Here is a 121896-nt window from a genome sequence, read left to right as displayed (position 1 = left end):
AGAAATGTAAGAACTTACCAGCCAAGCACGAGATGCCATGGATAAATAAATAGGTGAAGATAAAATTGAATCTAAAGAAAAAGGCATACATAAAGTACATAAACAATAAAGGAGAAGATGACAAAAAGGAATATGATGAGCTTCGGAAAAGGGTAAAAAAGGCACTTTAGGAAGGCAAAGAGGAAATATAAAATGAAAAGATAATATAAATAATATGAAAATAATATTAAAGAATATAAAAACAAACAGTAAAGTATTCTCTAGGCACATAAGTTTTTAAAAAAGGAGAATTAAGACAGGGATAGGGCCACTAAGGGATGAGCAATATATGCTCACAGGAGATGATACTGAAATGGCAGGTTACCGAATAGAGACTTTGGCCCCGATATTACCAGGGAGGCAGGATGGCAGTGGGGGAGGGGGCGATTGGGCTCGTGGGTAACCCGCCCAGTAAAATCTGTCCGTTCCCCACGCGATCGCGGGTAAATTGAAGCCACTTAACGTGGCTTCCGGGTTTCCCATCGGAAACCTGCGTAGTGGGCGGACTGCACACCTGCCTCACAGGCTGTCAGCTGGAGGAGCCCTATTTAAAGGGGCAGTCCTCCAATGACTGATCCTGCAGCAAACAACGACACAGGACCATGGAGCAGCCCAGGGGAAAGGCTGCCGCCAGGTTTAATGATACCTCACTCCAGGTCTTACTGGATGGGGTGAGGAGGAGGAGGGAGATCTTCTACCTGGCCGACAGGAGTAAGTGGCCTGCCTCTGCCACCAAGAAGGCCTGGGCTCGAGGTGGCAGAGGAGGTCAGCAGCAGCAGCAACGTCTCCCACATCTGGATACAGTGCAGGAAGCGTTTCAATGACATAACTAAATCAGCCAAAGTGAGTACACTTACTCATTCCCCCACACTCTGTCCTCCACATCACCGTCCCCACCCCACAACTCTTTCTGCACTGCCAACACTACTCTATCATATCACTCCTCACACCCATTCAAACCTCATCCTCAACTTACCTGCACTTACTCACTTCCCCAGTACTCATCCCACCACTACCACTCAACCCAATCCTCATACAATGTCATGGCTCTGTCTCAAACTCAGCCTCTGATGCATCTCTTTCACGGTCAGCCTCACCCAAACCAATGCATTCAGCAGTTGGCCAAGTCACCATCCCTCACTCACGCCTCTTTAATTTCAGGTCGTCCTCAAGGACGTGGAACAGGAGGCTCTTGAAGTGAGCCACACCCTCGAGTGCCTGTCCATTGGGGACAGCGAGACTGCCACCCGACAAACGGCTGGTGACAGAACTTTAACATTCAGCACTCACAATAGCAAATGATGTTAACATGCCTTGCCATCTTAGCACCTCAACATCTGTGATCATGCTTAATATTGTCTTCTGTTCTCTAACAGGGCCTTCAGCGACTGCTGTGACGATGGAGGGCGATTCCTCAGAGGACCCGCTGGCCTCTGAGGGGGCACCGTCACATCTGAGCGAGCCATCCACCAGCGCAGATACACACACCTCGGTGGGTCCCCGTCCTCACTTAGTTGGGGTTGCACACGGTGAGTCACCACACACATGTGAGCACGAGCAGACACTGGTGGCAGAGGCAGCTGTGGAGAGTCTGCCTCGGTGGGAGCATTCTTCTCCAGGCTCTGTTCAGATGCTGAACCCTGGGGGCCATCCTTTAAAAGGAGAATGATCGAGGGGCAGCAGCACATTTGCCAGGTGTTGGAACAGGTGCCATGCGCACTCTCTACAATCACGCAGAGGATGGAGGAGTCCAACTCCTGCATGAGTGGAATGGTGGCACAGGTACAGGAGGGGATCTCTGAGATACTGTCACAGGGACGTGAGGGTATCTCTGAGATAGTGTCGCGGGTAAGTGCGGGAATGTCTGCTATGGAGGGAAGGCTAGCCTCCATTGAGCTTCAAGCACGGCTCACCAATGAGTCTGTTCAGGCCCTGACAACGGCCCTTCGGACTCAGGGTGAGCAACGTTCTGCCTCCTTAAACAGGCAGGCAGATACACTAGCACTGGCTTTACAAGGCTTCACACATGTTCTCCAAACTGTCGTCCAGCAGGGTGGTAGGAGTGATGTGGGCCTGGCCCAGGAGAGGGACAATGGCGAAAGGGGACATGGAAGTGGGGACGCCATTCAAAGCGATCCCACGTCTCACCCTCTCAACCAGTACCTGCAATGCTGCCTCCTCTCCAAGTGGTCAAGTCTGCCCCTGCACAGGTGCAGGTGGAGCAGTCTTTGGAGGGGCCCTCACAGGCACCAAAACCCAGAGGGCATCGGCCCAAAGCATCTAATCGGTCAGGGCATGAACAAGAGCAACCTGCCACTACCTCTGCTGCAGCCACAGGGGATACACCACGTAGGAGTAGTTGGAAGTGTAAGGCAAAGGTTTCGTGAGCACAAAGGAGATGCACAAGGGTGTTTGACACTTTGTCATGTTTTTTATTTATATTTGATTTTTGTTCAACTCACATTAAATGTTATATTGTCACCACTACTGCCACGTCTTGGCCATTCTTGACTAGCTTGTGCAATAAGTCCCTTTCATGAGGTTCACCATGAACACCCACGCTTGATGCCACCTATTGGGTCACTCTACAGTGGGTGTATGTGTAGTTGCACGACTATTTTGTGCAGGGGGCGGGGGAGGGGGCTGGTGTGGCTGCTCCTCTGTCCAGCTGGTGAGGACTGGACTCTTCACACTGTCTGATGTTTGGAGAATCGTTCACATATCAGTGACTGGCCGACCTCACAAGCAGCCAGGTGAGTCACTGTTCTGCCCATGGACTGCTCTGCCTCCTCCTCCTCGTCCTCCTCCTCCTCAATATGGGTGGCAGATGTGGATGGGGCTTCCTCCACCGGCACCCCTCTCTGTTGTGCCATGTTGTACATTGTACACCTAGTAGCGATGTGGCTGTCGTTATATCGTCGCTTTGCTCGGTGGTGGGGTTCATCAGAGGTGTCATGAACCACGTGTGCAGGGGATGTCCCTTGTCCATGAGGAGCCAACCCTTGCGGGTGTTCGGTGCGTGGAAGAGGGGCGGGAGGTTAGGGATGGGCATTAAATGCCGGCCTCGCCAGCGACGCCCACATCCCATGAACGAATTTAAAAAAAATGTTGGACTCCCGGAGGATGAAGGAATCTTGGCAGCTGCCAGGGTACCTGGCATACACGTGAAGGAATCTCTTGTGGTGGTCACAGATGAGCTGAGTGTTGATGGAGTGATAGCCCTTCCTGTTGATTAACAGTCCTGGCTCCTGTGAAGGTGCTCATATTGCTATATGCAATCGATTATACCCTGCACCCGTGGGAAGCCAGCCACAGTGTGGAACCCCATTGCCCTCTCCGACTGGCTGAGGTCATCCATGGGGAAGTTGATATGGTGCGAGGCCCTGTGAAACAAGCCATCGGTGACCTGCGTTATGCACTTGCGTGCAGACGACTGAGAGATCCCGGCGATGTCCCTGGTGGCACCCTGGAACGATCTGGACGTGGAGAAGTTGAGGGCAGTGGTGACTTTGACAGTGACATTACAGCCTTGGTCCAAACATGGACAAAAGAGCTGAATTCCAGAGGTGAGGTGAGAGTGACTGCCCTTGACATCAAGGCAGCATTTGACCGAGTGTGGCACCAAGGAGCCCCAGTAAAATTGAAGTCAATGGGAATCAGGGGGAAAACTCTCCAGTGGCTGGAGTCATACCTGGCACAAAGGAAGATGGTAGTGGTTGTTGGAGGCCAAGCATCTCAGCCCCAGGGCATTGCTGCAGGAGTTCCTCAGGGCAGTGTCCTAGGCCCAACCATCTTCAGCTGCTTCATCAATGACCTTCCCTCCATCATAAGGTCAGAAATGGGGATGTTCGCTGATGACTGCACAGTGTTCAGTTCCATTCGCAACCCCTTAGATAATGAAGCAGTCCGAGCCCGCATGCAGCAAGACCTGGACAACATCCAGGCTTGGGCTGATAAGTGGCAAGTAACATTCGCGCCAGATAAGTGCCAGGCAATGACCATCTCCAACAAGAGAGAGTCTAACCACCTCCCCTTGACATTCAACAGCATTACCATCGCCGAATCCCCCACCATCAACATCCTGGGGGTCACCGTTGACCAGAAACTTAACTGGACCAGCCATATAAATACTGTGGCTACGAGAGCAGGTCAGAGGCTGGGTATTCTGCGGCGAGTGACTCACCTCCTGACTCCCCAAAGCCTTTCCACCATCTACAAGGCACAAGTCAGGAGTGTGATGGAATACTCTCCACTTGCCTGGATGAGTGCAGCTCCAACAACACTCAAGAAGCTCGACACCATCCAAGATAAAGCAGCCCGCTTGATTGGCACCCCATCCACCACCCTAAACATTCACTCCCTTCACCACCGGCGCACTGTGGCTGCAGTGTGCACCATCCACAGGATGCACTGCAGCAACTCGCCAAGGCTTCTTCGACAGCACCTCCCAAACCCACGACCTCTACCACCTAGAAGGACAAGGGCAGCAGGCGCATGGGAACAACACCACCTGCACGTTCCCCTCCAAGTCACACACCATCCCGACTTGGAAATATATCGCCGTTCCTTCATTGTCGCTGGGTCAAAATCCTGGAACTCCCTTCCTAACAGCACTGTGGGAGAACCGTCACCACACGGACTGCAGCGGTTCAAGAAGGCGGCTCACCACCACCTTCTCAAGGGCAATTAGGGATGGGCAATAAATGCCGGCCTTGCCAGCGACGCCCACATCCCGTGAACGAATAAAAATAAAAAAAGATGCTGCTCAGGCCAGCCGGGAGCAGCTCAGTATGAAGGAGACTGCAGATGTCCGCGACTACTTGGTGACTGACTCTGAGCCTCCTTATACACTGCTCCTCAGAGAGGTCCAGGAAGCTGAGCCTCGGTCTGTAGACCCTGTGGCAAGGGTAGTGCCTCCTGCGACGCTGCTCTCTCTGTTATTGCCCTCCCTGCTGTTGTGCAGGAGCCTGTGGCGCAGCACTGTGTTGTGGAGCTCCACGTGGCGAAGGTGGACGGCGTGCCTGGCGAGGCTGGTGATGTTGCTCGTCCTCGGATGAAGTGATGAATGCAGCTATGGCGCCCCCCCATCCTGACGGTGTGAGTTTGAAGGGGTCCGCAAAGTAGGTAAATGTCTTTGCACAGCAGAGTTTAGGGTACAAATTAAGAATTTTGAGTGGAATGACAAAGGTGTTGCAGCCAAAACTTTGTCTGAAGTGACAGAGTGCCCTGCTGCAATAAATGAAGTATTCCCCCCACCTGTCAAATAATCCTTTGCATCTCCAACTGGCTGCTGGCTGAAACACGTCTGCTCCAACAGGGAGTGTTTCCCACAGCACGGGAAACACGCTGAGGATCCTTCAAAATTGCACCCCTGCCAAAATCTCCAGTCAATGAGGTCTGTCAAGTACCTCAACTATCTAAATAAGTATCTAAATTATCATCCCGCCGGCTTTAATTGCCGGTGGGAGTCCCGCATGCGGGAGCTGCGCGCGCACCCGAACGTGTCATTGGGGAACCCGGAAGTGAGTGTTGGAGCCGGGCTCCGAATCCGCTCCGGGATTCCGCCATTTTCGGAGCCCCTCACCCCCAACACACCCACTCGGCCATCCGAAAATCAGCCCCTTTACCTCAGTTTTCACTGAAGAGGCAACAAAGAGGAAATGACTACAGTAGAAGAAGTCAAGAGGGATATTACAACAGTTAAGATAAAAAAGGAGATATTAAACAAACTAGCCTAACTTAAGGAGGATAAAATCGGGGTCCAGATGGATTGCACTCATGGATACTCAAAGAAACATAGAAACATAGAAAACTAGGGAGGAGGTAGAAGAGGCACTAATATCCATTGTAATAGAGTGAGAGAGGAACCATATGTAAGTTATCGGATGTTGAGAGCTTTGCAGCCGATACACTTGAAACTCATTTGCCAATTACATGCCCATTCTGCAAGTTTATTAATGTCTTCTTGCATTTTAACGTATTCTTCATTGTATTAACTACACCCCCCAATTTTGTGTCGTCCGCAAATTTTGAAATTATACTTCCAATTCCTGAGTCCAAATTGTTAATGTAAATTGTGAACAACAATGGTCCCAGCACTGATCCTTGTGGAACACCACTTCCTACCTTTTGCTAGTCTGAGTAGCTATCTTTAACCTCTACTCTCTGTTTTCTGTTTTGTAGCCAGCTCAATATCCATTCTGCTACTAATTCCACCTGCTCTAATCTTAGTCATGAATCTACAATGTGGTATTTTATCGAAGGCTTTTTGAAAATCCAAATATATTACATCTACTGCATTACGCTTGTCTACTCTTTCCATTACTTCTTCAAAGAATTCAATAAGGTTGGTCAGGCATGACTTTCCCTTCTGAAATCTGTGCTAACTGCTCTTTATTATATTTTCATTTTCTAGATGTTTGTCTATTACGTCTTTGAGTAAAGATTCCATTATCTTTCCTACCACCGATGTTAAAATAATTGATCTATAGTTCTGTGGACTTGTTCTATCTCTCTTTTTAAAAGTAGGAATAACATTAGCTGTCCGCCAGTTGTCTGGCACTATTCCCTTTTTTAATGAATTTTTATGTATACATAATAGTGCTGCTGCTATCTCTTCCCTAACTTCTTTTAATATGTACAGATGCAATCCTCTCTAAGTTTGATTAGTTTATTAGTTATCTCCCCCCTTTCTATCTTAAATGTCTTTATACCTTATTTGATCTCCTCTTCCAATTGTCAGTCTCCCTGGTAAATACTGAGGCAAAGTAACTATTCAATATTTCTGCCATTTCGCTGTCATTGCCTATGAGTTTATCTTGTGCATCCCTTAGTGGCCCTATCTTGATTGTTCTTTTATTATTTATGTGTCTGTAGAATATTTTACTATTTCTTTTTATATTCATTGATAATTTAATTTCATGTACCTCTTTACTTTCCTAATTGTTTTTTTGACATTCTTCCTAGCCTTTTCGTATTCCCTTTTGTCATCCTGTCCTTTATTGCCCATGTACTGAGAGTATGCCTTTTTAAAAAGTTTTAATTTTACCCTTATCTCTTTATTCATCCATGGTGTTTCATTGTTGGCTGGTTTGTTTTAGTTTTTTAGAGGAATATATTTCTCCTGAACTCATGCAGATGACACGAAACTCGGAAATGTAGTAAACAATGTGAAGGATAGTAACAGACTTTAGGAGGACATAGACAGACTGGCGAAATGGGCAGACACATGGCAGATGAAATTTCATGCAGAGAAGTGTGAAGTGATACATTTTGGTAGGAAGAACGAACAGAGGCAATATAAACTAAATGATACAATTTTGAAGGGAGTGCAGGAACAGAGAAACCTGGGGGTGCACATACACAGATCTTTGAAGGTGGCAAGACAAGTTGAGAAGGCTATTAAAAAGCATATGGGATCCTGGGTTTTATTAATAGAGGCATAGAGTACAAAAGCAAGGAAGTTATGCTAAACCTTTATAAAATACTGGCTAGCCCGCAGCTGGAGTATTGTGTCCAATTCTGGGCACCACACTTTAGGAAAGATGTTAAGGCCTTAGAGAGGGCGCAGACGAGATTTACTAGAATGGTACCAGGGATGAGGGACTTCAATTATGTGGTGAGACTGGAGAAGCTGGAGTTGTTCTCCTTAGAACAGAGAAGGTTAAGGGGAGATTTGATAGAGGTGTTCAAAATCATGAACGGTTTTGATAGAGTAAATAGGGAGAAACTATTTCCAGTGGCAGAAGGGTCGGTAAGCAGAGGACACAGATTTAAGGTGATCAGCAAAAGAGCCAAAGGTGACGTGAGGAAACATTTTTTTACTCAGCGGGTAGTAATGATCTGGAATGCACTGCCTGAAAGGGTGGTGGAAGCAAATTCAATAATAACTTTCAAAAGGGAATTGCATAAATACTTGAAGGGAAAAAAATTACAGGGCTATGGGGAAAGAGCAGGGGAATGGGACTAATTGGATAGCTCTTCCAAAGAGCTGGTACAGGCACGATGAGCCAAATGGCCTCTTGCTGTGCTGTACCTACTATGATACTATGATATTATGACTCCCAGCCTGTAAGAATAAAAGGCAGGGAAATGGTTCCGTTGACGGTGGCGGCGGTGGGGTGGTGGGGGAGTTTGGAATGGAATGGATTGAAAGGGAGGACAGTTGGCTGAAATGTAATACCGATCACTGTCTTGTGCATCACTGTAAGTAAAAACCTCACAGGGGTGAATAAACCTCACTTTTTTTCAGATCTAGCCTGCATGTCTAATTGACCACTGGGTCCTGGACCTGCATTAGCTTTTTACATGTGGTATCAGAAGTGGGATTTTGGCACTCTGAGAAAGGCCAAGACCCACCATCATGAAGGAAATACTGAGAGCGTTCATGCAGGGCACATTGGCACAATGGGAGTGGATTAACAAGATTCTGGAACTCCAACCAGAAACGAATTAGATCATGAGGGCAAAAGCGGAAAATGAAGCAGTAAATCAAGCACACGAGAAGGTGGAGGGAAAACAGTTGGTGAACGGCGAGATAGCCACAGGACCCGAGGTGGACAATCTGAAAATCGAAGAGAAAAATGTGGTGTTTTCTGCTCCAGAGAGGACTGAGCAGAACAAGAAGAAACCAGAGTCTGAGACCACATGACAGAGTAAAGAGGAGGAAAATGGCATCGATGGATCAAGCAAGAAGGATTTGGATTGGCCAGCGAGCATTAATGGGGAAAATCACACAAGCAAAAAAGAAGTTGAGGTAAAGGAGAATTGCATGGCGAAGGAGAAAGTTGCAGGTGAATCTATCTCAAAAGACTTGACAGTGGAAAGTAATGGTGTTATCCCAGGACAAGCAAATGAACCTGGTCAAGAATCTGAACCTCCACTTGAACCTTCACTTGAACCTGTGATGGATTCACCCACTGCACAATCTGAAGAACTGAAGTTGACAAATGATCTGGAGCTTTCAACAGAGCAGAATTCAGAAGCTTCAGAAGCTCAGCAGGAATCTGATGTCAGCCCAGTTTCTGATCCTGAAGCAACAAAAGTTGAAGAAAGTGCTGTAGTCTTAGTATATTCTGAGGAGATGGAGAAGGATTCTTCAAAAAGTTCCATAGGCAACCAGCTCTTGGACAAGGCAATGCCTGGACAAATTTCACCAAAGGAGTGGAGGAATTTACAGACAAGGTGCCATCGAGAAGAACAAGAGCATCCCTGAGGCGACATGCGCTGGAGAAGTCTTTGGAGGAAGAAGCACCCCAGGATGTCGAGCAGGGGGAAGAGAAACTGGAGACCGAGCCCAGTGGAGTGAGATGCTTACGGAGGTCACTGAGAATATCCAAACCACGGTGAAAGTGACGGAGAACCAGACGGAAAATGCGGAGACTGTACATAAAGAGACCTTGGAAACCAGTCCAGCAGAGGATAGGGAAAAGCCAGAGACTACATTTGAAGAGCCTGTTGAAGCTACTTGTGGAAGCAATATGGAAAAGGTTCAGACAGAATGTGAGGAGATCATAGAAGCCCCTTCTGCAGAGGTTGCTGAGAAGGTGGGAGCAGGGCAAGTTGCTGGACACAAAGAGACCATCAAAATCACTCTAGCAGTGGGGCTGACTGAAGTACATAGTGAAGAGGCCATCGAATTCAGTCCAGTTGAGGTGGCAGTAGAAGAGAATAAGTCTGTGCATTAAGGAAAAGGTGATTTTGAAATTACAAAGCAGGAAGAGATTGAAAGAATTAAAGAGGATGTACAAAAGATGGCAATCAACAATGATAATATAGCACAGGAGCAGCTCACTGCAGTCAAGATTGTGCAACAGATATTGAAGCCAAAAGCACGGGGAAGCTGTTGCTGAGAATATGAAAACCAAAATGACAGAGGCAGTATCTAAAGAGATCACTAAAGCACTGATGAGGAGCAAAGAACAAAGGGACGAATAGTTCAAACATCGATTCCAGCAACTGAAATTATACAGCAAGAGTCAAGTATTGAAGGACTAGGCAAAGAAACAATAGGAACTAACATAACTGAGGTTGTAAAGAAGGTGGAAACAAAAGTAGTTGAGGTGATTTGTGATGACAAACCTGAAGTCATGCATTCAGTGCAGCATGAGGGAATCAAAGAGGAAACCCAAATTGAACTCAGACAAGAAACCGTGTGGCTGTATTGGAACAGTGTAAAGACGCTGATAAGGCACAAAAAGTGGATGATGTAGAATTAATGAATCGAGTGACTGATAGACCTGTAATTAAGTTAGAGTTTCCTGGAGATTGGGCCTCCACTAAAACTTCAACTGAAGGATGGAAAGAAGAATCAGCCCCTCACAGGCCAGATAATGATGAAAACCAGAGAATGGTAGAGAAAGATTCCTCTGGGGCAAGAGGAACAAAGCACAAGGGCAAAGCCAGCAGGAGGACCAGATGGACCAAATCGAGGGGCAGGTGCAGACAGCAGAAATCGAGTAGAGAGAGCAAGAGTGACCAGGATGCGGCAAATGGTATTGCCGCACTAAAGCTTCAGATTCATACCTCCGTTTGCCATCTTTATACACATAAGAACATAAGAACATAAGAAATAGGAGCAGGAGTAGGCCAATCGGTCCCACGAGCCTACTCCGCCATTCAATAAGATCATGGCTGATCTGATCTGATCTGATCCTAACCTCAAATCTAAATTCATGTCCAATTTCCTGCCCACTCCCCGTAACCCCTAATTCCCTTTACTTCTAGGAAACGGTCTATTTCTGTTTTAAATTTATTTAATGATGTAGCTTCCACAGCTTCCTGGGGCAGCAAATTCCACAGACCTACCACCCTCTGAGTGAAGAAGTTTCTCCTCATCTCAGTTTTGAAAGAGCAGCCCCTTATTCTAAGATTATGCCCCCTAGTTCTAGTTTCTCCCATCCTTGGGAACATCCTTATCGCATCCACCCGATCAAGCCCCTTCACAATCTTATATGTTTCAATAAGATCGCCTCTCATTCTTCTGAACTCCAATGAGTAGAGTCCCAATCTACTCAACCTCTCCTCATATGTCCACCCCCTCATCCCCGGGATTAACCGAGTGAACCTTCTTTGTACTGCCTCGAGAGCAAATATGTCTTTCCTTAAGTGTGGACACCAAAACTGTATGCAGTATTCCAGGTGCGGTCTCACCAATACCTTATATAACTGCAGCAATACCTCCCTGTTTTTATATTCTATCCCTCTAGCAATAAAAGCCAACATTCCGTTGGCCTTCATGATCACCAGCTGCACCTGCATACTAACTTTTTGATTTTCTTGCACTAGGACCCCCAGATCCCTTTGTACTGCAGTACTTTCCAGTTTCTCGCGATTAAGATAATAACTTGCTCTCTGATTTTTCCTGCCAAAGTGCATAACCTCACATTTTCCAATATTGTATTGCATCTGCCAAATCTCTGCCCACTCACCCAGCCTGTCTATATACCCTTGTAGGTTTTTTATGTCCTCCTCACTCTCTACTTTCTCTCCCATCTTTGTATCATCCGCAAACTTTGATATGTTACACTCGGTCCCCTCCTCCAAATCGTTCATATAGATTGTAAAGAGTTGGGGACCCAGCACCGACCCCTGCGGAATACCACTGGCTACTGGTTGCCAGTCCGAGAATGAATCATTTATCCCAACTCTCTGCTTCCTGTTAGATAACCAATCCTCCACCCATGCCAGAATATTACCCCCAATCCAGTGATTCTTTATCTTGAGCAATAATATTTATGTGGCACCTTGTCGAATGCCTTCTGGAAGTCTACATACACTACGTCCACTGGTTCCCCTTTATCCACCCTGTACGTTATGTCCTCAAAGAACTCAAGCAAATTTGTCAGACATGACTTCCCCTTTGTAAAGCCATGCTGACTTTGACCAATTAAATTATGCTTATCCAAATATTCCGCTACTGTCTCCTTAATAATAGACTCCAAAATTTTACCCACCACAGATGTTAGGCTAACTGGTCTATAATTTCCAGCCTTCTGCCTACTACCCTTTTTAAATAAGGGTGTTACATTAGCAGTTTTCCAATCTGCCGGGACCATTGCCGAGTCCAGAGAATTTTGGAAAATTATTACCAAAGCATCCACAATCCCTACTTCCACTTCCCTCAAGACCCTGGGATGTAAGCCATCAGGTCCAGGGGATTTATCTGCCTTGAGTCCCATTAATTTACTGAGTACCAATTCCTTAGTGATTTTAATCGTATTAAGCTCCGCCCCCACTAGAGTCCCCTGTTTGTCCAGTGTTGGGATATTCTTAGTGTCCTCTACCTACATGGTTTACATCAAGTGTAAAGCATCTCATCCCTTCAATGATGCCCAGTTATGATAGAAGTGACCCCAATAGAGAGCGTGGTGGGTTCGGCGCGAATGGACCTCATTTCAGTGGTAGCAGAAACGCACCTCCTCCTGGCAGGAGGTTCGGGCCACCAGGAGAGAAACTGAGGAAAGGAAAATGGAACCATGATGAGCTGCCCAACTTTATGAAGAACTTCTATGTCGAGCACACAGACGTGGTGAACCGAACTATGGAAGTTGAACAGTACAGAAGAACCAAAGAAATCACAGTAAAAGGACTTGGTTTTTCCTAAACCAGTTTCAACTTAATTGAAGCAAGCTTTCCAACATATGTATTAGATGTTCTAACGCAGCAGAATTTCACAGAACCAACTGCTATTCAGGCTCAAGGTTGACCTGTGGCACTTAGTGGCAAGGATATGGTTGGAATTGCACATACTGGATCTGGTAAAATTCTTGCTTACTTGTTGCTGACCATTGTTCACATAAATCACCAGCTTTCCTTGAACATGGACCCATATGCCTGTTACTGGCACCAACCAGAGAGCTGGCTCAACAAGTACAACATGTGCCACATGATTATGGAAGAGTATGCCATCTAAAATCAACATGTATTTATGGAGGAGTGCCAAAGGGCCCACAGCTACTGAGAGAGGTGTGGAAATCTGTATTGCAACACCTGGTAGATTGATAGACTTTTTTGAACCTGGCAAGACAAATTTTAGGAGATGTACATATCTGGTACTTGATGAGGCAGACCAAATGCTTGATATGAGTTTTGAACCACAGATCAGGAAAATTGTCGAACAAGTCAGGCCTAACAGACAAACCTTGATGTGGAGTGCAACTTGGCCCAAAGAAGTTCGACAGTTAGCTGAAGACTTCCTGAAGGACTATGTTCAGATTAACATTGGAGCATTGGAACTTAGTGCCACCCCAACATCCTGCAGATTGTTGATGTGTGCCAAGTAGTTGAGAAAAATGACAAGTTGCTGCAGTTGATGGTGGAAAGAATGAGTGAAAAAGAAAACAAAACGATAATTTTTGTGGAAACCAAACGGAGATGTGATGAGTTTACAAGGTGAATGAGGGCAGATGTAAGGCCAGTAATGTGTATTCATGACGATAAGAGTCAGCCATAGCGTGTCTGCATTCTAAATGAGTTTAGGTCAGGCAAAGCACCAATCCTTAGGTCCACAGGTGTTGCATCCAGAGGTTTAGATGGTGAAGATGTGAAATTTGTCATCAACTCCTCCAAAGATTATATTCACCGCATTGGGCGAACTGCCCGCATTTCCAAAACTGGCACAGCCTACATGTTCTTTACTTCTGACAACATGAAGCAAGCAAATGACCTTATCTTTGTGCTTCGTGAGGCAATTGAATGCAGCTGCTCATCTGACGGTGATGTAGACAGAATCGTAAACCATTATATCGATGAATCCGATTGCTTCCCCCATCTGGATGGAGAGAAGACCACAACTTTAATTATTACATTTCTAAAGGAGCTTCTTGTCAAGGCAGATTTGGACTTGCAGATAGCAGTGATACAGATTGCCCATTCAAATGGAAGCTCAACAAGATACATCGAAGGAGCAGTGGAGACACTAAGCAAGCAGCATGCTGCTCCCCAGGATGAAGAAGAAGGTGATGACAAGGCCCTAATCAACCCCATGCCCCCGGCAGGTGCAGCTGAAAGCAGCTTGATGGCGGATATTGAGCGCAGGGCGAGCAGAATGAAGGAAAAGCTGGCCTCGGGGGATGGGGATGAAGTTTGTTGTGAAAGAAGAGTTAGGCTGGAAAGTAATACCTATCACTGTCATGTGCAACTCAGAAGCAAGGGTGATCAAATCTTTCTATTGCGCGATTGGGGGGTTAATTCTTCTTCGATGACTATTTCTTTAAATGCTTCTTGTGGTCTCTTGCTATTTCCAAAGTTGTTCTCCTTTCTATAGCGTTAGTGGTAGCTTCAATTAGTACCAAATAAGGAAAATGTTATTTATATGAGTTTTTGTCCACTCTTCTCACGTGTCCGTCCTTGAGATTAAGGCTTATCACTGTGTTCCTACAATATCTTACATTATGTTCCTACAGTATCTTAAATTGTCTTACAGTTTCAGCAGTTCTTTGTTCAGTTGCAACATTGTTGCATCTTATTGTGAGGAATCCTTGTTTTTACAGTTTCAGCAGATATGCTTACAGGAGAGCAGCTGGTAGGGATGATGGAAAAGTAAACTAAGGTGTCACAGTCTCTTTAAAAAGCTGAGAGGGGACGGGAGGCGAAGACATATTTGATGATGGGATCTTGTTGGAGATGGTGGAAATGCTGGAAAATGATCTGTCATTTACGTTGGCTGGTGGGGTTGAAGGTCAGGACAAGGGGGGACCCTATCACGGTTCTGAGGGATAAGGACAGAAGCACCGGAATTAAAATGGACTTGGTCAAGTGTAATGTCCCCTATAGTAGAGGGGAATCCTTGTGCGAGTGAAAAGGAGGACATTTTTTAAGCTCTGTTGTGCATTGGTGCAGATGTGATGGAGACAAAGAAACAGGGAGAAGGAAATGGAGTCTTAACAGGAAGTGGGGTGAAAAGAAGTTTAATTCAGATAGTTGTGGAAATCAATGAGCTTGTAATAGATGTCAGTGGAATGCCTATCCCCAGAGAGAGAGAAGTCCAGGAAGGGAAGAGTCAGAGATGGACCAAGTAAAAGAAAGAGAGAAATGGAATTTTGAAGCAAAATTAATGACATTTTCTAGATCAGGGCAAGAGCAAGAAACAGCACCAACAATCATCAATGTAATGGAAAAAAAGGTTAGGGAAAGCATCTGACTAGAACACAGGAATAAAGAGTGTTCAACGTTTCTTACAAAAGGATAGGCTGGAAAGATAAGATCCATGCAGGTTCCCATGATGACATATTTTATCTGGAGGAAGTGAGTAGAGGTAAAAGAAAAGCTGTTGAATAAGTTCAGCCAGGCGAAGTAGGGTGGTGGTGGATGGAAATTGGTTGAGCTGCTGTTTGAAGAAAAGCAATGGACCTGTCGGCCATCATAGAAGGATGGAGGTTTTGAGGGACATAAAGTCTATAATGAAAAGGACAGTTAAGGCCAGAAAACTAGAATTTGTTAAAGTGACAGAGGGCATCAGAAGAGTATTGGATGTAGGTAGGTAGGGACTGGACAAGGTTGGGGGGGGGTGGGTATAAAAAAATTAACGTAAGAGGAAATAAGTTCAGTGGGACAGGAGCAGGATGAAATGATTGGTCTACCAGGACAATCCCATTTGTGGAACTTGGGGAGGAGATGGAAGTGGGCTGTGCGGGATTGGGGGCTATGAGGTTTGAGGCTGTGGAAGGGAAGATCTCCAGTGGGGATTAGGTCAGTAACGATCTGGGAAATGGTGGCGTGGTGTTCAGTAGTGGGGTCATGGTTGTAAGCAGATGAGATTTTGGTAACTGGGCAAGTACAATGTTGTATTGTTACACATGCCTGCCCAAGATGGAGTCCAATGAACTTTGAATTAAAGTTTGGAAGCTACTGGACTTTTTAACTTACAGCACCAATTAGGTTATGCTTGTCTGAGCTAGTCACCTAATTGAAGATGTGCCATGATGGTGCAGGTACCAGAGTTCTTAATTGGGTCGTGCCTGTGTAAACTAATTGCCTAGTTTAGATTAGAGCTAATGTACTAAAATGTAGAATTAAAAACAGCCTTGTGGTCAGTGGATTCACTAGGTTGCACTGTCATTAATTGCAGGAAGAAAGCGCAGTGTGATAACAGGAATAAGGAATTGTACTGCTCTTATTAACTGAACTGTAGAAAGATATATGTTTGCTCGTTAGTTAGGAATTCAGCTTATTATCTGGGTTTTGATAAGAAATATGTTCACTTATTATTTTTTCCTTATATGGAATAAAGCTTACAGAGAAACTTATGGTGGTGAAGTGTCTCATTGTCTCAAGCCTTGCTTATGGACTAAATTTTAAAAAGGGTTGTAACACTCAAATTCGAACAGTCTAACATGGTTCGGGGGAGATAACAAGAATAAGGAATTGTACTGCTCTCATTAACTGAACTGTAGATAGATATATATTTGCTTGTTAGTTAGGAATTCAGCTTATTATGAGTTTTGATAAGAAATATATTCACTTATTATTTTTTCCTTATAAGGAATAAAGCTTACAGAGAAACTTTTGGTTGTGGAGTATCTTATTGTCTTAAGCCTTACTTATGGACTAAATTTTAAAAAGGGTTATAACCCTTAAATTCGAACAGTCTAACATGGTTTGGGGGAGATAGGAGGAATTGTCAGAGAGTTGGCATTTAACCTAGGCAAGGTATAATTTAATTGAATTTGTGTCAGTAAAGAAATAAGGTTGCTGTGGGATTTAGGGCAGCTGTAATTTCATCCCATTTCTGTAATGGCATTTGGTATGAAGACAGACCTGGTTACACATTCAAACTTGTCTGGAGGTTTGCATATCATTGAATGCTCACATTCCAGTTTACATTGTTCCTGTCAGTTTGAGCGACTCTTGTAATTCTCCCCACCATCTCATAGGACCGACATTTGTTGACATGTGACAGCAAAAAGATTGCCAGCATACAGTGTTATAATTCATGCCCCTACTGATGTTATTGTATCTCAGAAATGCAATAAATGACATGGAGTTTCTCAAAGTGATGCACGGTTCACAGAAATTCTGACTAGTTATGAGACTAGTTTGTTCTATATGTGAAAAACAATGGTGCAAATGTAATACAGCAAGGAGATAATTACTCTATCAGTCAGTTTTCATTGCCTTTTGATTGTGGCACTATTTTATGGTCATTACTCAACCAAACTTTGTATCACTTATACAATGAAAATAATTCTTCATCATTAATTTAATTGCTGTTCTCATTTAAAATAAAGATAGAGTCATCAATATTTGCAGAATCAGTTCACAGTTTAGAACCATTTAAAATAATAGTTTTTGAAAAATAATTAAAAATTAACATAAAGGGTAATGTAAGTGAAGGAATGGCAGTGATACTTTAAAACTACAAAGGAAAGTGAAAATGGGATTGTAGGATTATGTGAGGAGGCTGTGGAAGAACCATGTCTCCTTCTCTCTCTTCCGTGCCTAACTGCACATGAGACAACCCATTTCGTTCACTGCTTTACATCCAGCATATCATGCTCTGGGTTTTTCTGTAACATAGATCCTTTTTATGTAGACACGTCATTAGACTGACTCACATCCCACTACCGGGAGACCAGCTAGATGCGATGGAGTCATCACTCCATTGGATGCAAGTACCCCACTTGGATGTCAACCCAGTATTCAGGGATCAGAGCTTCTGGTCTCCTGCTTGCCAGGGCTATGTTGGGGGCTACTCTGCTCCCACCAAACACAAGTATCCTGCTTAATGTCAACCCAGTAATCAGACACTGGAACTCTTGTCTTCGCTTGCTAGGGCTGTGTGGAGTGGGGCTTGAACCCATGACCTTCTGACTCAAAACTGGGAATACTACCACTGATCCAAGGCTTAGTCTGGAAGAGCCACTACTGGAGGTAACTATTCAAAAGGAAAGAGTATTAAAAAAAAAAGGGTAATGGGACTGAAAGTAGAAAAGTTACCAGGCCCAGAAGGTGTGCATCCCGGTATAGTGAAGGATGTTGGGGGAGATAAAGCAGATACAGTGGACTAGAAATTGTAGAGTCCCTGATGGCCGCCTGCAGCTACAAACACTTTGGAAACAAGGGAAGGGTGCATAATATAGGAATCATGGGCTCACTTTTAAACGGTGGTGGGTTGGCAGTGGGGGGGGAGGGGGGTGAAGGTGCACGTGGCAAACCTGAATTTAAAAAAAATTGACCTATTTCGACGCAATCGCAATGTAATTGATGGTGATTAAAGTTGTTTCCGGGTTTCGCGCTCGGCAGCCAGCCTGATTGATAGGCTGGCTGCTGACAGGAGCTGCAACGCTGAGGTGGGGGGGAGAGAGAAAGAGAGAGTGTGAGACGTCATCTGGCGCTGGAACAGAGAGTGGAGGGTGCTGAAGATCGGAGGGGGGGAGAGGGGAAGATCGGGGGGAGAGTGGAAGATCGGGGGGAAGAGGGGAAGATCGGGGGGAGAGGGGAAGATCGGGGGGGAGAGGCGGACATCGGGGGGGAGAAGGGAAGATCGGGGGGGAGAGGCGGACATCGGGTGGGAGGGGAAGATCAGAGGGGCAGAGGCGGACATCGGGAGATATCGGGGGCTGAGAAGGACATCGGAGAGGGAGCTATCGGAGAGGGAGCTATCGGGGGCTGAGAGGGACATCGGAGAGGGAGACATCGGACATCGGAGCAGGGTGGAAAGGTAGGTTTATTTTGTTATTTAACTTTGTGCAATGGTTTTTTATTTAATTTATTGACTTTATTTTTGCCTGATCCGGCCCTTCACATCTGGTTTCACCAGCAGAAGCCGTGGGAAAGCTGCCCAGGTATGTTTAAAATCGTTTTAATTGTCTACTTTGTCAGAAATTAGGAACATTTGATTCTTTAACTATCATCCCGCCGGCTTTAATTGCCAGCGGGACTTCCACATTCGCGAGGAGTGCGCACACACAGACGCGTCTGTGAGGAGCCCGGAAGTTGGCGGGTCGGAGCCGGCTTCCTCACCTGCTCGGGATTTCCCTGATTTTAACAGATCCTCTGCCCCCAACGCACCCGCAATTTCCTTTGAAAATCGGGGCCCATAAGTCAGCTAGTCTTATCTCAGTTGTGAGTAAATTTGCAGAGTCCATGTTACGAGATGAAATCAGTGAATATTTTAAGACATGGCCTAATCAGGAACAGTCAGCATAGATTTCTAAAGGGAAGATTGTGCTTGGATAATCTAATTAAATAATGCTTAACTAATCTAATCCAATTTAATTATTAAATCATAAAGGAAATCAGAGAGAATGCAAATAAAGGGAATGTATATTTTTTCTGGAGTACGCTAGCCCCTTTTTTTTGAAGACCAGTGGATCTACTGCAGCATTGTTCAAGGGAAGTCTGGGGTCTGGAGAATGATGGTAATATTTAGCTACTAACTTGGCTTGTCCCTTTAATGCCATTGCACCAAACAGGCAAATCTAAGGAACTATTGCTGGTTGCCAATTGCTGAGGTTAATCAGAGGCCAGTTGTAACTGCTTGTAATTTTCAGGCTCCAGGTCAATGTCAGGATTTCTTTTCTTAAGGATTGTTTTGCATCTGTAACAAAGTGCGATGGACATATCCTGGATGCAAGACTTTTTTTAAACGTACTAGTTGATTTCCAGCGGTGTTGCCTTTAATATGGGTAATGCCGTGAGATGTTTTACAAAGGAGAAACGGACTCTGAGCAGCAGAAAGTGATGGAGAAGTAATTGAAAAAAAATGATTTTAAGAAGACTTTTAAAGATGAGGGAGAGGCAATGAGGTGGAAGGGTTTTAGAGGGGATTTCCGATGCAGTAATGTTTACTGTCCCAGCTGGTTCAGTGGGGACTCTGTACTTATTAAAATTTCACCAATTGGCAGAAAATGATGCATCTTTTTAGTATCATTAATTTTTTAAATGATATACAAAGGAAGAGACAATTAAACACCAGAAATAACAATATTAAATCCATGGGTAAAAATAAATAGCACTGTTGACTACTTGTGCTGTGAATACCTTAAACTTTATCTTTCAGATTGCATGTGATGCTGAACATGTGTTGGCTGTACTGCAGATAGTTTGCTGCCTGCAGTGTTATCTCTTTGGATCAGTGTAACCTCATTATTGAAGATGATGAGTCTGTTACTGTGCCAGCAGGAGGAACTAAAGGTTGCTTCATTGAATTCTCCAGTCCAGAAGACTGTTGTTGAAAACTATGTAAGGAGACGCACAACACCCGGTTATAGTCCAACAGCTTTATTTGAAATCACAAGCTTTCGGAGCTTTGCTCCTTCGTCAGGTGAAGTGAAGAGATGCATATAGGCACATCACATATAGTCAGAGAACAATACCTGGTGATTACAGATAATCTTTCTAACTGCCCTTTATCACACCTCGGCAGAGAGATAATCACAGCAATCAAAGGAGTGAATGGTGTTCAAACAGGTTAGTCAGGGAAACATTACATCCAAGAATACTGAGGTGGAGTCACAAGGGGTCAAATGTAGCAGATGCTGGGGTTTGTATTGAAAACAGATAACTTTTTTTTTGCTGGAAATCGCAGCAGGTCCGGCCACATCTGTGTATGGAGAACAAGCCAACTCCGACTTGAGTCTGGATGACTCGACGTCAGGTGGGGTTACATGTAGCGTGACATGAACCCAAGATCCCGGTTGAGGCCGTCCTCATGGGTGCGGAACTTGGCTATCAATTTCTGCTCGACGATTTTGCGTTGTCGTGTGTCTCGAAGGCCGCCTTGGAGAACGCTTACCCGAAGATCGGAGACTGAATGTCCTTGACTGCTGAAGTGTTCCCTGACTGGGAGGGAACCCTCCTGCCTGGCGATTGTTGTGCGGTGTCCGTTCATCCATTGTCGCAGTGTCTGCATGGTCTCGCCGATGTACCATGCTCCGGGGCATCCTTTCCTGCAACGTATGAGGTAGACAACGTTGGCCGAGTCACAGGAGTATGAACCATGTACCTGGTTGGTGGTGTCCTCTCATGTGATGGTGGTATCTGTGTCGATGATCTGGCATGTCTTGCAGAGGTTGCCTTGGCACGGTTGTGTGGTGTCGTGGACGCTGTTCTCCTGAAAGCTGGGTCATTTGCTGCGAACGATGGTCTGTTTGAGGTTAGGTGGCTGTTTGAAGGCGAGTAGTGGAGGCGTGGGGATGGCCATAGCGAGGTTTTCGTCGTCATCGATGACATGTTGAAGGCTGCGAAGAACATGGCGTAGTTTCTCCGCTCCGGGGAAGTACTGGATGACGAAGGGTACTCTGTTGGTTGTGTCCCGTGTTTGTCTTCTGAGGAGGTCTATGCGATTTTTCGCTGTGGCCCGTCGGAACTGTCGATCGAGGAGTTGAGCGTCATATCCCGTTCTTACGAGGGCATCTTTCAGCGTCTGTAGGTGTCCGTTGAAAACTAGAATGTGGTTGTGGATAGAGTGGTGAATATGTATTGGTAATATCGAGTGCCACTCTGGAGCAGTATTGAAACAGAAACTGTATTTAAGTAATTTTAATCATCAGAAAATTAGGAGTGTTACAAATATGCTAATGTCTATATCTGATTCTCCAATCCATGCTACTGATACGCGAGGTTCCAAGCTAGGAGCCTCTTCTCGCAAAGTTTATCTTTACATGAGCAATTTGATGTTTTCCACTTTGTCAAAAGGTTTTTGATGTTTATCAGTAGATTAACTGGGCATTTATCCCATTGTTGTTTGTGGGGCCTTACTGTGTGCAAATTGGCTGCCAACATAACAACAGTGTCTACACTTCAAAGTGATGACCTGAGAGATGCTATATAAATGTAAGTTCTTTCTTTCTTTAAGCTGATGTATACAGTCTCTCTCTTACCTATCTCCGTTACCTTTGGTTCTCTCCTCCTATCTCTCCCTTTCAATTTTTTTTCTGCTTCTCTCTATCATCTTCTGCTGCTTTCTCTTCGTTATTTATTTCTTCTCAGGTAATAGGTGATGTTTCAAGTGATGTGTGGGGGAAGGGAGCTGCTGAGGGCTGCTGACTGCACCTGCTGCTCCTACCCATCTTTTCATTCTTCCCGTTGTCTTTTGCATTCCAACTACTGCCCACCACTGTCCCAGTACCCTTCCATATTGATATTTCTGCTCCTCTGCTACTCCTCCCTTTGTGTCCATAGCCTTCTTGTTCCTGCTCTTTTAATATTGTTCCCCCTATCCTTGTATCCTTTCCTGTCTTCTGTTTTCTTGCTTTTCATTTTTTTTCCTGCTGCCCTACATTACCCTTTCCCTGTTTGTCTCTTTCCTCTGTTTCCTTAACATTCATGTCTCCTGCCGAATGACCCCACCTTACCTCATTCCCCCCTCAATTGCATCACCTTGGTCCATCGCCAGTTGAATGCCGCATTAACTGTTCACCTTCCTCCATCTCCCTTCTCTCACTTTACCCTTCAACCTCAACCCCCATCCCCTCCAGCAGTATTAAGAGATAACAGCCCTCCCGTGGCCTCTGTACTCCCATTGTCTCAATAGCTGACAAGGCCTTTTCTGATCGCTTCTTTGTATGCCTCGCATAGGAACAGGGTGAAGCATCCTAAGCTGCTCATATTAATAGCTAGTAGAACAGTATTAGCAGAAGCACAGGAAAATGTTAAATGCCCTTGAGGGGAGATACACAAGGAAATAATGTAACATAGGGTGCAAAATAACTAAAAATTGGTAACTCTGACTGGTTTATGACTTGCAGGTCCTTTTTTGCTATATACAAAATTCTTTCTGTTTCATGGATTCCAGACCCAAATTCTTTAACAACTTATACTGCAGTGGTTACTGTGGAAACTATAAGTTCTAAATCCAGGACCTCAAAATACATCTATAATTAGCATTTTTCAATTTTGTTGCAGAATTTAACTCCTAACTATTTCAGTGTAAGACCCTTTATAATATTTAGCAAACCTTAAAATACAAAGCTTTCTTAAATACCCATCTTAGAATTATACTACCACAATCCCAACAGAACACAATTAGAACAAAGGGAAAACTGGCACCATCACTTGCATGAAACAAATATCCCATTCGTCCCATTAGCTTAGCTTACATTCACATCTGTGATTGTATGGCTAAAAGCCCTGAAAGCTGAAGCAGAGAGGAATTAAATGAAACAGAACCTCAAATAATGCTGTTAAATGTTGCCAAACAAATGGGCTTTGATTCAGTAATCTTACCAAAATATATTTTTGAACAACCACATTCCTTTTTTGCCTGGTGATTTATAAGACCAAAGAAGTATGGATTGTTCAAATGCCTATTTTGGAAAAGCTACTCAATGCTGAAGGTGCAAAGCATGGAAGCCTCCTCTTTCCATTTAAACTGAACATCTGGAGATAAAGCTAATTTTCCTGACCTGGAAGTATTTCTTTGATGTAAACTGAACAAAAATAGCTAGCTTTAAGCATTGTATTTTTTTTGTCATTATAACGCTCACAACTCCTGCAATCAATGAATAAAAATACTTATTTCCAATGTCCAGTGTAGGAGCATTACAAGAGTACATGATTACAAGATCAAATTAGTTATGGAATTCATTCATTCAGAGGAGAAAAAACTAATTTGTGGAGAAGGTGCTAACAGATGGTGACAACGGGAATACAATTACTGAATTCTGAGAAACATAGCAATAACGAAACACTAATAAACAGTTGTTGCACAATTGGAATCAATTTATATGTAAAACTGTTTTACATAAGTTCAAATAAACAATTTTTGTTTTATAGCAGAATTTTATTGAAGTAATAGTTTCTCATTAGAAGAAATGTTATTTGACATTGATAATAGAGTATATTTTAACATTTGTAGTAGGAATGCAAAATGGGCAAGTATCAGATTGGCCAACCGTTATACGCCCCGCCTACTTCCCCTTTCAATTTTTGGCTGTCAGGGGCACCATCCTCAGAAAGCATCAGTTAAGGCTGCCTGGAAAGAGGTAATTGTAAACAATTTTACAACACCAAGTTATAGTCCAGCAATTTTATTTTAAATTCACAAGCTTTCGGAGGCTTCCCCCTTCGTCAGGTGAACGATTTCACATCGTTCACCTGACAAACCAACAATCACCGGAAGAAGCCCACCATAATCAGACAAAGAACTAACCTTGTTTTGGGAATCAGATAAGAAATTCGAAAAACAGTATAACTGGGGACCAGTTACGAAGCTGGAGGATGAGTTTTGGAGCAGGTTCTAAACAGCAGTTTGGAAGCAGCAGTTTTGGAGCAGGTTTAAAGATTGGTTTTGGAGCAGGTTCTAAGCAGTTCAGCTTTAAACAGCAGTTTTGAAGCAGCAAGAAGGCAGCCGCAGCCCTGCACGAAGATCGTCCACCCACAACTGCGCCTTACCGTACCAACAGACTCTATCCAACTGAAGAACCTTCGCAGATTCCACAGACCAGGACCACGTGGGGACGGCAGGGCCCAGAGGACACAAAAAGCGTACCCCAAAACTGCAACCGGCTTACCTGGCTGGATTTCGAACTGTCAAGGAACCCTGGTTTGGTGAGCATGATTCCTGACCTCTCCTAGTTCAATTTAGTTAGGTTTTGGGGGTGGGACAAGGGTAAGGGGATTAGTAGGGTGATTTTCCCTCGTTATGCCGTGTGTTCCCCATTCTTAACTAAGTGTACTTTGTATCTCAGTATTATCCTAATGTTATAAGTTCATTTGTGACTTCAATAAACCCAGTTTCTTTTCTTGTACCAAAACCAGTTGTCTGCTGCATTTTTTGTCACAACCCCCAAATAAGTCCAAGGTCTAGAACCCAGGGAGCGGGAGCGATTCGGACCGCTCAGTAGTCAGAGGTGAAGCTGACACACACCACCACCCCCTACAGACAGGATGGAAAAAGGAGAGTCAAGCAGCATTTAAGGATGGACCCCCACCAAATATTAACCTCTCCAAAAGCCCTGAGAGAAAGCAGCATGCATTGTGGCTGCTGTTGTCTGGAAGCTGGTACGCTGGGTGTTGTCTATTCTCTCCCCGAGTGCTACCAGAACTGCAGTCTGTACTTCCGTGGAAGTGGAGGCCTTGATTGATCCTTGGCACTTCTTAAAAAAGATGAAAGACTTTCACGACTTCAGGGCGTTCCAAAGCACTTCACAGCCAATTTAGTATTTTTGAAGTGCAGATGCTGTTGTAATGAAGGAAAGTGGGGGTCTGCTACAGGTTCCAATGAAGCTGCCATAAGCTCCATTAATATCTGCAATAAATGGCAGCTGCGACTCAAGAGTCCCACCTGTCAGTTGCTGCACATCCTGAGAGACTGACCACAGAGTATATATACAGTCAGGAGAGAGTGGCCCTGGGAGTCCTCAACATTGACTCTGGACCCCATGAAATCTAATGGCATCAGGTCAAACATGGGCAAGGAAACCTCCTGCTGATTACCACCTACCGCCCTCCCTCAGCTGATGAATCAGTCCTCCTCCATGTTGAGCACCACTTGGAGGAAGCACTGAGGGTAGCAAGGGCACAGAATGTACTCTGGGTGGGGGACTTCAATGTCCATCACCAAGAGTGGCTCGGTAGCACCACTACTGACCAAGCTGGTCGTGTTCTGAAGGACATAGCTGCCAGACTGGGCTTGCGGCAGGTGATGAGCGAACCAACACGAGGGAAAAACTTACTTGACCTCGTCCTCACCAATCTACCTGTCGCAAATGCATCTGTTCATGACAGTATTGGTAGGGGTGACCACCGCACAGTCCTCGTGGAGACGAAGTCCCGTCTTCGCACTGAGGACACCATCCAACGTTTTGTGTGGCACTACCACCGTGCTAAATGGGATAGATTCAGAACAGATCTAGCAGCTCAAAACTGGGCATCCATGAGGCACTGTGGGCCATCAGCAGCAACAGAATTGTATTCCAGCACAATCTGTAACCTCATGGCCCGGCATATTCCTCACTCTACCATTACCAACAAGCCAGGGGATCAACCCTGATTCAATGAGGAGTGTAGAAGAGCATGCCAGGAGCAGCACCAGGCATACCTAAAAATGAGGTGCCAACCTGGTGAAGCTACAACTCAGGACTACATGCGTGCTAAACAGTGGAAGCAACATGCTATAGACAGAGCTAAGCGATTCCACAACCAACGGATGAGATCAAAGCTCTGCAGTCCTGCCACAGTCATGAATGGTGGTGGACAATTAAACAACTAACGGGAGGAGGAGGCTCTGTAAACATCCCCATCCTCAACGATGGCGGAGTCCAGCACGTGAGTGCAAAAGACAAGGCTGAAGTGTTTGCAACCATCTTCAGCCAGAAGTGCCGAGTGGATGATCCATCTCGGCCACCTCCCGATATCCCCACCATCACAGAAGCCAGTCTTCAGCCAGTTCGATTCACCCCACCTGATATCAAGAAACGGCTGAGTGTACTGGATACTGCAAAGGCTATGGGCCCCGACAACATCCCGGCTGTAGTGCTGAAGACTTGTGCTCCTGAACTAGCTGCGCCTCTAGCGAAGCTGTTCCAGTACAGCTATAACACTGGCATCTACCCGACAATGTGGAAAATTGCCCAGGTATGTCCTGTCCACAAAAAGCAGGACAAATCCAATCCGGCCAATTACCGCTCCATCAGTCTACTCTCAATCATCAGCAAAGTGATGGAAGGTTTCGGCGACAATGCTATCAAGCGGCACTTACTCACCAATAACCTGCTCACCGATGCTCAGTTTGGGTTCCGCCAGGACTATTCAGCTCCAGACCTCATTACAGCCTAAGTCCAAACATGGACAAAAGAGCTGAATTCAAGAGGTGAGGTGAGAGTGACTGCCCTTGACATCAAGGCAGCATTTGACCGAGTGTGTCACCAAGGAGCCCTAGTAAAATTGAAGTCAATGGGAATCAGGGGGAAAACTCTTCAGTGGCTGGAGTCATACCTAGCACAAAGGAAGATGGTAGTGGTTATTGGAGGCCAATCATCTCAGCCCCAGGGCATTGCTGCAGGAGTTCCTCAGGGCAGTGTCCTAGGCCCAACCATCTTCAGCTGCTTCATCAATGACCTTCCCTCCATCATAAGGTCAGAAATGGGGATGTTCGCTGATGATTGCACAATGTTCAGTTCCATTCGCAACCCCTCAGATAATGAAGCAGTCCGAGCCTGCATGCAGCAAGACGTGGACAACATACAGGCTTGGGCTGATAAGTGGCAAGTAACATTCGCGCCAGACAAGTGCCAGGCAATGACCATCTCCAACAAGAGAGGCTCTAACCACCTCCCCTTGACATTCAACGGCATTACCATCGCTGAATCCTCCTCCATCAACATCCTGGGGGTCACCATTGACCAGAAACTTAACTGGACCAGCCATATAAATACTGTGGCTATGAGAGCAGGTCAGAGGCTGGGTATTGTGTGGCGAGTGACTCACCTCCTGACTCCCCAAAGCCTTTCCACCATCTACAAGGCACAAGTCAGGAGTGTGATGGAATACTCTCCACTTGCCTGGATGAGTGCAGCTCCAACAACACACAAGAAGCTTGACACCATCCAGGACAAAGCAGCCCGCTTGATTGGCACCCCTTCCACCACCCTAAACATTCACTCCCTTCACCACCGATGCACTGTGGCTGCAGTGTGTACCATCCACAGGATGCACTGCAGCAACTCGCCAAGGCTTCTTCGACAGCACCTCCCAAACCTGCGACCTCTACCAGCTAGAAGGTCAAGAGCAGCAGGCACATGGGAACAACACCATCTGCATGTTCCCCTCCAAGTCACACACCATCCCGACTTGGAACTATATCGCCGTTCCTTCATCGTCGCTGGGTCAAAATCCTGGAACTTCCTTCCTAACAGCACTGTGGGAGAACCTTCACCACACGGACTGCAGCGGTTCAAGAAGGCGACTCACCACCACCTTCTCAAGGGCAATTAGGGATGGCCAATAAATGCCGGCCTTGCCAGTGACACCCTCATCCCATGAACGAATCAAAAAGAATCCGCACATATATATGTTGTTCCTCACCCATCCTTCGTTTCAGGTGTGTATCCATGATTTCTGAGTCCCATGACTCCAAAACCATGGGCAGATTTCTCTTCAACCATCACTGGGAAGGTGGCACCTTCTCACCCTTTTTCCAGTCCTCCAGTTTCCTTGGGCCCGATTTTAGCAGCGGGTTTCGGGTGCGTTCTCAGCGGGGGGGCCTCGAAAATCCCGATATCCAGGTGCGTGACCGGATCGCGCCTCGATCCCGGCCACTTCCGGGTTCCGCGCTGAGGTGCGGCGGTGCGTGCGTAGCCCCCGCTGGTGGGAATCCCGCAGGCAATTAAAGCCAGCGGGATGCCACTTGAGTGTATTTACCTTGCTTGTTGAGGTCATTAAATGACCTGATTCAGCTGTCTTATTAGGAAGTGTGGGATTTTACCTTCAACTGAGACTGTTTCACATACTGGGGGAAACAGTCTCACTCCAAACGGACGTGTTGCAGCCAGCAGCCTGTGGCAGCTGCCAAGGTGCACTCCACAGGGCGGGGGGAGACCCCTCACCAACGCAGGAGGCCACTCCGTCACATAGGGCAACGCCTGCCCTCCACCACCCCCCGCCAAGCCAGATGAAACACCGACGTGGAACCGCAGCCTCAGTGCGAGGAAACACCTACCTACTGTGCACAACCCCTCAGACCAACACCTGCCAGATGGGGGCCACTTCGACATCCTCGGAGGACGAACAGCATCACCAGCCCCAGCAGCCTCGCAGTCCACGCCGTCCGCCTCATCGACGTGGAGCCCCCCAACACGGTGCTGTGGCACACCCACCTGCACAGCAGGAGGGAGGGCAACCGCAGAGAGAGATGCGCCGCAGGAGGCACTACCCTCCGCACAGGGTCTACAGACCGAGGCTCAGCTTCATGGACTTCTCCGAGGAGCAGTGCGTACGGCGGCTCAGAGTCAATCGCCAGGTAGTTGCCGACATCTGCAGCCTCCTTAATGACGAGCTGCTCCCGGATGGACCAAGCAGCATCTTCTTACCTGTCGCCGTCAAAGTCACCACTGCCCTCAACTTCTTCGCATCTGGATCCTTCCAGGGTGCCACCGGGGACATCACCGGGGTCTGCCAGTCCTCTGCACACAAGTGCATAAGGCAGGTCACCGATGGGTTGTTCCACAGGGCCTCGCACTACATCAACTTCGCCATGGACGAGCGCAGCCAGATGGAGAGGGCGGTTGGATTCCATGCCATGGCTGGCTTCCCACGGGTGCAGGGTGTAATCGACTGCACCCACATCGCAATACGGGCACCTCCACATGAGCCAGGGCTGTTCATCAACAGGAAGGGGTATCACTCCATGAATGCCCAGCTCATCTGTGACCACCGCCAGAGATTCCTACACGTGTGCGCCAGTTACCCCGGCAGCTGCCACGATGCCTTCATCCTCAGGGAGTCCACCGTCCCGCCCCTCTTCCACGCACCCAACACCGGCAACGGCTGGCTCCTCTGCGACAAGGGGTATCCCCTGCAGACGTGGCTCATGACACCTCTGAGGAACCCCATCACCGAGCCGGAGCGTCGATACAGTGACAGCCACATTGCTACCAGGTCTACAATTGAGCAGATCATAGGGCTGCTCAAGATGCGCTTCAGGTGCCTTGATCGTTCTGGGGGAGCGCTGCAATACACACCATTCAGAGTGGGACGGATCATAGTTGTCTGCTGTGCCCTGCACAACATGGCCCAACAGAGAGGGGTGCCGCTGGAGGAGGCCCCATCCACACCCGCCACCCACATTGAGGACGACGATGAGGAGGAGGAGGAGGTGGAGGAGGAGGGGGAGGAGGAGGACGCGCGAGAGGATGATGAACGACCCATGCGCCGAACACCGGCTCACCGGGATGCTCGCCAGGCCAGGGAGGCACTCATATGTCAACGGTTCTCCTAGAGTCAGACAGTCTGAGGCGTTCACATCTCTTCACCTGCACATACGAGGGGCCATTCCAGCCCCCTCCACAGAAGAGTGGTGCCAGTACTCCTGCACCCACAGTAGTGTGGCCAATGGGCGGCAGCAGGTGTTCGTCGTCATGATGGGCCGCACGGAACGCACCTATTGCACAAGCCGCAGAACGATAGTGTTTAATATGTACATGGTGAACGACTATAAACAAAAAGCGTACAAATGAACAGACACCCTGGTGCATTCCCTTCGTGCTTATAACGACCTTGGCTTTCGTTTACGGGAACCCCTACGTGGTGCTACCCCTGTGGCTCCAGCAGAGGTAGTGGCAGGTTGCTCCTGTTCTTGCCCTGACCGGGTAGATGCTTTGGGCCGACAGCCCCTGGGTTTCGGTGCCCGTGAGGGCACCTCCACAGACTGCTCCTCCTGTACCTGTGCAGGGGCAGACTCGGCCACCTGGAGAGGAGGCACCATTGCAGGTACTGGTTGAGAGGGGGGCAACGGGCGGGAGTTGGGGGACCTTGAGTAGCGTCCCTGCTTCCATGTCCCCGTTCACCATCATCCCTCTCGTGGCCTCGGCCCACATCACCCCTTCCACCCTGTTGGGCGACAGTTTGGATGGCATGTGTGAGGCCTTGCAAGGCCACCCCTAGTGTATCCGTCAGCCTGTTTATGGCGGCGGAATGTTGCTCACCCTGAATCCGAACAGCCATTGTCAGGGCCTGCACGGACTCGATGTGGAGCTGTGCGTGACGCTCGAGGGAGGCTAGCCTGTCCTCCACCGCAGACGTTCCCGCACCTACCCGCGACACTATGTCGCCGATACCCTCCTGTACGTGCGCCACCAATGCCCACATGCAGGAGTTGGACTTCTCCATCACCTGCGCTATTGTGGACAATGCGCGTGGCACCTTTCCCAGTACGTCGGCAATGTGCTGGTGCCCCTCGACGACTCTCCTTTTGACTGGTGGCCCCCTGGGTTCAGCATCTGGGTCCGGCTGAGCAGAGCCTGGATATGAGTGCTCCCACCGACGCGGACCCTCCGCGGCTGCCCCTGCCACCAGGGTCTGCTCATGCTCACACGTGCGCGGTGAATCACCATGTGCAACCCCAACTAGTTGGCGAGGGGGACCCACCGAGGTGCGTGTCTCTGCGCTGGTGGATGGTTGGCTCATATGTGACGATGCACCCTTAGAGACCGGCATGTCCTCTGAGGAATCGCCCTCCTCACACACAGCGCTCGCAGACGGCCCTGCAAGAGAACAGAGGGCACTATGAGGCATGTGCACAAACGTTGCGGTGCGCCAGATGCCAGGTGATGATACGGTCACTCGCGATCATGAGTGTTGAGTGTCAGCTTTCCCTTACCGGCCGTTTCTGCAGCGCCAGACTCGCCATCCGCCACGGAGAGGCAATGTTGCGTTCCGCTGATGTCGAGCGCCTCCACCTCTGCATCCGTCAGTACCAGCGCGTGCCCTTTCTCCGGTTCGGGCCCTTTCTCCGGTTCGGGCCCTTTCTCGCGCGTTCTTGCATCTCTTCTCCTGTCAAGGCAAAACACAGATGCGTGCGTGAGTGCAGATTGCATAGTGAGACGCCTCAAGCATCGGTGTGGGTGGGTTGCGCGTGGGGCAGGTGGATGGGAGGATGCGTGTGCCACATGGCCATCCCATTGCATGGGGATTGGGGTGTGTGGTAGTGTTCGAGTGGGGACAGGGACGGTGGGTACTTGCGGGCACGGCGAGGATGGTGAGTGAGTGGCTGTGAGGATTGCTGCGGGAGCGCAGTGGTGGCTGTGCAGAAGGGGTTGTGATGTGTTTGGCGTGAGGTTGGAGACGGGTTGTGGGAGGGTGCGTTAGTGTACTCACTTTGCCGGACCTAGTGAGGTCATTGAACCGCTTGCGGCACTGCTCCCATGTCCTGGTGGTGTTGGCCCTGCTGCTGACCTCCGACGCCACCTCTGCCCATGCCTTCCTGGTGACGGAGCCAGGGCACTTGCGTCCGTCCGTCGGGAACAGCGTTTCCCTCCTCCTCCTCACACCCTCCAGAAGCAGCTGCAGCGCGGAGTTGGAGAACCGTGGCGCAGCCTTGCCCCTGGGGTGCGCTATGCTGTGATGCCTCTTGCTTGAAGCAGGAGGGGCTTTGGGGGACTGCCCCTTTAAATAGAGCTCCACCATCGCGATAACGTTAATGCGCATGCGCAGCCCGCCGGCGCGCAGCTGGGGAGCGGAGAACCCGTAACCACGGCTTAATGGGATCAATTATCCCGCGATCGCGCGGGGGGCGCACTCATTTAGCCGTCCGCGTTTTCCACGCTCCCGAAGGACCACCCGCTGGGAACCCGCAGGCCTGCTAAAATCGGGCCCATTATCTCTAACACTTTCTATTCCCCATCAATGAAAGTTTCTGAGCTGGTGCATGGGAGTGAAGAAGCAAATAATGCAAGCTCCAGTGGATTAGGGCAGAATAGTATTAATATTCTGCTCCATGTTATTATACTATAGCCATCTTAAACAGCTTAGTTGAGAAAAACATTCTAACATTCTGTTTGGGATAACTAAAATAGCGTGTAATTATAAGAACAGTTTAGTTGGGGAATTCATTGAAACAAAACAGAGGAGGAGAAAAGTAATTTATCGGGAAGATAAAAACAGATGGTGACAACTGGAGTGTGATTACTGAATTTAAAAAAACAACTTAATAACACTAGAAAACAACAAAACAGTTGTTGCCTATTAGAAAATACGTGAAACTGCTGTTACATAAGAGGTGTGTTTTTCAATCTGGGTTGAAGTGAACACTTTTCTTTTTTTTACAATACACTTTTGCCAAAGAAACAAAGGAGGTGAAATTCAACTGCGGCAGGGGTGCAAGCTGTGTGGGGGGGTAGGGGAAATGGAAAGGAGAAACTGATCTACTACCGTCCAGTTTGTGCCCTCACCAAAGTAGTTTTGCACCCCCAAAATTTATCTGAAGAAACAGCATTCAGGCTAAGCCAGCTGTATGCGTTGTAATACAATTCACCTTGTGGGGCCGATTTTCATGTTCAGGTCTAAATCAGTTCTAAACAGATAGGGCTCGATTTTAGGGTCGGGTTACCTGCGGGTTTCCAGCGGGGTGGCCCCGAAAATCCCGATCTCCGGTCACGTGACCGGATCGCGACAAAATCCCGGCCACTTCCGGGTACCGCGCTGACGTGCGGGGCTGCGCGCGCAAGCCCCGCTGGTGGGAATCCCGCAGGCAATTAAAGCCAGCGGGGTTCCACTTGAGAGTACTTAACTTGCTCGTTGTGGTCAGTTAATGAGCTGAAGCAGCTGTCAAAAGAGGAAGTGTGGGATTTTAGGTTCAAGGCAGTCAGTTTCACACACTGGGGGAATCAGTACCTTTCAAACCAGGCGTGTTGCAGCCAGCAGCCTGTGGCAGGTGCCAAGGTGCGCTCCATGGGGGAGAGCCCTCACCCACGCAGGAGGCCACCGCGTCACATAGGGCAACCCCTGCCCCCCACCACCCCCCGGCCAAGCCAGAGGACAGACCGACACGAAACCGCAGCCCCAGTCCGAGGACCCACACACCTACCCTGCACAACCCCTCAGACCAACACCTGCCAGTTGGGTGGTGTGTGGACACCCTCGGAGGACGAAGAGCATGACCAGCACCAGCAGCCTCGCAGTCCACGCCGTCCGCCGCAGAGACGTGGATCCCCCCAACACGGTGTGGTTGCACGCCCACCTGCACAGCAGGAGGGAGGGCTACCGCAGAGAGAGACGCGTCGCAGAGGGCACTACCCTCGCCACAGGGTCCACAGACCGAGGCGCAGCTCCCCGGACCTCTCCGAGCAGCAGTGCACAGGGAGGCGCAGATTCGCTCGACATGTAGTCGTGGAAATCTGCAGCCTCTTTCATGCCGAGCTGCTCCTGGCTGGCCCCAGCACCAACTGCTTACCTGTCGCTGGCAAAGTCACCACTGTCCTCCACACCTTCTCCTCCGCATCCTTCCAGGGTGCAGCCGGCTACACCGCCGATGTCTCTCAGTCGTCTGCGCGGACGAGCCCTGCAAATACACCTGCACCTACTCTGCAGTAACACGATGGGTGGCATCAGTGGTGGGTCCTCATAGTGATACACAGGAGCGGGCATTATTGGACACAACGGACAGGATTCGCGGAGACATGGCAGTGGTGGTGTCAATATAATGTGTGTTGTTTGTGGCTCTGAAATTCAATATGGGTTACACCCATGACAAACCCTCAGACACCCTTGTGCACCCCCTTCATGCTGACGAGACGTTTGCCTTACCCTGCCTACTGCACATATGTGATGCATGCCCTGTGGCTGCAGCACAGGTGGTGGCAGGTTGAGTGAGGCTGGCCGTGAGGGAGATGCACGAGAGGGTGAGTATGGGATGGAGCCATGAGATTGTATAAGGATTGGGTTGCGTGTTAGTGGCAGGATGAGTACTGGCGAGGTGAGTAGGTGGAGGTAAGATGAGGATGGGGTTTGAGTGGGCATGAAGGGTGATGTGACAGAATAGTGTTGGCGGTGCCGAAGGAGATTTGGGGTGGGGGCAGTGTTGTGGCAGACGGAGTGTAGGGGAAAGACTTTGTGTTCTCACTGTGGCGGACCTACTGCGGTCATTGCAGCGCCTCCTGCCCTGTATGCAGGTGGGCCAAATGTTGGTGGCGCAGGTGACCCCCTCTGCCACTTCGAGCCAGGCCTTCTTGGTGGCAGAGGCAGGCCACTTCCTCCCGCCCGCCGGGGGGAAGATCTGTGTCCTCCCCCTCCTCCTCACCCCATCTGATGATAGCTGGGGTGAGGCATCATTAAACTGGGAGCAGCCTTCCCCCTGGGCTGCTCCATGCTGCAATTTGTCCCATTGGTTGCAGCATCTGTCAGTGGAGGACTGCCCCTTTAACTAGAGAGCCTCCAGCTGACAGATCGTACTGCGCATGCGCAGCCCGACCGACGCGCAGGCCAGCGCCGTGGACCCCGGAGGAGCAGGTAATTGGATCCTATTAGTGGGTTGCCTGCTACGATCGTGTGGGCAACCCACTAATTTCGCCGTTCGCGTTTTCGACGCTCCCGGAGGACCACCCGCTGGGAACCCGCAGGCCTGCTCAATTCGAGCCCATAATAACTGGTGCAAATCCTGTCCAAGAGGTCAAATGCAAATATGATATGCAATTTTATGCTGCAATGCTAATTATTCACAGCACCAGGTGCAGACACAAGCAACTGTAAGGAGGACACAAGTGGAATGATTTTCAAATCATCACGTCCCCTTTGCACATAAAAACAGGGAGCTAGTGAGATGAAATTCACGTGGAGATCGAACCAGCAACTTGGCATGTTGTGATTTTCGTGTGGACCTTAATTTATGCAGCTATGAACTTCTGCTGGAAACAGATGGGGGCTTAATGAATATATGCAAAACAGGGCCAAATAACTTTGTCAGGGACTCTGATGTCATTTTTGTCCCTGTCGGCGTTGCTATTGCCCCGAAATCTGCTTCTCTGTCCATGCCAACAGATATAGGACGTGAGACTGCCCTCTTTGCACCTGCACCTGCTCACTTGTGCTCAGTGAATCACCCAATGAAGACCCCTGTATCTCACTATCTATAGCTGATGGGTGCTGATTTCTGTATTGTGCTTGGAAGGATGAGAGCAAGTGATGGTGCATTTTTGGGAGGGAATTCCCCCTGCCACCTCACACCAGTTTGAGCTTCTGCAAGGCCCGAGATGTCTGATGGATCTAAAGAAAGGGGAGAGGGACAAGTGTTAGCATTTAATGGCAAGGGTAAGCAGTAGCAGGTGAATGGCAGTGCAAGGCACCACCGGATTGTCATACTGAACATGTTAATGAGAGAGTTCAATAGAAAGAGAAAAGGAAGGGAAGATCCTCAAACACCTTGCTGCATGTAACCTCCAGACTGGCTATCTCCAAAGCTACATGCCCTCTCCCTGCCAATTATGTTGATGGCCATCTTATCCATTGGTATCAGCATGTGTATATAGGGTCTGGACCTTCCAGTTGTTGTTGTACTCTCCCACCTGTTGTACGCTAGCTTCTCCTGCAAGAAGAATGGAAGTGGATTTGTGTGTGTGCTGATTGCGTTTGAAGATGTCTGAGGCAGCTTAGCATAGTGTGCAAAATGAGAGGATGAAGCAATAAGTGGGGCCAAGAAGCAGCAATAGTGGTGAGGGCAAGACAAAATCTTGAGCATGGACTGGATGAGTATTGAGCAATTTTCCCCTAGCTCTGGCAGGAAACTTAAACTTCTTGGGTCAAACAAAACTGTCATTGGCCTCATACATTACACCTGGAAGGTCTAATAAAAGGCAAGCCTGTTTCATCCAAAATCTTGTTCCTTATCAGACTCTGTAAGAAATGTGTCCTATAGAAGTTATTTTTACTCTTTTTGCAATAATTTTAATTCCACATTTTTCAAATATTGTGCTGATTTAGTATCTTGCTATGGCATTGGCTTCTATGTGTTCATTAACCTATAAGTAAAACCTGACCAAGTAGTTTTAACTTGTATGCACTGGTCTGATGGCAAAATATTTTCCATCTTTCAGAGGAGACAACAGAATATAATAGGCATCCCATGTGATCTCCAATAATTGATTTACCGTAAATAGGTAATTGCTAAATCTAGCTTTTCAAACCATACATAGGACGTAGAAGGGCTTAGGTTTAATTAAAAGAGTTTCTCTCTGCTTATGGAAACTGCCCTTTTGCTGTGAACACAAGACAAAAGTGTTAGGGAAAAGCCCAAACTGTAATACCAGCCTCTGCTTCATTACTTAGTGTGACTGCAGTGTGTAACTTGCAAGACTGAGAAACATTGCTGAGTTTTCCAAAGTACTCAATTTTCTTCTTATGTCCCTCAGGAGGCATTGCATTGGACAGAAATCAAAGCTTTATGATGGACTGCAAGTAAATATTATCAGAAAATAAAAAAACTGTCCTAAAATGTTTCAAAAGAATTACAAAGTGAAGAGTTATGGTTTACCTTTTGGAGAGTTGCAAGTTCACACTGATTCCAAATGTGCCTGGCTCATAAGATTGAGTCACAGTGCCAGCTTTACCTGCCCTTGGGTCCTTGTAAAATAGCACTTTTCATAAAAGCGTGATTTTAAAACTTTAATGCTTGTTTATCTCCTATGGTATTGCTCACAGACAAAGGAAAAATCTGTCTTCCTTCCTATATTATCTCTGCCTGTCTCCCACTGTCTAATTCTCTGTTTCCCTTACTCTGTCTTTCTCACTCTCTGTGAGCGTCATAACTATTCCATATTTACATGTCACAGTTAGGTAATCAATAATTCCATACTTATAGTATGTTCTTAGATAATGCATTACATATTCACAATCCATCATATTTAGATACTGAATTGTTCTATATTTATGGACTATCACAATGAATGAAATCTTCTCATAGTAAGATAATGGGCTGGAAATTGCGCTGAACAGTGAACACATGCCACCCGCTGTTGTTAAGTAATTAACTTACCCGTAGACTTTTCGTGGGCTTCTGGGCGCCATCTTTCTTTAATTGAGACCTGCAAGAAGTGCAGCAGTCATTCCTGGGCTTCTCTGAGCTGAGAGAAGAGGAAATAATCTCTCTGTACCTTCCACCAATCAGCTTGAAGCAAGCCATGCTGTGAGAACCAGGACGTGAATCTCATTCGCAAACCACGTAGAGTAAGAACCAGGAAGTGACAGATAAGATTAGAAAATGTACTATAAAATCAGACAGAGAAAGCAAAATTTAAGGAGGGTAAGATCAAAAGACTGAGATAAGAGACAGAAAGAAAAAGTTTAAAAAATTAAATTTAATTCATTTTTTAAATGTCCAAAAACTATTAAAATCGGGAGTAATGAGACTCCACATTTTTAAAAGTTAATTTTCAGTGCCAGAGAGGTTATTTGGCAGTTATTAATACTTACCATGCCGTTAAAAGTTAGTTGAGACCTGATATAACTCAGTGTATCTTTATTCTGGCGAAATTAGTTAGTTTCCGGTTGGGCAGGAGAGCAAGTTCGCACTGGTCCATTGATTCCCACCTGCAATATCTTTTTAATGCGAAGCTGTCAGATCAGCAAGGAATCAGGAAGAGCAAGTTCCAGATTTCCGCATTTCACTGCGCATATGCGGTCGCCGGAATTTGCTCTTCAATTTGCCCATTAATAACGGTGAGCGTGTTAGGCTCACTGTTATTTTATGAGCAATTTCTGGCCCAATAAATTGTTCAGAGCACAGTCCAAACGGAAATGATAAAAAGCTGAATCAGTTTCAGGTTAATTCACAAATGCTTTATTTTTCCAATTTGGATTATTTCAGATTCACAATTTGCTATCCTTTAAAGAAATGTCACAGCAGATATATTTTGGAACAATTTGGGCCCACCTGCAAAAAAAGAACAGCTGATGCCAGTCCCTTAGGTGTCTGTAATTTACAGGTATCACTGTAATTCTTTTATCTGATGGTCCATAGAACCTGTATGGTAGTATTGGTTACTTGAGTAACATGGAACAACCTGCTCTCTAAAAAAGATGTTCATGAAAAGAGGATGGATAGCAAACAGAGAATGTTTTCAGCAACATAGGTGTTTTCCTAGTATTACTGTTTAATTATTATAGATACCAGAAATAATAGCATCAAATTGATGTGCCATTTACCCAATCATACTCATCCAAATGACATTTCCCATTTGAACATTAAAATCGAAGAGTTTGTCTCAGCCACAATGGAACTAATAGAATCCCAAGTGCCAAGATGGGAAGAAAGAGAATTAGAAAAACAGAGGGAGAGATATTGGAGAAAGAAAAAAAAGTGACAAAAACAACCAACAGGACTCCAGTCACTCAGAAGTATACCAAAAGGAATATGTGCAGTTTTCGGCAAAAAGATATGCAGATGAAATAAATTGCATTTCTTCAATTGTAAACATGTCCAATAGAAAGTATTTGCAGTACTTACTAGACGAACCAGGTAATGGGACCCTCATACAGCTGTCTCCCTGCTGCTGTGACTGATCTGTTGTGCATGATATCTTCTGGTTTTCAATACTTACATCTGCTCATCATTCAACAGATTGAGATGACTCAATGCTGCATTGGAATACGATGCTTCCTGGTGACTGCCACAATGGAAGTGTCATGCTGAGGAAAGGACCCAATTAATGGTAAATATGGTAAGATGTCTATGGTTAGATAGATATTCTGGAGTTTTCTTTGATTTACCTATGGGAGCCAGGAAAAAATTTACAGTTCCTTTCCTTAGGAAATTAAATGGTTAGCATAGATTCCAACATAGAATTGGTTGTTTGTAACCTGTGGAACAGATGGGGCTGAGGGGCCAAATGAGTTTTTCTTATTTTATGGTCTGTTTTGTTCTAATATCCCATAATATTAATTCAGGTTGCATTCTGATATAAATTTAAAACAACTTTTTTTTGGAATTTAAGTCTTATTTGTGGATCATATATGGACTGTTCACAATCTTAATCATATATGATTTGACATAAATAAGCTAATAGGTGGTTTGATCTGAAAATCAACTGTAGAGAATAATGAATAGCTATGTATCCACTCAAAGACAAGCTCCACTACTCAAATAATTATTCTTTTTCCAAATCGATGGTAAACAATATGAAAATTTGGCTCAGCTACAAATTTCCACTTTGTTACTGGAAAAAATGTAAAATTTATTCACCAAACAGAGCAAAATTCTGATTAATTAGCTGCAGAGAAAGTCAAACTACAAGCCTGGGTTGCTGCTTGTCTTCATTGAAAAGATTTGCTTTAATATCCAGAGTTATTACTATAGCTCTGTATTGATTCTCTTTACTTTGGCCATCAATGATGATATCAGTTCTTACAGATACAAATTCTGGAATTAAATACCATAAAACAGATGATAACACATATCTAGAGTCAGAACTACAATTTAACTGAATGCTATTTCGAGAAGAATCAATAGCAAATGTTTGTGATTTCAAGATAATAGGAAACTGTTATGATTCCATTATTACTTAATAGAATATTTAAGCAACTGCAGTTTTAAAGTATTTTATTGCAAAAACAATACATTTGATATTATGGTGATCTACAGCACTGTTTGGAATCATCTATCTTCTTTCATCCAGGGAGCAATAAATGATGCAGACGGAGGAAGCAAAAACATCTATTATCCTTTGGCTATAACCAGGCCACATAATGGGTATAGTTAGCAAATAAGGCTGCCAAACAATGTAAAGTGAGCTTTTTATTCGAGAAAGTGTGGGTAATTTTGGTTGATGTCAGTGTGGTACATCATTATTTAATATATGGTATTGCGTTTCTTTGGAGCTCTCAAGTAATTTGTGGATTTTTATATATAATGTGAAATACCAAGAAGGTAACCCTATATCTATACAAAACTTCAAATATACTAATTGATCTCCTGTGGCATTGTCTCTCTCCTTGTGATTCCTTGTCTCCTCGGCTCATCTCCCATCTAATTTTTTTTTGTCTCCCTTTCTCAGTTTGAGTTCCCTCTCTGGCTCAACAGACTTTCCTCATTGTTAACTCTGTACCTGTTTGTCTCCAACTTTTTTTTCACTCTTTCTATATGTCTTTACTTTTGTCTGCTCGCACTCTAATGTATGTGTCCCATTCTCTGTGTATGCCTCTCACACACTTTCCTTCTGTATGTGTTTCTCTCTCTGTTTGTCCCTTTCCATGCATCTCTCAGACCCTCCTTTCCTTTCACCTCCCATGGAGACTTGGGGCATAATTTTAACATGGCGACAGAAACTCAGCAGGTGGGTGAATAGTCGCGTGAGAAACCCAGAAAAATTTTCTGCGCGTTGGCTCGAGCGATCGTGACTAAATTGAAGGCCCTTAATGTTACTTCCAGGTTTTGCATCTCCAAGCTGCGCAGCAGGCATACTGCTCGCTTGAATGACATGCTGTGAACTGGAGTATTTAAAGGGCCATTGCAACCATGAATTTTGAATGAGAAAGTAGGAATATTCAGAGATGCAGCATCACAGGTGTAAAGCAACATCCCTTTTAGCGACTCCTGTCTTGAGTTGCTGTTGGCTGGTGTGAGGAGCAGGAGGGAGATACTATACATGGCTAACCGGAGGAAGCGCCCTGCCTCTGCCACCAAGAAGACCTGGCTCGAGGTGGCAGAGGAGCTGAGCAGCAGGAGCACCATGGCAAGGTCATGGGTACAATGCAGGAAGCGCTTTAATGACCTAACTAGGTCAGGAAAAGTTAGTACAGTTACTGATTCACCTACATCCTGTAGTGTACATTACCTCCCCACCGCACCTCCACCCACCACTCTGACTTGCCAAGCCTACTGCATCACATCACTCCTCACACCCACTTAAGTTTCATCATCAACTTACCTCCACTTTCTGTGTACTTCCTCACCTCCCCATTTGTGAATCCAATGTAGCACCAGCGTTCTGGCCATTTTTATGAATCATATTTTAAATCCAATACCCCTAAGAAAGAACTGTACTGTTTGGTAAGCTTGTGGGAGTGGCTTAGGGAATAGGATTGACTGGCAGAAGTTTCGAGCCAGGCTAACCTGACTAAGGTGCATTCATATGCAAACGAACATTTCACACTAACAAGCTGGGTGGAAGGGAACCCAGGTTGATTGACGTCATCACCATTTAACATAATTACTGGGAACAATACCCCGAGAGGTAACTCAGAGACACTCAGTCCCAACTGAAACAGGTGGAAGGCAGGAGATGGCCAGGCCATTGTCTTCCAGGAGAGAAGCCAGTTAAGCAAGATCGGTTTGAGATCGAAACCCATTACCTGCTAATGGGGGCCATCAACTCAGGAAATGGCAGACACCCAGTAATCAGCGCCCATTGTCTCTCCAGGTGCAAGGCCTGGGAGTGGGATAACGAAATAGCATTTTTCACAAAGATTTCAAAGGTTATGAGTCACTCCAGGCCACGGGGGGGAGTGGGGGTGTCCAGACAGATCACCTGAGTCAATACAGCGATCAGTATTGGCAGGAGAAAAGGTGATGGTTTTTGGGAATATAAGGAGCCATTTGGCAATGGTTCCTGGCTCGGCTCTGCGCTCAGGTCTGAGCTCTGCTCTCTTCTCTCTTCTCCTCGGCATCAATCTACAGCAAGTCTCCTGAGTGGTGTTCGACTCGATTCAACGGAACACCACCAGAAGCTGAGCGCTGCTCTTTATCCCTCATCAGCAGACCTCGACTCAAACTGGAACTTGGATACTGCATCGGCGGTACGGAACCAGCAGCGAGACGTGCAGTAAGAAACTGCAAGCAACAACGGGCAATCGGGGTGAGCATATTGCCTACGCCCACACATCCACAAGATCACTTAGCTGTGTGAGGGGATGATTGTAAGTCCCAACCAAACCTTAGAGGGTTTTAGTGCTCGGGGGTGTGGGGGGGTGGTCCTCTGTTAATTTATTTCATGGGAGGGTTCTCTTATTAGGCTGTGGTAATTTAGCACGGTAGGGCTTATTGGACAAGCCAGGGTTGTACTGTTTGTACTGTTTACTAGTGTTATTGTTAATCTTATTAAACACAATACGGTTGAGCCCGAAAACATGTGTCCGAGTCTGATCTGTCCTTATAATCCCTATCGTTCCAGAACTTATAGTAAGAGGTGTGTTTTCGGTACGCCCGAGAAAACCACTTTCACCACCACTCCCGCTCATCCCAATCCTGATGCAATGTTTTCAATGTGTCTGGTAGTCACTCTCTGATGCATCTGTTTCATTGGCAGCCTCACCCAAAGCAATGCATCCATCGGGTGACCTCGTCACCCTCACTCACTCACATGTTTGTTCTTTCTCTTGTAGAAGAGAGCACAAAATGCACGGGAGAGGAGTAGGACTGGAGGAGGCCCACTATAAATAGTGGCCCTGACAGACGTGGAGGAAGAGGCGTTGGGTCTGGGCCGCACAGTTGAAAGTCTGGCTGTTTGAGATGGTGAGACTGACAACCCGCAAACAGCTGGTGACAGAAGTTTAACATCCTTCACACACATCATGAATTGATATTATAAATGATTGACCTGTTCACATCTCAGTATGCTCATTGCAAACTAACTTCTGTGATGATTTTTAATATTGCTTCATGTTCTCTTCCAGGGCCTTCATGGATTGATGACGAGGCATGCACCATGGAAGAAGGAGAAGCTGAAGAGGAGCCTAGAGGAGCTGAATTCCGCAGAGGGCGCACTGTCATATCATATCTAGCCACGCACCAGCGCAGATACTCACACTTCTGTGGGTCCTGTTAGGCAGATAGTTGGATTGTCACCTGGTGATTTAACACTTACAAGTGAGCATGAGCAGACACAGGTAGCAGGGGCAGCTGTGGAGAGTTTGTGTCGGGGGGGACACTCCTCTCCAAGTTCTGCTCAGCTCGATACAGTCGGTGAACCCCGGGCGACATCATTGAGAGTAAAAATGATTGAGGTACAGCTCCACCTTTGCAAGGTAAGGAAAAGGTGACACGCACACTGTCCACAATAGCGCAGAGGATGGAGGAGTCCAACTCTATCACTAGTGGATTGGTGGCACAGGTAAGTGAGGGAATGTCTTCGATGGAGAGAGTGGCAGCCCCCATTGAGCTTCAGGCATGGCTCTCAAATGAGTCCATGCAGGCCATGACTCTGGATGCCAATATGTCGGCTGCCTTAAACAGGCAGACAGAAACTTCATCCGTAACCTTAGAAAGTGTTACATCTCTTCACCAGCCTGCTGGCCAGCAAAGTAGTGGGAGTGATGTTGCACCTGCCCAGGAGAGAGATGATGGAAAAAGGGGACATGGAAGTGGGGATTCCACTCAAAGCGCTCCCACGTCTCATCTGATGCCCCCCCGCAATCAACCAGTACCCTCAATGTTGCCTTCTCTCCCGATGGCCGAATGTCTGTCCCTGCACAGATTCAGGTAGAGCAGTCTTTGGCGGTGCCCCCACGGGCTCCAAATCCCAGAGGTTGTAGGCCGAAAGCATCTTAGCAGTCAAGGCATGAATCTGAGTAGCCTGCCGCTACCTCTGCTGAAGCCACAGGGGATGCACCACGTAGAAGCCCTAGGCAGAGGAAGGTTAAGGTTTTGTAATCACCAAGGGTATGTACATGGGTGTCTGACCGAATGTCATGTTTTTCATTTATATTTGTTTTTTGTTAAATGCACATTAAATGTTATAATTGTCACCACCACTGTCACGTCTTGTCCATTCTTGAGTCCCTTTTGTGAAATCGCCCTGTCATGTGCTTCATCATAAACACCAAGACATGATTGGACCCATTGGACATGTATCCAATGGGTGTATGTGTGGTTGATGGACTGTTTGTGCAAGCAGGGGCTGGTGTCGGTGGTAGTGGTTGTTCCAGGCAGTCTGAGTAGTTCACTATCTTCAGTTTGCAGATCTTCTTATGAGAACCTGTTAGATATGAGTGAATCTCTGGTATCATGAGCAACCATGTGCGTTGCTGCTCTGACAATGGGTTCCCCATCTTCCTCCTCCTCCTTCTCCTCCTACTACTCATCATCTTCTTCAATGTTGCCAGCAGATGAGGATGCTTTGTGAGCGCAATGAAGCTCCTCCACATGTAACCCTCTCTGCTGAGCGATGTTGTGCAGGATGCAGCACACCATGGTTATTCTGCACAACCTCGCTGGTGAGTACTGAAGGACTCCCCCAGATCGATCCAGGCACCTGAAGTGCATCTTCAATAGTCCTATGGCTTATTCAATGACAGACCTGGTGGTGATGTAACTATCATTGTACTGTTGCTGTGCCTCGCAGGTGGGGTTTCTCACAGGTGTCATGAGCCATGTCTGCAGGGGGTATCCCTTGTCTCCAAGGAGCCGGCCCTTAAATCTGTCTTGTGCGTGGAAGAAGGCCGTGATGTTAGAGTCGCGCAAAATGAAGGAATCATGGCAGCTGCCAGGGAATTTGGCACACACCTGCAGAAACCTCCTCTGGTGGTCGCAAACCAGCAGTGCATTGATGGAGTGATATCCCTTTCGGTTGATGAACAGTCCTGGCACGTGAGCAGGTCCTTGGATTGCTACGTGTGTGCAATCAATTGCTCCTGTGCTCATGGGAAGCCAACCAGAGAGTTGAAACCTACTGCCCTCTCAGTCTGGCTGATGTCATCGATGGGGATGTTGATGTAGTGGGATGCACTGGCAAACAAGCCATCCGTGACCTATCATATACACTTATGTGCAGAGACTAAGAGACCCTGGAGATATCACCAGTGGCACCCTGGAAGGAACAGGAGGCGAAGAAATTGAGGTGACTGGTGATTTTAACTGCGATAAGCAATGCGTGGTCACCAGGCCCAGCCGGGAGCAGTTCTGCCTGAAGGAGTTTGCAGATAACTGCGACCATCTGGTGACTCAATCTGAGCCTGTGTAAGCATTGCTCCTCAGACAGGTCCGGGAAGCTCAGTCTCTGCCTGTACACTCTCTCAGGTGGGTAGTGCCTCCTGCGACCTCGGCCCCTCTCTACTCTTCTGCAGGTCCTTGTGGCCCACCTCTTTTTTGGAGCTGCAACTCCCAGAACTGTATGCTGTGTCTGCCGTGAATGGAGATGTGCCTCCTCTTCAGATGTACTATGGAATAGATGCATTGTGCCCCCCCCCACCCCCCATCCTGATGTTCTCAGTTTGAGGGGGTCCAAAATGTAGGTAAATATTTCAGAACACAAGAATTCTGAGTGTGAATAAAGAAATCTCAGTCTAAACACAAAGAACTCTCAGCAGGTTTGTCTGAGAGAACGGATTGCCCTGCTGCAAGAACCCACCTTTTCTTCATATGTGTCAATCACTTGTTTAAAGACCCAAATGAGGGTTGGCTGCAACTCACCTCCGTGTTTCAGAGGCCACGGGAGACACGTTCAAAGTCAAAATCGTTTGTGTAACTCAATACACAAAAAGTTAATTCCCTTAAGTGGTTTAACTACCTAAATTGGCCCTTCAAATATTGGCCCGCTGGCTTTAAGTGACTTTCGGGTGTTAGAAGCCTGCGAGCATCCAAACACATCTAGGTCAAACCCAGAAGTGGGCGCGTTGGAGCCGGGATATGATCCCGCTCCGATTTCTTAGAATTTTCACTGCCCACCCATCCACAACCCACCCATTCTTAGGGGTTAAAATTTACCCCTTGGGGCCAAACTCAGGAATGTGACCATCTCTCAGTCATAGAAATTAGCTAATTTTTTCTTGGGTATGGAGAAAGGATAAGCAATGTACCTGTATTTTGGGGCAGGGGCAGGCAGTATTCGCATTATTGTTGGTCCCCTTGTTTTCCTTGTCTATATGTTGCCCCATGATAACATAACTTATCGGCATTGGGTCAGTCTACATGTGTACACTGATGATGTCCAGCTTTACCTCTCTGCTTCAACTCTTGATTCCTTGACCACCACTGTACTGTCTGATGGCAAGTCATAGATGGGCAAAAGTTTCATTCAACTCAGCGTCAACAACACTAAAGCCATTGTGTTCCACATCTTAACATCTGACTTCCTCCCTCTTTCTGGAGGTTGACAGTGCACAACCTTTGTGCTCTGTTTGTCTCTGAGCTGAGCTTCAAACCACACATTTTAGATACCACAAAGACCACCTATTTCACCTCTGCAAAATTACTTGCCTCCACTCCCACTGTTGCTAAAATGCTTATCTATGCCTCCATCACCTCCAGACTTGTTAAATTTAATGGTCTACTTGCTGGCCTCCCAAGTTCTACCCTTTACAAATTGCAACTTGTCCAAAACTCCACTGTCCACATTCTACCCTACACTAAATCTCTTTCCTATATTATCCTGTGCTTTCCAACCTTCATGGGCTCCCTATCTGCCTATGCATAAATTTCAAAATTCTTGCCTTCATCAACAAATCCCTCCATGTCCTTGCCCTCACTACGTTTGCAATATCATTCAGCTCTATTTTTCTGCACATATCCTTTCCTCTTCCTATTCTGGCTTCTTTTTGCTCTATTTTTGGCAGCAGAGCCTTCAGTCATTTTGGTCTCACAATTTGAAATATTCTATCTAAGCTTCTCAACTTTTCTACCTCCCTCTCCCCAGTCATATGCTTCCTCAACACGTACATCCTCATTTGTGCCACCCCACCCAAACCTTGCTCCATTTCTCCATCTCTGGCTCTTTTTTGATTTTGTAGAGTGCTTTATAACATGGCAGTACAGCTTGAGACTATGTTGAATCCAGTAAGCAGATTAAAGCAAGTGGGGCAATTGTTAATCCTTCAGGTCCATCCTTCCTATGGCAGCAGAACATAGAAAAATTACAGCTTCTGGATCATAGGGAAAAGAAAACATATCACTTAGTAAAATAAAGACAGTTCTTAAACTCTTTTCTGCATTGGTCAGTTCTTGATGATTGCTGGCATTCTATTCTATTGACTGGTTTTATATCTAATTAATTTTGACTGAACTTCCTAGTCAGTCACAGGTTAGTCAGTCACAGATTTTATACAGTTGCAGCTCTTAGGAAACGTCCACAAATTGCTGCACAATATTGATTGCCACTTAATGCCACTGACAGTAAGCATTTATTTTTGCTGTTTGTGGCACTGCTGCTACCAGAGGACCAGGAGACAAACCTCGAGAAGTGGTTCTTTGTTTTCCTACTGACAGTTGTGTTGTGTCATTTACATTACAGCACTGCTGCTGAAGGTGGTGTCAGAGTCAGCAAGGTTGTAATGTAATTGGAGCACTAGTTATAAGAAGTGTATTTTGTTCAGCATGTGGGGAGAGAAGAAGGAACATCATTTTTATTAATTAAATGCTTCAAAGCCAGTGACGTTTTTCAATCATACCTCAAATACATTTACATGAAAAAGAACTATTGTCATAACTAGTTTCTAGAGACAATATTTATCATTTACTCCACAGACTTGTTCCCAATTCACTGTTGTAATTAGAATTTAATTACAAATTCAACGTCGTGACAAAATATATATGAAATAAATGAACGGCAGAAGATGTCGAGAGCAGCTACTGTCTCACCTCTCCTCTGGCATTCAGCTCTTGCATCAATGTCTGAATCAAGACTGTGACGAGGTCTGGACTTGAATGGTTCAAGTGGAAGCTAAACTGAATGTCAGTGAACAGGTTATTAGTGAGTAGATGTCAAAAACAAAAAAACAACAAAAAATCCTCATCTCCCCCAGATTGTCTGAGTCTTCTTCTAATGGGTTTGTCCAATATTTCTTTTATGATTGCATTCTGTAGTATTTGTTTGACAACTGAATGGCTTGCTAGGCTACTTCAGAGAGCACTAAAAGTCAACCACATATTATGGGAATGAAGTTACATGTTGACCAGACCAGACAGCGAACCAAGTGGGTTTTAACAATAATCTGGCAGCTTTGATGATCATTTTTCCTTGTGCCAGCCCATAAATTTACCAGATTTATTGAATTCAATTTCACAATTTTACCAAGTTGGATTTAAACTCACAACCTCTGGGTTGCTAGTCCAGTATCATAGCCATTATCCTATCATAACCATATTTAAATACCAATGACGGGAAACAACAACTAGTTGCATTTATACAGCACCTTTAATGTAGTAAAATGTCCCAAGGCGCTTCACAGGTGCAATATATATATATATATATGACCTTATATAGGTCAGTGGGCACAAGAGCGATGGGTAAATGGGACTTGGTACCAATTAGGATAGGGGCAGCAGAGTTTTGTATGAGCTCATGTTTAAGGAGGATAGAAAAGGGGATGCCAGCCAGGCGAGCGTTTAAATAGTCGAGTCTAGAGGTAACAAGGGAATGGATGAAGGTTTCAGCAGCAGACGAGCTGAGGCAGGGGCAGAGACTAGTGATGTTACGAAGGTGGAAGTAAGAGGTCTTGGTGATGGAGTGGATATATGGTCGGAAGTTCATCTCAGGGTTCAGCCTCAGACAGTGGCCAGGGATAGAGATGGAGTCAGTGGCTAGGGAATGGAGTTTGTGACGGGAATCAAAGACAATGGGGGTAATTTTACCACCCGCTATCAGGTGCGTTCTCGGCGGGGGGGCCCCGAAAATCGGGGAATCCCGGGGCGGGACAGGATCCCGTCTCGATCCCGCCCACTTCCGGGTTCCCCACGGACGCGCCGGCGTGCGCGCGCAGCCCCCGCTGGTGGGAATCCCGCAGGCAATTAAAGCCAGCGGGATGACACTTGACAGTATTTATTTAGGTATTTCAGGTCATTAACTGACCTGATTAAGGGATTATGTGGGATTTTAGAACAAAGTGGGACTGTTTCCCACACTGGGGGAAACACTCCCAGGTCAAATGGACGTGTTGCAGCTGTCAGCCTGTGGCAGCTGCAAAGGTCCATTTGACAGGTCGGGGGGGGGAGACCCTCACTCATTGCAGGAGCCCACTCTGTCACTTGGGACAAAGTTTGGCCTCCACCACCCTCTACCTGACAGTCAAAGTCACCAACTTGCACACTTACCCCGGGGTCCAGAGACATGTACCTACCTTGCGGACCCCCTCAGATGTACATCTTGCGGATGGGGGCCGCCGTAGCTGCAGTCATGACCTTCTCGGAGGGCGAACAGCATCACCAGCCTCGCCATCCACGCCGTCCACCTCTGACACGTGGAGCTCCACAACAGAATGCTGTGACACATCCACCTGCACAGCAGGAGGGAGGGCTACCGCAGAGAGAGATGCCTCGCAGAGGGCACTACCCGCGCCACAGGGTCCACAGACCGAGGCTCAACCTCCTGGACCTCTCTGAGCAGCAGTGCACATGGAGGCTCAGAGTCACTTGACATGTAGTCGTGGACATCTGCAGCCTCCTTCATGCCGAGCTGCTCCTGGCTGGCCCGAGCACCATCTTCTTACCTGTCGCTGTCAAAGTCACCACTGCCCTCAACAACTTCTCCTCCGCATCCTTCCAGGGTGCAACCGGGGACATCGCCGATGTCTCTCAGTCGCCTGTGCAGAAGAGCCCTGCAAATACACCTACACCCACTCTGCAGTGACACAATGGGTGAAATCAGTTGTGGCTCCTCATAGTGATCCTCAGGAGAGGGCATTATTGCACAAACCAGACAGGATTTGCGAAGACATGGCAGTAGTGGTGCCAATATAATATGTAATGTGAGTTGGTCAGAAATTCAATATAAGTAACAACCATGACAAACCCTCAAACACCCTTGTGCATCCCCTTCATGCTCACGACACGTTTGCCTTACGCTGCCTACTGCACATATGTGATGCATGCCCTGTGGCTGCAGCACAGGTAGTGGCAGGTTGAGTGAGGCTGGCCGTGAAAGAGATGCACGAGAGGGTGAGTATGAGATAGAGCCATGAGATTGTATGAGGATTGGGTTGAGTGGTAGTGGCGGGATGAGTACTGGCAAGGTAAGTAAGTGCAGGTAAGATGAGGATGAGGTTTGAGTGGGTATGAGGGGTGATGTGACAGAGTAGTGTTGGCAGTGCCGAAGGAGATGTGGGGTGGGGGCAGTGATGTGGCAGATGGAGTGTAGGGGAAAGACTACGTGTACTCACTTTGGCTGACCTACTGAGGTCATTGGAGCACCTCCTGCACTGTATGCAGGTGGGCGATATGTTGGTGGTGCTGGTGACCTCTTCTGCCACCTCGAGCCAGGCCTTCCTGGTGGCAGAGGCAGGCCGCTTCCTCCCGCCCGCCGGTCTGTCCTCCCCCTCCTCCTCACCCCATGTATTGATACCTGGAGTGAGGCATCATTAAACTGGGAGCAGCCTTCCCCCTGGGCTGCTCCATGCTGTAATTATTGCTATTTCTTGCTATCTGTCAGTGGAGGACTGCCCCTTTAAATAGAGCGCCTCCAGCTGACAGATCTTACAGCGCCCGACGCGCAGATCAGCAGTGGGGAACCCGGAGGAGCAGGTAAGTGAATCCAATTAGTGGATTGTCTGCTACGATCGCGCGGGAAACTGACTAATTTCACCGGGCGCGTTACCCACGCACCCGACAGCCCCCCCGCCGAGAACCCGCAGCCCTGCTAACATCGGGCCCAATGGCTTCGGTCTTCGCAATATTTAGATGGAGGAAATTTCTGCTCATTGGACAAGCAACATGACACATCAGAGACAATGGAGGGGTCAAGAGAGGTGGTGATGAGGTAGAGCTGGATTTCACCAGTGTACATGTGAAACCTGACTACTATAATCCCTATTCATAGGTACTGAAGTCATTCTCCTGGCCTCCTTCTGAGCCACTGTTTCACTATTCCCTTCCCCTGACTATACTACTGTTCAAGCCACCTTAAATAAAAAGAGAAGCTTCACAGTCAAACCAGCAATCTCCTCCTATTCTTGCACCATCAATCTTCATAGCCACAGCTGTTTTCTCTGTTCTTTCACCTACTAGTTGGCACTGTAATGCCACCCTTTCACCAGCTCCCCCACTAATGTTGACTACAGCAGTGCCCGAACTACAGCTTGTGGTGTTGCTTCCATCCCAGCCATGGCACTGCAGCATAAAGCTATTCCCAAGAGTCATTCCATTTCACTAAAGGAGAAGACCACAGTAATGAGAAATCACAATCTTTGTTGGGCTATAATTAATTTCAGCACTCACCAACACTCATCTGCAGCTATCACTATTAATACTTGGTGTTCCAAATTCTGAAAAAAATATCTTTCTTTTATGGGCTTTCCACTGTACATCTGCCTTAAAGGATGTCCCAGACTTTATCCTCTACTGATGGTTGTGGCCAATGCTGCACCCCCAATTGTTCCTGGTGCATGCCTGCAGAATGAAAATGAGGCACCAGAGGAAGTTTGGTCACTCAGCTCTTGGTCCCAGTGGGGCACAGTTCTGATGTACTCCACATTTATTGCTCCTGGACAGTGCTGGGAGAGGAAACTTGTCCAATGATTTCCTGCTCCTGGTGATACAGAGTGTACACAATCAAAACATTTTCCAATGTATTTCAGGTAGAATTTCAACTCCTACACAATGTGAATATCCCCAGCAAACAGATGCAATATACAATCATCTAGAAATGCTGCAATGTGCTCTTAAACCTTTTTCCTATTGTTAAATGTGGGAGGGAATAGGATAATTGTGTGAATTGCACCGCATTTCAGGGTGCAACCCATATTTTTTACTAAGAGTGATTACATGTTGTGTGTAATGGTTTACTGTGTAGAAATTAAGTTTAATTATGTATATTTATGGATTATGGTTCCCCTGAAAATAGGTTTTTTGAAAAATGGTTGCTCATTGCTGAAAGAAAACTACTTTAACTCAGCTTGATCTCCTTACAAGCTGTTTGCTATACATGCCCAAGGATTTACCACAAAGATCCCATTGCAATACCATATACAATGTGTAGAAATGATTGCTTTGCTATACTTGATGAATGTCATGTATTATTCTGAAGTGAAAGGTAAAGACCATTTTCTTTTTTTTTGAGGAACACTTATTTCTCCCACAGTGAGGAAGGTAGAGATCACTAAGATTGTGCCATGTGACTTTGAGACATTTGTAACATAGATGGCTGTCAGTGTCAGCTAATTAACATTAAACAGTAGAAAAGAATAACACTGCCCTCAGAGCACACAAAGATGTGATATAAAAATCAAAAGGCAAAGGAAATGCGAACAAAAGAATTGATTAATATGTAGCATTAATGTATTGTAAAAACATTGTATTGTGTAAGAAAGTTAACATATTGCATCATGTACCTGTGTCAATGAACTGTTCTAATCTATAAAATATGCTCTGCATTCTTCTGTTCGACCTCTGCTGATTTCTGGGAACCAAATATGGGCAAGCATATTGAAATAATATTAAAGTAATGGAAATACATTATCCAATGTATTTTCTATCATTTGACTCAAAACAACACAGCATGCAAAGGACACCTGTCTGTCACTGGTGTCCAGCATTGCTATGATTGCTATGCTAGATTAAAACATTTTAATATAACAATTCAAAGTTTTACTGGCAGCTTGGAGGCCACCAGCAACACTACATTGCAAGCAGGCATTAGAGGCCTGCTGCGGTAAATCTCCACTTCCACTACCAGTTGAATCCTGGTGAAGGCTGGCGGGCCTGCCAAAAATATTTAAATGATTCTGAGGTTTGAAAATCAGTTGGGATTATGGACATCTCTTTGTAGTGGGTGGAAGTTCTGCCCGTGCCAAAGAAATGGCACAATTCCGCAAAAGCAGAAGATCTGGGTCACTATTTTAAATACAGAAGCCAAATTTGTCGTGCGTGGCTTTTTAAGTGCTAAAACATAGAAGATATATGTATAAGCAGACTGTTTAACCATGAATATAAAAATATAAGGTTATTTAACCCTTCAAGCCTGCACCTATCACGGAATATTTTTAAACTGATAAACACAAGTGAAAACCTAAGGCAAATGCAGGATATTATAGCACAAGACTTGATCTGATCACTTGGTTTATGACGTTATTAGAAATACCTACCAAAGCAAACCTTTGTGAATACATTTACAACATCTCCACACATAACAGCCAGTGTAAATCTTCTTACTATAGTTGAAAAGAGTAGATGATAAGGTGAGACTAGTAAGACGTGGTGATTAGGTAATACCAAGCTTAGATTTTAAAAGAATGACCATAGGTGAAAATAAAAATGAAAGAGGTCAGGAGTCTGAGCTTTGAGGTCCCAGGAAAGAATGAGTTAAAGTAGGAGTCAGTACAATATGTCAACACAGGGAGGACACATTGAGGAGGAAGAACACGTAGGATGGCATATTCATAATGGAAGACAAACAAGAGAAGTCAAACAAAACACTATGTAGCAGTATCAATGAAACAGGAAGAGATAAGAAAAGTTGCAATAGAGAGAGAAAATCAGAGAGTCTTAGACTGTCTATCTGATGACAAGCTTTTTTTTTTACATCCTGTCCAAAAGAGTGAGAGGAGTGTTAAACAAGTCTGCCCAGCAATGGGACTAGCATTCATGGCTTTGAGGCACTGCAGCTCTTGTGCAATCAACCTTATTCTACCTCAATCATTTATTTAATCTCTTGGGGGTCAGCTCTGCATAAGTACTTCGTGATCCCCCAAGCTAATGAAGTGAAATTCCAGAACAGCACAATATCACCACATCTCCACGATTCAAACCTGGCCTGCAATATCATACTATCTGTGCAAAGTCATCATGTACTTGACTTTACGCTATACCTGCTCCTATAACCTTAAATGTTGTTTCAACAGAATACTTAATCAGCTCTTTCTATGCATAGCGATCATCTCAAAAGTAAATAATGTTGCCCAGGGGTTCTCTTCTCAACATACTGGGCCAGAAATTGCTGGAAAAATACTGGCGAGTTCACGGCACCTGTCATTATTAGTGCGTAAAAAAAACAGCAATTTGTGGTGAGGAAGTGCTCCCCCAGAATTGCGAATCGCCACAAATTGCTGGACGATTTTTGCCATTCCGCCGTTAGCTTCGTAAAAACGGGATCTCACCATAAACGACCCCATTGACATTCATGGAGAGTGACGAAATTGCTGGAATTGCACTGTAAAAATGAATTAATCTCGCCGCAGCCATTTAGGGCTGGTAAGTCATGTCACAATCACCCTGTTAATGACATGATTTATGTTCCTGCAAAGCCACTCAACCTTGAAGGTGCAGAAAGGGAACAATGAAACTGTGGAGTACCATTCTAGAGGTATTTTAAATTCTAAATTAATTTTGAAATATTTTTCTTCTTACATTTTTTTCTCGTTCTCTTAATCCGCTCTCTTTCATTCCCTCTCTTTACTTTTCTTTCTGAATCTAATTTGATTCTAATTCACCCTATTTCCTTCTCTGTCATTTGTTCTGTTTCTTTATCCTTAAATTTAATTGGTTAAGAAGATAGACCATTGGACCCAATGTTCATGAGGTCCCAGATGCCCCATTGACCTCAATGCACCATTATTAATTCGCATTTCCAGCAATTTATGGCTTAAAAATACGATTGGAAGGATGAGATAAAATATCCAATTCACGGCACTCGCCACAAGATGCCCCATTCCAGCAATTTCTGGGCCAATATCTGGCTTACTTGCCATGATGTGATGTTGAGATGTGAGTCACTTCTCATGACATTTTTAATGCACCAGGTCAAAAAGCAATCATGCATTACATTCGCTAGCTCAGATTCTAGATGTTTGGTCATTCCCAGTTGGTGAAAGTCCTCCACTAGCATGACCTTTTTGTTTGCACACACCCTTCTTATCTCTTCAGAGATTTTTTATTTGACCTGGTGCTCTACAGTAAATTCATAGAGCCCAATTTTACAATGGTGGCGGGTTGGCAGCAGGGGTGGGGTGGTGAAGGTGCGCGTGGCAAACTCGCATGAACAAACCTTACCGTTTCCGACGCGATCTCATGTTGATTACTGATGATTAACGTCCTCTCCGGGTTTCGCGCCCAGCAACCAGCCTAATTGACATTCGGCGCTGGACTGGAAGACCGGGGCGGGGGTGGAAGGAGGGGAAGATTCGGGGGGGGGGGGGGGAGAGGGGAAGATCAGGTGGGAGAGGAGAAGATCGGGGGGGGAGAGGGGAAAATCGGGGGGGGGGGGGGGGAAATCGGGGGGGAGGGGAAGATTGGGAGGACATCGGGGGGGATGAAGAGGGGGACATCGGGGGGGGGGTGAAGAGGGAGACATCGGAGCGGGAGACATTGGACATCGGAGCAGGGTGCAAAGGTAGGTTCATTTAGTGTTTTCACTTCCATCTATGGTTTTTCATTTAATTTATTTAGTTTCTTGTTCCCTGATCTGGCCCTGAATGAGAAGCGGTGGGCAAGCCATCCAGGTAAGTTAAAAATCATTAAATTACTTCAACTGTCACAGGTAAAGTGTCTCAAGTACCTCAATGAGGTACATTTGCTCTTTAACTGTCATCCCGACAGTTTTAATTGCCGGCGGGACATAGGTTTTCGGGTTGCCGGCCGCATACAGGTGGGTCTCTGGGAAACTCGGAAGTCAGCGGGTTGGAGCCTGCTTCCAAACCAGAACGGGATTTCTGTGATTTTTGTAGCCCTCCCACCTCCAATGCCTCCTAAAATCACCCCTGTATAGTTATTCTTGCTCCCTTCACACTACATACTTCAGGTCAGATGAGTTTGTAGGGAAACTTAACCTGTACCAGTGAGTCTATTCTCTTTAGTTCCCTGGTGACCCTAATTTATAGAGTTATCTACCTCCTTTCTTGTCTAGTCTGTGCTTTGGACACTAAGGGAATCAGGGGCTATGGGGATAGGGTGGGAAAGTGGGGTTGAGGTAGAAGATCAGCCATGATCTTATTGAATGGCGGAGCAGGCTCGAGGGGCTGTATGGCCGACCCCTGCTCCTATTTCTTATGTTCTGAACACTCTAAACCCTTGTATGTGGCACCATCACCATCATTTGAGATTCCGATCATATTATAATTCCAAATTGCCATAATGATATCTTAAGTTGTACCTCATCAGTATCTAAAAAAAACAGGTGTCAAATGGCTTCAAAAATGTGATTCCTGGACCATGTCTAGGAAAGACTCCATAAATGTTTTAAAGACACACTTCAAGCATTTGGTTTATCTATCAAGAGTTACAGACAAATATCCTGCTAGTATTTGATTTAGTTTATCTTTACAATGTCGATTCACTACTGACAATGTACATCAGAAATTTTATGATGGAAAACATCTCCATGAATTGTAGTCTGCAATGGATAAAAAGGTTTAAAAAAATTGACATGTATCATGAATCAATGAACGTATTTTTAACCTATATAATTCTTATCTGTTACAGACTGAGAGCAGCAGATTTTCATTTCCTTATCTTTTTATCCAATACCTCAGCTTCAGATTCTGATGCAGATAAAACTATTCCTCAGGCTACAGTTCTTTTGCTTCATTGGAGCACAAAGACAGATAGCAGTCATTATTTCACAAGTCTTGTTGTCAAAACTGAACCCTGTAATGGCATATTTAATAGAGTTCTCTTCTCGAAGATTCACATAGCAAGAATGGTAAGACTAGTATAAGTTATGTATAGGATATAGTATTGTTTCATTAATTCTCTGAGACTTTATTCAAACTTGATCTATTTTACTATAGGTAACAACATTTTTTCTGATTTTCTCCCTTAAACACATCGCTCTTGAAGGCAACAATTCATTCTGAGGTCAGCTGTACAAGGAGCAGCAGTTTTAGAAGCTTTAAAGTGGAATTCATTTTCTTCAATATGTTGGAACTGATGAGAGGTGGTTATGGTGGCAGTATTGGCAGCCTAAGTCCACAAATGGTAAACCTAGTCAAATTTCTGGGTTCAACCTAAATTGCATATTGCGAGAGTGTTGCAGGCTCAATGCCTGGTGCTGGCAGAAGCCCCAGTGGGGGTGGGAAATTGTGTGGCTCTGCATTTCATAAAGGCCTGCAGCTTAAAGGGCCGCTGCCATTCTTCTGGGAAAAGTGGGAAAAGAACTTGTAGTAACTCTTCAAGTAGTCAAGGGAGTTGGGATGGTGCCTCGCATGGGACATTAGAAATTGTATTGGAGCAAAAGTGTTACAAGAGGGTGGTCCACATCTCTGGGGGTTATTGGAATGTCCACAGACAATTAGATAGATGCTTGCAAAGAGGTAGCCACTCATGTGAATGCTAACATTCCAAGTGCTTCAAAAGGTTTAATGGGCATGATTTTAGCACCCACTATCGGGTGCGTTCCTGGCGGGGGGGCTCCGAAAATTGGAGAATCCCGGCGCGGTACCGGAGCCCGCCCCGAACCCGCGCACTTCCGGGTTCCCCGCTGACGCGACGGTGTGCGCGCGCAGCCCCCGCTGGTGGGAATCCCGCAGGCAATTAAAGCCAGCGGGGTTCCACTTGAAGGTATCTATTTAGGTATTTCAGGTCATTAACTGACCTGATTAAAATATTGGGCTCGAATTTAGCAGGCCTGCGGGTTCCCAGCGGGTGGTCCTCCGGGAGCGTGGAAAACGCGGACGGGTAATTGTGTGCGTCCCCCACGCGATCGCGGGATAATTGGACCCATTAAGCCCTGCTTCCGGGTTCTGCGCTCCCCAGCTGCGTGCCGGCCGGCTGCGCATGCGCAGTACCGTCGACGCGATGTAGGAGCTCCAGTTAAAGGGGCAGTCTCCCAAAGCCCCTCCTCCTGCAAGCCAGAGGTCTGGGAGAATGGCTCAACCAAGGGGAAAGGCTGCGCCCCGTTTTTCAGATCTGGCACTGCAGCTGATGCTGGAGGGCGTGAGGAGGAGGAGGGAAACACTCTTCCCTGAGGATGGGCGCAAGTTCCCTGCCGCCGCAACCAGGAAGGCATGGGCAGAGGTGGCGGCGGAGGTGAGCAGCAGGGGCAACACCCCAAGGACTTGGGAGCAGTGCCGCAAGCGCTTCAATGACCTGACTAGGTCTGGCAAGGTGAGTACACCAACGCACCCTCCCACATCCCGTCCCCACCATCACGCCAAGCAGATCACAACCCCCTCCTGCACAGCCACCACTGCGCTCCATCAGCAATCCTCACAGCCACTCATTCACCATCCTCGCCGTGCACGCAAGTACCCACCGTCCCTGACCCCACCCGAACACTACCACACACCCCAATCCCCATGCAATGGGATGGGCACGTGGCCCACACTTCCTCCCATCCGTTCCGCGCCACGCTCAACCCAACCACACCGATGCTCGATGCGTCTCACGATGCAAGACGCACCCACTCACACATCTGTGTTTTGCCTTCACAGGAGAAGAGGAGCAAGAACAACCGCGAAAGGGCACGCACCGGAGGTGGGCCGCCGCAAGTGGTGGAGCTCACCGACGCAGAGGTGGAGGCGCTCGACCTCGCCCGCACGCGACATTGCCTGTCGGTGGCCGATGGCGAGTGTGTCGCTGCCGAAATGGGCGGTAAGGGAAAGCTGACACTCAACACCCATGATCGCGAGTGACCGTATCATCACCTGCCATCAGGCGCACTGTCAAGTTGGTCCACATGCCTCAAAGTGCCCTCTGTTCTCTTGCAGGTGCGTCTTTGGATCAAGCGAGCATGGAGGGCGATTCCTCAGAGGACATGGCGGTCTCTGAGGGTGCATCGTCACATCAGAGCCAACCATCCACCAGCGCAGAGACACGCACCTCGGTGGGTCCCCCTCGCCAACTAGTTGGGGTAGCACTTGGTGAGTCACTGCGCACGAGTGAGCATGAGCAGACCCTGGTGGCAGGGGCAGCCGCGGAGGGTCCGCGACGGAGGGAGCACTCATCTCCAGGCTCTGCTCAGCCGGACCCAGATGCTGAACCCAGGGGGCCACCAGAGAAAAGGAGAGTCGTCGAGGGCCACCAGCTAATTGCTGAGGTGCTGGCAGAGGTGCCGCGCGCATTGTCCACAATAGCGCAGGCGATGGAGGAGTCCACCTCCTGCATGTGGGCATTGGTGGCGCAGGCACAGGAGGGTACCGACGACACAGTGTCGCAGGTAGGTGCGGGACTGTCTGCGGTGGAGGACAGGCTGGCCTCCCTCGAGCGTCACGCACAGCTCCACTTCGAGTCCTTGCAGGCCCTCACAACGTCTGTACGGATTCAGGGTGAGCAACATTCCGACGCCACCAACAGGCTGAGGGATACACTAGGGGTGGCCTTGCAAGGCCTCACACATGCCATCCAAACTGCCGTCCAGCAGGGTGGAAGGGGTGATGTGGGCCGAGGCCAAGAGAGGGATGATGGTGACCGGGGACATGGAAGCGGGGACGCCTCTCAAGGCGTCCCCACGTCCCACCCGTCGCCCACCTCTCAACCAGCACCCGCAATGGTGCCTCCTCTCCAGGTGGCCGAGTCTGCCCCTGCCCCGGTGCAGGAGGAGCAGTCTGTGGAGGTGCCCTCACGGGCACCGAAACCCAGGGGCCGTCCGCCAAAAGCATCTACCCGGTCAAGGCAAGAAGACGAGCAACCTGCCACTACCTCTGCTGGAGCCACAGGGGTAGCACCACGTAGGGGTTCCCGGAGAAGAATTCCAAAGGCCTTATAATCACAAAGGGAATACACCAGGGTGTTTATTATTTTGTACTTTGTTTCTTAAATGATGTCACATTCCACATATTAAATAGTCTATTCTCACCACTCCTGCCACCTCTCGTCCATTCTTCCGCGGCTTGTGCAGTAGTTGCGTTCCGTGGAGGCCATCATGACGGCGAACACCTGCTGCCACCCATTGGGCACACTGCTGTGGGTGCAGGATTACTGGCAGCACTCTTCAGTGGAGGGGGCTGGTATGGCCGCTCGCATGTGCAGGTGAGGAGATGCGAGCGCCTCGCAGTGTCTGACTCTAGGAGAACCGTTGACGTATGAGTGCGTCCCTGGCCCGGCGACCATCCCGGTGAGTCGCGGCTCGGCGCATGGGTCGTCCAACATCCTCGGGCGCGTCCTCCTCCTCCTCCTCCGCCTCCTCCTCCTCCTCCTCCTCCTCCTCCTCCTCCTCGCCCTCGCCTTCCTCAATGTGGGTGGCGGGTGTGGATGGGGCCTCCTCCAGCGGCACCCCTCTCTGTTGGGCCATGTTGTGCAGGGCACAGCAGACAACTATGATTCGTCCCACTCTGAATGGTGTGTATTGGAGCGCTCCCCCAGAACGATCAAGGCACCTGAAGCGCATCTTGAGAAGCCCTATGGTCTGCTCAATTGTAGACCTGGTAGCAGTGTGGCTGTCATTGTACCGACGCTCCGGCTCGGTGATGGGGTTCCTCAGAGGTGTCATGAGCCACGTGTGGAGGGGATACCCCTTGTCGCCGAGGAGCCAGCCGTTGCCGGCGTTGGGTGCCTGCAGGATGGGCGGGACGGCGGACTCCCTGAGGACGAAGGCATCGTGGCAGCTGCCGGGGTATCTGGCGCACACGTGTAGGAATCTCTGGCGGTGGTCACAGATGAGCTGGGCGTTCATGGAGTGATACCCCTTCCTGTTGATGAACAGCCCTGGCTCATGCGGAGGTGCCCGTATTGCGATGTGGGTGCAGTCGATTACACCCTGCACCCGTGGGAAGCCGGCCATGGCATGGAATCCAACCGCCCTCTCCATCTGGCTGCGCTCGTCCATGGCGAAGTTGATGTAGTGGGAGGCCCTGCGGAACAACCCATCGGTGACCTGCCTTATGCACTTGTGTGCAGAGGACTGACAGACCCCGGTGATGTCCCCGGTGGCACCCTGGAAGGAACCAGATGCGAAGAAGTTGAGGGCAGTGGTGACTTTGACGGCGACAGGTAAGAAGATGCTGCTTGGTCCATCAGGGAGCAGCTCGTCGTTAAGGAGGCTGCAGATGTCGGCGACTACCTGGCGATTGACTCTGAGCCTCCGTATGCACTGCTCCTCGGAGAGGTCCATGAAGCTGAGCCTCGCTCTGTACACCCTGTGCGGAGGGTAGTGCCTCCTGCGACGCATCTCTCTCTGCGGTTGCCCTCCCTCCTGCTGTGCAGGTGGGTGTGCCGCAGCACCGTGTTGGGGGGCCCCACCTCTCCGAGGCGGACGGCGTGGACTGCGAGGCTGCTGGGGCTGGTCATCCTGTTCGTCCTCCGACGATGTCAACGCACCACCCATCTGGCAGGTGTTGGTGTGAGGGGTTGTGCAGGGTAGGTGGGTGGGTCCTCGGACTGGGGCTGCGGTTTCGTGTCGGTCTGTCCTCTGGCTTGGCGGGGGTTGGTGGAGGGCAGGGGTTGCCCTATGTGACGCGGTGGCCTCCTGCGTGGGTGAGGGCGCTCCCCCGTGGAGCGCACCTTGGCACCTGGCACAGGCTGCTGGCTGCAACACGCCTGGTTTGAAGGGTCCTGTTTCCCCCAGTGTGGGAAACTGACTGCTTTGACCGTAAAATCCCACACTTCCTCTTTTGACAGCTGCTTCAGCTCATTAACTGACCACAACGAGCAAGTTAAGTACTCTCAAGTGGAACCCCGCTGGCTTTAATTGCCTGCGGGATTCCCACCAGCGGGGCTTGCGCGCGCAGCCCCGCACGTCAGCGCGGTACCCGGAAGTGGCCGGGATTTCGTCCGAATCCGGTCACGTGATCGGAGATCGGGATTTTCGGGGCCCCCCCGCTGGAAACCCGCCGGAAACCCGACCCTAAAATCGAGCCCATTGTGTGGGATTTTAGAGCAAACTGGGACTGTTTCCCACACTGGGGGAAACACTCCCAGGTCAAATGGACGTGTTGCAGCTGTCAGCCTGTGGCAGCTGCAAAGGTCCATTTGACAGGTTGGGAGGGGGGAGACTCTCACCCATTGCAGGAGGCCACTCAGTCACTTGGGACAAAGTTTGGCCTCCACCACCCTCCTCCTGATAGTCAAAGTCACCAATCTGCACACTTACCCTGGGGTCCAGAGACATGTACCTACCTTGCGGACCTCTTGAAAGATGTACATCTTGCGGATGGGGGCCGCTGTAGCTGCAGTCATGACCTCCTCGGAGGGCGAACAGCATCACCTGCCTCACCAGCCTCGCCGTCCACGCCGTCCACCTCTGACACGTGGAGCTCCACAACAGAGTGCTGTGACACATCCACCAGCAGGAGGGAGGGCTACTGCAGAGAGAGATGTGTCGCAGAGGGCACTACCCTCGCCACAGGGTCCACAGACTGAGGCTCAGCTTCCTGGACCTCTCTGAGCAGCAGTGCACACGGAGGCTCAGAGTCACTCGACATGTAGTCGTGGACATCTGCAGCCTCTTTCATGCCGAGCTGCTCCCGGCTGGCCCGAGCACCATCTTCTTACCTGTCGCTGTCAAAGTCACCACTGCCCTCGACAACTTCTCCTCCGCATCCTTCCAGGGTGTCTCTCAGTCGTCTGCACAAAAGAGCCCTGCAAATACACCTCCACCCACTCTGCAGTGACACAATGGGTGGCATCAGTTGTGGGTCCTCATAGTGATCCTCAGGAGAGGGCATTATTGCACAAACAAGACAGGATTTGCGAAGACGTGGCAGTAGTGGTGCCAATATAATATGTGATGTGAGTTGTTCAGAAATTCAATATAAGTAACACCCATGACAAACCCTCAGACACCCTTGTGCATCCCCTTCATGCTCACGACATGTTTGCCTTACGCTGCCTACTGCACATATGTGATGCATGCCCTGTGGCTGCAGCACAGGTAGTGGCAGGTTGAGTGAGGCTGGCCGTGAAAGAGATGCACGAGAGGGTGAGTATAAGAGAGAGCCATGAGATTGTATGAGGATTGTGTTGAGTGGTAGTGGCGGGATGAGTACTGGCGAGGTGAGTAGGTGCAGGTAAGATGAGGATGAGGTTTGAATGGGTATGAGGGGTGATGTGACAGAGTAGTGTTGGCAGTGCTGAAGGAGATGTGGGGTGAGGGCAGTGATGTGGCAGACAGAGTGTAGGGGAAAGACTACGTGTACTCACTTTGGCTGACCTACTGAGGTCATTGGAGCGCCTCCTGCAATGTATGCAGGTGGGCGATATGTTGGTTGCGCTGGTGACCTCCTCTGCCACCTCGAGCCAGGCCTTCCTGGTGGCAGAGGCAGGCCGCTTCCTCCCGCCCGCCGGGAGGAAGATCTCTGTCCTCCCCCTCCTCCTCACCCCATGTATTGATACCTGGAGTGAGGCATCATTGAACTGGGAGCAGCCTTCCCCCTGGGCTGCTCCATGCTGTAATTTTTGCTATTTGTTGCAGCATCTGTCAGTGGAGGACTGCCCCTTTAAATAGAGCGCCTCCAGCTGACAGAGCTTACTGCGCATGCGCAGCCCGCCCGACGCGCAGATCAGCAGTGGGGAACCCGGAGGAACAGGTAAGTGGATCCAATTAGTGGATTGGATCCTACAATCGCACGGGAAACTGACTAATTTCACCGGGCGCGTTACCCACCCGCCCGATAGCCCCCCCGCCGAGAACCCGCAGCCCTGCTAACATCGGGCCCAATGAATTCAACAGTGTGCAAAGGTATTGGCCCGGATTTTCCTCTGAGTGGCGAGCTAATGGCGGTCGCTGCTCATTAGACTTGCACTTGCCCATAAACTTTTCTTGTTCTTTTTCACAGCAAGTTCCTTTCATGGGGCGCTGAATCCAAAACGGCGCCCTCTAGAGGGCAGCTGGGACTTGTGTGAATCGGGCAAGCAACTGTCTATCCCCATAACCAATCAGATAAAAACATCTGATGAACAGCGAAGAGTCAGAACCAGGAAGTGTAAGTTAGAACAGTGAATTCAATGTCAGATCAGGTACAGAAAGCGAAATAAAGAGAGGATAAGAAATAAAAACAGAAAATGCTCGAAATATTCAGCAAGTTAGGCAGCATCTATGGAGAAAGACACATAGTTAATGTTTCAGGTTGATGACCTTTTGTCAGAAATATTGAATTAAGAGACAGAGATAAAAGAGACAGAAAGAAAAAATAAAAATATAAAAATATATTTTCTTTTTCTTTAATTGTCCAACAACAATTAAAATCTGAAGGAATGAGACTCCACACTTGAAAAAGTTAATTTTCAGTGCCAAAGAGATTGTTTGGCAATCATTAAGCCGTTAAAAGTGTGCTTAGACTGAAATAACTTGATGTACCTTTTTTTGGCGAGATTAGTTTGAATCCATCAGGTCAGTGCAGGAACTTCACGCCATTGCATTCATTTGAACAGTGAGTTAGCTGGTGAGATGTCGTTCTCGCAAAGCTTACAGAGGAGCAGGGCATCTGGTTCAGCAAGTTGGTCCACCACTTGTCTTGAAATAGGGTGAGCGCTGTTAGGCTCGCTGTTATTTTCAGAGCAAAATCCGGCCCAATAAATTGTACTCACATCCTTTATTGATTCAACTGTGAAGGGCATGACCTGTACCATCACACCCATACAATCTAACAGTATCTTGAAAGCTTCTCATGTTTACCTATTATGCAGTAGGGAAGACTTACTGCACCTGCATTTTGCCTTTCCTGACATCCTAAAAATGCTGACAACTTCTTCCATCTACTGTAAGAACATGATGCTTCCTCCTGTTGTCAATTAGATTATGGGTAGCAAGCTGACACATGGCAATGGCTGAACACTCTTGTGCCAATGTCAATAATTGAACAACTTCTGCTCTTCTTATAGGAGAAGACTGATTATAACAAGAGGGAGAGAAGCCACACAGGATGTGGACACCTCAAATTCAATCCACTGGCATTTTTTGAGGAGGCAGCGCAAGAGCTTCAAGGCAAGGAGAATATAAAGGAAACAGGGGATGGTGAAATAAGTTGTATGGTCTCAGCTTATGGTTGTTGGCCAACTTTTCCTGTTCTTTCTTTTTTTAGCCATTCATTCAGTTACTGCTTCACTCATTGAAACCAAATCACAAAGTGAACATTCATTCCTTGTCTGATATTGTGCAGAAAAAGAACTGTTGCCATCAAAATTGTATCCTTTCTCTTGTCCCTCTTATCTTTCTCTAGGTCTTCCACATGGATCAAATGTGAGTCCAGTTATATGCCTGAAGAAAACACAACTCAAATACAACATTATCAATTCTAACCCTGTCAAACACGAGCTTAACAATAACCATTCTGTGGAATTTAGACAGTGACTTTGAAGGGAATGTACTTGTTAATAAATGGAGGACAAGTGAGCAGGAGCAAGTGATGGTGGCACAATAGGAAAAGGAAACAGCTAGCTGGAGGGGCAGCTCATGTGCACTCTATGCTGAAGAGGATATGAATACAGACCTTGGAGACCTGTTTTTAAAAGGATTCATTCTGAGCATAATAGATTGCTGCCAACATTGGAAAGTGTGCCTAGGAGGTTTTAGCACATGGTCACAAGTGTGGAGCATTCAATAATCCACATATGTAGAGTTCCGATGCACAGTATAGAAACTCTATAATTCACGATGGAGCGCATGGTCAGTCCAGGGCCACCTGGAGTCCCCCATTACAGTCTGTCACACCAATGATAGCGTCTCTCAGGAATGCTCATACTGTTAACATGCAGACCTCGGGCTCCACCATCTCTTTCTTGTGGGAGATCGCATCAATAAGACTTTGCTCTCTTTGAGTTTGCTCTCAAAATAGGCATGTTGAGACAGAGTCCAGTAGCTGGCCTAGGCATGGAATGGCATAGATGACGTTGATGAGAATGCCTCAGTACCTTTGCACTCTCCCCCCCCCCCCCGCCACCACCTCCCACCCTCATACAATCATTCACTGACTGAACAAGTGCTAGAGAGCTAGACAGTGGCAGTTTACAGCTGCAGCTGTTGAAGTGGTGCAGCCTATAGCTGGGTCATCGCAAGAGCATTTGACTGAAATACAGCAGCTATCACCTGCCATGATCCAGCCACTGGGGAAGCATGTCAAAAAGGCAGTATATTAGGACATACAGCACAATATTCAGGCGTGAAAGGAAATCACTGGAGCTGTTATTCACTCAATATGTTGGCCTTCACTGATGCGCTAGCTCCCAGCCCAGCTTAAACAGAACTCCTGGATAGGGAGTTACTACCCTTGGCTCTGTCCCATTGCTTTAATTTGCCTTGTAAGGGGCGGAGGTTCTGACGCTTATAAGAAAATCAAGAAACTCCCAGAAAGAGTGGAGACCTAGCCCAAATGGGTTCCGCCATTTTCCTGGAAGTTTCACTTGTCTCCTACCAGAAGTATTGTGGGAGAGCAGTGGAACCCTCGAGGAATTTCAGGACCTTTTCATTTCAGAAGCATTCAATAAAAGAGCAACTGAAAAACGCTTAAATTATACATAGTTAAAATGGGTTAGTACAATTGTTCTCTTTATGACAAAACTCTAAATAGTACTTGAAGTAGAATTTTGGGAAAAGGTTTATCTATAGCATCAGATCCAGAGAAGAGGCACATTAGTCACAGTGGCATTCAACACTGCCTGAACAATTCAGTACTAACCATCAAAGAACTCCAGGAAGGTTTGACTGGTGATCCGTGTGAAAGAGGTTAGCGGATGACAAACTAATGTATTCAACAGACTGGTGAGCTGTACACAGTCAATTTATATGTAGTGATGCAATGATGTGTGATTTTACAGCTGGCATACAACAGCCTATCCCTTTTGTTCGGCACAAACAAAATAACTGAAAGCAGCAAACAACCTCTTTTAGCACACCTAGTCCAAGTTTTCACATCAATTAAAATACATTATTGACACTTGAGCCCAGATTTTCCGATGGGGTGCAATGCCTGCTGGAAGTACCATGGTTGAGAATGGTGCTTGCTTAGTGACATGTGGGCTAACCGTGCCTTAATTTTTGGGGTCAGTCTCATTTTAATAATAAAGGTAAGATCCTATGAGGAGTAAGCCTTGTAGATCCTGAAGGGAAACCACAGGGGATATTGGAGCTAGGGCAATAGGAGAGCATATGCAATTTGAAGGCCCATTATTGCACTCTGCTTCTCTTCTATCTCTTCCGCTGATTTTTTTTATTCGTTCGTGGGGTGTGGGCTTCGCTGGCGAGGCCAGCATTTATTGCCCATCCCTAATTGCCCTTGAGAAGGTGGTGGTAAGCTGCCTTCTTGAACCGCTGCAGTCCGTGTGGTGAAGGTTCTCCCACAGTGCTGTTAGGAAGGGAGTTCCAGGATTTTGACCCAGCGACAATGAAGGAATGGTAATATATTTTCAAGTCGGAATGGTGTGTGACTTGGAGGGGAACGTGCAGGTGGTGTTGTTCCCATGTACCTGCTGCCCTTGTCCTTCTAGGTGATAGAGGTCGTTGGTTTGGGAGGTGCTGTCGAAGAAGCCTTGGCGAGTTGCTGCAGTGCATCCTGAGGATGGTACACACTGCAGCCACAGTGCGCCGGTGATGAAGGGAGTGAATGTTTATGGGGGTGGATGGGATGTCAATCAAGCGAACTGCTTTGTCCTGGATGGTGTCGAGCTTCTTGAGTGTTGTTGGAGCTGCACTCATCCAGGCAAGTGGAGAGTATTCCGTCACAGTCCTGACTTGTGCCTTGCAGATGGTGGAAAGGCTTTGGGGAGTCAGGAGGTGAGTCATTCGCCGCACAATACCCAGCCTCTGACTTGCTCTTGTAGCCACAGTATTTATATGGCTGGTCCAGTTAAGTTTCTGGTCAATGGTGACCCCCAGGATGTTGATGGTGGGGGATTCGGCAATGGTAATTCTGTTGAATGTCACGGGGAGGTGGTTAGACTCTCTCTTGTTGGAGATGGTCATTGCCTGGCACTTGTCTGACGCAAATGTTACTTGCCACTTATCAGCCCAAGCCTGGGTGTTGTCCAGGTCTTGCTGCATGTGGGCTTGGACTGCTTCATTATTTGAGGGGTTGCGAATGGAACTGAACACTGTGCAATCATCAGCGAACATCCCCATTTCTGACCTTATGATGGAGGGGAGGTCATTGATGAAGCAGCTGAAGATGGTTGGGACTAGGACACTGCCCTGAGGAACTCCTGTAACAATGTCCTGGGGCTGAGACGATTGGCCTCCAACAACCACTACCATCTTCCTTTGTGCTAGGTATGACTCCAGCCACTGGAGAGTTTTCCCCCTGATTCCCATTGACTTCAATTTTACTAGGGCTCCTTGGTGCCACACTCGGTTAAATGCTGCCTTGATGTCACTCTCACCTCACCTCTGGAATTCAGCTCTTTTGTTCATGTTTGGACTAAGGCTGTAATGAGGTCTGGAGCCGAGTGGTCCTGGCGGAACCCAAACTGAGCATCGGTGAGCAGGTTATTGGTGAGTAAGTGCTGCTTGATAGCACTGTCGACGACACCTTCCATCACTTTGCTGATGATTGAGAGTAGACTGATGGGGCGTTAATGGGCCGGATTGGATTTGTCCTGCTTTTTGTGGACAGGACATACCTGGGCAATTTTCCACATTGTCGGGTAGATGCCAGTGTTGTAGCTGTACTGGAACAGCTTGGCTAGAGGCGCAGCTAATTCTGGAGCACAAGTCTTCAGAACTACAGCCGGGATGTTGTCGGAGCCCATAGCCTTTGCTGTATCCAATGCACTCAGCCGTTTCCTGATATCACGTGGAGTGAATCAAATTGGCTGAGGACTGGCTTCTGTGATGGTGAGGATATTGGGAGGAGGCCGAGATGGATCGTCCACTCGGCACTTCTGGCTGTAGATGTTTGCAAACGTTTCAGCCTTGTCTTTTGCACTCACGTGCTGGACTCCGTCATCATTGAGGATGGGGATGTTTACAGAGCCTCCTCCTCACGTTAGTTGTTTAATTATCCACCACCATTCACGACTGGATGTGGCAGGACTGCAGAGCTTTGATCTGATCCGTTGGTTGTGGAATCGCTTAGCTCTGTCTGTAGCATGTTGCTTCCGCTGTTTAGCATGCATGTAGTGCCGAGTTGTAGCTTCACCAGGTTGGCACCTCATTTTTAGGTACGCCTGGTGCTGCTCCTGGCATGCTTTTCCTATAATATTCTGCATCAATTGACATGAAACCCTCATATCACTCCTTCTACTGAAAGTGATAAATGAGGTGACTCCTCAGTAAAACACGTAACCTCTTTTACTCTTTTCCCACACTGGATGTGCCATAACAAGAGGAAGAGCAAGTGCCTCAGCATCGGATATTCCCAACATTTGGCAGCAGATGCTGTTGCTCACTCTATCCCTCCCAAGTACCAGCTCAGAGACATCCATCCTGTGGGAGTTTGAGAATAAAGGAAAGGAAGTACACTGGCTGACACAATGAGCACGAATGAGTAGAAGCAGCTGGTGGTAGTGCATAAGCAGGAAAACAGCCACATAACACACTCCTGCCACTTAATTAACACTGAGGAGAAGTATTTAGATTAGGGTCAAGAGTTCATACTTCATATATTGTCACAAATCAAAGCACAGTGGCAAGAAGAAGTAAGCTTCTGCGCATGTACGATCACACACAGTATGGGTTGTCAATAATGTTTTACTGGCACTATACTTGTGTGAAGACTTTGGCCAGGAAATTCCTCAGAGCTGCTCCCGCTCTGCCAGTGTTCGCTACTGGAAGTGCTGCAGAAACCCCATTTATACCATACTTCCGGCAAAGTAATGCTGGCGGAACGGATGCAGCCCCGTGGAATTTCACGGTCTTTGTTTTTGGATAGATGTGAAAGTTGCTCTCATAAATTAGCATAAAGGGTAGCCTAATGAGTTGTTGAGTATTGAGAAGGTACTGTAGTTGATGGCATTTTGTGGAAGGAAGAGAAAGTTGTGGACAATATTCTTAATGCAATGGTCAGATGTGGAAATCCAAGTGATGGCCTCCTTTATGAGAGTAAAACAATATTTATTTTTTGCAGCCAATAATAGGTTCTCCTCTGCATCCTCTTCAGACTGCTCTGGCTGATCCCCCTGCTGCCCTGTAGTGGCCTTCCTCATTTGGGGCCTCCACGATGAAGCCTCTCAGTAAGGCTAAATTGTGCAGCAAGCAGCATGCAACCAGAATCCTTGAGCCTCTAGACAGATTATGTTGCAATATGGACCCAGGTTGATCCAGGTGCCTGAAGTGTGTCTTCAGTATGGTGTTCTCAATTATATTGCTGGTGATTGTATGGGATTCATTGTATCAGTACTGACTTCAAGAGCTGACCTGCAAAGAACAGCTTTGATCTCCCAGGAGCCACCCTGATACTTTTCTTTCAGGTTGTAAAAGAGCTAGATTACCTTAAAATAAATGCATTGTGGCATTCACTTGCATATGGTGCTGCTGATTCTAAATGAGAGAGTGGAATCCTTTCTTAGTAACATAGATGGTGATGTTAATTAAGGGAGCATGTACTTGGAAGCAATCTATTGCTCCTTGGATGTTCAGGAATCCTGCCTATCTGTAAGAGTGCAATACCCTGTCATGGTGCCACTGATTATTGATGGGGAAGGAGATAAAATTGCTTGCTCCAGTTAACAATGCATCTGAGACTTGCTTAATACCTCTGTGCACAGTTGATTAGCAAATATCAATTACGTCCCTTTTGACAGCCTGGAATGACTCCAAAGCATAATAGCTCAGGGTAGTTGTGACCTTCCTAGCCGCTGATATGGTAGTGCCTATAGTGGAGGTGGGCTGTAATTCAGATTGCAACATGTGTATTATAACTCATTGATGGCTTCCTTTGTGAAGCCCTGCCTCCACCAACATCTCTCTTTATTCTGGTGTGGCGGTACCACAGGTTGGGTACTATGCTACAGTTGTACAGGGCATTGGTGAGACCAAGTCTAGAATACTGTGTGCAGTTTTGGTCTCCTTATTTAAGAAAGGGCATAATTGCTTTGGAGGCGGTTTAGAGAAGGTTCACTCGACTGATTCCTGGGTTGAGGGGGTTATCTTAAGAGGAAAGGCTGGACAAGTTGGGCCTGTATACATTGGAGGTTAGAAGAATGAGAGGTGATCTTATTGAAACATATAAGATCCTGAGGGGACTAGAATGGGTAGATGCTGAGAGGATGTTTCCCCTTGTGGGAGAGACTAGAACTAGGGGCCACAGATTAAAAATAAGGGGTCTCCCATTTAAGACGGAGATGAGGAGAATTTTTTTCCCTCAGAGGGTCATGAGTCTGTGGAACTCCCTTCCCCAGAGAGCGGTGGAGGCGGGGTCATTGAATATTTTTAAGGCTTAGTTAGATAGATTCCTGATTAACAAGGGAGTCAAAGGTTATAGTAGGTAGACGGGAAAGTAAGGTTGAGGTCACAATCAGATCAGCCATGATCTTATCAAATGGCAGAGCAGGCTCGAGGGGCCGAATGACCTATCCCTGCTCTTAATTCGTATGTTCGGTATGTTCGTACAGGGTTAGATGAAGTAGGGTGGGAGGAGGCTCGTGTGGAGTATAAACACCGGCATAGATAAGTTGGGCCAAATGGCCTGTTTCTGTGCTGTAAATGCCATGCTATGCTCCTCCAATTCTTCTCCTTCCCAAATGTAAAATAGAGGTGAATTCCAAATCTGAAATCTATTGTTCCCTGACTGAAAATAGGAGGCAGAAGGCAGAGCTGGGAACTGTCACCTCCATAGCAAATGGCACAAAGGCAGTTAGAAAAATAATTGAGAACAGCAAAACAGGAATCACCAAAATTGAGTCAGAAACAAGGGGTTCAATACATGTCATCTGTTCTTGAAATCAGGCAAAGATTGGGTGTACCATAAAATGAGATGGCAGTCATTTTATACCCCACAACTTGCTGATCAGGCTTTAGGCCAGCATTGAATCTCCTGCTTGAAGTTACAGGGCATGTTGGTTGCCAAGTCTAAAGCACACCCAGGAAACCCGGGGTCCAGGGTTGCTATAGTTGGACCTGTCATATGGTGGTCACTTAATGTGAAAGATTTTGAAGCTAAGGTTTTTGAGGCCATTTCATAGCCATTTTGGACATTTTGTACTTGGCACTTCTGCTTTCTCTGAGCCTGTGTACTAGTTGTTAATTATTATATTTCCCAACTCCCCTTCCTGGCCGACAGTGGGTTTCCTAATGGGAACTTTCATTTCACAAGTACAGAAGAATAGGAGGATTTACAGAAGGATGACATTTCCTGCAAGGTGCACAGTGTCTTCCTTCCAGTACCGACATACCTGCATTTGCAGAAGAAGTGAAATTGCCTCAGTTTGGCAAATACAGTGCCGTTGGAGGGTCCCCTTTCCAAAGGAAGCTGTGCCCGCGGACATCTGGTGGCTTCACAATGATGCATGAATACTTGACTAACCATAATGCTGATGGTTCTACAGAAGCATCCCAATCACACTATGTCACGCTTTACATTGTGCAGCATAAAAGAAAGCATGCCAAGGTGAGCAATAGCCAGCGTTGCCTGACTAGCCACAGTCGCAAAGTCATCACAAACTATTTCTGTAGGCCATGGGACACCCACTTGCTGATGATCATGAGGACTGAGGCAGAGCATTTGCAATTGCTGTAGGGGCCCCTGTGGTTATCATGCAGCAAAAGGATGACTCATACTAGGACACTACTGGTCAGCTATGGCCTGCACATCCTTGCACACATTCTGCTATATTGACCTATGGAGCTGGTGCAGTGCTTTTGCACAGAGGGCAACCATCCTTGCAAACACTTATTCAGTATTACCCCAACTGCTCCATCACTTCACTGCAGACTTATACCTCCACTTACGTTCACATTTCCTTCATTTTTACCTGCCACTTTATTCTCTGTTCCTTCATTCTTGGCAAAGGCTGCTAATTGTTAAGATAACTTTTAAGTTTCTCTAAAAGCTTTCGTAATTGTTGTCTCCCCATTGTGATACTTCCCTTTAACTGTCCATAATCTTTTAAATCTGACATTTATGCAATTTTGTCCCCCACCACTCAAGTTCTCAATAAATTAATTTGAGTCTCCGCCTGATGCTCTGAATAATTATGCAAATGAGCTTACACCAAAGAATTGAATGTTATTTGCACTTGACCTTTCAGACAGGATTTGCTCCAGTTCTTAACCATTCAGGGCTGACAGAAATTATGTTGACGCAGAATCGCCAGCCCATTCTCCACAACTGGTTACCCATTTTACGCTGCTACAATAAATGGCCAGGAGCAAAAAATCCAGGTTTTGGCCCATTGGTAATGCACCAATAATATGGTAGGCCTCTAACTCTTGTAAATGCAATGAGATATTCATCTAAGCATGATATAAATTAATAATAGAGCCATTTCAGAGTTCAGAATTCGTCTCCACTTTAAATCTATTTTTCATCACAGAATTTTCACAGGTTTAAAAGGAAAGGCCAGATGGGACAGTTTAGGTGAAGCCACAACTCACAGTCTATTCCAAATTGATTCGAGGATCTGTTCAGACTAATTAGCCAGGATGAGCAGGGATGCTAAGCAATTTGTCATGTCATTGCAGGTGGCCAACAAATATTCATAACCATTGTAGTGAGAGCAATTCCATTCATGTGGGTATGGGATTGGGTGTCTGAGGGAGACACCGGTTAGTTAGCCTGCTTGAGAGGCCTTTTGCTAAATTCCTGCTCAGGCAGGTGTTAGAGACACCACCCCTTTGCTTCCTGAGATCAGAGTTAACAGAAAAGAAGGGAAAATCCATGTTCAGGAGGCAGTCAGGTTTTGGAACAAAAGGACTGAAAAATAGCTCTTGTGCCAGAGCTAGAAGCTAAAAATGCAGGAGGTCAGGCATTGCGATTAGAAGTTCTCTGGAGAAAAAGGCATGGCAAAAACAAGTAAGGAAGCCAGCCAAAGGGAAGGGGCACATGGTTTATTATTTTTTCCAATTTTTCAAGGTGAAAAGTGAGATTGAGTTAAGTAAGTATAATTTGCTTTGACTGTCACTCTGTATGTTCACTTGTTGTCTGTGAAATACAGCAGTTTAGTGATTTGTATCTGACCTGATTTCATCAACCAACTCTCAGTCTGCCTTCACAAAGATTGGAGAAGTTCACACGATGACACATGTGAGGGACCCCATATAGTTTGAGGGCAGTACGTGCACACCGCTTATGGGAATGACCAACACCGACAACCTCAATAAAACATCTAAGGAAAACCCTAAACCTGTAAGTCATGTTCATTGCAAATCAAAGGAATGTGTAGAGATCTGTCCTAAATTAACCTATTATTGTACCACAGCTCTGGTATTAGAATATTATCGATTACATAGATATATTCTGTCACTAAATTCACATTTTGTGAAATTGTGGACTCTGTGCATGATATGAAGGGATTTTTTGTCCAATGGAAATATACTCAAAACAATTTGGTTGCTTTTAACAGTCTTCAAAGTAAAGATTCCTTTTTCTCATCTATTTTGATGGGATCACATTACAAATACTGAGGTGAAAGGACAGTTTTATAACTGATAGTGAGAATTTCTATGAATCGGTTATAAAAGAGTTTTAGGATTTACAGGCAATGCACAATTTTTATAAACAACTGCAATGATAGCATTTGTTAAGTGGCATGCATAAAGTGATAGCAAAAAATGTATAATTGCACATTACACTCCATTTCAATCAATTAGCTGACACGAGGCAAGCTGCTTTCTTTGTGCAAACGTCGTAGGGGGTCACATATGACAGTTAAATCGTTATTTATCTCTTTTGTTTCCTGTGTTTTTCGTTGAATTCTGGGATGAATAAATAAAGTGGAGATTATTGGGTTGAGTTTTCCTCCACTATCCCATCCAAATCAGACAGATAGCAGTAGAAAAGGCAGGAAAATAAGACAGTGAAGTCTACCACCACCTCTTCACCCCAATCTGGAATTTTCTCCGCTTGCCCCTACTGAATCTACCACTGGTCATTCCTTCCCTGCCAGCCACATTTAATTGCCAGTGGTGTCCCAGCCCATTTTCCTCCCACCTTCCCCTCTTACCGCTGTTCTCTGGACTGCCTGGTGGATGGTGGCATAGCCATTGTTTGCACTGGTAATGGCCTCTCCCAATTGGCAGAGAGGGCCTATTCTCCCATCAAATAGGCCTCAGCACTTTTCTTTGTAGGCCTCCATCATGGCTGACGCCTACAAAAATTGCGGATTTTTTCATCTTCGGAGATCTTCTGCCTCTTTAAGAGAAGTGGTAGATGTCCATTGCGATATCGTCCAATTTCATTAACTTGCAGCTGCGGCCTCTCTCTCAGCAGCTGGAATCCCACTAGAAGCCCTTTCTGCAAGCCTAAGTAGCCTAATCCAGGAAAATAGATTTTGTTTATAGCAGGTCAGAGCCCCCCGTCCCCCCTCCACCCCCTCACCACTCCACTCAAAAGATGGAAATTCCGTCCATTTTCTTAATCCTAATTCTTCAGAATGGCGGCAGGGACAGTATTTGTATTCTTAAATGGAGAGAGAGATCATCCAAACAATTTTAAAAAGTGAAAGAAGATATAAGACTACAATCACTTTTCAGGAAGAATGGACAGTCCTCAACTCATGGGAGTGAAGGACTAATAATTGTATTTTGTGCCTTAATTATACTCCACTGAGGAGAAGCCAACTGCAGGTCTTCTGGGAACCAAAGAATTGACATGATGTATTTAAGAATATTAAATGCTTTGTATCGGGCCTTGTCTCACTAAAGTGCATTTTAGTCTACTGACTGAGAGATTGGAGGAGTGTACTTGAGGGCATCTCCTCCAGTATAGATCACAAGGAGTTATATTCTGGATTATGCCATTGTATAATTACACATTGGGAAGTATGGGCATACTCCTGGACATAAGAGGCTCTGATAGCTTCTGAGAGTGACCAATGCCACTACACCCAAGAGAATATCTAAGGCAGACTGAAGCTTGTAACACTCTTTAAAATTCTGCTCAAAGTGAATTTCAACAGCACAAATTCTATAACAAATAAAATCAGTGCCTGAAAATGGCAAACTTGTAGTAGCTCTGCTGGAACATTAATTTGTCTGTATAAACTGGATATAAAAACTAACTGGAGTAGCATGCAAAATATATAGAGGATATGTCATGGAGGATAATGAAATATAATTTTTTTATTTCTATGTATTTTTTTTATTCGTTCATGGGATGTGGGTGTCGCTGGTGAGGCTGGCATTTATTGCCCATCCCTAATTGCCCTTGAGAAGGTGGTGGTGAGCTGCCATCTTGAACCACTGCAGTCCGTGTGGTGAAGGTTCTCTCACAGTGCTGTTAGGAAGGGAGTTCCAGGATTTCGACCCAGCGACGATGAAGGAACGGCGATATAGTTCCAAGTCGGGATGGTTTGTGATTTGGAGGAGAATGTGCAGGTGGTGTTGTTCCCATGAGCTGCTGCCCTTGTCCTTCTAGGTGGTAGAGGTTGTGGGCTGCTTTGTCCTGGATGGTGTCGAGCTTCTTGAGTGTTGTTGGAGCTGCACTCATCCAGGCAAGTGGAGAGTATTCCATCACACTCCTGACTTGTGCCTTGTAGATGGTTGAAAGGCTTTGGGGAGTCAGGAGGTGAGTCACTCACTGCAGAATACCCAGCCTCTGACCTGCTCTGGTAGCCACAGTATTTATATGGCTGGTCCAGTTAAGTTTCTGGTCAATGGTGACCCCCAGGATGTTGATGGTGGGGGATTCGGCGATGGTAATGCCGTTGAATGTCAAGGGGAGGTGGTTAGACTCTCTCTTGTTGGAGATGTTCATTGCCTGGCACTTGTCTGGCGCAATGTTACTTGCCACGTATGAGCCCAAGCCTGGATGTTGTCCAGGTCTTGCTGCATGCGGGCTCGGACTGCTTCATTATTTGAGGAGTTGCGAATGGAACTGAACACTGTGCAATCATCAGCGAACATCCCCATTTCTGACCTTATGATGGAGGGAAGGTCATTGATGAAGCAGCTGAAGATGGTTGGGCCTAGGACACTGCCCTGAGGAACTCCTGCAGCAATGCCCTGGGGCTGGGATGATTGGCCTCCAACAACCACTACCATCTTCCTTTGTGCCAGGTATGACTCCAGCCACTGGAGAGTTTTCCCCCTGATTCCCATTGACTTCAATTTTACTAGGGCTCCTTGGTGCCACACTCGGTCAAATGTTGCCTTGATGTCAAGGGCAGTCACTCTCACCTCACCTCTGGAATTCAGCTCTTTTATCCATGTTTGGACCAAGGCTGTAATGAGGTCTGGAGCCGAGTGGTCCTGGCGGAACCCAAACTGAGCATCGGTGAGTAAGTGCAGCTTGATAGCACTGTCGACGACACCTTCCATCACTTTGCTGATGATTGAGAGTAGACTGATGGGGTGGCAATTGGCCGGATTGGATTTGTCCTGCTTTTTGTGGACAGGATATACCTGGGCAATTTTCCACATTGTCGGGTAGATGCCAGTGTTGTAGCTGTACTGGAACAGCTTGGCTAGAGTTAGTTATGTCATGTCTCAAATGAGAATCAAAATAGTACTGGGGTAAAATTCAACTTCGCTGGGGGCATAAACATGTGATAAGGGATTGGCTACATGTTATACACCCCCCACCCCGATTTTCTGCCCGCTTTGCACCCTAACTGAATTTGAAGTTTACCCCTAATGTATTTCATTAATTTAAATCTTATTTTTCTAAGTAATACTACAAGCATTGATAGTACTGTTTTACTTCCTGATATGTCAAAATACTGGTCTTCAACCATTTTCAGAAGTAACTAGTCACCATTTTCAAACTCCCTTTTATATATTTCAGGTATGACATTCGCTGAGCCATCAAATCTTTCCTGCTTTACCAGTGAGCCAGAATTAACATGGGTTTTTTTCTTGTATTAACACAAAAATCTATTCAAATTTACTGTAAAACATTGTAGGAAAAACTGATCTTACTGCATTAAATGCCAGAAGTGCAGTGATACTGTAAAGAAGATGAAAATTGGCCGTGCCGCAGAGTGATTCCATTGGGCGAGCAGCGGGCTCACATTGCCTGCCTCCTGCCCAATGAAATCGGTCCCCAAAAATCTATGTGTTGTGTGAGGATAAGTATGGTTCACGAGGGAACAAATTTATTTATCGACCTGTAGTTGGTAAGGAAAATACTGGTCATAAAACACTTCACTGTCTTCAGAAAGATCACTTATAAATGTCTTTACAAATTTTTTCACTGGAGATTTACACTCTGCTGTCATTTCCATACCAAAACACCCCCTTGAAACAGTGTAACTTCTGACTCATCATGAGCAACACTACAGGAGAGCCATTAACATATATATCATGTGTAGCACACATTTGATCATTCATACTTTAGACGTCTTTTCTCTATGCAAATTTTTGTCACACTTGGACCTGATGGGCTAGAATTCCATATGGACAATTTTCAACTGCCAGCCGCCCGTCTTCTCACCTGAAAAATGGGCAGCCGGCAGTTGTAAATCGGAGGCTGGATCACTTCGGCTGCCCATTGATGCCCAAGGACTGCCTGATGCAATTTTCAGGCAGGATTATAAATGGGCGACCAGCCCAAATGCTCACTTCCAGCAAGAGGCTGCTTAAATATGCAGATAGTGGTCTCACAATCTCCTTTCCAAATTCTTTCAGCACTTTCAGCAGAAATGTACGCTCCTCTCCCAAATCTCTCCCCCACCCCACCCCCCCAACACTCACCTCCCCTTGCAACAGTATAACTTCCAACTCCCCATGAGCAACACCACAGGAAGTCCTTTGTATATATTTTGTACCTGTGTATTTTACACTAAATTTTGCATCATAGATGATGAAATTTTCAGTGTAGTTTTAAATTAGGTTGCATGATTAGTTAATTGAGAGATGAGGCTCAAGAAGAACTTGAAAAACTCGGAGAAAAACCCTAAAGAAATTGACCTTTTCCCTGAGTATGGAAAACTTTGGCCATTGACTGAAATCCTAAGATGGAAGGATAGGTGAGAGGTCACCAGACGAATTCAACAACACACACAGTGGAATGTGGGAGAATTACTGCTTCAGACATGTCTCTGTTTTAATGCAAAACCTACAGCAGGTGGTCAAACACTCACTGCTATTGAAAGAGGCAACTGCTCCAGACATGGTGGGGCCATGTCTTCGTTTTAAAGCAAAACCGATCAACACCTAGGACATTGGATACAAAAGGAAGCCTTGTGTGACAAGCTCTAAAAATCGGAATTAACAATGACCCATCGGGAGAAGCAATTGCAACATGATGAGGGACCATCAAAAAGCCATCAAAGATTCTGAAGGACTTTGTAAGAACTGTTTAAACAGACATGAAATGTTTTTTTTAAAGTGACGAAGACCATTGTAAGAGAGGGATATAGAAGTGGAAACTCGAAACCTCTCTTGCTCTCTCTCTCTGGTTCTTGCTGGCGCTTGTGTACTGCTTGTCTTGTTCTGCCTGTCTCTGGAAGGAGACCGGCTTCCGGCGAGGCCAGCGAACCCTATGTGGGAGAACCGGTCAGCCAGACCTGCAAGGGCAAAGGATTGTTCAACAGCTCGGGAGACAACAGTTCAACAAGGCGAGGGGCAACAGGAAAGCAGTTCGACAGGGAAGGTCAGCAGCTCTAGAAGCAGGCCGACACACAAGAAGAAACCAGAGCAACAGCCCCAGTGACCATCAGACACCTCACGGCAACAAGGGCCTTACGAAACAACCAACCGAATATTACCACAAACCAACCGGGTAATATTGGGCCACTGCGACCAAAGAAAACCAACTCGGGAGAAAACCAAAGATCCGCAAAGTTTCCACTCTACAATCTATTTCTGACTTACCTCTGGGTGAATTACTGTCAAGGATTCGTTTGGTGAGCATTATCTCTGGCCCTTTAGAGTCCAACTTAGCTAGTACAGTGGGATTGGGAGGGGTGAGGTATCTTTCTACTGTAATTTCCCTCGTGTGTACCAAAGTGTTCCCCATTTTATTAGAGTGTTAAGATTGTTGTGTTGTATTTTCTCTCTTGAATAAAGGTCAAAGTTTCTTGCACCAAAACCAGTTGTCTGCTGCACTTTGTCACAACCCCCAAATAAGTCCAAGGTCCAGAACCCAGGGAGTGGGAGCGATTCGAACCGCTCAGAAGTCAGAGATGAAGCTGACACCCACCACCACCCCCTATAAAATTATGATTTAAATGCTTCTACAAATTGCTATTTTCATTTTTGCATTCTACAGTAAATTTGTAAGCTTTCCTAGTCATTTGTCTTTAATCCTTTCTTAAAGGTACTCACAACGAGATATATGATCAATTTCAAATGAAGTGAATGTAAATCACTCCACAGATGACTGAAAATCATTTTAGTGGGTAGTCAGGAAATTAGAATTGGAAGCAGATTCAAAATGCATCACTAACAGGTAGCTGGAATGTAGCAATTTCTATCCAATTTACAATAAAGGAGTTTAAAATAACTAAAGGCTATACTTCAGGAAATTAATGCTGTTGAATGCAGATTTGCATCCTAAACTTATGATTAAAAAACACATACACAAACAGAAGACCAAAAGCAATATTAGAGATGCCATCTTATTTGCAGCCTTGAGCGGGTTTCATATTGAGGTAATATTATTGGCACAATATACCATAACTAACTGTAGCCCCTGTAAAAATTTGCAGATTTTTATTAATTTAACAAAACAAATGTAATGATTTGATGTCCTCATGTACACCAGGAGGGATGGTGACCATGGTGAGACAGGCTTTCCATACTGCTGATATCCAGCCATAATTTAAATACCACCACTTTTCGAATCCCCAGTGCCACTACCATTCACTATATCTTCGTTACAAATTAACATTGATTTAAATACTTTTCAGCTTAGAGGCTAAGCTCTATTCTTTTTAATTACATTGGTGCAAACATGATGAATTCTTAGCATTCTTTTCTCCTCAATAGCACACTTAGAGCCGTGGCATTTTTTGGATTCTCTAGTCACGTGCAAAATTTAAATGAGGCACAAATGACAAGCAGAAGTATAGAATTTAATTTAGTCATGGAATTCCATAAAGAGGCAACATTAAGACTAAGATCAGTAGAATACAAAGCAGATATAAAATAGTAGAATCAGGCAGGAGTTCCAGAGGGAGGAAACCTCATTTTCACAAAGAAGCTCCTGATGGATGAGGTCTGGGCAAACAAAGAAAAACATCTTGGCTCAACTAATCAGCAAGTGTAATTTCAAATCTATAGCAACTATAGCAATCTGCTGAAATGGATGGTTTGCAGTGATTTCAGCTTACACTTTTGACCAACCTGGAGGCAATCTAGGCACAAAAAGGTGCAACATTCTTGAAAAACCTCTACCTGCAAGACATCGCTAGGTGTGTAACTTGTATTGGTTTTCATAAGGTTGGTTACCTCTGGATCAGCCTTCAGGATGCCCAAAGCATAATCCCATTAAAATGTAGGTTGATCACCCCATAAATTATGTTACCAAAGCAGCACAGGATGGGAATGGAAATCTGAAATGGCATCTTTCTGAGGGAAAAATCATGTTGTTTAAGGTGATGGAGTATTACTTTGTACAGTAAGTACCCCAATCTTTTGTTCTCTAAGTTTTCTGTGGTAAGTGTAGGAATAGAGTCCCTACAATAAATTGTATTGGCTAAGAAAAATTGGCTAGCCCAAATCTAATAAAAACAAAAAATGAATGTGGTTTCCATTTTATGTAATTGATTCTTGAAAATCATATTTAAAGTTTAATACATCAACTTTAATAGCTAAAATCCTAATGGCTGTTAATTTACTTGATTAAAGTCAATTCCAATTCCTTTTTGTATGCTTGACAGTAGTATCACTCCTCTACATCAGTGCACAGATTCCTGACGTGTTCAACGGATATCCCTTGTGTACAAGCAGCCCACCTGTCACCCAATGATTTGGGTAAAAGAGAGGTGGGATTGCAGACTGGTGCAGGATAAAGGCATCATGACAACTGCCTGGAAACCAGGCACAGGTCTGTATGATGCGCTGTCTGTCATCGCACACCATTTGCTTGTTCAGCAAGTTGAAGCCCTTCCAGTTCATGTATACTCCGGGGTCATGTTATGTGGCATGCAAGGCAATGTGGGTACAGTCAACTACGCCCTGTACCTGAGATAACCCTACAATTCTGGTGAAGCTCAGTGCCCTGTCTTCCTGTTTTCTACCTCCGCAGGGGAGGATATGAACTCATTTGCTATGACAAAGACTGCATCAGTAACTTGCATGATGCAGGTATGCACCGCAAATTGACTAATGTTGCTTATGTCACCTGCTGCAGCCTGGAATGACCCTGAGGTAGAAATTCATGGCCACAGTAATCTTCAGAGCTACAGGCAATGAGGTCTGTGACCTGGTGCTGGGCTGTAGTTGGTGACATAACCTGAGTTCGATAACCTCCTCCCTGGTGAAGCAGAGCTGGCAGACACACTGCTCCCCGACATTCTTGTCCTGTAAACTCATGTGGGGTAAGGCCATATGTAACCTCCCCTCCTTCACCCTCTTCTCCCTGTAGCTGCCGTTATCTCCACTCTTCCTTGCTGCTCTTCCTCCTCCCGGTCTTCCAGCCACAATAGCAGGCTGAACAGCACATCCGTCTTGCCAGACGAAGTTTGTGCAGAAGCCCCTGGGCAGAAATTCTCTCCCAGAAAATAACTTGTCTCAAATGCTGCAGTAGCCAACACGGCCAGAAATAGGCACAGGAGACCACAGTTTAAAACGATGAATCAGGTACTTACCTAACTGCAGCTAAGGATCCCTTTAAATAACGCTGGTACAGCACCTCCTCTGACTGTCCCTGCCCAGGATTTGCGGGCAGGTTTTAGAATAGGCGAATCCAGTGCTGAGGAAGTTGAAAATGGTGATAGGATGCTGAAACAGGCAAGAGACCCTCACTTACATATATATATTAGACATCCGCTGGTTCAGGACGGGAGCCCAACATGAGTAAACTGCATCCAACTCAAAATGATGTCAGGCGCACTTCAGGTGGACACTGGGCAAGCAAAATCCCTACCCAAAATTCAAAGGCCTTGTGCCCAGTTTTTCAGCTCAAAACAGGCAACCATAAATTGAAAATCACCCCCTAAATATGTTAACAGAAACATATTTCATTACTGGTTTGGAAAATGTCAATATTGGACATAACATAAATCATTATTTTATGACTGATAATACAATAAGCTTTCAACATTGACTGTAATGTACTCATTAGTTAATATTTAACTTTCTCAAAGGAACAGAAATATTTTTCAATTACTGTTATCCTTCCACTTATTGAATCATACTAATAAGATCATTAAATAAAATGGATTGTAGCAATCATTTTCTTCATTCAATACTCAATACAATTCCAAGTATGGTTCAATATTGTACATAAAGTTTTAAACTATTGACAAGTTTAATGCAGTACTTTGCTGTGTCTCAATAATCCTTTATCTCCATCTAATTAGAATTATATTAGAGAAAAAATAGATATTGTCAGTTTCTCTCCTCCTTACAGCAGAGATCTGTTCTCCCCTTGAGAAGTGATTTCATTCATCATTATGCTTGTAATTACATTTCTAGGAGAAAGGAATAGAAGGATATGCTGATGGGGTTAGATGAAGTAGGGTGGGAGGAGGCTCATGTGCAGCATAAACACTGGCATAGACCTGTTGGGCCGAATGGCCTGTTTCTGTGATGTAAGTTCTATGTAATTCTATGTAATACCGCTTCTTCTAACAATGTGGCCAGGAATCTGTGGAAATTAATGCAGCTTTTTCAAATAAATTCAAATATGAGGGAGCACGTGTGGTTTAACCAAGGTTCTATACAAGTTTAACATAACTTCCCTGCTTTTCAATTCTACCCCTCTGGAAATGAACCCCACTGCTTTGTTCACTTTTTTTATGGCCTTATTAACCTACGTCGCTACTTTTAGAGATTTATGTATCTTTACCCCTAGATCCCTCTACTCCTCTATCCCATGTAGACTCTTATTTTCCAAGTTGTATGTGGCCTCCATATTCTTCCTATCAAAGTGCACCACCTCACACTTACCTATATTGAAATTCATTTGCCAATTACACACCCATTCTGCAAGTTTATTAATGTCTTCCTATATTTTGTCACAGTCCTCCTCAGTATTAACTATACCTCCCAATTTGGTGCCGTCCGCAAATTTTGAAAATGTACTTCCGATTCCCGAGTCCAAATCATTTAGGTAAATGGTGAACAATAGTGCCACTCCTTGTGGAACACCACTTCCCACCTTTTGCCAGTCTGAGTAACTACCTTTAACCTCTACTCTCTGTTTTCTGTTTTGTAGCCAGCTTGCTATCCATTCTGCTACTTGTCCCATGACTCCACATGCTCTGACCTTAGTCATGAGTCTACTATGCGGTACCTTATCGAAGGACTTTTGAAAATCCAAATATATTACAGCTACTGCATTGCCCTTGTCTACCCTTTCTGTTACTACTTCAAAGAATTCAATGAGTTTAGTCAAGCATGACCTTCCCTTTTGAAATCCGTGCTGACTATTCTTTATTAGATTTTCAGTTTCTCGATGTTTTTCTATTACATCTTTGAGGATATTGTACACGGTCCAAAAGATATTTCAAAACATGTTACTTCCAAGATATGGATCCTTTTCCTAGTTTTCAGTTAAACAAACTTTTTAAAATGTTCATTTTGTAATGCATTGATTTTACTTCTACTGAAGTAAAAATGTACTGAAGTAAAATATTTTTCAAGAGATTTTTTCTGTCTCTGTGGATTGTAGAAAACAATCACCATAAAATATTTCTGTGACTGTCGATAAGAAGGGAAAACATTCAAATGCATTGAATGGCATGAAGTTCCTGTACTTGCATGGTAGATATGAACTAAACTTGCTGCAGAAAGATAGGGCTTGTCCATTTCAATCTAAGTACCTTTTTAATGGCATGATTAGTGTTAATTACTGCCAAACAATTTCTCTGGCACTGAAAATGAACTATTATAAGTGTGGAGTCTCATTCCTTCAGGTTTCAATTGTTGTTGGAGATTTTAAAAAAATTTAAAATTAACATTTTTTTTTACTTTATCTTTCTGTTTCTTTTCTCGCTCTCTCTTAATCCAATCTTTCTTTCCCTCTCTTTATTTCTCTTTCTGTACCCGATTTGACATTGAATTCACTATTCTAACTTAACTTTCTTGTTCAGACTCTGTGCTGTTTATTAAACAATCTTTCAATCTGCTTGGTTAAGGAGACACACAGTTGCTTGCCCTGTTCGCACAGATCCCAGATGCCCTGTAGAGGGTGCCACATTGTTTCCATTTCCCACTCACAGCAACTTGCAGTGCAAAATCTCATGGAAATTAAATGGGCATGAGCAAGACTAACTAATGGCGGGTGCCGTTCTTTGGCCGGTTACAGCAAATTCTGGGCCAATGGGTCCTCCCCAGTAGGAAAGCTGTCTTAAGTCCAACCATAAACTTGAATTTATGTAATTTCAGAGTTCTGTCCAAATAACAGTACTCTACACAGAGAGGCAGGTGCACGCTCTGCAAATTGGTACCTGAAAATTACATTAGGGCATAGGACCCCAATTTAATTTTTCAAATAAAACTCCTTTGGGTTGTGCAACCTTGCATCATGGATAGAAATAAGACGCCAGAGTCTTACGGCTGATGGCATTGTGTACTTCCAGTACAGCATGCTAACTTACTGAAAGATAGATAAGTTAAACTTGACAATTTACTTCTAAGCTATGTGGTTGATTTATACTTTTAAAGTGATTTACAGAAATAAATTTGTCAGTTTATTTGAATGACATTATTGTCTTAAAAAAAAAGCTTAGTGCCAAGACTTTCTAGCTGATGATTAACATATTGGGAGAAAAAAATGAATGAAAATGAGATTTCAGTGAAATTATTTAAAATCTAGCAATTATAGGGGCTGATTTTCCTCTATGGGCACCTGAAATGACCAATGATCCCATGCTGTTCCAAAATTGGCCATTTACTGGGATTGCAACTGAACAATGGGAAAGAAGTGGGAGCATAGCCGTAGGCCTCTCATACCTACAGCTGCACTTCTGGCTACGGGAGCACAATGGCCAGAAGGCCCTGACTTCTTTAAATTGTTTGGGGCGGGTTCAGAAGTTAGCCAACTTGCCTGAGAAGTCTTTAACCTGCCACCATGATCTCCGCAGACTCTCTGGCCCTTAGGCCCCGGAGCAGGCCCTTGCACCAGGTGTTTTAAGGCACCCCTACTTTACAATGAGGCAGGAGGCTGGGAATGGCCTTTCCTGCTTCACTACAACAGGAATGCTGCTATAGGTGCAGGAAATTCCAGGGTGGTGCAGGGGTTGCAAAGACCTAATGTAACAGTCCCTTTTTCCTCTTCACTGCACTTGGAGAACACTGATGCCCCAGGTACAGTGAACAGGATAATCTGCTCTATGACGTCCAAGACATCTCTATTTGGTTAAATGACACCTTTGAAAGTGATCCAAACAAATCACTTTGATTGGCCACATTGCCTGATGTCATGTTCAATATCAGCTTAATGTATTTAAATTCAGACATCATTCGCATAAATCAAAAGGTTTTTGAAAGGTTTTCAAAGAAGGTTTCAGAAGAGAATCCTCATAATTCAAACAAAGATCTTTGAAAGTTAACAGAGTATTTAAGAGTGTTATGTTAGAAAGTGTAAGAAATGTTAAGTTGCTTTAGTTAAGTAGAAGCAGAGAATATAAAGTTGGGTGCCAACAAGTCTACTAAGCCCCCAATATGACGGGAAGGAAGTGTGCGCACATTTTTGGCTGGAAATGCAGCGCTCACCATATTACGAAAGGAAGTTGTGCTGGCAAAGAGGATGGGGGGAGGAGAATGCTCCTCTTGCTCTCCACTGCCTGCACCAAGGCCTCCAGTGCACCATCTGTGAACCTTGGTGCCCACTCGCTTCCCCCTTCAGCCATTTGTTCACCAACTTCTTCCTTGTTTTGTGCAGCCAGAATGTACCACCCCATTAAGAGGTGCCACTGGCCTTTAAGTAGCATCATAGATGCCCAATATCCAGCCCCATGATAGGCATGCAGGCAATGTGCAGTGTGAGTAGTGAATTTTGCATGCTACTGCATGCACTTTAACTGGCATGTGCAATCGCGCCTCGCCCCTTGCACGCCCGATTCTGGTCGTGATCTCTAGGCCATAACTTCTTTAAACTCCAGATTTCTAGGCCATAACTTCTTTAAACTTGGAAAACATGATCTTCCTCACAAATTGAAGATTCAATGTTAAATGAACTAGTTTTGAAATTGAACCAGTTAATCTCCTGGACATCGTACATGAAAAAAAGCATCAAATCTCTCTTCCCTTCTCCTATTCTTTATCTCTTTCCATCTCACTCACTGTCTTTCTGTTTGTCTTCAACTTTTTCTGTATGACTCTTTCTATAAGTCTCTCTTTCCCTTGATATCCTGTCTTTTCTGCATGTGTTTTATACGTGTCCCTATACTGTTTTGTATCTTTTAGTTTTTCTGAAGTCCAGGATATACAGGATAGCAGCCAACCTGACGATGAGTAGCAGGGCATGGCAGACAGAAGCCTACTACCTACAAATTCACTAATGTTGCTTATTTTACCTGCTGCAGCCTGGAATGACCCTGAGTCATAGAAATTCAGGGCCACGGTCACCTTCAGAGCCACAGGCAATGAAGTGTGTAAACTGGTGTTGGGCTCCAGTTGCTTTTGCATCTGGTGACATAGCTCTGTAATAACCTGCCTGGTAAAGTGCAGCTGCCAGATACACTGCTCCTCACTTAACTGGAAGTACAAATTTCTTCTCTTGTAAACTTATATAGGGTAAGGCTTCTTGTGCCCTCCCTCCTACACATTTTCTTTTTTTTAATTCATTCATGGGATGTGGGCATCACTGGCAAGGTCAGCATTTATTGCCCATCCCTAATTGCCCTTGAGAAGGTGGTGGTGAGCCGCCTTCTTGAATCGCTGCAGTCCGTGTGGTGAAGGTTCTCCCACAGTGCTGGTAGGTAGGGAGTTCTAGGATTTTGACCCAGCGATGATGATGGAATGGAGAGATATTTCTAAGTCAGGATGGTGTGTGATTTGGAGGAGAATGTGCAGGTGGTGTTGTTCCCATGAGCTGCTGCCCTTGTCCTTCTAGGTGGTAGAGGTTGTGGGTTTGGGAGGAGCTGTTGAAGAAGCCTTGACAAGTTACTGCAGTGCATCTTGTAGATAGTACACACTGCAGCCACGGTGCGCCGGAGGTGGAGGGAGTGAATGTTTAAGATGGTGGAAGGAGTGCCAATCAAATGGGTTGCTTTGTACTGGATGCTGTCGAGCTTCTTGAGTGTTGTTGGAGCTGCACTCATCCAGGCAAGTGGAGAGTATTCCATCGCACTTCTGACTTGTGCCCTGTGGATGGTAGAAAGGCTTTGAGGAGTCAGGAGGTGAGTCACTCGCTGCAGAATATCCAGCCTCTGACCTGCTCTTGTAGCCACAGTATTCATGTGGCTGGTCCAGCTTAGCTTCTGGTCGATGGTGACCCCCAGGATGTTGATGGTGGGGGATTCAGCAATGGTAATGCCGTTTAAAGTCAAGTGGAGGTGGTTAGACTCTCTCTTGTTGGAGATGGTCATTGCCTGGCACTTGTCTGCCACAAATGTTATTTGCCACTTATCAGCTCAAGCCTGGATGTTGTCCAGGTCTTGCTGCATGCAGGCACGGACTGCTTCATTATCTGAGGGGTTGCGAATGGAACTGAACACTGTGCAATCATCAGCGAACATCCCCACTTCTGACCTTACGATGGAGGGAAGGTCATTGATGAAACAGCTGAAGATGGCTGGGCCTAGGACAATGCCCTGATGAACTCCTGCAGCGATGTCGTGGGGCTGAGGTGGTTGGCTTCCAACAACCAATACCATCTTCTTTTGTGCTAAGTATGACTCCAGCCACTGGAGAGTTTTCCTCCTGATTCCCAACGACTTCAATTTTAATAGGGCTCCTTGTTTCCAAACTCGGTCAAATGCTGCCTTGATGTCAAGGGCAGTCACTCTCACCACACCTCTGGAATTCAGCACTTTTGTCCATGTTTGGACCAAGGCTATAATGAGGTCTGGAGCTGAGTGGTCCTGGCAGAACCCAAACTGAGCATCGGTGAGCAGGTTATTGGTGAGTAAGTGCCGCTTGATAGCACTGTCGACGACACCTTCCATCATTTTGCTGATGATTGAGAGTAGACTGATGGGGCTAGTAATTGGCTGGATTGGATTTGTCCTGCTTTTTTGTGGACAGAACATACCTGGGCAATTTTCCACTTTGTTGGGTAAATGCCAGTGTTGTAGCTGTACTGGAACAACTTGGTTAGAGGCTAGTTCTGAAGCACTACAGCCGAGATGTTGTCGGTGCCCATAGCCTTTGCTGTATCCAGTGCACTCAGCTGTTTCCTGATACCATGTGGAGTGAATCGAATTGGCTGAAGACTGGCTTCTGTGATGGTGGGGATATTGGGAGGAAGCCGAGTTGGATCATCCACTCGGCACTTCTGGCTGAATACAGTTGCAAATTCTTCAACTTTGTCTTTTGCAATCACGTGCTGGACTCTGCCATCATTGAGGATGGGGATGTTCATGGAGGCTTCTCCTCCCGTTCATTTTTTAATTGCCCACCACCAGTCACAAGTGGATGTTGCAGGACTGCAGAGCTTTGATCTGATCCATTGGATGTGAGATCGCTTAGCTCTGTCTATAGCATGCTGCTTCCATTGGTTAGCATGCATGTAGTCCTGTGTTGTAGATTCGCCAGGTTAGCACCTCATTTTTAGGTAGGCCTGATGCTGGTCCTGGCATGCTCTTCTACACTCCTTATTGAACCAGGGTTGATTCCCTGGCTTGTTGGTTATGGTAGAGTGAGGGGATGTGCTGGGCCATAAGGTTACAAATTGTGGTGGAATACAATTCTGCTGCTGATGGCCCACAGTGTCTCATGGATGCCCAGTTTTGAGCTGCTAGCTCTGTTTTGAGTCTATTCCATTTAGCACGGTGGTAGAGAAACACAACACGATGGATGGTGTCCCCAGTGCGAAGATGGGACTTCGTCACCACGAGGACTGTGCCATGGTCACTCCTACCAATATTGTCATGGACTGATGCATCTGCGACAGGTAGATTGGTGAGGATGAGGTCAAGTAGATTTTTCCCTTGTGTTGGTTCTCTCACCACCTGCCGCAGGCCTAATATGGCAACAATGTCCTTCAGGACTCGGCCAGTTGTTGTGCTATCGAGCCACTCTTGGTGATGGACATTGAACTCCCCCACCCAGAGTACATTCTGTGCCCTTGCTACCCTCAGCGCTTCCTCCAAGTGGTGCTCAACATGGAGGAGTACTGATTCATCAGCTGAAGGAGAGTGGTAAGTGGTAATCAGCAGGAGGTTTCCTTGCCCATGAGATTTCATAACGTGCAGAGTCAATGTTGAGGACTCACAGGGCCACTCCCTCCTGACTGTTTACCGCTGTGTTGTCACCTCTGATGGCTCCGGACATACCCAGGGATGGTGATGGAGGAGTCTGGGACATTGACTGAAAGGTATGATTCTGTGAGCATGGCTATGTCAGGCTGTTGCTTGACTAGTCTGTGGGACAGCTCTCCCAATTTTGGCACAAGTCTCCAGATGTTAATGAGGAGGACTTTGTAGGGTCGACTGGGCTAGGTTTGCCTTTGCCTTGTCCGGTGCCTCGTGGTCCGATGCCAGGTGGTCTGTCCGGTCTTATTCTTATTCTGACTTCTTGTAGCGGAATTATACAACTGAGTGGCTTGCTAGGCCATTTCAGAGGGCAGTTAAGAATCAACCACATTGCTGTGGGTATAGAGTCACATATAGGCCAGATCGAATAAGGATGGCAGGTTTCCTTCCCTAAAGGGCATTAGTGAACCAGATGGGTTTTTATGTCAATCCGGTGGTTTCATGGTCACCATTACTGATACTAGCTTTTTATTCCAGATTTTATTTAATTAATTGAAATTAAATTCCCCAGCTACTATGGCAGGATTTGAATGCATGGCTCAGGATTATTAGTCCAAGCTTCTGGATTACTAGTCCAGTAATATAACCACTATGCTACCATACCCATTTCTCCCTGCAATTGTAGGTATCTCCACTCCTGCTTGCTGCTTTTCCTCCTCTTATCTTCCAGCCACAATAGCAGACTGAAAAAGCACATTCATGTTGTCAGTGCAAATTTGTGCAGGAGCTTCTGGGCAGAGGTTCTCTCCCAGCTCCAAAATGTAACTTGCCAAACTTGCCACAAACGCTGCCGTCAGCTGCAGCAGCCAACACAGCCATAAATAGGCACAAAAGCAGTTAACATCGACAAATCTGGTACTTACCTAACTCCAGCTAAGTATTCCTTTTAATAATGCTGATACAGCATCCCTCCTGATTGTTCCCTCCCAGGACTTTTCGGCAGGTTTTAGAATGGGCGAATCTAGTGCTGAGGAAGTTGAATATGGCGAAGGGGTGCTGAAATTGGCGCAGGACCTTCGATTTCATGTATGTATTATGCGTGCACCATGGACGGTTAAAATGCACCCCAGTCAAAATGACGCCAGTGCACTTCTGATGGACATCGGGTGAGCAGAATCGCCACCCCATAATTCAGAGACCATTTTTCCAGTACAAAACGCGCGGCCATAAGTTAAAAATCGCCTCCTGGATGTTAAGATTGGATCTTCAAAATCTGCTTTCTGTTTTCTGAATTTTGGAGCTTTAAAACTGAACAGGAAATGTGTTCTCACCACTACTGTCCACTCACATTGCTACTTTACAAAAATAAGTACCTAGAAACAGCGTTGTATTACTAGCACAGCCAAAGAAATATTCAGATGAACAAGAACTTTAGTATGCACTCTCACAATACCACTCAATCTAATTACTAATCAGCCACTGCTGATTAAGTGCTGATTATAATCTCAGCTGGTTCTTCAAGCTTGGTAAATTTTTACCAGGAAAGATTTGAGAAAATGGCGGCTAAGCACAAGCGTAATGAGTTGTCACTGGATCAAAAAATCAAGCTCATTAATCAGCACGAGTGTGGCAGCCAAAGCGTTCATCAGTTGGTAAAGGCCTTCTCATGTGGTAAAACGCAAGTTTCCAGAATCTTGAAGCGTAAACATGAGCTTCTTGATGCATATAAATCCCACTGCTTTGCTGCCAGAAAACATCCCTGCTACAGATCTGACCTGTCCACAGTGAATACCATGGTGTGGGAGCTTTCCAGTGTGCTCGGTCACAATCCATCCCCATCTCTGCAACACTCCTTCAACAAGAAGGCCTCCAGCACACCCAGTCCCTAGTTATAACCATGTTCAAGGCCTCCAATTGGTGGCTGGAGTCATTCCGCAACCGTCACTCCATCTCATTCCAAGTCATCTCAGGCGAGAGTGCCAGCGTCGACCCCAATGTTGTCAGTGACTGGAAGCAGCGTTTTGCATCCCTGGTTAACTCATATGAACCAAAGGACAACTTTAATATGGACGAGAGCGGCATGTTTTTCCGGGCCTTGCCTGACAAGTCCCTCACCATCTCTGGTGAGCAGTGTAAAGGAGGCAAAAATTCCAAGGACTGTAACACAGCTGCCCTCTGCTGCAATGTTGTGGGGGAGTTCACCAAGCCTCTGGTCATCGGCCGTGCTGCTAAGCCCAGATGATTTCATAACCTGTACTTATCCACCCTTCCTGTCATCTGGGAGCACAACAAGAAGGCCTGGATGACCAGTGTGATCTTCACTTCCTGGGTTAAGGACTTCAACAGTCAAATGGGCTGCCAAAAACGCAAGGCTATTCTGTTTATGGACAATGCCCCCTCTCACCCTGCTATTCACCGTCTTTCCAACATCAAGCTAGGGTTCTTCCCACCCAACACCACCTACATTCTTCAATTCCTCAACCAAGGCATAACCAAGACCATCAAAACCCACTACCGCAAGCGTCTGCTGAACTCTGTCATCACCAAGATCGATTCACAGTCTGCATCCACCTCGCAATTCTCATCGCCTGCCAGTGATTTCACTCGCCAAGTCAGCGTGCTCGATGCCTGCCGTTGGATTGCCTCTGCAGCGCAGCAAGTCATGCCACCCACTGTCACCAATTGCTTCACCAACTGCAGCTTCACCGTCAGTGTAGAAGAAATTGGAGAGCCACCTGCCACCAACGACCTCGCTCCCCTGCTGTCCTCCCTTGCCCTGCCCACCACTATGGCAGCAGAGGAGTTTGTCTCCTTTGACAATGAAGTTCCTATTGAGGAATCCCTGACCGAGTACTGGGAGCAAGATTTAATCGACTCCTATGCTCGCCCAAGTGCCACAGCCTGTGATGAAGACGTCAGTGATGACCCAGAAGAGAAGCAAGCACCCGACCCCACATCTGAGGAAATTCCCACATTCCAAGAAGTATTTTCAATGCTATCCAAAATTCAGTTATTTGCCTCCCACTAGGGCTACAACTCATTGTTTAACCACATTAATGCGGCTGAATCTGATGCAACTGGCCGCTACGTGGAGTCAAAAGCCCATGCTGTTCAGGCATCAATTACTGACTATCTCATTCAGTGACTGTTGAATAATGAATGTACAGCGTGCGTTTTATTTATATGAAAATAAAAATACCATTTAATAAAAGATTTGTTTACATGGATTTATTGGTACTGTACTGTGTTTACCGGGTAAAATTTATCAATCAGCTAAGTACCATATGAACAAGCTTATCTGGGCAACTGATGAATATCTTCATACAACCTGGCTAAAACTATTGTGCTTACTGTACATACAGTACATACAATGACCATTTTGAAAATAGAGACACCTACAAATAAAGGTCATCTGATGCAAATCCCTTAGGTGTCCCTAATTTACAGATTTCACTGTATAATGGTGCAGTTTGACAACTTGTTCAACTATCATTGGACACTACAACAGATTTGCTGCAGGTCTTGTGCCATAACATTATTTTTTGAAATAAATCCAAATGAATATAACAATAAAGGCAAAGCATATCTTAATCTGGCACACATTACTGCCCTCTGCATGCAGAACCTCTTTATGCTACATGGACTTCTATCCTGAAGGAAGTAAGTACTGCAACAAATTGGGTCCTTTGGGAAATATCACACCCGGCTGTCTGAGGAGAAGTTGATCTATTAAAAGATCATTACTACAACATAATGCTTTATCGCTCTACCATAGTAGAAACCAATGAAAGAATGAAGGAGGCTGCAGAAATTAAAGTAACTCAAAACGATTTATTTAATTGCTGCAATTATGTCTGCTGATGTATCCAATTGGCTATTAACATTCAAAATTATCATGACACTCAAGAGTATTAAAACAATTTGAGAGAGTTAAGGCTCTGTGGGGTGATTATCAATATTCCAAGCTTTCAAAATTAAAAAAAACATGGAGTCGCACATTTAAATTTTGATTGGACTGAATCTGGTAAATTGCCAGTGTGAAGTAAAATTTATTTTGAATATATGTGTGCTTACTGTGTTTAATATAATAATAAAGATAGTCACTAATAAATCCAATAAGGAATTCAGGAGACACATCTTTACCCAGAGAATGTAGAACTTGCTACCACATGGAGGGGTTGAGGCCAATAACCTAGATGCATTTAAGGGGAAGCTAGATAGGTCCAAGAGGGAAAAAGGAACAGAAGGTTATGCTGATAGGGTTAGATGAATTATGGTGGGAGGACGCTTGTGTAGAGCATAAACATCAGCATAAGCCAGTTGGGCCAAATGTGTAACTCTATGTAACTGCAGCTCCAGTGCAGAATAATTCTGCTTCTTAAGTTTTTAACAGTTGGGAAAAAAATGTAAATATCATAGATCTAAGAAGAATAGAAAGACTGTATGCTGTTATAACTATTTATTTCCAGATAGACTCTTCAGCATTGAGTCTAATTGTAACTGTCGTGAAAAAGCCAGGCGACACCATAATGGTGTCCAATAAAGCATTTTTGAGTACCCTCATTTGTCTAGCTGAAATCTGACAATATGCGAGAGAAGTAGCTGCCTCGGTGTTGCTTGATTCTAAGATCAAGGGAAACATCTTCATCCAAAATAAACGTCACAGACCTAAATCAGCAATATTGACAGCAATATCAGTACATGGCAGAATGTGTCACTGTTAACACCATATTGTCTGGTGTCCTTTTGTAGGTGTGCCATTGGTGCTCACTGCACTGGGTCACTCAGTTTTCCTGCCTTTGGATTCTACTTTATTTTCACATTGCCTAGGCAGACTCACAGGAGTTTGAAACTTCCTCACTACTTCTACCTACTATTACAGATCTTTCTAGTCCAGTATTGCCTCTATTTTATCTTTAAAGTGTGAAACTCATAAGAAACTTTGTATATATCAAAAGGTGTGATTTCTTTTTTATACTAGAAGCCTCCAGAAAGATTTCTAGGAATGTGTCAACTTTGGTGACTTCAAAAAAAACTGGTTCTGCTTATGAAGACTTGACAATTTTCTTTATACCTGGTGCACACCAGCAAGATAATTACACTTATATCATTGTGTGTTGCCAATAATGGAAAAATATAGACCCACATTTTTTTGTGAATCTTCATTAGTTCACAATATACCTTATGTTGGGACATGTGCATGCATGTTTTCAGCTTGCCCCTTGATCCCAATTTTCCTCATGACGCACATTTTATATTGTTTGACTTAGGATTTGGTAGTGGACCACAGCACTACCAACTATGTTTCTTTGAGTTAATGTGCTGTCCATGGATCGGTCTGAAGAGAATGCACCAGTCCAAAAAAGTCATTAAACTCATTAAAGAAGATGTAGGCATCAGAAACCTGTCTCTTAGACCAATCTGTCATTCTGTACGAGATGTTCCTAACTAGAGCTGCCAATACTTGGCGATCTTATTGAAACATATAAGATTGTGAAGGGGCTTGATCGGGTGGATGCGGTAAGGATGTTCCCAAGGATGGGTGAAACTAGAACTAGGGGGCATAATCTTAGACTAAGGGGCTGCTCTTTCAAAACTGAGATGAGGAGAAACTTTTTCACTCAGAGGGTAGTAGATCTGTGGAATTTGCTGCCCCAGGAAGCTGTGGAAGCTACATCATTAAATAAATTTAAAACAGAAATAGACAGTTTCCTAGAAGTAAAGGGAATTAGGGGTTACGGGGAGCGGGCAGGAAATTGGACATGAATTTAGATTTGAGGTTAGGATCAGATCAGCCATGATCTTATTGAATGGTGGAGCAGGCTCGAGGGGCCGATTGGCCTACTCCTGCTCCTATTTCTTATGTTCTTATGTTCGTATACAGTCATAGAATTAACTGTGAATGACAGTGAATTAGAATTTTGCCAGCTCCAATTTAACAGAAGGAACGGACACAATGGGCTTGATTTTCAAAGTGAAAAACAGCTGAGTTGGGGCGGGGGGCATTGAAAATTGCCACCATATCAGACCCGCCCCCAACCCGCTTCCAACCCACCCATTTCCGGTTTTCACCAGGGTGGGAAGTGGGGCGGGCGATCAACCTGCTCCAAGGAGGCGGGTCGGGCCTTAAAACCTTTCAAGGAGGCTTCAGGCCTCCATTTTTCTGGACTTCCCAATTTCAACCCCAGGGGGCCAGGATTCCCAGGCCTTCTGTTTCAAGCCTTGTGAAAGAAGGTGAGAAGGCCCGAGACCAACAGGTAGGTGTCTAGAAAGACACAGCTTGTGGGCCCGAAGGAGCAGAAGTGCTTCCTCCAGGCCCAACAAGTTTACCTGCACAGCTCCCCACCATTGATCGTGGACCCCCAACCCCCGATTGCGGGCCCCCCTCCCCAATCGCCGACCTCCCTTCCCCCCCCGATCGCAGAACCCCTCCCCCTGATTGCGGACCCCCGATCCCCAACCCTGATCCTTCCCCCCGACCCCCGACCCTGATCCTCCCACGGACCCCCGACCTCAATCCTCCTCCCGACCCCAATCCTCTACCCAACCCCCGACCCCGATCCTCCGACTCCCGACCCCCGATCCTCCCCCTCAACGATCGCGGACCCCTGCAATGACCCCCGATCCCGACACCTCCCCAGTGGCTGACCCCCGATCACATCCCCCATGACTCATGACCCTGTGCCAACCTATGCCCCTGTGCCCACCCTTGCCCCATGCCCCCATGCCCATCCATGCCCCCGTGTCCCCCCCCCCCCCGCCCAATTCATGCAAACAAAGACTTACCTGTAGACTTACCTGAAGATGTCCTCTCCCTGGTTGATCTCCCATTCTGTCTGAGACCAGCCTGTCAATCTGGCTAGTCGGTTGGACGGGAAACTGAAAAAAAAAAGACGTCCTTACGTGAAAATGGTAAGGACTTCTGGGAAACTCATACTAATGGGTTTCCCGACCTCAATTTGACACCCCGCCCCCTTCCCAGCTCAGTTTTAAAATTGAGCCCAATGTCCTGGACACCATTGCAGCCATAACACACATCAGTGGTACCAAATTAGATTTTCACAGAACTGTGGTTCTCATTTCTGCAGGTGTGCTATGGACTCCTCAGCGCTACCTGTCTAATCTCAGGGATTACCTTCCAGGTCTGCACTGTGATCAATTGGCTCCTGCCTTTGGGCATTTTACCTCCGACTTCAAGTGAGTCTTTGGTGCTCCCAGGCAATTTTTTCTGTTTAAACTATGGGAAGGGAAAGGAAATATCCCCTGCTGATCTTCTTTTATAAATTAGTATAAGTGACATAAGTCACACTTCTTATGTTGAACCTGACATTTAAACCGGCATTCGACTCACCAACCAAACATAATTTTTCTGTTACATATGTTTGCTAGGTTTCCTGTCCAACTTATACCTTGCAAACGCTCTTCCTATTGAACCTTTTGGTTTATGTGATTTTTCCCTTATGTGCCTCAGTATGTTGTTTTGAAGATGATATATCAAGTTTATGGTCCCATCGTACTGTCATAGTTTCAGCTGCTTTCAGCGTTACCTTGAGAATTGTCTTGCCATCTTAATTTTCTTCTATATAGATGTCCTTGCTGTGAACTACTCAGCTTCACCTGTCAAATTGCAAATGGTTCCCTCCCTGTCTGCATCTTAACCAACTCATTCATGCTTTAAGACAAACTTTTTCTGCCCTTTGAGTGAGTCGCTGGATTTCCAACATAATTATCTTCTGTTTAATCTGAGGGTAGGGGAAGTCTCCCTTATTTATACATAACATATATTCAGAGATGGCAAGGCATTTTCATTTTCATCTCTTCCTTAAGACTCTTTCAACTGATTCCTTAATGTCCAGTTCTTTTCTCTCCTACAATTTGTGAACAGTTCACTTTTTATTCATCTACCAAAGTTTGATAGATATTTTTAATCAAACCCTCCTTACCACTACCAGTAAAAACTGCATAACAAGCTTTGCGCTGCTAGAGATCTCACATTTATTGCAAAACAAACTTTCATAGTGGTAAATTTTATGGCTCCAAAATGGAGTTTTTAAAATAGGCTGTTCCCAGTTCTTCCAAGAACTTCTCCTCATAAACACCAAGACACCCTTTTAATATTTGACAGTCATTGTAACTATGTTGGGCCCACTAGAGAGCCAGAACCTTTATATACCAGTATTTGGGTACAAGGTAATTGGAGAGAAAGAGAGAAATGAGAGATCCAGATGAGTGATTACTAGTCTGTCTTTTTAAATGGATTTGTACCATGATCCTTTGCCATCTGTTCAAATCTATCTTATTATTGATGCAGAACCCAATTTAAAAAGTACATCAGCAGTGACAACAGGCCACAAATGTATTTTAAAGGGATGCATTCTTCATGAAAAAGTTTGTAAGCAAATCAAAAAATGTTTAGAAATGGCTATGTGATGATCTAATCATATTGAAATACATAATGGAATCAGTTAGAATCCATGACACCATTGTGATGAAAATGATCCAAGGGTCTTCTCTCTTCCAAATAGGAGAAAAAAAGATTTGTCAAACATTTTTATTCTGGGTAGCAATTTCCTTTTAACATAACTGTTAAAGAATTGATTGACTTGGGGATAATACCAGAGGATTGGAAGGTAGCAAACATTACATTATTTTAAAAGGAGGAAATGACAGACTAGTGTGCTTAGAATTAGTAATAAGATCATTGCTAAAATCCATCACCAGGGACAGAGTATGTGAGCACCTGAAAAAAGAATCAGAACGGCTTCTGAAAGGTTGGTTACATCTAACCTGCTAGAGGTCTTTGACAGAGTCATTGAAGTGGTAAATGAAGGAGGATCAATGGATGTCACATTCATGGGTCTTCAGGAACAAGGTTCTGCATAAGAAATTACTCTCTAAAATTACAGCATATGAAACTGGAAGCAACCTCATGGTATGGATAAGAAATTGGATGATGGGGAGAAAGCAGAGACAAGCTTGATAAAAGGGATATTCTTGGACTGGTGGGCAGTGATGGGTCATGAACCCTAGGGATTAGTAGCACGCTTTGACCATAAGAACAGCAGATGGGAATAAAGTCTAACCAGGAAAGCCCAAGGGATGGTAACAGAGGGATTTTGAGGCTCAGCTACATAAGTCATAAAAAACTGTCTCACAGCTGCAAAAAACAATTAAAAAGACTAATGGGATGCTGAGTTTATTCACAGGAGCTGTAGAATATGAAAGTAAGGAATTATTGCTGCAGTTATACAGAGCAATAGTCAGATCTTATTTAGAATACTGTGTAATCAGTTTTGGGACCTCATTTTGAGAAGGATATACTAGTCTTTGAGGGAGTCCAGCAATGATTCACTAGGATGACACCTAGGATGAAAAGGACTTAGCTATGATGAGACATTGAGCAAACTTGGGATGTATTCTCTAAAGATGAGGAGGTTAAAGGATGATCTGATTGAGGTATTTAAAATAATGAAAGGATTTCACAAAGTAGATAGGGAAAGATACTTCCATCTATTAAGGGAATCTAAAACAAGAAAGGATAGAAATAAAATGAGGAAAAATAATTTGCATTTATGTAACACCTTATCATGCCCCCAGAACATCCCAAAATGCTTTGCATATGATGAATTGTTTTTGAACAATATTTGGCAAATTTGGCAGCCAATTTAAGCACAGCAAGATCTGCTTTTGTTGGAGTTGTTTAAAGGTGGAATGCTGGCTAGGCTATCAAGAGAACTCCCTGCTCTTCTTCAAATAGTGTCATGGGATCTTTCACATCCACCTGAACAGGCAGACAGGATTCTGGTTCAATGTCTCATCCAAAAGATTGCACCTTTGATACTGTAAATCCCCATTAATACTGCACTGCAGGGTGTCGGCCTTGATTATGTGTCCTTCGTTAATTCTACACTGTAGTGTCCCAGCCCAGATTATGCTGAGGTCCTGGAGTGGCACTAAACTAACACTATTAACAAAGGGATCCAGAGCACCAAATTCCTCAATTGAGAGAGGGCATAATTCAGATTTGTTCCTTTGTCAGGACAGGAATTTGGGGTGGACCCAGATCTCCCGGAGAAGTGTGGCGTCATAAATTCTGGCAGTTTTCAGGGTGAGCAGTCATATATAAATCACAGAGTTAGAACGGGATGATGTAATCTTTCCTAATATCCACAACTTCCATCTTCCTATGTGTTCGTCTCATTGTAAACCACTATAAATAGATGCAGCTGCACTTCTCACCAAGATGGAAGTTCTTGTTTAAAGCAAAGCTGCTGACGGTGAGATTGCATTTCCAGATTACTGGACATTTCTTGGGATTGACTGGAGCTATTTAAAAAGTTTTTTTTCTCTGCTGTACTCAAGGAGGCTTCACCTAGATTCTCCAACACCAATGAAAATCTTTGTAGTTAAAAGAAATTAGGGAGCAACTTTCGAAAGGCTGCAAAAGGGGTTTCCTATTAAACATTGCACTGTACATGATAGATATGTTGGTGGAAAGGCAGCAGGAGGCTGTAAGGGAAGCCAGGTTAATCTGGCAGTATCAGAGAACCGTAACCTGTGGTACAAATCGACGCAGGCACACTTTCCAAGAAATCGTACATGAGATGTGTCTTAGGAGACGGTGCTACAGTCATGATGCTTTAGAAAAGCACTGTTCATTGCTCTCACCAGATCTGCAACCATGGTCCGCAGCACAGGAGATATAATTGTGGCAGACAAAGTGGCTTCACACTTTTATGCAACAGGCTCTTTCCTGGGAGCCACAAGAGACTTTTGCCGGGTCAACCACTTCACTGCACATTCTGGTATAAAGCAAATCACTAATGCTTTCTATTCTAGGGCCGCTCAGTTTATGCACTTTGACAGGGGTCTTAGACAGGTGACTGGGAGATTGTTTTTCAGAATGTCGCTGTCCCCAAGGTTGTAGGGATTATTGATTGCACCAATGTGGCTTTGTGGGCCCCAAATGTTAAACCCCATATTTATATTGACCACTTCCATTCCCTAAATACACATACTTTCCTGCATGTGAATTCCTGATATGCTGGGACCTATCAAGATATTTTTATACTTTGTCAGTCCATCCCTCGAATTGTGGTAGCATTGTTGTGTGCTTCACAACTTTATTATCAGAAAAAAATCTGATGATAGATGTCCTAGAGGATGCCAGAGAAGCTGATAATGATCCTTCTGATGTCAAAGAGCAGGTCTATGAAGAACATAAAGCAGGTACGCTGGCTGGTGCTGCTATAGAGCTGATAGCCAAACTCATTCAAGACATCTTCACAGATGCCTACAGCAATATTCTTTGAAGTCTTAACCCATTAAAAAGCAGCTTCATCTCACCAAACTCTCTACAGTCTAAATAACATCCTTACTCCTCATAGTGAGCCATCACATCATAATTATGAACCTCAACATCGGCACAATATCTGTTCCCTGTTGTCCTGTGAGATAACCAATCAATCCTTACATCAATGAATGTAGTGATTTATTACAACCATTTACAAAAATATTACTTGTTTTTTTCACCATGATCACACCTTGTGACCATGCAAATATTTTTCTACCCTATTCTAACACTTGTTCTGCATGCCACCCGAGATACAACCATCTGCTGCACATTTTGGGAGAGGCTGCATAGAACCTCCATATAAATTTGATTCTCTGCTAGTATTCTTCATTTCGTGGCAAGACCCCTGAGATCACCATTTGTGTGCTCTATTGCCAGGGTCTGATGTTTCTTAAGCCTCCACTCAGGTACATCTGGTTTCATTTCCACACCATCTTCATTATCTGTAAACCCCCGAATGTTGAGTGCAAGGGAGAGGATGAATCACAGGATGGGTGAGCGGGCACCAGTGTTGCCAGGTGCAATAAATCCGACCCTGACACCTTGTGGGCGGTGAAGAGTTCTTTATTGAGGTGATCAAACCAAGCACAAATTAAAACAATTACAATGCCCAAGCCATTGTTATAAGAACAGAACAAAATTACCCGTTTTCTTCTGAGTAGAGATGCTTGACTTGCTCTGGTGTTTCCTTCTTCTGTGTAGCTTCTTCCTCTCCTACTGACTGCTTACAATCACCTGTACTTATACTGACCGTGTTCTATGCCGGAGCCTTTGTAAGAGGTATTGTTGCTGGCAGCAGGTGATAGCCATAGCAAGCACACAGACTGCTGGGACTACAAGAAACACATAGGATGCCAGGCATGCCATAGGGGTTTCTCCAGCATTGAATGGTTTCTGCCACCGTGATTGGCCCCAAGAGCTGGAATGTCCTTTTCTGCTGCCTCGTTGCCCTGCTGAAGCTTAACTAGATGACGCTGGGAGGTGGCACTCCTGTCAGTTGCGCTTTGCGAACCAAATGATAGTAAGGCAAAGGGATGGCCAAAACGGGCAATGACTCCCTTTTCAAGTTCCCGTGAATTTGTAGCCTCGTGACATTATGCCTGATCGCCCTGCGCCGATAGTGAAAGCTGAGTTTGGTAGTAGTGTAGCAATATACCCCGTCACCGTGATAGGCGATGTTAGTCCCCTGCCAATGGGATATGATTTGCACATCACAAACGGGTGACTTATCAGCAAAGGTGTAGCCACAAGACTGCTGATCCTGAGTGTGGTTGGTCTCACAAGTCCAGGCGTCACCTCGTTGGACGCATAGCTGAAGATTCACAGCCCCCATCGCTCTCCTTGAACCAGATGAGATGGAGGGTGAAGATACTCCTTCAGTGTGGCGCCCTCAAGTTGCCCATCGTACTGGATGGTAAAGAGTGGTTGGCCGATTTGGTTGCCGAGTCGAAGGAGTTTGATTAATAGTCCAAAGTGCCCGCCTGTTGGCCTGGGTCTGTTCACAGAGCACTTCAACTACGTGTACCTGCGCGATTCACCTGACGAGGCAGAGGTTGGGCTATCCGGGCAGCCTCTTAATCAGTTGTTCATTGATCACCCAGCTAGGCAATTTACCTGTAACCAGATCCTTTAATCCTTTCTCTATCATCTCCTGCCAGTGAGACAGGTACATGCTACATACCACTGCCCGTGAGGCATTGGAGGCAATAACGGCCTGGTTGCTTATGATCTCATTGATTTTGTCTCAGGCAGTGTGGACAACCTGGGCAATTTCTTTGAATGATAAAAGATCCTTTAAGCTCTCGTCAATCATGCCCCTGGCACCTTTGTTCATCTTAGACAGCAACTCCTTCAGTTGTTTTGTTCGTTTTCCCTGATTGTAATATTGGTTCTCTATATTCAGACAATTAAAGACTGTCCCCGTAGCGGCTCCTCCCGCCGACCAGTCGGTGGCAGATCTCCATCGGCAGGCCGCCTCTGCCTGATAGTCTCCTCGTTCTCCCTCCCATTCCTTTCCTACAGTGTGCTTGTGAAACCATTCCCATTTCTGTTTAAGCATGGCCTAAGTCCATTCAGAATTGTGTACATCACACAAGCCTTGTGGAAGCGTTACATTGCTTAAATCAACAATAACGGGGACAATCTCATAATGTACATTTGTATGTACAATTTGGTGGGTGGGCTGAATCACTAACCCGTTATCTGGTCTGCTCATTAACACAGCACCATTGCACCTCACTTCAACAGGATGGTATTCCTATTGGAGTTGTGCCACTAAAGAGTTCCTCTCAGGTTACGAATCGTGTCGGTGCAGCTGTATTGTCCCTCATATCATTTATGGACATAGGGAAAATGGAGCTGCCATACTAACTGGGCCTGGCCACTTGGCTTGGGGATGACACCATACGGGAGGCCATAGGAGGAGGCAGAGATGCTGACCCTGTCGTCCCCCTTAACATTCCAGTGTTCAGGGCAGGAGATTGAGAGGATCACCTGCTTGACTTGCCATCTTGGCAGGATAACATAATCTCGCATAACAACCTCATTCTCCTTTTTTATCTTTGATCCGACGCACATCATCTTTTTTTCATTGCCAACAGTGATCGTATGGCAGTCCCTGTGTCCTGCGGTTGAGAATGGCCACATATATTCGGAACTAGGAATAATTTTGCATTCTATAATCAGTGGAGAGCCTCCGCTACAGTCACAGTGTTGTTGTCCGAACCTTTAGCGGAGATGACGTATTCCAACCATCCGTATAGCTCCGGTCCGGAGGAGGAAGTATGCGAAGTCCGTCGTTACGAGGGTCCGCTGGGCAGGGACCAAGCCAAGGGTCAAGTAGACTACCGACATGAAAATTAACCTGGATCATTTGCATGATGGTTGGCTCTGGTCAGACCTGAGAATAAATCAAGCACAGTATCTGGGTTACTTATCAGTCGGTACATCAGGTTGTGCTCTCTCAATATGGTGATAATGTATATGCTTTCGTTTATTCTTCCCTGTAAACTGTAACAAATATACCATGGGGCTCACTTTGTCTACTATAGAGAAGGGTCCTTTCCACTTGGGTGAATGGGAATGATCCTTCTTCCCATAATCAAGTACCATAACCACATCTCCCACCTCTTACTCAGATGGTTGGGCTTTCTTATCCAAATACCTTTTAACTTGACCCCTGGACTTCCCAAGGTTTTGTACGATTAGTGGTGCATATGTGGTCAACCATTTTAGCAAGTCGGGCCTCGCCTACTGTTCCCTGGAGTAGTGTGTTGGATGGCAGTAACAGGTGCCTGTCCATTCTTACACAGGAATAGAGTGGACAGCAATCTATTGGTCAATAATATTCTTTTCTATTTTCTGGCTTGTAACCTCTGGAGGAAGAAACAGTTCTGTTAACCCGAGTCTGCATAAGCAGCATTTTAGCTTAAACAGCAATTTTATAGATTTCTTATGGCTGATAACTGGTGGAGTTAGTGAGTGAAGAAAACTGTGGCAGATGGATTTCAATGTAGGTAAGTATGAGGTCATCCATTTTGGACCAAAAAAGAACAGATATGTGTATTTTTTAAATGGTGAAAAGCTAGGAACAGTGGAGGTAGAAGAAGATTTAGGCGCCCATGTACACAGATCACTAAAATGTAGTAGTCAGGCATAAAAAGTAATCAAAAAGGCTAATGGAACGTTAGCCTTTATAACTAGAGGGCTAAAATATAAATGGGAGGAAGTTTTGCTACAGCTATACAAAGTCCTGGTTAGACCAGATCTGGAGTACTATGTACAGTTCTGGGCACCGCACTTTACAAAGGATATATTGGCCTTGGAAGGAGTGCAGCGCAGATTCACCAGAATGTTACCAGGGCTCCAAGAGTTAAATTATGAGGACAGATTATATAAACGAGGCTTGTACTCCCTGGAATATAGACGGTTAAGGGGTGATTTGATTGAGGTTTTTAGGATTTTGAAAGGAAGTGATAGGTCAGATAGAGGGAAAATTTTTCCGCTGGTGGGGGAGTCTAGGACAAGGGGACATAACCTTAAAATCAGAGCCAGGCCATTCAGGAGAGAAGTTAGGAAACACGGTAGACGTGTGGAACTCCCACAAAAAGCAGTAGATGCTAGCTCAATTAATAATTTTAAATCTGAGATTGATAGATTTTTGCTAGCCAAGGGTATCAAGGGATATGTAGCCAAGGCAGGTAAATGGAGTTAGGATACAGATCACCCATGATCTCATTGAATGGCAGAACGGCCTCTAGGGGCTGAATGGCCTATTCCTGTTCCTATGTTCCTATGTAACTAGAGGAATTGAAGAAAACATAGAAACATTGTATTAAAAGGGTACATCTACCACACACCCACTGAAGGCAGAATAACTTCCATATCTTCTGCCCCAGCTCTTATACCAGAATTGATTTCTGTCATTGCCAATGTTTCTCTTCATGCTGACTTAATGGGGTAAATTTTAACCCCCCAAGAATGGGTGGGTTGGGGGCAGATGGGAAGTATAAATCCTCCGTTTTCAGAGCAGGACCGAATCCCGGCTCCAACGCGCCAACTTCTGGGTTTGATTCAGACGTGTTTGGATGCGTGTGTGTTTCTGACACCTGGAAGTCCCGCCGGCACTTAATCTCTTTGAGTAGAAGATGAACTCATCTTGGCTCGTGTCTTTATTTCTGATAATTGTGTGCATTCCTCTAACCTGTGGGGTGCTTTCAAGGACACTTAGCTTGTCTGGCAGTGGTTGTCCTTGGTGGGCAGATGCCAGAGCTGCTCTTACAGTGATTTCACGTTTTTCCAGCTGACTATGGACATGCTGGACAATCAGGTCAAGGGCAACAAAATTTTCTCCACCTCGAGGAATTACAATGTCTGACAGCTGTATGGTCGACTCCATGTACTGCTCAAAGGCAGATTTGACAAACCAGTTGTACTGTTTGATGACACCAACAATATCACGACCCCTCTCAGATATATCTCTCTTTAAGCGTCGGACAAGTCTTATGTCAGAGTAAGTATCCACAAAAACTTTCATATCCAATATTTAAAGGGCCAATATTTAAAGGGCCAATTTAGGCCTTTAAACCACTTAAGGGGATTAACTTTGTGTATTGAGTTACACAAACCATTTTAACTTCTCCTGAACATGTCTCCCATGGCCTCTGAAACACGCAATGGAAACGGAGATGAGTTGCAGCCGGCCCTCATTTGGACCTTTAAACCAGTGATTGACACTTCTGAATAAAAGATGTGTTTTTGCAGCAGGGCAATCAGTTGTCACAGTCAAACATTTGGCTGGGAGTTCATTGTGTTTAGACTGAGATTTCTTTGTTCAGAATTCTTGTGTTCTCAGAAATATTTACCTACATTTTGGACCCCTCAAACTGATAACATCAGGATTGGGGCACAGTGGATTTATTTTACAGTACATCTGAGGAGAAGGCACGTCACCATCCACGGCAGGCACATCGTGCAGTTTTGGGATCTGCAGGCACACAAGACAATGGTGTGCAACAAGGACCTGGAGAAGAGGAAAAAGGGGACCAACGGAGGGGCCAAGGTCGCAGGAGGCACTGCCCACGTGAGAGGTTCTACAGGCAGAGGCTGAGCTTCCTGGACCTCTCTGAGGAGCAGTGTCTACACATGCTCAGATTGAGTCACCAGGTGGTCCCACACATCTGCATGCTCCTTCATGCAGAGCTGCTCCTGCTGGGCCTGGTGGCCATGCATTGCCTGTTGCAGTTAAAGTCACCACTGCCCTCAATTTCTTCACCACTGGATCCTTCCAGGGTGCCACCAGTGACAACACCAGGATCTCTCAAACATCTGTTCATAAGTGTATACGACAGGTCACGGATGGCATGTTTGCCAGGGCATCCCACTACGTCAACTTCCCCTGCGATGACACAGCCAGACTGAGAGGGCAGTAGGTTTCAACTCTCTGGCTGGCTTTCCACGGATACAGGAGCAATTGATTGTACACATGTAGTAATCCAAGGACCTGGGCATGAGCCAGGACTGTTCATCAACCGAAAGGAATATCACTCCATCAATGCACTGCTGGTTTGGGGCCACCAGAGGAGGTTTCTGAAGGGGTGTGCCAAATTCCCTGGCAGCTGCCATGATCCCCTCATTTTGCGTGAGTCCAACATCCCAGCCCTCTTCCATGCACAAGACTGACTTAAAGGATGGCTCCTTGGAGACCAGGGATACCCCTTGCAAAATTGGCTCATGACACCTGTGAGAAACCCCACCAATGAGGCACAGCAGCGGTACAATGACAGTCACATCACCACCAGGTCTGTCGTCGAACCAGCCATTGGAATGCTGAAGTTGCACTTCAGGTGCCTGGATCAATCTGGGGATGCCCTTCAGTACTCACCAGCGAGGGTGTGCAGCATAATAGTTGTGTGTTGCGTCCTGCACAACATCACTCAACAGAGGGGGTTACAGGTGGAGGAGCTTCAACGCGCTCATGAAGCATCTGCATCTGACTAAAACATTGAAGAAAACGATGAGTAGAAGGAGGAGAAGGAGGAGGAGGAAGATGGGCAACACATTGGCAGAGCAGCGGCATATATGGTTGTTCGTGATGCCAGGGAGTCATTCATATCTAACAGGTTCTCATAAGGAGATCTGCAAACTGAAGATAGTGAACTACTCAGACCACCTGAAACAACCACCACCACGGACACCAGCCCATCCCGCCTCCACTTGCACAAAACAGTCCTTCAACCACACATACACCCATTGTGAACGTGCCCAATGGGTGGCATCATGTCTTAGTGTTCATGATGAAGCACATGAATGGGCCCTTTCAAAAAAGGGACTCAAGAATGGACAAAACATAGCAGTGGTGGTGACAATTACAACATTTAATATGCATGTAATAAAAAACAAATATAAATGAAAACCATGACATTGTGTCAGACACCCGTGGTGATCACAAAACCTTAGCCTTCCTCTTCCTACTGCTTCTACATGCTGCATAAGGTGTGGCTTCAGCAGAGGTAGTGGCAGGTTGCTCAGGTCGCAAGTACATGAATCACAAAAAGTTAGTATGCAGGTATAGCAGGTGATTAGGAAGGCAAATGGAATGTTGTCATTTATTGCAAGGGGAATGGAATATAAAAGTAGGGATGTTTTACTACAGTTGTACTGGGCATTGGTGAGACCACATCTAGAATACTGCGTGCACTTTTGGTTTCCTTATTTAAGAAAGGACATAATTGCTTTGGAGGCGATTCAGAGAAGGTTCACTCGACTGATTCCTGGGATGAGGAGGTTATCTTATGAGGAAAGGTTGGACAAGTTGGGCCTGTATACACTGGAGTTTAGAAGAATGAGAGGTGATCTTATTGAAACATACAAGATCCTGAGGGGACTAGAAGGGGTAGATGCTGAGGGGACGTTTCCCCTTGTGGGAGAGACTAGAACTAGAGGCCACAGTTTAAAAATAAGGGGTCTCCCATTTAAGACGGAGATGAGGAGAAATTTTTTCTTTCAGAGGGTTGTGAGTCTATGGAACTCCCTTCCCCAGAGAGCAGTGGTGGTAGGGTCATTGAATATTTTTAAGGATGAGTTAGATAGATTCCTGATTAATAAGGGAGTCAAAGGTTATAGTAGGTAGACGGGAAAGTAGGGCTGAGGTCACAATCAGATCAGCCATGATCTTATCAAATGGCAGAGCAGGCTCAAGGGGCCGAATGGCCTACTCGTGCTCTTAATTCGTATGTTCGTAGGTCCCTGCCTCGACTGCTGAGGTGCTTTCGGCCTAGGCCCTCTGGATTTTGGAGCCTTGAAGGCCCCGCCAAAGACTGCTCCACCTGCATCTATGCAGGGGCAGACACGGCCATCTGGAGAGGAGGCAGCATTGCAGGTACTGGTTGAGCGGGGAGCAACGGGTGAGACTTTGAGTGGAATCCCCACTTCCATGTCTCCTTTTGCTATCATCCCTCTCCAGGGCCACAGCCTCATCACTCCTACCATTCTGCTGGACAACAGCTTGGAGCACATCTGTGACGCATTCAAAGGCCACGGCTAAAGTACCTGTCTGACTGTTTAAGGCCGCAGAAAATTTGACATCCCCAGTCCGCACGGCTGTTGTCATAGCCTGAATGGACTCATTTCTAAGCCATGCTTGAAGCTGAATGAAGGCTGCCATTCTCTCCATCATAGATATTCCCACCCTTACCTGTGCCACCAGTCCACTAATGCTGGAGGTGGACTCCTCCATCCTCTCCGCTAATGTGGAGACTGTGCATGGCACATCTTCCAGTACCTCGCAATGATGCAGCTGTACTTCTATCATTATCAATCTCAACGATGGCCCCTGGGGTTCAGCATCTGTATCAAGCTGAGCAGAGCTTGGAAAGGAGTGCACCCCCCCGACGCGGACTCTCCACAGCTGCCCCTGCCACCAGTGTCTGCTCGTGCTCACTTGTTAGTGGTGAATCACCAGATAACAACCCAACTCTCTGCCTAATAGGACCCACCGAAGTGGAGTATCTACGCTGGTGCATGGCTGGTTATGATGTGATGGTGCGTCCTCAGCGGAATGGAGCTCCTCTGAGGAATCGCCCTCTTCCATGATGCGTGCCTCTTCATCAATCCTTGAAGTCCCTTGGAGAGAACATAAAGCAATATTAAGAATCATCGCAGAAGTCAGTTTGCAGAGGGCATACTGAAGTGTGCAACAGGTCAATCGTTGATAACATCAATTCATGATGTGTGTGAAGGATGTTAAAGTACTGTCACCAAACATTTGCAGTGTGTCAGTCTTGGCAGCTCCGATGGCCAGGCATTCCAATGTGAGACTGAGCTGTAAGGCCAGTCCTCCGCCTCTGTCAGGGCACAATTTGTGGTGATCCCACCCTCCAGACTTACTCCTCTCCCATGCATTTTGCACTCTCTTCCCCTAGAAGGGGAGAAAGAACAGATGTATGAGTGAATGAAGGCGACATGGACACCCAATGGATGCAGTGCTCTGGGTGAGGCTGACAATGAAAGAGATGTATTAAAAGTCGAGTATCAGACAGGTTCATGACATTGCATCAGGATTGGGGTGAGTGGGAGTGGTGGGGAACATAGGAACATAGGAACAGGAGTAGGCCATTCAGCCCCTCGTGCCTGCTCCGCCATTTGATAAGATCATGGCTGATCTGTGATCTAACTCCATATACCTGCTTTTGGCCCATATCCCTTAATACCTTTGGTTGCCAAAAAAATATCTATTTCACATTTAAATTTAGCAATTGAGCTAGTATCAATTGCCATTTGCGGAAGAGAGTTCCAAACTTCTACCACCCTTTGTGTGTAGAAATGTTTTCTAATCTCAATCCTGAAAAGTCTGGCTCTAATTTTTAGACTGTGCCCCTGACTCCGAGAATCCCCAACCAACGGAAATAATTTCTCTCTATCCACCCTATCTGTTCCCCTTAGTATCTTATAAACTTCGATCAGATCACCCCTTAACCTTCTAAACTCTAGAGAATACAACCCCAATTTGTGTAATCTCTCCTCGTAACTTAACTCTTGAAGTCCAGATATCATTCTTGTAAACCTACGCTGCACTCCCTCCAAGGCCAATACGTCCTTCCGAAGTTGCGGTGCCCAGAACTGCTCACAGTACTCCAGGTGTGGTCTAACCAGGGTCTTGTATAGCTGCAGCATAACTTCTGCCCCCTTGTACTCTAGTCCTCCAGATATAAAGGCCAGCATTCCATTAGCCTTATTGATTATTTTCTGCGCCTGTTCATGACAGTTCAATGATCTATGTACCTGAACCCCTAAGTCCCTTTGGACATCCACTGTTTTTAACTTTTTACCATTTAGAAAGTACCCTGTTCTATCCTTTTTTGATCCAAAGTGGATGACCTCACATTTGTCTACATTGAATTCCATTTGCCACAGTTTTGCCCATTCTCCTAATCTATAAATATCCCTTTGTAATTTTATGTTTTCATCTACACTGCTTACAATGCCACCAATCTTTGTGTCATCGACAAACTGAAATATGAGACTTTCTATGCCTTCATCTAAGTCGTTAATAAATATGGTGAATAATTGAGGCCCCAAGACAGATCCCTGCGGGACTCCACTAGTCACATCCTGCCAATGTGAGTACTTACCCATTATCCCTACTCTCTGTTGTCTTTCGCTCAGCCAACTTCCTAACCAAGTCCGTACTTTTCTCTCGATTCCATGGGCTTCTATCTTAGCTAACAGTCTCTTTTGTGGGACCGTATCAAATGCCTTCTAGAAGTCCATATAAATAACATCCATTGACATTCCCCTGTCCATTACTTTAGTCACCTCTTCAAAAAATCCAATCAGGTTTGTCAGGCACAACCTACCTTTCACAAATCCATGCTGGCTCTCTCTGATTAACTGAAAATTCTTGAGGTGTTCTGTCACCCTATCCTTAATTATAGACTCCAGCATTTTCCCCACAACAGATGTTAGGCTAACTGGTCTATAATTCCCTGGTTTCCCTCTCTCTCCTTTCTTAAAAAGCGGAGTGACATGTGCAATTTTCCAATCTAGAGGGACAGTTCCTGATTCTAGAGAACTTTGAAAGATTATACTTCGAGCATCTGCAATGTGCTCACCTATTTCCTTTAAAACCCTGGGATGGAAACCATCTGGTCCTGGGGATTTGTCACTCTTTAGTGCTATTATTTTCTTCATTACTCTTTGCTTTACTTATGTTAATTTTATTGAGTCCCTGTCCCCGATTCAATATTAGTTTTCTTGGGATTTCTGGCATACTAGCCTCTTTTTCTACTGTAAATACTGATGCAAAGTAATTGTTCAACTTATCTGCCATTTCTCCATTGTCAATGACAATATCCCCATTTTCAGTTTTTAAGGGGCCTGCACTGCTCCTGACCACCCTCTTTTTCCTACTATAACAACAAAAGTTCCTTGTATTGGTTTTGATATCCCTCGCAAGTTTCTTTTCATACTCTCTTTTTCTAGCTCTTACTATCTGTTTTGTGACCCTTTGTTGATCTTTGTACCTTTCCCATTCACCAGGATCTGTGCCATTCTTTGCCTTTTTGTATGCCCTTTCCTTATGTCTTATACTGTCCCTTACCCCTCAGGGGTATAAACTGATTCTGTATCACGGGAAGTGAGGAAGTGCACAGAAAATGAAGGTAAGTTGATAATGAGACTTAAGTGGGTGTGATGAGTGATGTTATGGGGTAGGCATGGCAGGACAGAGTGGGGGAGGGAATGTACACCACAGAATGTAGCTGAATCAGTAAATGTGCTTACTTTTCCTGACCTGGTTAGGTCATTAAAGCTCTTCCTGCACTGCACCCATGTCCTTACCATGGTGCTCCTGCTGCTCAGCTCTTCTGCCACCTTGAACCAGGCCTTCTTGGTGGCAGAGGCAGGGTGCTTCCTCCTATCACTCGGGTACAACATGTCCCTTCTGCTCCTCACACCAGCCAATAGCAACTCAAGCGCAGAATCATTAAACCGGGGTGCTGGCTTAGTCCTTTGTTGCTGCATTTCTTCAAATTCCTCCTTTCTCCCTTAAAATCCATGGTTGCAATGACCCTTTAAATACTCCAGCTCCTAGCACGCCATTCAGGTGCGCAGTACGCCCGCTGCATAGCTTGGAGACGCAAAACCCCGGAAGTCACATTAAGTCGTGATTGATCGAAACAATGCACGCAAAATTTTTCCGGGTTTCCCTCATAACTATTCAGCCCCCCCCGCTGAGTTCCCATCAGTATGTTAAATTTATTCCTAATATGTCAAATGGCTGCAGTTTCTCATCCAGTGGCCTACTGCTCCCTATCATTACATACTACCTTCTGCTGTAGAAGGAATGCATTGTGTTAACTGGTTGCAGCAGCCTCAGGTCACAGTCTGTCAGGATTCAGTAAGGTGGAAGTGAACAAGGACCTCAGTGTGCTAGCATTACAGATGTGAGACAACTGACATAAGTGATGCCAGATCATAGTGCTTCTGGTGGAAGGAACAAGCTGCCACTTGTTGCCCCAAACGGCACAGCTTGAATATTGAGGCAGTGAATATGCGTTTGCCTCTGTGTTTCAGCACCCTTTCCTGTTATTCAGCTAACAACTCATTTACCTTTCATGACTTTGTGAGGTCAATTCATTTTTACTGACACTGTCAGATGGTTCTTGGGATGCTGGAGACGCCATTCACAGCCATAGCCACCTCCTTCCACATGATCCAGGTTGCTGCCTTCCCAACTATTCCATCAAGAACATCTTCACTTTCTCTGATTTCTGACAACAGAATTTCATTGCCAGCCCTAGGAAAATTTGATTCCCACCATTTTTCCTCCTTCTGCAGCTACCATTGCATTCCCTCTTAACATAGCCTACTCAGCTCTTTAAATAGATGGAACCCTTTAAATGAGAAAGCTGCACTCGTGCTTCACCCCACTGTCAGGACAGAGTTGCTTCCAATCGTTTCCAAATTTTCCACCCCTTCCCCCCCCCCCTCACCCAGCATGTCTGGCCTGCTGCTGGCAGGCCTCATATCCTTGTCCCACCGAGCATTATGCAAAATAGATGACCCTAGAATTTCTGATGGAGTCAGCATCCTTTGGATATCAGTGGACGGAAATCCCACCCCACCACAATTCCACCAGCAAATTAAGGACCCAGGAATTTCGGGGCCTTAATCTTAAAATTAGGAATAAGCCAGTTAAAAGTGCCTCCAGGAAAAAAATGATCACGCAAAGGAATGCCAGGTTGTGGCCATAGATGCAGAATCAATTGAGACATTGAAAAGGAAGATGGATACTTATTCGGGAAGTAAGATTAAAAGTATAATAAGCTTCCAAAGCTAACGAAATGGCGAAGTGAGCTTGATGGGTAAATGGTCTACTCCTGTTCTAGAAACATGACCTCAACTGTTTTTAATCCAAAAAATTTACTGAAACAACTTGAAAAATACACAGTATGCAAAACTCTACTTTTTGGAGGCAAGGATTATAGATTTCACGTAAACTGTAGCTACAGATTGTTCAGCTGTAAGTTTTCATCGATCTCTACCAAACTGACATGTAGCTCATAAACAGTTCATGTAAAAAGGTAAAGGTAAAGACAATTCAAAAAGGTTGAAGAATTACTTTAAAGCTAGTCCTTACAGCACCATCCATCTCCAGGGAATTATGTACCCATGAGACACCCTTTTTTTTAAAGGAAAAAAATCACCCGACACTATGAGGTTCAAGAATCTCTTATCACAGTAATGTTCCTGAGATTTTTTAAAATTTATTCATGGGATGTGGGCATCGCTGGCGAGGCCGGCATTTATTGCCCATCCCTAATTGCCCTTGAGAAGGTGGTGGTGAGCCACCTTCTTGAACCGTTGCAATCCGTGTGGTGAAGGTTCTCCCACAGTGCTGTTAGGAAGGGAGTTCCAGGATTTTGACCCAGCGACAATGAAGGAACGGCGATATATTTCCAAGTCGGGGTGGTGTGTAACTTGGAGGGGAACGTGCAGGTGGTGTTGTTCCCATGTACCTGCTGCTCTTGTCCTTCTGGGTGGTAGAGGTCGCGGGTCTGGGAGGTGCTGTCGAAGAAGCCTTGGCGAGTTGCTGCAGTGCATCCTGTGGATGGTACACACTGCAGCCACTGTGCACCGGTGGTGAAGGGAGTGAATGTTTAGGGTGGTGGATGGGGTGTATTATATTAGGAGTAGTATGATGGTATCTGCATCTCTCACAACTCACTGCCATCACTGTGATGTAATTTTAAGGTATTCTAATGAGTTGTTTCCTCTTACAACAGTCTAGTCACACTTCCCATTAGCAGATCCTAACTTTCCAAACAGAAAAGTGTAGTCCTGTGATTTATTGCATCTGCAAAGACCTCATACCTTTTAGGACTCTCATAATTCTAGACTACTAGCATGCACTGCACTTTATTTCTCTCCAAGTGACTCCACAAGACAGTATTACCAACTCACCACATTTACGCTGGACTCAGATTCCAAATTAATTAATTAAATTTATTTACAGAAATTAAACAAGTAGCATATAGAACAGCCCAAGCTTATGCACAACGACAGCAGTAAATGGCTTGATCTTTTAAACTACACTTTATTATATCACTACCTTTATATAGGGTCAACGTCATGGAATTTGTCACAGGTAATTTTATTAATGTAATACCCCTACAGTATGGGGTAGATATTCAGGAGGGTCATTTTTGGGTGTGCTGGGGGCGCAGGATACATTCCCTGTGCCTGAATGGCGAGACCCGAGGCACCCCAATATTGGGCCTTGAACTTCATTCCAATGGAGTTGGTTTGGTGCGAACAGCCAGCCGGCGAAAAGGACACCAAGATTGGGCCGCTGCTAGTGTCTATTTTTTTGATTCACTAATGTGCGTTTGCTTCCTGCCCGCCATATTGGGGGCTTAGTAAGCCTTTCAGCGTCCATAAAACAGGTGCTGCATCGCCAAATTTATAGGCTTCTTTCTAAAAAATCCTTAATACTAATAAAATATTACACCTTTTTTATCTTTTTTCTCTTCTCTCCCTAATATTCAACCAACATCACTAAAACAGTTTATCTCATCATTATCTCATTACTGTTTGTGGGACCTCGCTGTCCTTAAATTGCCTGCTGTATTTCCTACATTACAAAAGCGACTTCACTTCAAAAGTACTTCATCGGCTGTAAAGCACTTTGGGACATTCTGATGTCATGAAAGATGCTCTATAAATGCAAGTCTTTTTTTCTGTTATCTCTATTCTTCTTTTCCTTCCCTTCTATTATTTCTTATATCTGTAACTAAGCATCTGTTTTTCTCTACATCTGCTAGCCTGCCATTCTTTTCAAGAACAGTACCATTTCACTGAAAATCTATCTCCAATAAACCTGAAAATTAAATTTCAGCCTTTCGGGTGACAGATCACTGAAGTTTGCCCTGACTGCATCAACAGTATGACAGGTTGCACATTAATGCATTTTTGGCTGACACTGGGAAGTGGAAAGTTTGAGACAAAATTGCTTGTTGGCATCCATATTGTACCAAAACAAATTATTCATTTACGATCGTTGATGGAGTGGGAAAGTGAGTTTCAGAAGCTGTTTTTTTTATTATCTTGGATATTCAAAGCTACTATTGAACAGCAGTAGCAAATGGAACTGTGATGCATTTTTAGTCCAGATTTTGTGATAATTTCCAAACACTGGAAGGTTTTACAAATTTCAATTTTTCTGCTTGCAAAATTGTCAAAGTTGAGTGCTTCAGCAGGAAATGCTGGGTGGATGTTTTTCATCCTGATGTGTTTAAAGTCCAACCAATTTCCCTTTCTGCTCCATACTTACAAAACAGCCTCCTTCATCATTAAATTTGAAATTGGCTGCAACACCATGTAGAGAATTCCTTATTTTGTGTGATTCTTGGACGCTGGATGAATAGTCAAGCAAAGAAAGTTACCCTCACTCAGTTTCGTTAAGCAAAAATAATTATTTAAGGATGCTATCATTCATACGAGCATTCATGAAGCAAAATCAAACCATACAAATGACTCTCCTTTGTAAAATCCCGCTATACACTTAATAATTCGCAACGTTATTATGTAATGACTTAACAATTCATATACACATCAGACAAATCATTAATACAGATACAACCTTTAAACCAAGGATTTTGCTCATCGGGCCTGAAGGTTGATCAGCTCTTCAATCCTCGAGGTCCTCTTCTTCTTGCATAATGTTCAACTGCAGTGTGCGTTCCTTGTGATTGGAGAGGGTCATTCTTTTTGTCCAATTGCTCCCTGTTGCTATGCCTCAATCATTAACATATTTCAATGATTGTCAGTTTAGGCTTTGATCGTGTGACTGGAGACCCTTTAATGTAAAAAAGACCATGTGCTCGAACCATGGATTGTACAAGGCCCCTTTACTATCTTTGTTTATGGCCTTTCATATAGAGGTAGCCCCTTACATTTCTACACCCGGACATTCTTAATGGTCCTACATCTCCAAATTTAATTGCTTTAATGGCTTCAAATCCATCCCTTATACCATATGCAGGATGCAATACTATCTGATGTTTTGAAAATCCCAGTTCTTTTGATCAGATTACCAGATAGGAATGAGAGGCCCATGCTTTTTTTCACATCTATCATTGCTTTCCTGATCCGAAGCCTTTGATGTATGTCCTTGTTGCCTTTTCTTACATTACCCTCTGCTGTGTTGAAAAGATTGTGCTTCCAAAAGCCTATGTGTTTTGAAAGCCTGACAACGCTTTAAGCTCAATATTATCCATCCAGCTTATTTATTTAATAATCTAGATATCTATCCACAGTACGATGCCTTCGACCCCGAAACTCATACTTCTCCAATGCCATCAGCGTCAATGAGGGAAAAACAGGATTTGCGAGAACACAGTTTGCCACATTACTGTGTTTGCAGGTTTTCAAATGTCTTTGTTTACTCTTTCCTTCAAATGTCTTTTGTTAAAGGGTTTTTGAACCCCACAACCAAGAACTTTTAGTCCTACACTGCCTGAGAATTGTCTTTAAGAGTAAATTATAACTGTCTTTAAAGTAAGCAGAGAGTTTTATTCTCTCAGCTGTATTTACAAACTAAAACAATCGAATCTCTTTTAACTTGTTTCCTTACAACCAAAATTTGACCGCCTAAATTGAGAAGCAACAATCTAAGGGATTATTATCACACTGTGCATAACTTTTATGCCAATTTATCACCTGGCAGTAGATTACTTTGGCAGTACTAGTTCCAATTTTCATATTCTGATGCAGTATTAAACAATATTTACAATGATAAAACACCACTTAATATTTGCAGATTGTTCTGGTAGAAAAAGGATTTTTTTTTGTCTTTGCTTTGATATTATTTCAAATACCGAGGGCTTAAAATAGAACCTACTCCTTCATTAAGTAAAAATGATGATCCAGAGGCAACCTATCGAAATAAAATCAGCTAATAAGGAATCCCTATGATTGAAAGGTGAGGAACGCATTGGTCACACTGATATATAATTTCAAGTTGTTATAGGTTACACTTATAGTGATACTTTTGTGTGGGTGCAGAGAAGCTTTGGGCGTGCATCAACAGAAAAGTGCCAGTATCATTTAGGAGACTGCAAAGCACACTAAAGCCTTGAAGTGTGAAACCGCTTTCAGGGGGCTGTCTTACACCAGAGTTTTGGATAATTCCAGCCATAGTCTTGCTAAAATGCAGGGAAGAGTAAAGGTAATACAGGTGTTTCTTGCCATTATTGTGTCTACCGAGTTGTGAAGACATAACATATTGTTTGCTTGACTTCTTGAAAAAATAGATTTACATCGAAAGGGATCAACTTGATCTGGTTTTTAGACTTTAGATCAGGAAAAGTCATGTCTGATTTCACAGGCCTTTGAGGATTGCATATTCCATCTGTAACATCGCACCACAAATATTACACTTTAAGACAGCATACTGCTTACCAAGGAACAAGGGAGCTATGAATTCAGGTAAGCTGTAGATATCTTCTTGAGTTCAGTGGTGTCAGTCACTTCCATAAGCGACCAAAGAGTGTAACAATGAAATTCCCTTTTTGATCTGGACTGGATTCCATGTCCTTACATCGAGTTACATCGAAACTACAGCACAGAAACAGGCAGTTCGGCCGAACTGGTCTATGCCGGTGTTTATGCTCCACACGAGCCTCCTCCCTCCCTCCTCCCTTCGCAAATGTACTTTTTCAATCTCTCCATTGCTAGACTGAGTTAACTCTCGAGCCTAGAGTTTTTTCAATGTGATTTACAATGTCGCAGCACATATTTTAAATGTGTTATGCCTGCCACTGGCCTCTAGAGGGAGACACATGGAATTCAATCCAGAGAAGTATGAGGTAATGCAATTGGGGAGGGCAAACAAGGCAAGGGAATGCACAATAAATGGGAGGATACTGAGAGGTGTAGAGGAACAGAGGGGCCTTGGAGTGCATGTCCACAGATCCCTGAAGGTAGCAGGACAAGTAGATAAGGTGGTTAAGATGGCATACGGGATACGTTCCTTTATTAGCCGAGGCACAGAGGCACAGAGGCAGGGAGGTTATGCTAGAACTGTATAAAGCACCAGTTGGGCCACAGCTTGAGTACTGCATGCAGTTCTGGTCACCATATTACAGGAAAGATGTGATTGCGCTAGAGAGGGTACAGAGAAGATTTACAAGGATGTTGCCAGGACTGGAGAATTTTAGCTATGAGGAAAGATTGGATAGGCTGGGGTTGTTTTCAAAGGAGGCTGAGGGGAGATTTAATTGAGGTATCTAAAATTATGAGGGGCCTAGATAAAGCAGATAGGAAGGACCTATTTCCCTTAACAGAGGGGTCAATAACCAGGGGGCATAGATTTAAAATGATTGGTAGAAGGATTAGAGGGGAGCTGAGGAGAATTTTTTCACCCAGGGGGTGGTAGGGGTCTGGAACTCACTGCCTGGAAGGGTGGTAGAGGCAGAAACCCTCACCACATTTAAAAGGTGCTTGGATGTGCACTTGAAGTGCCGTAACCTACAAGGCTATGGACCAAGAGCTGGAAAGTGGGATTGGCTGGATGGTTCTTTTTTGGCTGACACAGACACGATGGGCCGAATGGCCTCCTCTGAGCCATAAATTTTTATGATTCTATGATCCTATGACTGCTTCTCTCTTTCATTTGTCTCTTAAATTGCTTCAGTGTATTGCTCACCAATATCTTGATTATATTTTGGCAGCATTATGACCAGTCAAATACCATCTGTGCAACAGGGCAGAGCTACCGCCAGGAGAGGGACCCAGAACATCTCTGATAAAGACCTCCAAGCTTTCTTGGATGAGTTTGAAGCCTGAAAGCACAGACCCCTGTGTCTGCAATACAAAAAGCCACCCAGGAATGTCAGCCATGCCATCTGGAGGGAGATAGTACACGCACTGACTGCCAACTCCCCCATTCCCAGGACTGCAGAACAGTGCTGAAAGAATTTCAATGACTTAACCTGGGCTGACAAGTTAACAAATTAATCACGTTCTCCCTTTTGTCCTTGCCCACTCTGGGTAATACCACACTCTTCACCCAATTAAAGCAACATTCACACAACTAACCCTTCACATTGCACTCTGTCTATCTCCCTATCTTGTACTATGGCTATACTGCTCCTCTAACATAGTAACTACCTTAAACAGCCCCAAAACACCTTCCTCCACTGTAACACACTTACTCCCCCACATTTAGATGCAAAGAGGCTTCAAGGGGATATAGACAGGCTAAGTGAGTGGGCAAGAACATGGCAGATGGAATATAATGTGGAAAAATGTGAAGTTATCCACTTTGGTAGGAAAAACAGAAATGCAGAGTATTTTTTAAATGGTGAGAGATTGGGAAATGTTGATGTTCAAAGGGACCTGGGTGTCCTAGTACATGAATCACTGAAAGTTAACATGCAGATGCATCAAGCAATTAGGAAGGCAAATGGTACGTTGGCCTTTATTACAAGAGGATTTGAGTACATGAGTAAAGATGTCCTACTGCAATTATATAGAACCTTGGTGAGACCACACCTGGAGTATTGTGTACAATTTTGGTCTCCTTACCTAAGAAAGGATATACTTGCCATAGTGCAAAGAACTGCCATCCCAGACTGATACCTGGGATGGCAGGATTGTTGTATGAGGAGAGATTGAGTAGACTATGCCTGTATTCTCTAGAGTTTAGAAGAACGAGAGGTGATTTCATTGAAACATACAAAATTCTTACAGAGTTTGACAGAGCAGATGCAGGGAGGATGTTTCCTCTGGTTGGGTAGTCTAAAACCAGGGGTCACAGTCTCAGAATAAGGGGTAGGCCATTTAGGACTGAGAT

The 121896-nt window shown here is 45.5% G+C and overlaps 1 pseudogene; it reads left to right on the top strand.

Moving 5' to 3' along the window:
- Nucleotides 1–12364: 12364 nt before the first annotated feature.
- Nucleotides 12365–65483, top strand: LOC137332209 (uncharacterized; annotated as a pseudogene).
- The last annotated feature ends 56413 nt before the right edge of the window (nt 65484–121896 follow it).

Source organism: Heptranchias perlo, chromosome 14, assembly GCF_035084215.1.
Source record: "Heptranchias perlo isolate sHepPer1 chromosome 14, sHepPer1.hap1, whole genome shotgun sequence".
In the NCBI taxonomy this organism is placed as follows: domain Eukaryota; kingdom Metazoa; phylum Chordata; class Chondrichthyes; order Hexanchiformes; family Hexanchidae; genus Heptranchias; species Heptranchias perlo.
This window is presented reverse-complemented; position numbering and strand designations above follow the sequence as displayed.